The sequence below is a fragment of the Macaca fascicularis genome, chromosome 15 (genome assembly GCF_037993035.2).
Source record: "Macaca fascicularis isolate 582-1 chromosome 15, T2T-MFA8v1.1".
Taxonomy (NCBI): Eukaryota; Metazoa; Chordata; class Mammalia; order Primates; family Cercopithecidae; genus Macaca; species Macaca fascicularis.
Window position 1 is genome coordinate 42,954,548 of NC_088389.1, and position 144,179 is coordinate 43,098,726.

At 42.2% G+C, this 144,179-nt stretch overlaps 1 protein-coding gene across 14 annotated transcripts; it reads left to right on the plus strand.

Annotated features, from left to right (window-relative positions):
- The first annotated feature begins 9,079 nt into the window (after nt 1–9,079).
- Nucleotides 9,080–107,331, plus strand: TNC (tenascin C). Of its 14 annotated transcripts, XM_005580950.5 has the most exons (28): nt 9,080–9,253; nt 35,792–36,384; nt 39,760–41,169; nt 42,512–42,775; nt 44,189–44,304; nt 45,070–45,226; nt 49,417–49,686; nt 51,083–51,268; nt 51,538–51,627; nt 53,836–54,099; nt 62,517–62,789; nt 63,368–63,640; nt 64,246–64,518; nt 67,752–68,024; nt 70,341–70,613; nt 78,885–79,157; nt 80,733–81,005; nt 85,011–85,133; nt 86,133–86,276; nt 88,839–88,958; nt 91,289–91,432; nt 92,192–92,322; nt 95,874–96,006; nt 97,138–97,289; nt 98,088–98,184; nt 100,779–100,940; nt 103,342–103,505; nt 106,595–107,331. In XM_005580950.5, the coding sequence occupies exons 2-28, from the start codon at nt 35,928–35,930 to the stop codon at nt 106,703–106,705; spliced, it is 6,606 nt and encodes a 2,201-aa protein (XP_005581007.2). In that variant the 5' UTR covers nt 9,080–9,253; nt 35,792–35,927; the 3' UTR covers nt 106,706–107,331. The 14 variants fall into 14 exon arrangements, with proteins under 14 accessions (XP_005581007.2, XP_005581009.2, XP_045229662.1 ...); XM_005580952.5 differs by lacking the exon at nt 78,885–79,157; XM_045373727.3 differs by lacking the exon at nt 70,341–70,613.
- Nucleotides 107,332–144,179: the final 36,848 nt, after the last annotated feature.

Consider the following 144,179-nt stretch of genomic DNA (forward strand, 5'->3'; position numbering starts at 1 on the left):
AATTTAGAAAGTCTTTTTGAAGTTCCCCTACAGAGGCTGCTTTCTGATACAGTGTCTGAAAAACTTGCCTGGCATCTCACTAAGGGGCTCCTTTGGCCCCCTGATGCCACAGCCACATCGATAAGAGCACCACGTGCATCCAAAACCGGAGAAAAGCAGGAGAGAAAGAAGGGACATCATACTGCTGACGGAAGCTCAGAGGGAGTAGAGAGCCTGGTGTGTGTTCACCTACTCCTCTCAGTCCCCTTTATATGTCCTTTCTAAGCGAAGAAGCCCAATCCATGTAAAGGATTTTTAAGCAATAAATTCCTTTGGTTTTGGCTGGTCTTACACTAATCTAGGCAGGCATTTTCCTCCACATGGAACATAGTTTCACAGATGAGCAGACCTGGATTTTAGCTCAGAGTGGGCAAGACGCAACTGCTTTGGGCCCCATTTTCTTATCTCTAAGTTGAGCAGGATTGTCTCATAGCTCTTTTCACACTTGTCAAAGTGTGCTCTGGGTGAATCCTCTGAATTATGGTTGAGCAGTGACCCAGATAAGCCTGCCACTTGCTGGGTTCAGACTGACCTGGGAATGATAGGAATGTCGTGTATAAGTCTAGATTTACTCCTCACTGTGGGCTAAACCACTCAACACTGCAAAGTTCCCATGTCAACAGGCCACTTCAAAACTATCAGGCTAATGATGGAGGTTGCAACTCCCTCCAACTTCCCTTTCCTTCTCTGTCTTTCAGCCTACAGCTAAAATGTCATGTTAAAGGAGCTGTGCCAAAAAAAAAAAAAAAACTACTTGAAAATCTAGCGATGTGCATTTACATCATAGAACTACATCTCTAAGGAAAAGCATTCCAGTTTCAAGGTGAGTTAATGCCATTTCTCCCAGAAAAATAATCTCTTGGATGAATACTAACCATTACCATTTTTAAAAATTCATTAATTTTTGTTGGTACATAGTAGGTGTATATATTTACAGGGTACATGAGAGGTTTTGTTTAATAATCATGTCATGTAAAATGCGGTATCCATCACCTCAAGCATTTATCCTTTGTGTTACAAATAATCCAATTATACTCTTTTAGTTATTTTTAAATGTACATTTAAATTATTATTGACTATAGTCACCCTGTTGTGCTATCAAATACTAGATCTTATTCACTCTTTTTAATTATTTTTTCTGCCTATTAACCATGCTCACCCCCTATTCCCCCTCCCACTACCCTTCCCAGACTCTGGTAACCATCCTTATGCTCTCTATCTCCATGCGTTCAAGTTAAACATTACTGTTTTTAAGGCCCTGTTATGCACAAGGCAAAGATACTTTCCCATTTATTTCTTGTATTAGTTTTATATTGCTACTCTAACAAATTACCACAAACTTAACGACTTAATAAAACAGAAATGTATTCTCTTAAAATTATGGAGACCAGAGGCCTGAAGTGAGTTTTAGTAAGCTAAAATCCAGTTGTCAACAGACCTGGTCTTTCTGGGGGCTCCAGGGGATAATCCATTCTTTGCCTTTTTCAGTTTCTGGTGTCGGCTGGCATTCCTTGGCTTGAGGCCACACCACTCCAGTCTCTGTTCCCTGGTCACACTGCCTTCTCCTCCTCTGTAGTCAAATCTCTCTCTGCCTTCCTCTTATAAGGACACTTTTAAGTATATGCAAAATAAACTCCCCACCTCAAGATCCTTAACTTAGTCACAGCTCCAAAGTCCCTTTTGCCATACATGATAATATTCACAGATTCCATGGATTCGAACACACACCTTGGGAATCCTTATTCAGTTTCCCATGACCCTTCCTTTATCCCTGTGAAGTAAGTATTCTCCTCTTTTACAGACTCAGATACAAGATGGGGTCACGTAAGTGAAGGAAATTGAAAAAGGTCAAACACCAATAAATGGCAGAGCTAAGATTGATCCCATCTGTCTAGTGTCAGATCATGAGTTTCTTCTTTATACCACTATACCCCATAAAACTGATAAAATAATACTCTTTATAGATGGTTCTGCAATGGAAACCTGAAGAGCCCAGTAGCCCAGTAATTTTCATGTGTGGACCTTCTGTGAGACCACATACCAGCTGTGTGACTTTCAGCAAGTCTCTTGATCTCTCCTCACCTCAGTTTTCTCACTTGTAATAGGGGAATGGTCTGGTGTGAGGACTGAGATAATGCCAACGCCTTGTCATGTTATTAGCAAATACAAGTGGGTGTATTTGTTACCACCCCTACCATTGGAAGGCTATGGGGCAAGGAAGTAGTCAAGGTTAGGACTTCCCAGTATGTGCTCACTAAAATAAGGAGGGTCAATTTACTCTCTGCCTTAGGAAGGGCAAGGGACAAAGGGCCAGCCCAGAGTACTTTCTAAGGAGGAGAGGGACACAAATACCTATGTGATGCCAGTCCATCAACCTCTAGACCCTGCCGAGGGAGCTTCTGGCTCTGAGGCAAGTGAAACCACTCAGCTGACTCTGAATCAGGGAAATTTTTCCACCTGAGAAACAGAATGTACAAGGCTTGAAAGACAATTAAAAATAATAATACCTTCTATTGACTGGAAGGGCAAATGTCATTCTACTTTTCAAAGGAAGTTCAAACTATTTCTCTCTCAGAGCAATACTAAACATCCTTTCAGGAAAATATTCATTTCAATGAACTCTCTCTCTCTCTCTCTCTCTCTCTCTCTCTCTCTCTCTCTCTCTGTGTGTGTGTGTGTGTGTGTGTGTGTGTGTGTGTATGTGTGTGTGTGTGTGTGTTGCATGTGTGTAGCAGGATGGAGGGGAAATTTATGAAGAACATTAGAGCACACAGGGTGACTAGTACAGTTCAGTCAACCTGAAAATCTTATGTCCCATGATGAAAAGAGCTGTATATTTTTATTTGCATGTACCTTTGTTTTATTAACCCTTCTTATTTTAGTGAGCACATTTATGAAGCATACCTCTGACATTATCTTTTCCATCATTTTACAGATGAGAAAGTAAAGGCTCAGAGTAGAATAAGTGACTTATCTACAATAGCTAAAGGCCACCATTTTGAGATTACTTACAATGTGGCAAGCAACAGCATAAACTTTTGACTAAGTATTGTTCTTTTAATCCTGACGCTAGCTCCAAGGAGTACCCATTTTACAGATGGAGAACCTATAAGAAAAGTGTTAAGTAATTTACCCAAGGCCCTACTCCTTTTTGAAGCTACTATTGGTTCAATTAAGGTTTGAAACCAAGTCCATGCTAGGTAATCCCAAAACTCCAAGATTAGCACAAATAGGGACAAAGCAAAATAACCAAAATCTTGCCTCATCAGATCTTTATGCACAAGCTCCAAATCACTCAATCTGGTTCACGAATCGAAGAATGTAATCTTTGCCTTTGGGCAATTGTTACATTACATACATAAGAAAGCACTGACAATAATAGAAAATTGGGAGCTGGAGTCCTCTTGGTGGGTTTGAATCCTCTTGCTACTATTTATTACCCGTGCACCTTGGTCGTTTCTCTAACCTCTCCATGTCTCATACCCCCCATCTGCAAAATGGGAACAATGATAGGACTAACCCAATAGGCTCATTGTAAAGATTAAATAATTTAATACATCCAAACTGCTTCAACAGTGCCTAGATCACAGGAAATATTCAATCAGCATTAGCCACTGTTATTCTTTGTGGTCCACAAAATAAATCTTAAGAAACCTAAGAGAGAAGGAAAAGAAGCAAATTATACTTCCTCACAAGTATCCAACCCAGCTGTGGAAAATCAAAGAAAGAAATTCAATTTGCATTGATTTCAAAGCTATATATTCCCTCTGTGACCTGCATTAAGCCCAAGATGGTTTGACCCATTTGTATTCATCACCACAGCCTGAGCTCAGACCGGTAAACATGATCAAAACTGCCTCCCCATCCCTCTGTTGGAAATATACAACTCCAGATCTTCTAATTTAGCCTGGGCAATGCTAGTTTTTTAAATTCTCCCTCTTTCCCTTCAACCTCCAAAGAGGCAGTCTTTAGAATGTTTTAACAAGACAGCACCAGGTGGCTCCAACTCCCCTCTTCCTGCTGCTAGTCCCTGTAAAGCCCAGAAGCGTTTCAGATAGAAGTGGGGGTTCCATGCTTTCATAAGCACAATACAGCTATGGAGATATTGAGCTATCTTTTGGGATTTGGGGGTTGTGGGGCGGGGAAGGGAACCACATCATTTAGCATCAAAAAACTCTACATAGGGCATCCCAGTTTGCTAAGCACTTTGCTTATACCCTCTTTCTTGGTCTTCATACCAATTTTGAAAGGTACTCAAGGTACAGATTTTTATCTCAGTTTTATAAAACAGGAAACCAGATGGATCCCAAGAAGAAGAGGAGCTTAAGAGAGGGGACGTGCTTTTCTCAAGGTAATTCACATTGAAAGCAGTTGGGCCAAATAGAACACAAAACTGTGTGGTAATATCATATATTTTCCACTATGCAGCCAATTAGTTGATCAGTCAATCATTTCAAGGGAACATTAATAGACCTCCAAGTGTTTTGGGTCTGTACAGGCGAAAAGCACAGTCCTTGCCCTCAAGGAGTCCTCACAGACCAGCTAGGCAAATGAATGAGTAAATCGATGATCACAGTTAAGGTTTCTAATCATTTCATAAAAGTCACTTCAAGAATGTTTTTATTGCTTACCTCCAAAATCTGCGACAGGTCATATGCTATTCTAAAAACTATGATATGCAGGAACAATATTCAAAATAATTAACAAATAATATGGCATAGGCAGCAGCCATCAACAGATGCTGGCAACAAACAGAACTGCTGACAAACAGACGGAAAGGCACAGTGCCTATCCTCAGGTGTCCATGATCTAGCAGGGTAAACAGGCAATGGAAATAAAATGTGCAATATGCCAAAAGTTAAAAAATGGTGGTGTGGATGAGCATGAAGGAGACACCCTTCTCTCTGGATGTGAAGGTCATTAAAAACTTTGTTAGAAGAGTATGAAGGAACTCTTGAAAAAAAAATAATAAGGAATTTGTCATGGCAATAAGGCAGTGTTCTTCCTAGGGAAGTGAATGTGCAAAGGCTTGGAGACTTCTAAATTATTTCTTTAAAGATTTTACTTGAGAGTTTTGAGTTTCTATAATCCCTGGGAATTCCCCACTTGGTAACCAGGACCCTGGGGGTCAGCGGGGAAAGGGATTTTCCCAAAGTCACACAGCGAATTGATGCAGCATCAAGACTTGGACACTTAACCAACGCTCTCCACTCTGCTCTGCTGACCAGGCATGGCTTCTTGGTTGATGGTGAGGCTAAATTGCCATAGTCCATCCATCAGGGACGCTCTCATATGTCTTGCCACACACTCCATATGGTCTTTGACCTTGATTTTGTCCTTTGTTTTCTAAGGAAAAGTGAGAACAGATGAAAAGAAGACCACTCAACCATGATCTGTAAGCAAGTTGGGAAACCTTGACTCTAACGAAATGCATTTAATTAAATGACTGGCCCACTGTGTGGGATCAGAGATCCATCCTGGCTTTGGAAAAGATTTCTGGTGATTATGGAGTTACATGAGACTTTTGGACCGGAGTTAGCACACCAGATGAGATGAATCCTGAGAAGAGGAGGAGGAGGTTGGGAACACTGAAGGAGTACGTAATCAGAGTAGGAAGCAGGGGATTCCATGGGGAAGTGGACACTCAGCTTCCTCAGCACTAGTCCTGGCCAAAATTCCACTCATTGGCTGTTCTGTCTGGAAGAAAAAGTATTACATTTAACAGACCTTTAAGGAAATGAGAATGATCTCACCTGAGGCAAACCCCGACATTCCTCTGGCCTCCAAACCACAGCCTCCACCAACAAGTCCTGAATGAAAATTGCAAACAAGCAACAATGAAATCAGTCTTTGGCAGGAAGCTCTGTGCAGAGGTGGTGTTTACACGCATTCATTCTACCCTCTCAAGTGGAAAAAAAAGTGCTTATGCTTCTGAGAAGGATGCAACCATGAGGGATCAGATGCCAAGAGGTATGGCCTCTGCCAAACAGGAGGATAAATGGTTCTTCATTTCCATACACTTCCTCTGCTGTAATGTCTAGTGTGGCTTGGTTACTCAGTTCTGACTGTGACAGTTTTCTTCCTGGAAAGCAGGCATAGTGGCTTCAGACAAGTCATTCTTCCTCTCAGTGCCCCATTTTCTGATCTGTGCGATGGAAGCATTGTACACAATAATCCAGTTTCCTTTCCAGGTTCTATGGTTGTAAAAGGAAGAATTTAATTATAAAGCACAACATGTCAAACATTTATTTGTTCCTCCATTACTTCATTCATTCTATAAACATTTACTGAGCTTCTCTGATACCCAAGGCTCTATGCCAGGTACAGAAAAAGCAACTGTGATCACCAACCTCAGGAAGCCTAGAGTCTAGAAGGAAAATCTAGACATGCACATGTTTAATTATACCACGTTGATGCAATGGATGTCCTAATAGAGTTACAAATGCCATAGTGCATAGAAGCATTTCTTCCTAGATGGATTTCTTCCACTTAGGAAGCTCCATAGTGAAGTCAGATCAGAAATGGATGATAAATAGATGTGAGGACATGGAGGTGAGGAGCCTAGGGCATCATCCTAGCATGAAAAAAGGTTGGGGGTATTGTAGAGTACGTGGTGCGTATGGACCCATCTACCAGAAACAGAGGCTGTGAACAGTACAGGGATGGAAAACACGTCCTTGTCTGGGCCCTCCTTACTCAAATGCCAAAAAGCTATATAGCTTAAGATGCCACATAGCTTTTTGGAGAAAATACCTTTTACAAGTAGCCTCTCCTAAAAATGCATAAATCATCTCTTCTCTATGTTATCAGAATATACTTATATGATAGCTGTTAACTTAATCCACAATAGTATTCCTGTTTGTCAACTCCACTAGCCTTTTCCTGCTTTGAGGGCCAGCCTGGTCATATTTGGCTTTAGTTTCCCTGTGATTGGCCATGCCACTTGTGGTAGACACTAATCAATAATTGTAGAATCTTAAGAGAACTGGGGAGAGGAGTTCGAGTTTGAGACATTCCCCAAAAAAGCCATATCTATCATCTAGTTTTCTAGCATGTGCTCTTGTCTTATTTAAAAACTCACATAGAATTATAAATATATTGATTATATGTTATATACAAATATAGTTTATATACCATAGGAAATATATTGTACACTATTCTAATATTTTACTCCCTAACCCAAGAGATTAACTCAGTAGCCTTAGGAAAGCCAGGAGGCATGGAACCACTCACTGCTGGTTGAGACACAGCTTCATGCTACTGAAATATCCTTTGGCTAAAGCACAGAATGTAAAACTTCCCAAACAACCAACATTTGAATCAGCCAAAATGGATCAAAAGTTCAAATGAGCAGTTTTATGACATGACTATTTATGGGCTTTCTTGCTCTCTGGGAGGGGTCACTTTAGCAGAGAATCCTAAAATACTACAGCCAAAGCACCGTAGGATGACCTAATCATGTCTTTTTTTTTTTTTTTCAGAGAAACTGAGGCCCACAGCAACAATAATAACTGTGGGGATGATATCATTTAATGTTGAAAATAAGTGAATAATTGAGAACTCTATTATTAGTAGCTATTTTTTAAAAAATCAAAGGTCTCTCCTAATTAGCTTTACGGAGCAAAGAAATGTATTTTCCATATTCAAATATGGCTGTGATTTCTACACAAATCGTGTTAACAATCTAATACAGCATAAAACATTGCTTAAATATCCTCATACCCTATTCCTAAATAGTAACGTGTAATAGAACTCTGGAGCCCAGTGTTGTAATAAAAACACTTCCCAGGTGTATTCCCTTGGTGAAGTTTCATTGCTTCTCTAAACCTCAGTTCTTCTGTGAAAAAGAGACACTTGTGCCTATCCTACTTACTGGTTGCAAGGATATAATAAAAATCGTGAACAAAAATAGTGTTCATAAAGTACCCTGCACAGCACCTTATTAAAGACTTAATAAGGGAGGGCTCAATGGTAGTTGCATTTTGAATTACATTCGATGTTTCATTTTCCTCCACGGTCACAAACTACTATGCTCTGTGACAGGCTCAGAAGTCTCTAGGCGCGGATGAAGTGCTACTTCTCCACTCCCTTAAATGCCCCTGTATGCCCTGCGGATACTCAGCGCATGCTAACCACCAAATGAACGAATGACTCAGAGCTTGGAGGAAATCCACGGCAGGCTGGAAAGCAAAGGCGCAGCTTATGGCTCAAGGATTAGGTTGTTACCTTTTTAAATTATTGCTTTTCTTTAAAGAAAAGGCTGTGGGGGACGCCTTTCAGCACTAAGAGAAAACCTCAGAAACCGTTCCCCCTGGAGACCCAAGCTGAGAAGACCACACCAGGCACAGGGCATGAACAATGTCAAAAAGCTACTGCCCTGTAGGACACTGGGGCTAGAACAAAGATGCCTCCCAGCAGCTGGGCAAGGCTGGCTGCCACATAAGAAAAGCAGGGCTGACATGAGCCTCCCACACGGTCCCCACCTGCTGAGACCTAATCCTGGGTTATCTCTCCGCTGGCCCAGAGAAACCTGAAACGCCCCAGGCTTTTGAAGGGCTTTATCTCCTCTTTCCAGGAACTGGGCTCAGACCCTGTACTCACTCCCAGGTGCCACTGAGCAGCTGCTGCCCAGAGCCTAGGCGAGCCCTGGTCCCATTTCCAGCTTGACCAAGTACAGGAGGGGAGCCAGGGCTGCGGATCCTGCTCCCTCTTGCTCCCCGGGGCATCCGTCTCACAATTAGAAAACCCGTGTGGGGAGCAAAGCAAAAATCACATTTCACTAACAACTACTCGGGTCGGGGGCGGGGAGGCGGGAGGGGAAGCGGGAATTCCTACTTTCTCCATAAATTGTATGCAAATGGGTTCCTTCCCTGGCTGAGAGCCAGGAGTGAGTGCGTCTTTCATGAGCTAACCCTGTTCCGCTGGGAGGGCTGTTCCTTTAATTCGCCAACTGAAAAAGTGGGAAAGGATGTCTGGAGGCGAGGCGTCCCATTACAGAGGAAGGAGCTCGCTATATAAGCCAGCCAAAGTTGGCTGCACCGGCCACAGCCTGCCTACTGTCACCCGCCTCTCCCGCGCGCAGACACACGCCCCCGCCTCCGTGGGCACAAAGGCGGCGCGGCTGGGGGACTCGGGACCGCGCACGTGGGAACTGCCGCTGCTTCCCACTCCAGGTACTTCTTCCAAGGATCTAGGTCTCTCCCCCATCAGAGAGGTAAGTCTGTTTTTCCCTCATCACTAGAGATCCTTATGATGTACGGATTGCATTCCTGGTACCAAATAAGTTGTGGTTTTATATTATAATTATAAAACGTTTGGGTGGTTTTTTTTGTTTGTTTTTTTCCGCTGCTGGAAAAAAAAAAAATGAGTGTGTATTGGTTGTGATCAGATGCACCTTGACTGTTCTGGTTTTGTAATTTTGTTTGTTTTAACTTTATGAATAGTCAGACTTGGAAGGAACTTTTCGTAAAGTTGTTATCTTCAGCTGTTCTGCAGAGGAAAAGTAAGAATTTTCTCTTAAACTTCCCCCCTACTTCTAGCCTGACTGATTCACCTGTATGTATATTTCATTTTGAGGGTTAGGGAAGTAGAGTTTTAAGGTAGAGTTTGCTCATAGCCTGCCCCTGGGATGGGTTAGAGGGACTTTGATAGAGGAGTGCAGGGAGAATACAAAAGTTTACATCTAAACAGACCTTACATAAAGTTTACAAACAGTTTTGTACCCATTCCCTCATTTGGTCCTCAAAATATTCACCCTGGAGATGAGAGTTGGGGGACAGAAGAGAGGAGGTGGCTCCTGGGCCAGATGAGTAACTGACAGGCAGCTAGAAAGTGGTGGAGAACAGCTTTATTGGGGTGCCTAGAGCCAGCAGCATCCCACATGTCTCTAGAATCACCTCCTCCTCCTCACTTCTCATCACAGAAAGATCTGAGCAACAACGTCCCCCAGGTATGGGAACCCTACTGCCCCTGGTGTACTTTGGAAAGAATGCAGGGTTTCTTCTCACCCATCGGTGTTGTAAGAGGAATAAGAGCTTATGTTTGAAGCCAGAGGTGTTTGGTATTCTCCCCACCACCATGCATACGACCCTGAGAAAGATACATTGCCTCCTTAGTCCTCAGTTTTCCCATCTCTAAAATGGGGACAATAGCGTCTGCTGTCGTTTTGAGGAGAAAATGAGGTATAGAAAGATCAGCAGTGACTGCTCAATAACTGGAAGTTTGGATAATCATTGTCATTGCCAAAAACTGCCATCACTCTGGAAGTTAAAAGAGGCACTTAGCCAGTGTTGGATCGTTTCTTGTGTATTGTTCCTCAGCCCACTCCCAACCCCCACTTTTTATCTCACCCAATCTGATGGTGTCTCACCAGGCTGGCAGGTCTGAGACTTGGCTATATTTTACAAGCAGGAGGTTGTGTTGGCACAGGTTGGAGAAAAGGTAGCAGCCTGGGGCTGGGTGTTAATGTCAAATACTGATTCCAGAATGTCAGGAGGTTTTGAGTTTAGGCATCTGCAGATTCTAAAGCTGACAGCTATGAAGTACGATGCTGTTGGAAACTCTTTGGAAAGCTTTCTGTCCGGAGGGAGAGCAGGACAGGGAGCCCCACTTGAAGAATGAATGCCTCTTTTTCATGTTTTTGTAGACTTTTTTCCCCATTTTTACAGAGCTTTCCCATATGTGCTTTAGAAAGGAAAACTACTACCCACCCCAGCCAGGCAAGCCTGATTCAGGACTGAAGATTTATTCAGTCCTAGATAACCCAGTGAAGAGTTTCTGGCATTGTGCACATACAAGCCATTTGCAGGATATGTAAGTTAGCGTGCTTTGGCCCTTGCATTTCAGGAAGGTGACTGCTTCGGGGGGAAGAAAAAGGTGCACAATATGAGTATTCTCTGGTTTGCTCAAACAGAGTAAATTGGACAAGGATTGAAAGGGATGTTGCCAAGCTCTACAGTCATTAAATATTTTTTCCTCTATGCTTTGTTTTAAAAACCTAGTTTCTCTATTTTATCTCCCACTAACCTCCTCCTTCCCCACTCTAAGAAGTTACTAACCTTTCAGCCATCAGCTTTGTCATTCATATAATGGAGATGACAAACTATGTCTCACAGGGCTCTTGCAACATTCAAATGACGTAATATATGGCAAACTCTTGGCATAGTACCTGCCACATATTAAGGGTTCAATAAATGGAAACTTTTCTCTGTTTATCATTTTACAAGGAGTTGTCCAAGATTAATGTTCTAATACCATGATTTTTAAACTTATTTTTAAAGATGGAAATATTCATTACATGAATTTACGGCAAAACCCCAGTATATGACAGGTAAATGTAGGGCTGCTTTGGTTGAAGTGAGGTCACAGGGTCTAAAACTTATACCTTTGCTCTTAGCCTCTGTGACATTGCCACAGAATGTCCAATGACAAAAAAACACAGTTACAAATCGTGAAACCAGGCTGCGTGCATTCTGGTTGCCCTTCTACCCTTCAACAAGGATTTTTGCGCCTCTGAATCACCATCTGTAACAGAAGTAAAAGCAAGTCCACAAATAGTGCAATAGACAGGAAAATATATGAGAAATTTAAAAGGTTTAACAGTCTATTTTAATTAATTCTAATGACAATGATAGCCAAAATATACGATGAGCCTACTTTCTAAACTGTAGCCCTTGGTGGGATCATGCACAGCATGTCTCTGAGGTGTGGACTGTATCTGTTGGACAAAGAGATGGCTTCAAGAACAGGGAGACTGAATAAATTTACTAAGGTCCCAGAACTCAAAGTGATAGAACCAGGTTTCACACCCAGGTCCCCGTGATCACCAAGTCAGAGGTACATTCTGCCATGTTCCTTCTGAATGCTTCTCTGCTTCTTGCCTGCCTTTAGAAGGAAAACACTTCCTTTCTGACTAAATATGCCCCTCCAGGCAGACTGTGGCCACCCATAAATACAGCAGTAGCGTGATCATATAACCAGAATGGAATTTGGAAAGAGAATTCAAGATGACAGGATGAAAAACATATCCCCCTTAATCCTACCCTTTCTAATGCTTATAATAAATTAAGAGCACATATTCTCTTCTTTCTCTGTAGATTTCTATAGACACCTAGCTGTGCTTTCTTACAAGAAAAAAACATCCACTGGACCAAAGTGCAACCCTCTTCATGCTGAAGGCACTTCAGTTTGAAATGTAAAAAGTCTAGGTTGCAAAAGTTTAGTTGGTTCAAAATAGACGTCCTTTTGTGATGGTAAAACATGCAAACACAAAGTTGATAGTGAGGGCTATGTGTGGCATATGTAATAGGAGGGTTTGCCAATAGTTTTTCATTTAATTCTCACTCTAACACTACAAATTATAAATTACTAGCTCAATTTTATGGCTAAAGAAATCAACACTCAAGGAAGTTAGGTGACTCATCTGAGGTCTTTCTGTAATTGAGGGGCAGAGCTGGCTTTGACCCAAGCTTTCTAACTAATACCCTACTGTTCTTTCTGCTGTGCTACATTGCCTTCTGAAGTCAGGCTGTGCTGACCAAGTTTAGAACCTTTAATGGTGTCTTTCAGTGAATGATCAAGATCGTGAAGAAGACCCCAGCTGTCATTGGTGCCTATTGATTTTACAGAATAGCCCTGCATGTATCATTTTTCATGGTTCTCAGCAAAGGTCAGCTCTCAGTGGTGCAACTCTCTGCCTGGAAACAGGAAAGTTCAAATTTCAGCCCCTGGAAGAGAGAAGAATGAAACTAGAGGTAGCAGTCAGGTCACTCCTGCTGATTTTTCATCTCAGAAAAGTAGGCACACAGGTGAGCCAAACATCTGGTTTTAAAAGGGCTGATTGGTAGGTAAAGTGAAATCGGCCTTGGGGCCACGAATCCCAGGACAATTTGGAAATGGTTGTAGGCTCCAAGCCACAAATTGAGCTACAAATTCAGGGGAAGCCTGGGAGAGGAAGATTATGATTCAAATACTTCTCACTCTGAGAAGATTGTAGGGAATCCCCTTGAATCTTATCCCGGTCCAGTCTGAACACCTTCAACATGTGGGAAACATTAGATGAAGGCTCCTTTCCAAGAGGAAAACCCCCCTCAAAGTGTGATGTAACCAGCTGCCTACAAACCCCAGCCATAATTCTAGTCAATGTAAAAGACAGAGATGGTAAACTTACCTACCTTCGGAAGCTATACATGCTTTGTGACTTCTCTGTAAAGGAGAAAAGTCTGCGTACCAACCTGATTCTAATCCTAGTGGCCAGACTTTTTTCAGTTATGCCCCTAAGCCTAAACTCCATTCCCTCCACCTTGTCTCACATTTCCAGCTTCTCCTCCACTTTAGAAACAACTCTATCACCATCATTACTCTCTTTGACCCTTCACCATAGAATAAAAGCAAAATGTCCAAGTCAAAAGCAGATCATGAATGGAAAATCCCTTCCATGTGCATTTTCAGTCTATCTGTGAATGGAGATTTTTAACAATATATATTTCATGCCATGTTGTCTCAGAATTTTGAAATTTCCTGAAGTTCATAGGTCCTTCATGATATAGCCATGGCAACTCAAATAGCTTTGTTTGGTCCTTTAACCTTCCCCAAATACCCTACACCAAGAGCCAGAGATATATCATGAGCTCTGAACATAGATAGCTTTGTTTCAGAATTAACCATTATTCACCTCTAACCCTAAAGCTGGCTACTGCTAACTTCGACAAGAATGTGTCTGAAATGTTGTCCTAGGAGAATCCTAGGGGATAATCATAATAGCTAATATTTACTGAGGACTCTACAGGCATCATGCCATTTAGTCAACCATAGCTTCTAGTAAGTCTTAACACCCACCCCATTCAAATATGCACAATGTGAGGCTGAAAACGTTTAAGTAGCTTACCCAATACCATGCAGAAAGTACTTGGTGGAGTCAAAAATCAAACCCAGTTCCCAGTCCTGAGAGGGTGGTTATAACCATTTCAGTAAGGAAGTCTTGCTCAGCACCCTAATTCTATTCATCTTCTGATGAGAGAGGGCTAGACACAGCAAAGCTAAGAAAGAGACAAAAGCTTGTCTTTTGGGTCCTTGTGTTCTTTGACAGACTGTTTAATTTTGCTATCTCCAGCTTGCTCCTTCAGGCTTCACCTCTTGAAAAAACTGTAATTAAATGATTAGCATGTGACCCATAAATGTAATATATTTTCTCTACTAGACTTTATGCTGCATGAGAGCAAAGCCCGATCCACATCACATCCCCGCAACCAGCCCGAGATCTGAAGCACAGACACACATAAGCAAGTGCTGCCCAAGGAAAGCCATGAATGCCCTGCAGGCTGCCTGGAATCCCCCTGCTCCAGGTTCCCACTGAGCTCTACCCGTCCCCCACTGTGTGTGTCATAATTACCCCTATGATTGCCTTCCCTGCCACACTGGACTGTACACCACTAAGGTCAAGAACGTTAGGGAGGCAGGAGCTTTGTCTGCTGGAGTTCGTTTTCCCCAAAAAAAAGGCCAACCATGGGCAGACGCACCATTAGCACAGTCCCCAAAGGAGATACCCAGGATTGTGGAATGGTCTTGTGAAGGTCGATGCACAGATATTGCAGAGGAGTGCTTTAACTTCTAGGTAGGTTACTATTTTCTTAAATCTCCTTAGGGAACATAGAATTTTCAAACTGTAAGGGCTCACGGGCAGCCTCTAAGCCAGAATCTTTCAGACTGGATTTTAAAAAGAACCTCAGAGGAGATTTGGGGGCTGCTGTGAAGAGACAGGGAGGTCAAGCAGGGGATTCTCCTCAACTTATATCAATGAAAGCCCCTCCACTTATCTGTTTTGTACACTGAGCCTCCTCATGAAATTTCATTTGATGAAAGGGTTCTGTGGGGAAAAAACAGAATGTTTTTGTAAATTGCTGCCCTAGGTTAGCATACCTCATTTTAAAGAGGGTGAAACTGAGACGTAGAGAAGGGAAAGATCTTTCTAAGATCTTCCGCCAGTTGGCAACAGGGTCAGTGTGGAATCCCAGGTCTTCTGACTCTTGCTCTTGGAAGCCAGGGACAATATTAAAAGTTTCAGAATTAAGACATTCTTTTAGAAAAGAAAAATGAACAGAGTCTTATTCTCTCAAAAGCCTTAACTCATATGGACTGAGCCAAGGATGACTAGTATCTCTGTATTCATTATCTATTAATGCATACCAAATTACTTTAAATCAACACTCATTTATTATCTCATGGTTTTTAGAGGTCTAAGCACAGCTTAGCTGGATTGTCTGCCTCATGATCTCTCATGAGGTTATTGTCTGTGTTGGACAGGGTTGATGTCCCATCTAAAGGCTGAACTGGGGGATGATTAGCTTCCAAGCTTGTTGATGTGGTTGTTGGCTGGACTCCATTTCTTGAGAGATATTGAACTGAGGGCCTTAGTTCCTTGATGGCTGTTGGTCCAAGGCCACCCTCAGTTCCTTGCCACATGGGCTTCTCCAACAAGGCCATTTACATTAACAAAGCCAATGAGAAAGAGAGTTGCCAGGCATGGTGGCTCACACCTATTGTTAATCCTAGCACTTTGGAAGGCCGAGGCAGGTGGATCACTTGAGGTCAGGAGTTCGAGACCAGCCTGGCCAATAAGGTGAAACCCTGTCTCTACTAAAAATACAAAAAAATTAGCCTGGCATAGTGGTGGGCACCTGTAATCCCAGCTACTCGGGAGGCTGAAGCAGGAGAATCGCTTGAACTCGGGAGTCGTAAGTTGCAGTGAGCCGAGATCAAGCCATTGCACTCCAGCCTGGATAACAAGAGTGAGATTACATCTCAAAAAAAAAAAAAAAAAAAAAAGAGAGAGAGAGAGAGAATCTATAAGCAAGAGGCACATCACAATCCTGTGTAATCTAATCATGGAAGGGATATTCCATCACCTTAGTCATATTCTGTGTGTTAGAGGAAAGTCGCTGGGCCATCCCACACTCAAGGGGAGGTAATTGCACACGTATGAAAATGCCATGAGGCAGTATCAATGGGGTCACCTTAGAGTCTGCCTGCCACAGCCTCCAACACTCCAGTGTCACCAATTTCTGGCAACTTCTTATCAATGACAAGTTCACTCAACCCATCTGTACTCTCCCTGATGAGTAATAAAAAATTATGGCAGCCACTAAAGTGGACTAGTTTCTGTTTAGCATCCTCCCATGTATATAGTGGAGTCAAATGTTTTGATTAGCTGTCTTAACTCATTGGGTAGCCATAATTTCTCCTGAATTTCACCCCAGGGAGGGGTCTTTCAAGGTAGTGATTCCAAATTTATTTTATTCTAATAATTTTATTTATTAGTCAATGTGATCAAAACTAAAACTCATCCATTGTCCCCATTCTCAATCTATTCCTCTCAGCAGATATAATAATAAATAGTAACATCTTCGATTAATTCTTTTTTCCTTACTATCCCCACATACGAAATATTGTAGTCTCTACTGCCTTGACAAGCAAAACTGTTCACTGCCTCCCCACTTTCTCCATCATCATCCCCTGCCCCACCTCCATTACTCCTGTAGTTCAGGTCTTGGCACCTCACAGATGGGCCACTGCAACAGCTTTCCCACTGGCCCCCAGCAACCCAGCCCTCCCCTTCTTCAACCTGAGACATAGAGGTTAACATTCCTAGGCCTCGAGATTCCAAATGCTTCTCCTCTGCCTGCAAAAAAAAAAAAAAAAAACCGATATTCTGACATTCAAGATTCTCCATGATCTTGCTTCTGGTCTCTAAACAGATCCTGTACTTCAGCTGTAATTCATACTCTTCGCATCAACCCTTTTATTCCTTTTATGTCCTTGTAAATGCCATTCCCTCATGCCTAGATATCCTTTTTTATATTTTTCACCTATTCATATTTTTCTCTCAAAATTCAGTTCAGGCACCACTTCTTCCAGGTAAATTAGATGCCCCTTTACTGTCATCTCATTCTACCTATGTTTCTTTTTTTAAATCTGTCATCTCCTTTATCATCCTGGAATGGACTATCTGCCCCTCTTGACAATATAGTTCTTAAAAGAAAAAATTGTATCTGGTTTATCTGAAACCTAGCACAACCAGAATAAAGTTAATCTTTAGCAATTAATAGGAGTCTTTGCTGTGTCCCAGATTTGGACATCCTCTTCCTTAGCAGTTTGCTCAGAAAGCCCAGAACTTGAAGTTGTTTTCACGCTTCACCCACTGGCTTGCAAATGTGCAGTGTGGTGACACAACATGTGACAGGAGGAAACCATCCCAGCCCTAGGACAGGAAACTGTCTCAGAACACAGACCTCAAGGAATGTGTTTGCTTTCAGAGGTGGCCTTCAGGATAAAACACAAATTGCTTTAGATTTGGAAAAACCAGTACCAAGGACAGAGGAGTCCTGTCTGGGGATTTTAGGCTGAGTCACAAGAGATAGCTGAAAATCTGGAGGTTAAAACAAAGATCAGTCAACAACTAATAGGAAGAAAGAACAGGCTCAAGGGAGGGATGGAGACAAACAGCTGTCTATCTTGGACATGGAGAAGCTCACATCCCATGAGAAGAAATGAATAATGGTTAAGAGTATGACTTTGGCATCAGAATCCTCTGGGTCCGAGAGGTATTTGCTTGCTATGTGATCTTGGCCAAGTTACTTAGCTTCTTTAAGCTAATTTTTTCTTATCCATATTAAAAGCAAAGTAGTAGCACCTAGTTTAAAAGTTTATTGTGATGATTAAATGATGTAGTTCATGAGCATTGCTTAACACAGAAACTGGCATTCAATATAAATGTTTTGTTGTTGTCATTGTTTTGTTACTTGTTGATCAAATAGTTCTTGATGATAAGATCCCACTAGAGAAGCAGTTCCCAAAAGTGTGTCATGTGGAAAAGCATTCTCATGGAAATCACCCAAAAAAGGATTTTGTGGCCAAATGAGTTTGGGGAACACTTAATACCCTTCTGTTCTTGGAAATGCACAGCTCATATGTCCATTCAATGCATAATTTTAGGGCTGGTGATACAATAGAAACTAATACAGTCAAGATCCCTTTATTCATGGTGTTTACATTATGGTGGGGTATCTTAGTTTGTACAAGTTGTTACAACAAAATACCATAAACTGAGTGACTTACAAACAACAGAAATTACTTTCTCACAGTTCTGGAGGCTGGGAAGTCCAAGATCAAGATGGCACCTTCTATGTCCTCACATGGTGGAAGACATAAGGCAGCTCTCTGGGGTCTCTTTTATAAGGGCACAAATTCTATTTATGAAGGCTCTGCCTTCAAGATCTAAGTACCTCCCAAAGACTCTGCCAACTAATATTATCACACTGGTGATTACGTTCCGATGTGTGGATTTTGAGGGAACACAAACATTCAGATCATAGCAGGGGGAAGGCAGACAATAAAAAGGAATCACATAAATTTATAGCACAATTTCAGGTAGTGGTATTTGCTGAGAAGAAAGACAAAACAAGGTAAGGGGATAAACAATGACTGGTGGGGAGAGGGGTGCTCTTTTAGATGGGGTGAGAGGTGAATGTGCCATTGTGCAGACATCTGAATGAAAGGAGAGAAGGAGCTCTGTAGGCAATGACTAGGAGTTTGAATTTTATTCTGAGTGTGGTTAGAAGCCAATGGATGGTTCAGGGAAGTAGAGTGCATCATCTGAGAAATCTTGCTGTAATTAATCTATTCAACTTTCATTAGCCCAGTATCTCCAAACATACCTGACCATAGGACGTCTACCTAAAAACATCTTGCAACGTAGTCTGGGAAATTCTTCACTGGAGTACAGGGCTTCGTAGATTTTAAAGAGACTGCAAATTTGCTCTTTTTCATCTAGATCTGCAGTAAAAATCCAAACATACTGCTTGGGACATGATAGGTATGCCCAGGAAGGAAAACCTAGCTCAAGAGGTAAAGACAAGCAGGATGTCATCCTAATTAGCAGCTCTTTTTGGCCAAGACAATCGATGAGCACAGCCAGGCCTCAGCAGATTCTGGAAGCCCATTTGATGCCAACGGAAACTCGCCAATATCTACCCAAGGCTAATAAGTGTTTGCAAACAGTACACCTTGGCTTAAGTATTCTCCAAAAAGGAAGTGCATAAAACTTGAGATCCAGCAGAGGTTCTGGGAGAAAAACAAAGGTCAAATATTTTGGTGCTTACATGTGCGCAGCCACCAAAGAGCTGCTGAAGGTCTGGGAAATGGAAAGTCAAGGTATCCACTTGAATGCTGATCTCTTTCTTTATGGAGCAGTAAAAATTTAAGTTTTTACCTTATCTGAACTGAAGAAAATTCCTTTAGGAGTCAGCCCAGTGTAGCTCAATGTAGTTGAAAGCACACATTTTAGAGCCACAAATAAATCAGCATTCAAAAGCTAGCTCTGCCTCTCAAGCCAGTCATGGAAACTCCCTGAGTCTCAAATTAATTTTCAAATAAACATAATAATACCTAACTCACCAGGTTGTCATGACAAATGACAAGATAAATGATAGCATGAATAAAAAGCATTTAGTATAAGATTTGTCATAAAAATGTATATAATAGCCACTCAAAAAAATGTTAGTTTCCTTACTGTTTAATTCAATCTGTATTTAGTTTCATAATAGAAGCTGTCATTTATTGAATAACTACTATATTCCAGCAGAGGTTAGCAAACCACAGGGTGGCAGCCTATTTTTGTAAATAAAGTTTTATTGGAACACTGCTATGCTCATTTGTTTATGTATTATCTATAGCTGCTGCCTCTACGATAGCAGAGTCGAATAGTTGTGACTGAAATCATCTAACTGCAAAGCTCAATGTATTTTCTATCTGTTCACTTAAGGAAAAGTTTACTGACACCTTCCAGTCAACCTACTAAATTTTTATACTTACTTTCCAGTCACCTTAACCTAACAAGGTGGATATTATCATACCTATGCATATAAAGAGATTGAAGCAGAAAAAAAAAATCAACTAGTAAGTTCCCCTCCAAAAACATAATGTTAAACTCTATACCTAAAAGAAGTTCAGAATAACGATTAAAAGTTATTCGTTTGTATGATTCATCTTCATTTGCCTCTGCCTTCCTCTGACTTGTATTTCTTTTTGACTAAATTTCTTGAATTTCCTGCCATATGCTGAATTAAATGATCCTATTTAGAAAGAATTTTCCCTCCTTTCCTTACTTATACAAATAGGTTGTTTGTTCATAGAAGTCCATGCTTTCAAAACTGAAAGTGGTAATTTCCAGCCCCTCTGAAATGCTCTCCTGCCTTGACTGATTTCTTGGAAACCATGCTTTTTTTAGATAGTACATAGTGTGAAGCCCAGTTTTCCAGAAATGATAGATTTTTAGCTCCCCCATCTGCTACTTCTCACTATATCTTCCTCTCACTTATTAACCTTCTCTCCAGGTCAGACTCAAGGAGAGCAGGCTTTTCTCCAGGGGCTTTAAAGATTTGCCTAAGACATAGATGTTATAGTCCGCCTGGCCTATGCTGTCCCCTCAAGTTCACGACTATAAATAAAATAGTTATGTGAATCCCAATTCCCAAACACCATCCTACCTTGTTCCATTTTGCAAATCCAACAACTCTATTCATACTAATTATGTTGAGTTTCTCTCTGATAGTTAGTAGATAAATATTAATTCTTTAACTTGAACAATGAATCTTACTTCAAAGGTAACTTGATATAGCAGAAAGAGCATAGACTTTCGAATTATAAGGCTGTTCTTAATTCTGATTCAAATAAATGCTGACTGGGCCACTTACATAACCTTCTTAAGCCGTCGGTTCTCTTACCAGTAAAATACAAACAATGCTCCCTAATTCCCACAGTTGGTAACATGATTAAACAGCATTTGTAAAGTGCCAGGCACAGTATAAATATTGACTTACTTGCCTCATAGTTTAAATTGCTCAAGATCCTCTAACACAGGACTTCACATTTTATCCCAGACAGGTCATAGGTATATCGCTGCTTCCTTCTAATACAGGAGGAAATGAAAGGAGAAAGGGTCTAGGATTTGTTCTCTATCAGTTCTTCCCCTATCGTGTGCCATCAAACCTAATCCTAATCCTGTGACTCACTTCAAACAGAATAATCAAGTAGATTTGGGAAACACTCTATAAACTGTCCCCTTCTTGGAGATTTCCAACGAGCATGAACCTATTAAACACCCTGGAAAATCCTGAAGTAAAGAAAGTTGTGTAATTTGTTTGGCTTAAAATCATATATGGTTAAAATAACATTTTCCAAACATGTTTAATTAGGAAATCTTTTTCCCTCACATTAGTACCTATCAACATGTTGTAGATTACACTTTAGAAAATGCTGTTTAGAGTTACACAGCTAAGTTAAAGCCAAGTCAAGGAGGTTAGACATATCTCTATTTTTCAGGTTCTTCTGCAGTTTTTCCTGTCCTGCCTGTAGATCATAAAGATGTTTCATTGCCAGTAGCTTCTCCAGACCCCGACCTTGGTTATGCAAACCATCCTTTAACATAATTAAAACAAGTGAATCAGTTCACCTGATTTAAATTTCTGTTCCCCCTTTCGAGCTATGTGATCTTGAGCTGTGTGAGCCTCAGTTTTCTCATCTATAAACTGTGAAAAATAAAGACAACTACCTCAGAGGTCTTGGGGAGGATTCAATGAGATAATCCACAGAAGACACAAGAAGCAGTGTCTGGCACAGATGGCATATGCAATCAATGTTGGTTATTATTGTAGCATTTAGATGGTCCCATTTTGGAAAAGTGAAAATAGACAATGAAAGTATGTTTGCTTTGCCTGGAGTCACACAAATTTATTACTGGAGTAGTCTTAGTTTTCCCTGAGAGTCTGGTTTCCTGCTTCCAGTCCTAGAGACGTATTTTTGTTTCACGAGTCATATTCTATCAAAATGTATCAGACTTTATTGAACTTGATTTAAACAGGATTTTGTAATTGTCAGTGGCTCCATCTGGCTCCTTCTGATGCAAACCCACTCAAGCAGGATTCCATTCATTTGAATATTAGCACATTAGATCGGAAAAGATTTCCAAAGCTGTCTGTTTTGCTATGCCAAATATTTGGTGTATGCATCAATACTCCCCACTCCTGTCCCCATGGTGGATATTGCTAATCCATCACAGCACCTTTTCCCGAAAGCCTAGTCATAGTCACAGAATCTTTCTCAAAGCAGTTCCAGGTAGTTATGTCAGCTCTTTGAGTTGAAACGTAATTGATCCCAAACCAATTCCACTTCTTAACCAGTGCCTGAACCACCTCTACGCTATTACTCTTTTATTTTTTAATATGCCCAATGTCATGGAGCTCCTTCATAAAGGGAAACACGAAGGAAAAGGAAAGAAAAGGAGAAGATGTACTAACATTAGGGTAACGTTTATTATTAATATGTCAGGCACTTACAGCTTTGTTGTCCCATTCACTGTCTCAAACATCCCTGGAGAGATTTTATAGTTGAATAAGCCACAATTCAGAAGGTATAGAACGTTGTCCAAGGCTCCCCAGCAGATAAGTAGAATTTGATCTCAAGTCTTCCTGACTCTAAAGGCAATGCTCCTGTCTCTCCCATTGCAATGCCTTCTTAAAATTTTTCAGGGTCTTTCAGGACTGTATTTCTGACATTGGGTGGCTGATAACAGTTTCACAAAGGCCACCATATCACAGAGCCCTATTCAGAAGTTCTCTTACTTAGGGTTGTGTTAGTCTGTCTGTACTTTGTCGTAATCAGTTCTTCCTAGATAAATCTCTTCCATTTCTTAACCTTGGCTCAAGACTTTGAGAACTGCTTTCCAATGCTTGTGAAAGAGTCAACTAGATTTCTTAAAATTCTGGATGAAGACCAAAATAGAAGAGGTCATTGTTCCATTGGGAAATGAATTCAAATCTATTTTTGAAACAATTTTCCAGAATTTTACAGGAATCTATATTGTTGCCACTTGGTCAGAATCACTTTTTATTTTCTTTTCTGTCTAGGCAAGAAATAGAAGAGAGAAAGCAAGTGCTCTGCAGTTTTATTTCAAAAATTGAAACCAGACCACACCAGGGCAGTTTGTGGTCTGAATGTATCAATGGATCTAGTCATATTTCATCTGAGCATTTCTTAGGTATACTAAACCACAAATATGAATCTCATTATTGTGTCTGGATGGAAATATTTTATGGATTAAGATTTGTGGATTTAATTTGGTTGGTAATGGAACTTCTGTTCAAGGGGCAGGATGGAGGAAGTCGTGAGGCACCACCAATGCTTAAGCCAAACTATGGAAAGAAACAGTATTTAGAGGGTTTTGTATTTAATGTTGGCCATTTGACTTGGGTCTAAAGTGAAATTCAAAATAAAGTTCAACAAAAATATTGTGAAATTAGCAATGGACCACAGATCACTAGAACCAAAGGGATGTTAGAATTGGGAACCATACACGGTTGCTCATTTTACATGAGAAACTGAGGCCTCAAGAGTGGATGTGACTTGCCCAAGGTCACACAATGACCCTGTTGGTCAGACCTGCTTGGCAGAAGTGGAGCTCAGAGCTTCTCCTCCAGATCTTCAATTTATTGCACTTCCTGTTATATGGCCTCATAAAAGGCCAAGTATCTGGGAACTTAAAAAAAAAGTAATGAAGGTAAAAATTTTAAATGAGGAAGGGAGACCTAGATTTAACAACAGTACAACAAAATGACAAATACTGCAATGAAATTGAAAGTGCTACTAACTAATAACCCAGGATGCTTTCTTCACACCAAAACCAAATTTTCATGCTGAGTGCATCTTAGGCCTGGCCAAACTTTATGACCAAGTTTATTTGGTCATAAAGAAATCTTGTTTCAAAGTAGAAAGCACTGAGCTCTTAAAAGCCCTTGGGTTGATGTCTAGAATCTCATGGGAAGGAGCTAGGTCTGTCTTTGTCACTTTTGTACCCTCTGCACTTAGTGTAGTGTCTGGAACATAGTAAGTACTCACTGAATAACTGAATAAACAAAAACAAACTAATTCAGAACTGAGACTGTGATAAATTCCTTGATACATCTTACCAAGAAATACATTCAGCTTCATTTTATTTAATATAAATATATTGTGCATTTACTATGTTCTAGATAAAATGTTTTGTGTTGGGCATTCAGAGATGAATGTCTCAGATATATCCCTACCCTCATAGAGCTTATAGTCTACATACAATCTAACTGCATGCAGAATAACTGTATGCAAACCCACTGTTTATAGACTAATACAAATATAAGCTAGAATTAGCTAATTTCCTAAGAGATGGAATTATGCACACGTAATAAAGCCATTCCAAATCTTTTTTTAAATGATAAATGAAATAATATCATATCAATTCCCCAGACAATTCAGAAGAGAGAAAGATAAATTTAGGCCAAAGTTACCTGATAAAACTTTCAATAGTAGATTTTTTTAAGCAGCATCTTGAAGGACTGATAGATTTATTCTCGCAGAGATGGCAAAAAGGCTTCTAGAAGCCTTCAAGGCATCTGGAACCCTCGCTCAATGATCACTGAGAAATGGCAGCATCCCAAAGGTATCTGTTAGCTTGCTTCATATCCATAGCAGTCACAGGCTGTCTAGCATCTTAATGGTCTACTTCTCGGGGATTGATTGTATACTGCTTTGAGCCAGGTGTTGGGAAGCTATATAGTCAGAGGTTGGGGCTGGTCTTGACTCACAGCTCCTTTGCTTGGCCCTCCAGCACAAAAGCCTGTAAAAAACCATGGTTCAGAGCCCTGACTTTGGACTCAGATGGGCTTTGGTTCAAATCCTGACTCCATAACTTAATAATGTCTGAACCTGCACAAACCATGTAAAGACTCTATGCCTCAGTTTTATCAGCTGCAGAATGAGGGTGCAAATACTATCTCATAATTTTATGTGAATTTGAAATTGGAAATTTAAAATGCTAACTAAGCACAGGCTCTGGCAAAATCAACACTTAATAAATTATAGTTAATGATATCTGTATTACTTATGATGGTGATGATAACGATGTCAACTTCCTGATTGTTATTATTATTATGTTAACTTCTTAATGATCTTCCAAGGCCTCTTCAACCAATATTTGGTGATTGTAAGTCTTTGCTTTTCTAGGAAGCCCTCCATGAACTTCCCATTGCAAACTGACACACAATTATCTCATTCAGGCTGGCATTAATACCAGACCTTGCTTGTATATGATCTTCTAATTTCTGAGATCTCTAGGAACAAAAAATAACTGCTTACTTGGCCTATTTTCCAAAGTACCCAGCACATTGGGAGGTCCATAGTAAGTGAATAGCAATTCGCTCTTGAAATAATGTTAACATTTATACTCTTGCTATTGGCTTGGGAGTGTTCACCATGTTCTCAACCTGCAGTGGCACTTAAGAATATCACAAATACTAAATCAGCTATACATGAAGTTAAAATCAATTGCAGCTGGGTGCAGTGGCTCACGCCTGTAACCCTAGCATTTGGGGAGGCAGAGGCGGGCAGATCACCTGAGGTCAGGAGTTCGAGACCAGCCTGGTCAACATGACGAAACTCCGTCTCTACTAAAAATACAAAAAGTTAGCTGCGCATGGTGGTGGGCACCTGTAATCCCAGCTACTCAGGAGGCTGAGACAAGAGAATCGCTTGAACCTGGGAGGTGGAAGTTGCAATGAGCCGAGATCGTACCACTGCACTCCAGCCCGAGCAACAGAGTGAGACTTCATCTCAAAAAATAAATGACTAAATAAATAGCATTTTGTGACTCTTTGGGAGGAAATTATGAGCTTTGTGATTATACGGAACACATTTATCTTCTTCAGTGTCGTATTGTTCATACTTAACTCAGGGCTTGGCACGTATGTACTGAAAAAGTAGATAGTTGGATGAATGGATGGATAGAGAGACAGAAAAGCAAAAACCTCAACAGGGTCAAGAAGTCTAGAAATACTTTAACACGAATGCGCTCCAGGATCCCACCACCTATATTTCTCTCTGGAGATCATTACAATAACCTCAGACTAAGAATTACTGAATGACTTTCGTATGCACTTTTTTAAAGTTTTTTTCTGCCAGCTTTATTGAGGTATAATTGACAAATTAAAATTTTATACATTTAAAGTATACAATGTGGTGATTTAATATATGTATACATTGTGATATGATTACCAGATTCAAGCTAATTAATACATCCATCACTTTACATAGTTACCTCTGTGTGTCAATGATAAAGACACTTAAGATCTACTACTATCTTAGCAAATTTGAAGTATACAATATGTTATTATTAACTGTAGTCACCATGTCATACATATACACTCCTTTTTGAAGGCCTCCCGGTGGTCTAGAGGAAAAGATCAATCTCAGTTGAACTACTTGACCCAAAGGCAAAATCTCTGGATTTTAATATCAGCTTTAATAGTTAATTAGTAAAAGTCACCACTGATTACCTAGTGACTCTCTGTGGGTGTTTCAATTCAGTTATTCTCTTAAATAACTAGGTAGTATGGCAAATAAGTTTCATGTGATATACCTACCTCTATTTATATACTACTTAATTGGCTGCCTGAAGTGATGATTCAGAATGATTCTTAAGTAGGGTTCCTCAGAAGTGTGTTGTTATTGATTAGCTGTGTCTGCCCCATGCACTAGAATGAAGTGTTTTGTGCCACAGACTTGCCATGCCTGTACCCAGTGATCTTCTACAGTTGCTTCTAAGTCCTGCTCAAGCATGATTTTGATTCTATAATTTGATGTCTGTCTGTGTCTTTGGAAAGTACTGAGAAGCTGAGCCAAATATTTCCCGTTAGGAACACAGTCTTGAAAGACTAAACCACAGGCAGTCTATTCTGTAGAAAGCCCTGGCTCAGCAGCATGGACAGCCATCCCAACGGCAGCACTGCCCCTGAGAAACCTTGGCCAGGGTCCTGACCTCCCAGAAAAGAGCCCCACCCCAGGCTAATTCGTTTGCTTTTCTTGCTACTGAGTTAAAAGAGGTAGGATAGGAGGAAACCCAGGGTTGTAGCCACAGCCTCCTCACTTTCCTAAAAATTTTAGAGTGTCTCTGCTACTTGACAAATTGAAACACTAAGATGTACACATTTCCATGGAAAAAAGCAACAGCAGGAAAGAGAGGGCTTCCCAGATTTGTCTTATAGATCTTATCCTTCAGAGACTAGCCTTCTGTTAGAAATGCCGTCTCCAAGCAAAAGACAGAATAATCATATAATACCAAAACACACCAGTTGCTAAGGTCTCCCTCTTTTTAAGTGTTAGCTACTGAATGTTTTGCCTGTATTATCTCATTTTTCTCACTTTCAGTTGAAAGAACTTTATTGTGCAGTTGATATTAGTGTTCCCATTTTACAGATGTGAAAATTAAGGCCCAGACAGGCAATGTTACACAACCAAGACAGCTACTGGATGGAGCCCTGTGGATATGCTACTACCCAACCATTTCTAACCTAAAACAGTGGTGATTCCCACTTGGACACAGGAGGGGGAACATCACACACCGGGGCGTGTTGTGGGGAGGGGGGAGGGGGAAGGGATAGTATTGGGAGATATACCTAATGTAGTTGGCGAGTTGATGGGTGCAGCACCCCAGCATGGCACATGTATACATATGTAACAAGGCTGCACGTTGTGCACATGTACCCTAGAACTTAAAGTATAATAAAAAAAAAAAAAGAAAAGAGTGGTGATTCCATGTGTTTCAAATTAATAGCAAGTGGCAGAGTAAGGATCTAGCAGTGTTTGACTGATGCGAGAGCAGATATCCTCAAACATTGCACAGATGTTTCTTTGATATCTGTCAATGTTAGTATTTATCATTCTTCGCAACAGGTATCTGTTTACATGTCTGCTTTCTATACCAAACTGTGAGCTCATTAAAGGCAAGACCATCATTGGCTTCTGAAACACCCCCCCACCACTAGGCTATCCCATAGCCTGTTCTTACATTTGTTCAACATATCTCTGTTGAATGCAAGAATAAATCATTTAAAAAATAATTCTCAGTCCTCTCGGATAATCGCTGGCTCCCCCAACATCTTAACCGGGCATCAGTTAAGCCACTGTTCTGCCTAAATGGATAACCACTTCTCAGTTCTGGAATTCTTCAAACACCTAGGGTTAGGAGGGTCTTTACTTTGGCAGTTAAGAGTTTTCTCAGTTCTCTTATGACACAGGTTGTGCTGGACTCATTCAACTATGGAGATCAGATGTCCTCAGGGAAAAAAAAAATCCACACTTAAGGCTGTTTCCTGGCTCCTCTCTCTTCCTGACACATTCCAAAAAGGAATTTATGGATGTTGGGAAGGACAAAGGGTGAGGAATTTCTAGGACATTTAAGAACGCCCATGTAAGCAACTCTACGCTTGACAGGCCATGCACAATAAAACCCTTTTGCCTGTAAGTGAGAAGAAAAATTTGGTATAAGCTGCCTCATGAGTTGCCAAAATGATGTGGAAACAAATTCATCTGCATTTCTAAATGACAGGAATTCTCCTTGTCCTCCCAAACCTAGAATATTTCATGTACGTGCTTAAGTCAACAAGATAAATATATTCCATGAGGTACTAAAAATGAAGTCATAGGCAACTAATTCTGAAACATGATTCTAGCCAGTTGGAAGTTTTATCTTTATCTAAAAATGAAATTGTTTATTCTCCAGCTGTGATCAGGGAAAAATTCAGATTGTTGATTTCTTTGTCTAGCAATGGTCTTTGTCCTGCAGTGAGGTGCCCAAAAATAACTGTTAGTCTATTCCCTGCTGCTTCCAAAAGGTTAGCTACCAAACAGCTCTACTAGTAAAAGAGAAAAAAAGAAGGATTTGACAGCAAGCCAATAGGCATCTTAATGTGTAAAATTATGTGCTAAAAAGCCATTAAGACGGGCATGACACTGGCCTTGGTTTCTCAACCTTATAAATAAATTGTTATCTCACAGTAACGCTCTGAATAAAAGTCTGTAATGCCAAAATCTGAAGAAATGATTCAACACTGATAACATTTAATACCAAGACAACTGAAATAAGATTAAAGCTTAACATTTAACCCCTCTCTTACCCCACACTCCCCCCAAAAGCTTTCAGGACCATTGTTTTCATCTTCTTATTTTTTGTAGGGCGCTTGGGCCGTAAATGTACCAGGTATTTGGATAATGGGGGACTAAATATTAAAGCCTATATTCTACCCAGCCTTCTCAACAGATGACTAACTGTGAGCAGTTAGGCACCTAGCCTTACAGAGGTGCCACACTGCTTACTGAGTTAAGTACCAGCTTTTCATGTTGATCTTTTATATCCTTCCTAATATGGCTTCTGCCAACACCATGTAGTCTCTGCCTTTCCACTTTCCTATGCGTTATTTCATACCCTAGTAGAATGAGACCTCTCCATATTCCCTGCATACTACACCACCTTAGCATGTGTCTGGCACCCACAAGGATAAGCCACTATTATTACAGCCATCTTCTTAATTCTCCTCACCACCCATGCATTCCAACTTCTTTGCCTTTTCTCATGGTGTTTCTTTTTTCTAGGATGCTGTAGGCTTCCATTTGAACCCACCTACTGGAGTTGTATCCAACCATTTTTCAGAATCTTGCCCATCTTTCTAGTACATCTCAAATGCCACTTTTTTGAGATGTCTTTCTTGGGACCCTCAATGGGTATGAGTTGGCCAGTCTCTTTTGTTACTTGTTATAGTCATGAATGTATCTCCCTGATTCCCCCATCCCTTCTGGAGACAAGGTTTTCTTTCTGATCTATTCTGTATTTGGTCAGTGTTGTCATTACTGCTGCTGTTATCATTAGCTGTCACATATTAAGCACACCTTAATGTGTGCCAGACACTGTGCCAGTAGCTTAACATGTGTCTTCTCATTTCATCCCACTCTCCTGCAACACTATGAGATAGGCATATGTATCCCCGGGGAGAGGCGGCAGGGAAAGTGAGGTTCAGAGAGGAAAGGGATTGGCCATAGGGAGCAGCTGCTAAAGTGATAGAACTGTATCTGAACACAGGTTTATTTTACTCCAAAGACCAGACTCTTTCCCCCATACCCAGCTGCTTCATTAACAGAAATGTTTAGATGGCTGAAGGGTATGGACTGAGTGCTCTCAAAACTGGAGCACAGCAGTGCAGGGACAGCAGAGGAACGGGAGTCATGAGTTGTCTTTGACAAGTTCCTCCAGCTTCTAAGGAGAGGCTGAAGCAGACAGAAAGAGACATCAGACTTGGCCAGAGTGGTTCCTGGAGCAATTTAGTTTTAGTTTGACGTGGGGAGAAGATTCTCACGAGACTCTAAGGTGTGCAGAGGGAGGCAGAAAAATACATTTCTTAACCCAAGGACAAGGTTGGGGGAAAGGATGCTGATCTGACACAGGGTAGTTATCTCTTCAGATCTGCAAAGAACAATAGCCTTGAGGATTATTTCTCACTTGTGCCTGGATATGTTCAAACATGTAAGGTATGGAAACTACAATGCACATACATGCTTGCTATAGTTAATTGAGTTAGTTGCTAAAAAGAAGCCATTTTTTCTCCCTAATCCCAAGGCACTTGTATCTGAGGTACTCACCCATTTTCATTAGTCAAGAAACTTAACAACATTGAAACTTTCTTGTAGATTCTTCTTGACCTCTTTAAGTCTCAGTCTCCTCATTTTGTACCATGGGCTTAGTAAAAACAAGCAATCCTCTAAACCAGTGCTGCTCAATAAAACTTCTTTGGATGACAGAGATGTTCTTCATCTGCACTGTCTCATATTGTGACCACAAGCCCCATGGGCTCTTAGGTGCTTGAAATGTGAGTGATCACCTGAGGAATGAGATTTTTAATTGCATTTAATTTTAATTAATTTTAATAATCACAGGCGGCATATTGGACAGAGCAGCTCAAGACCAATGAATTCAAAGTGTTTTACCTCTTCTTAAATTTTCTATCTCATGGGGAAATTTTTATTGTGGATTTTTTTCACCAGATTAATTAGTTTGTGAGACATTGACAGGGATGGAAATACATAGAAAATCTCACAAAAACAATTTCATAATTCACGGGTATTTATTTGACTCTAAAAATTAATTTTGGTAAAGAAAGAAAGACACATGTGTCTTCTTTTGCATTAGATACATAAGCTGAGGCAGAGCAAAAGGCAGCACAACACGCTTAGCTTAGAAATAGCTTTGTCCTGGGTATGTGACTCCAAAAATCTGTATTTTGCGCCAATGCAAAGGCTATGTCTCTTCCTGATGCCCTTCTTTGCAATCATTGACTTACCAGATCCTTAAATATCACCATGAAAGATATACACACACTTACATATATAACATAATATGTAATATATTATCTATATTATATTATCTTTCATTGTTTTATAATATTTAGTATGTTACATCACATATTATAATATAATAATATATATAATATAATTGGAACAACTATAGTGAGAGATATATATATATCAGGGCATGCATATTTTCTGGGATCATTGAGAGAGGAAAAGTTCTCACTTTGCTGCAGAACTCTTGTCTTTTCTTAAAAACAGACATATGCCAAAGTAGGGCTTTCAAAGTTTAGGAGAAAGAAAATCCTAGAAAAAAAACACATTCATTAAAGTCCATATTTTTCGTTACAAATGTTTCCCTTTATTAAGCTCTTACTGCTACCGAAGACTGTGTGCCATTTCTTTTACACACATTATCTCATGCACTATGAGGACTCCCTTAACACATTTATTGATGACAAGACTCTAGCTTATGGTCACAGATGATATCTTGCACAAGGAACAGGAAGTGATCAAACAGTAATTCAAACCTAAGACAATTTGCCTATAAAACTTGTGCCCTTCAACACCATTCTATTCACATTCTGGTGCTTTGGAACCTGCTACATTCCCAAAGAAGCCCTTTCTATTGGGTGCCAATTCCAACTAGAAAAGCCTTTCTCCTGTTGTGCTGAAATTTGTCTTCTCATAACCAACCCTCCCTCCCTGCCCCATCCCCAGCATGTAAACACACACACACACAGGCACTTGTTCTGTCCTTAGGGGCTACAAGAGGCAAGCCAGTGCCTGCTTTGCCAGGATTTATACATAGTAACCCTGACTCACTCAACCTTGGTTCTCTCAACTACAAAATACACATGCCCAGGTCTGTAGTCCTTCCTCCTACAAGATATTTTCCAGACCTTTTACTGCTGATCGATTTTCTATAAAGATTAGAATCTGTTTGTGTTTTCTAAAGAGTCTCTGTAGAATAAGTTGCTCATTCTGAAATTACAAAAGTCCTACTATCAGAACATGATTCTTCATGTCTAACCTAAATACCTCCAACTGCAATCTCAAGTAATTTTCCCTGGGTTCATCCACAAAGGAGACTTAAAACAGCCAGTTGTCTGCATGAGAATATTTCACATTCTTAAAGGTCATTATTTGCTCCCTATTTTTTCCCTCTCTCATATAAATATTTCTAGTTCTAGTAAATTTATCTCCTCGCCCACCAGTGATTTCTGCAGCTCTTCTTTGATCTACATCCAAGTTGCTGCTGAGTTTAGGACTGTATTCAACTAGGAGGTCAAGCTCAGGCTTAAGTAAAAGGAGGCTATTGGCATGGACTCTTGTTAGGTTTTGTTCCCAGGGGTGCAACAAAATAGGAACTACTGTTTAATGAGTGCCTACTACGGGCTTGACACCATGCTGGGTACTTTATGTACAGGTCTCTAATCCTTAATTTTCTCTGGAAAGGTTTTGACTCCTGTGTTATAAATGAGGTCATAGTTTAGAGATGATAAGTAGCTTGCCAAAGTTACAGGGCTGATGAGTGACATTTGAACCCAGGTATGTCTAATTCCAAAGCCTAATCATTTTCTACAACACTGAAAATATAATGGATTTTTCCCAAAGTACAAAAACACCCGCCTTCCCTCAGACCACCATGAGCCAATAGGAAATACACAATGTTCAAGAATAACATACTCTTTCCCCCAACGATGCAACATTTGGTGGTACCAGTGCACATCTCTTAAACACACAGTGAGAAATCCTCACACTACTCACACTCTGGTCATTATTACTCTAAACTCATTGCCTTGGAGTCTCAATCAGCAACTATAATGGCTTTTTAGATGGAAATTTAAGTCATTTAGCAACACACACAAAAGTGTCAGGGAGAAGTCCAAAAACATTTCAAGCTTGGCCCGTGGCCCTTTCTAAAAAAAAAAAAAAAAAAGCTAAGAATTGATGGGAAAGGAGTAGGAAAGTAGAACTTTGTGAAGGTGAAGAGAGTTAGAGCAGCTATTCTAGTAGACTGTGCAACCAATAAATATTTGTCCAGTAAACACGTAAGATGGCCAAATTGGTTTGAAAGGAGAGAACATGCCAAGTCTCCTTTTTTATAATAATCTTCATTCAGTGGCCTTACCTACATTACAGACCCACACATTGTTAGTTAAGGAGCTAATTTCAATGAGAAAGCATGCTCAAAAGAAGGTTGGGTGTTTTTTGTTTCTTTGTTTTTGGGTTTGTTTTTTTTTGGTTTTTGTTTGTTTTGTTTCTGGGGGGGGTTGTTTATTTTTTTGTTTGTTTGTTTGTTTTTGGTCTAACTAGGAGAAGATGCCCTAAATATATATTACAGGAATAGTTGGTAAAGTGTCAATAAGAATATAATTAGAATGTGGTGGGTATGTGGATAGGACCTTCTTGGTTAAATGCACTATGCTTTCTCAGTCTTTAGGCCCCTGATCAGTCATATAGAAATGTTTCCCAGTTCAATTTTCTTTGCCGCAATTCCTCTCTAAGTTTTGCAAAGGCTTTCTGTCATGAAGAAGGAGATGGTCAGTTGGGATCATGTTGATGCATTCTATCATTAGGATAAAATCTTTCCAGAAAAAAGTTAGAAACCTTCTTATAGGCTGAGCAATCCAAGCACCACCACTAATTGACATAAACAACTAACTTACAATGTGCAAATATAAGAACATCATGGGCATAGGGAAGTGTCAATTTCTAAATGACATGTTAAAAAACAAATATCAGCCGGGCACGGTGGCTCATGACTGTAATCCTAGCAATGTGGGAGGTCAAGGCAGGTGGATTGCCTGAACTCAGGAGTTTGGGACGAGCCTGGGGAACACGGAGAAACACTATCTCTACTAAAAAAAAGAAAATACAAAAAATTAGCTGGGCATGGCAGCATGCACCTGTAATCCCAGCTACTTGGGAGGCTAAGGCAGGAGGATCGCTTGAACCTGGGGGATGGAGGTTGCAGTGAGCCGAGATCACGTCATTGCACCCCAGCCTGGACAACAGAGCAAGACTCCTTCTCAGAAAATAAATAAATAAATAAATAAATAAATAAATAAATAGCTCTTCAATTATCATTTGAACTTTACTCAGGTGCATTCCCTAATTAAAGAAAACCATGAATGACTTCATATCATGTGTAGATCACTTTCACATGCCTCCATGGCATTGTTTTAGTGAATATTATAACTGCCATTTCTTCCTGTCTTTATTTAGTTTCTCAACTGCCTCTGACAAGTCCCCTTTTCTCCGCTGCCTGATTGCCCCTACCGGTGAATAGCTCTGAGATAGATGAATAAGATAACTTGGCAAAGTGAGAACTGCTTCATGGTAACATATTCTCCTCCATATTCTGTTCCCATCTAATTCTTCTCACTATTTAAGTCTCAGTTTAAATTTTACTCTCCCTTTCCCATAAGCTATGCCCCACCTTTCTCTTGACCATTCCTTTTTATTTTCAAACCCCATAGGCAGTTATACACTATACCACAAAACAAATCCTATACATTCTTTCTTGCTTTGCTCCTTAAGTACTGAATGGATTATTCCATTTTCTTCTTAATTCTATTGTTAACTGCCCTGATGGTATATATACACTTGGTCTTATATTTATTTCTCCCACCCTCAGACCTCTGTAAAAATGCTCTAAGTACTTGTTGATTGGAGAAGACATCAGAGGCTCTTGGACATCCTTTCTGAGCTGTGAATTTCAGTTTAGACAACTGGTTCAGGAATATTCTGTCAGGCTCTTCTAAAAACTGGACTTTTGAAGGTTTTGGAAATAAATCAAGGAGCCGGGAAACTGAGGTGCAGAGGAGTAGACTGAATGCTATGCTGACAGTCACATAACTAGTAAGAAACTCTACTGGAATTAAAACTCAGTTTGCCTCCTAGAGTCATCCTTTATATTAACCTCTACCTCTCATGACAGAAGAGAATCAGCAGATGGTGTGAAAATCAGTTTTGAAGATCAATAATAAGAGGCAAGAGTTACTGAACATCTACCGGGACTAGGGCCTTTATAACACTGTAATAATTCATTCAGAGGACTTTGTAAATACTGAAGGAATTACTGAATACACAAATAACTTCTACATCATTCTTTTAACCCTGTCATTAGCAATTATGATCTTCACTACACAGAAAGTGAAATAAGGCAAAGAAAAGTTACATAACTTATCCAAGGGACCAGAGCTACAGCCAAGATACTAACCTGTGTCTCTTTCATTTCAATATTTTACCTTTTTCTCTCTATTTTTCTGTCTCCTTAAATTTCCAGAAGTTGAATAGTGAGTGAAATCATTCCTTCAAGTGGCAAAGTTCTTCTAGAGACCATTTTATGTTTTTACAAGGGTATGTAATGAAAGATTATCAGGAGAGCTTCAAATACAGGGAAATAAAATCAAAATTCACTTGGAATTACAGATATTCAATATATTCAATAGTAGATACTCATAATTTTTTTCTTCATCTTTGCTTGTAGAAAATAATTCTTTCGAGAAGATCAGGGACAACGGATTTGAAGTCTACTTTGTGCTTCTAAATCCCCAATTCTGCTGAGAGTGAGACACCCCAGAACCGTAGAACTCCAGCAGCACCCAGCCAAACCCACCTCCACCATGGGGGCCATGACTCGGCTGTCGGCAGGTGTCCTTCTTGCTTTGCTTGCCCTCCTTACCGAAGGTGGGGTCCTCAAGAAAGTCATCCGGCACAAGCGACAGAGTGGGGTGAACATCACCCTGCCAGAGGAGAACCAGCCAGTGGTGTTTAACCACGTCTACAACATCAAGCTGCCAGTGGGATCCCAGTGTTCGGTGGATCTGGAGTCAGCCAGTGGGGAGAAAGACCTGGCCCCACCTTCAGAGCCCAGCGAAAGCTTCCAGGAGCACACAGTGGATGGGGAAAACCAGATTGTGTTCACACATCGCATCAACATCCCCCGCCGGGCCTGTGGCTGTGCCGCAGCGCCTGATGTTAAGGAGCTGCTGAGCAGACTGGAGGAGCTGGAGAACCTGGTGTCTTCCCTGAGGGAGCAATGTGCTGCAGGAGCAGGCTGCTGTCTCCAGTCTGCCATAGGTATGAGCTGGCGACCGGCCCAGTCCCACACTGTGCAAATACGGAGAAATGAAGAGCATAGCCGCATCCATCACTTGCTTCCAAAGTGGGCTCACTAGAAAACTAGCTTCCCAGAGTGTTCATTACAAAGAGATTTTATGTTCAAATAAATGTGGACACTGCAGCCATCTCTCTCCTGCTTGGAGGAGTCATGGCGACAACTGCTTCTCAGAGGAATTTTCAGGCTTCTGATAAACCCTGCTTTGAAAAACCCTATTTCACCTTAATTATAAGTTTCTAAAACGTATTTGACCATGAAATCTACCCACTTTCTACCCCAAAACCTATGAGTACGCCATGAAAATTCTCCCCAGAGAGCACTCTCTGATAGGTATTGGTGTGGCCCCATCACCTCATTGTACAAATAGAGAAACTGAGGCCTGGAAGGAGGATGGGATTCCTGAAGGTCCTCCAATAAGGAGTTAAGTTCCTCACATTTCAGTATTCTTACAAATGCACAGTGCTGCCTGTGATAGTGCTGAGTCTATAAGAATTAGAAAAAAAGTTCCAATTTAATAGCAATTATAATGATTACAATCATATAAGCTACCTCTGTGTAACAGGCACTGTTGTATTATCTCATTTAATCCTCCCAACAGCCCTTTAATAAGGTTAGATAAGGGAAAGATAAGTCCTCTTCTGCAGATCAAAGAAATGAGACTCAAAGGGATTAACCCACTGGCACAAGATGACACAAAGAGCAATAAGAGATAGGGGCTTTGACCGAGTGCAGTGGCTCACACCTGTAATCCCAGCACTTTGGGAGGCTGAGGTGGGCGGATAACCTGAGGTCAGGAGTTCAAGACCAGCCTGGCCTACATGGTGAAACCCCATCTCCACTAAAAATACAAAATTAGTCGGCTGTGGTGGTACATGCCTGTAATTCCAGCTACTCAGGAGGCTGAGGCAGAAGAATCACTTGAAACCAAGAGGCAGAAGTTGCAGTGAGCTGAGATCATGCCATTGCACTCCAGCTTAGGTGACAAGAGCGAAACACCATCCAAAAAAAAGAGAGAGAGGGAGAGAGACAGAGAGAGAAATAGGGACTTTGCATGTGCCTGTGTGTCTCCAGAGCTCATACTCTCCCATGGATGCCCTGTTTCCACATGCATCTTATTTCAAGGAATTTTGCTGCTTTGGAATTATGTCTTTATCTCCAATAACTAAAGTTGATAAAGCTATGAGTTTCAACAACTTCAAATCAGAGCTGAAAATCTGTGTCCGCCACTCAGAAAAAATGTTCTTCAACAATTATTTCAAGAGTAAACCTGGCTGGCCACAGTGGCTCACGCCTGTGATCCCAGCACTTTGGGAGGCCCAGGGGGGCGGATCACCTGAGGTCAGGAGTTTAACACTAGCCTGGCCACGGTGAAACCCTGTCTCTACTAAAAGTACAAAAAATTAGCCGGGCATGGTGGTGCACGCCTGTAATCCCAGCTACTCGGGAGGCTGCGGCAGGAGAATCGCTTAAACCCATTTGAAAACATTTTCTTTAGGCATAAGTTAGTTTATCTTCCACTTCTGCCAACTCCCTGGAAAAATGCAGATGAGAATACACAGCAGGAGTCATGCTAAGTAGTCAGTTAAAACGATTATTTAGAGCAGTGCTCTCTAATGAAAATATGAGTCATACATGTAATCTTAAATTTTCTAGCAGTCATGTGAAAGGAGAAACAGGTAAACATAATTTTAATCATCTCTTATTTAATTCAATGTAGCCAAAATATCAGTTTTTCAGCCTGAAATCAATATAAAAATTATTAATGGATATTTTTCAGTCTATTATTTCATACTATTTGGAATCTGATGTGTATTTTACACTTACAGAACATCTCAATTTAGACTAGCCACATTTCAATGCCTAATAACCACGTGTGGCCAAGGGCCACCATACTAGACAGTACAGACTTAGACTCTCACTTCACAAATCAGCTTTAAAAAAATTCTTACTTCCTGCTGTCAAGAAGGAGATAAAATATATTAATACAAGCTGTTTCTAGGTACAGAGAATATAGAGTGAATATATTCCAGTGCAGATTATTTAGAAGTGGGTTTTGTTTCTTCTCCTTAAGCTCCATGGAGATCAGACCAGTGACTTCTGCAAACTGAGCTAAGGCAATATTTAGGCCTCAAGGAGCTCGAGTAATGTCAACCTTGACCCCACATTCTCCAGGTTGACCTCCACTTAGCCTTCAGGATAGAAATAAATAAAAGATAAAGGCACGATACTTTTCTGGTGACAGAGCCAAACTGAAAGGTGTCCTTATAGAATTAGAAAGCCATTAGCTACCTCATTTTAGTTGTGGAAAATTAGAATGTTTTGGTTATATAAACCCACATACCAACTTGAGCCAACCTTCCACCAAAAACTTTGGAAAAGAAAACAGAAAAAAATAACAAGGACACAAGAGTGAGCTCTTAAGGGGTTCACTTAACTCGGATATTCCCCAGGGAAGTGGGCTATTGGCCCAACTTCATCTATAAGAAAACTAAGCTCCAGATAGTCTAAATCCCTTGCCAAATGTGGCATAGATATTGAATCAAAAAGTTAGAATTACATTCAGCTCAACAACTATTTCTTGGGAATCTTTTATGTGCCCGGCCTTGACCACGCACTAAAGAAATAGTAACATAGTGGCCAGGCATGGTGGCTCACGCCTGTAATCCCAGCACTTTGGGAGGCCAAGGCGGGCAGATAACAAGGTCAGGAGATCGAGACCAGCCTGGCTAACACGGTGAAACACCATCTCTACTAAAAACACAAAAAAATTGGCCCAGCGTGGTGATGGCCTCCTGTAGTCCCAGTTACTCAGGAGGCTGAGGCAGGAGAATGGCATGAACCAGGGAGGCAGAGCTTGCAGTGAGCAGAGATGGTGCCACTGCACTCCAGCCTGGGTGACAGAGCGAGACTCCGTCTCAAAAAAAACAAACAAACAAAAAATTATATATATAGTAACACAGCCCAGCCTAATGTATGACTCATAATCATCATAGAAATAGTAAGACTTCTTGAAAATGTGACAAAAACTATGAATACACTCCCCAGGGGTGGAAATACACACACACACTCACACACACACACCCCTATGCATAATCACACACTGTTTTGGCATACAAGCCTATAATTTTGGGGAGTTCAGGTTATGAATTCCTACCTGGTATAACTGGATGTGAGTCTCATCTGATTTCACACACTACAACAAATGGTTCTCAAGCCAGATGGAGCCTGAGGATGCAACCATCCTTCAGCTGAATTTGAATCTGGGTGCCCTGGGTAGATGCCGAGAAATGTGGCTGCTTAAGCCTGGCTGAGAACTTCTGTTTCTTTTGTTGCAGGCCGCGTGGACACCAGGCCCTTCTGCAGCGGTCGGGGCAACTTCAGCACTGAAGGATGTGGCTGTGTCTGCGAACCTGGCTGGAAAGGCCCCAACTGCTCTGAGCCCGAATGTCCAGGCAACTGTAACCTTCGAGGCCAGTGCATTGATGGGCAGTGCATCTGTGACGAGGGCTTCACGGGCGAGGACTGCAGCCAGCTTGCTTGCCCCGGCGACTGCAATGACCAGGGCAAGTGCGTGAATGGAGTCTGCATCTGTTTTGAAGGCTACGCCGGGGCTGACTGCAGCCGGGAAATCTGCCCGGTGCCCTGCAGTGAGGAGCACGGCACGTGTGTAGATGGCTTGTGTGTGTGCCACGAAGGCTTTGCAGGTGATGACTGCAACAAGCCTCTGTGTCTCAACAATTGCTACAACCGTGGGCGATGCGTGGAGAATGAGTGCGTGTGTGATGAGGGTTTCACGGGTGAAGACTGCAGTGAGCTCATCTGCCCCAATGACTGCTTCGACCGGGGCCGCTGCATCAATGGCACCTGCTACTGCGAAGAAGGCTTCACAGGTGAAGACTGCGGGAAACTCACCTGCCCGCATGCCTGCCATGGCCAGGGCCGGTGCGAGGAGGGGCAGTGCGTATGCGATGAGGGCTTTGCCGGTGTGGATTGCAGCGAGAAGAGGTGTCCTGCTGACTGTCACAATCGTGGCCGCTGTGTAGACGGGCAGTGTGAGTGTGATGATGGTTTCACGGGAGCTGACTGTGGGGAGCTCAAGTGTCCCAATGGCTGCAGTGGCCATGGCCGCTGTGTCAATGGGCAGTGTGTGTGTGATGAGGGCTATACTGGGGAAGACTGCAGCCAGCTACGGTGCCCCAATGACTGTCACAGTCGGGGCCGCTGTGTCCAGGGCAAATGTGTATGTGAGCAAGGCTTCAAGGGCTATGACTGCAGTGACATGAGCTGCCCCAATGACTGTCACCAGCACGGCCGCTGTGTGAATGGCATGTGTGTTTGTGATGACGGCTACACAGGTGAAGACTGCCGGGATCGCCAGTGCCCCCGGGACTGCAGCAACAGGGGCCGCTGTGTGGACGGACAGTGCGTCTGTGAGGACGGCTTCACCGGCCCTGACTGCGCAGAACTCTCCTGTCCAAATGACTGCCATGGCCGGGGTCGCTGTGTGAACGGGCAGTGTGTGTGCCATGAAGGATTCATGGGCAAAGATTGCAAGGAGCAAAGATGTCCCAGTGACTGTCATGGCCAGGGCCGCTGCATGGACGGCCAATGCATCTGCCACGAGGGCTTCACAGGCCTGGACTGTGGCCAGCGCTCCTGCCCCAGTGACTGCAGCAACTTAGGACAATGCGTCTCAGGCCGCTGCATCTGCAACGAGGGCTACGCCGGAGAAGACTGCTCAGAGGGTGAGTCCCAGGGTGCAGACCAGCGTGATGGCTGTAATGGAGTGGACTCCTAGTATGGGTTGGAAAACTATGTTTATATTTATAAACATACATACACACTGATTCTTTGCACATATTAATATATCCATTTAGACACACACCCATAATGACTCTTTAAGGGGGCCCTGTCATTCAGTTGTTACAAGGTGACCTATTTAAGGGCTGAAGGGCTCAGAGAGGTTATATAATTGTCCCAGGGACACATAGCTGACACATCACAGAGCTGCTATTCGAGTCTACCTAACTCATCTACATAGAGTTTAACATGTAGTGTTCAAGATGAGGTAGATAAAGGGATAACCTCTCTTTTGCTAAATGTCAACTTTATTTCCTACTCTCCACTGACATCAAACCAACAGTAAAAAAGTCTCTCTATTTGGATGGACGTAAAAATTCAGCCAAATTGAATATGCAGTGAGATTACATAAAAACAACTGTTTCAAATGCATACTCAGCTAAAGACTAAATGCCTATTATCTGCAAGATTGACCTGTCTTTTAATTGTCTTTTGTAACTAGTTTTGGTTTTTTGTTTGTTTCGTTTCTTTAATCCTAAAGCTCCTATCCTTAAAAGGGCACTATTTCTGGCAGTTGGTAAGGGTCCTGGTACATAGTAAGGGCTGAGGAAACCCTGGTTAAATGAAAACACAGGAGAGAAATATAATGTTCATGTTTAATGAGTGTCTTCTTTGTGCTTCTCTCATCCTCCCATATTATAATTGTCATAATGGAGAATCTTTGCCTTTACTAAAGTTATTGGAATCTAGACATAAATAAATGGCTTTGTGTTCAGTGCGGCCCAAGCAGGGAAGCCTGGTTGGAAAGAACACCAGGCTGGCAGGGAGGAGATATAAGTTCTAAACTTGATGAGGTGAGCAAGCTTGGTCAAGTCATTCTGCCTTACTTACCTCTATAAAATAAGGAATTAGACCAGATGAACCCAAAATACCCTCCCAGTGCTAGGGACATGTAACTCAAAGTTCAGAGCAGGGAGTCAGGCTCAGACTGCACTTTCCCATGCCAACAGCCTGCATCTGAACTAAGACTCAGGGAGCAGAGAAAGTTGGAGAGGCCAAAACACCAAAGGGACTCCAGCCTGAAGGAAATGGACTAAGGAACAGCCACTACAGGTCTTAAGATGGATCACAGCAGGGGGTCCTTGATACTGTCTGCATTTTAGAGGCAGTGGAAGATCTTCAGACCTCTGTGGCTGACAGTGGAAGAGACAGGTCAAGAGAAACAAACCTAGAGAGATTTTATAGGGCATATTGTTGACACCAGATGTCCTTTCTTATTCCTGCCAGTGTCTCCTCCCAAAGACCTCATCGTGACAGAAGTGACGGAAGAGACGGTCAACCTGGCCTGGGACAATGAGATGCGGGTCACAGAGTACCTTGTCGTGTACACGCCCACCCACGAGGGCGGCCTGGAAATGCAGTTCCGTGTGCCTGGGGACCAGACGTCTACCATCATCCGGGAGCTGGAGCCTGGTGTGGAGTACTTTATCCGTGTATTTGCCATCCTGGAGAACAAGAAGAGCATTCCTGTCAGTGCCAGGGTGGCCACGTGTGAGTGAGCATAACTCTTTAGGGTAGCCTCACCTGACCTCAGCCCACCCAGTATATAACCCTCCCTTGCCACGGCCCCCTACAATCCTATAGTTGTTCTTTATAGTTATACCAAATAAGAGCCTAGAATTAAGTCCATAGAATCATTTCTTAAAGAAATCCCTCGTTTTCCATGAAATCTTTCTCCTTGCTCTCCTGTATACTTCCTGCCAGAGAAAATCATTACAAGTAACATTTAGCAAGTGTTTACTATGTATCAGACTTTGTTGTAAGCAGTCTACATACTAGTACAAGAATGGTCATTTGGCCGGGCAGGCGTGGTGGCTCATGCCTGTAATCCTAGCACTTTGGGAGGCCAAAGCAAGTGGATCACCTGAGGTCACAAGTTCAAGACCAGCCTGGCCAACATGGTGAAACCCCATCTCTACTAAAAATACAAAAATTAGCCAGGCGTGTTGGTGCATGCCTGTAATCCCAGCTACTCGGGAGACTGAGGCGGAGAATAGCTTGAAACCAGGAGGCAGAAGTTGCAGTGAGCTGAGATCATGCCACTGCACTCCAGCCTGGGCGACAGAATGAGACTTTGTCTCAAGAAAAAAAAAAAAAAAGAGTCCTCATTATATGAGTTAGTATATGTATGAAATAGGATCTATTGTTAACTCCATTTTACGGATGAGGAAACTGAGACTACATGGTTAAGCATCTTATCCCAAATCATGCGGTTAACAAGGAGTAGAGGCAAAACTTTAACCCTGGCAGTCCTGGCAGTCCTGGCAGGTTTATGTTCTTAACCACTCTATTACTTTTCAGTGGAGCTCACTGACTATTTTTTTTAAGTGGAAACATTCTGGTTTATGAGTTTAGCATCATTATAATTATCTTCATATCTGAAAAGCAAGCTCTGGCTAGAAATCGACACTTTCTTGCTTAATAATAACATTGGCTGCCATTTATTCAACTTGCTCTGTGTGCCACGAACCAGGCCCAGCAGTCTACACATTGCAGTGGAGTATATCACTCACACCTCAATGCATTCCCAAGAAGTAGACATATTTACCTTCTTTTTCCAGGTGAAGAAACTCAGGCTTAGAGCATTGTGTGCAATTTGCTCAAGTTCACATTAATAGTAGAGCTTAGATTCTAACCCCAAGTCTGTCTGATTCCAAAGCCTGTGTTCATTTTAGACTTAACCATATGAAATTGCCAAAATTAATCATGCCATTTATCCTAATAATAATTTTTATACAACCTCATAGTAGACCTCATCCCAGAAGAAGCTTTAAAAGGACTCCTGCTCTGGTTGTCAGCCCCTGACTGTTGCAGACATCCAGTCTGGTTTAGTGGAATCGTGGCTGTGTTGCCCAACCACACACCTGCCCTATCCTTATGTTCTATTTGTGTTGTTACTTACAGACTTGCCTGCACCTGAAGGCCTGAAATTCAAGTCTATCAAGGAGACATCTGTGGAAGTGGAGTGGGATCCTCTAGATATCGCTTTTGAAACCTGGGAGATCATCTTCCGGAATATGGTAAGGAATACAAAAGAGCAGATCCATTTGATCTCAAGAATTTGAAAGATGACCAAAGGGTTCTGAAGACTTCTGTATCAACTCATTTTCCTTAGTTTTTCGTGGAGGACAAGGCTCTAATTAGCATGTTTTGTGTTTGCATCTATATTTTAAGGGATGTTGGTTTTCCCCTGATTTTAGTAAGTCAGTAAGTTTAGCACTTAGGGCTGATACCCTAGACAAAGAGAAGTTGTCACCTCAAGGTTCCAATTATCCTCATCACCTTGGGAATCTCTACTCAGATGCAAAGAAGAGAAGAAATGGTCTCTCCCTCAAACTACAGTACATCTCAGATTTGAGCAACGCTTCTCTCCAGACCCAAATGTACACGTGAGGGAGGGAACTTGTTCTCTGAATTTAAGCCCAGGCTCTGCCACCAACTAGCTGTGTGACTTTGCAACAATCACCCTGCTTCTCTGATGCTGGCCTCAGTCTACCAAAGGAGGGATTGAGCTTGTGCCTTCAGAATTCCTTTGGCTCTCACATTCTGTCATTTGACTTGCATGACAAAGGGGTAAATGTTTACAAGAGGGAGAAACAAACTAGAGAAATGTCTTTATCATCACTGTATCCTCTGTAGCTCACATACTGATCTGATGCATAGTAAGTGCCTAATGAATAGATGAAAGAATAAAAGAGGAATGAATGAATGCAGAGTGAATGAGTCACATAAATTAAGAGACTGACACCTCCCCTAAGTCTTACTAAGCTGCCTCTATCTCTCAGAATAAAGAAGATGAGGGAGAGATCACCAAAAGCCTGAGGAGGCCAGAGACCTCTTACCGGCAAACTGGCCTGGCTCCTGGGCAAGAGTATGAGATATCTCTGCACATAGTGAAAAACAATACCCGGGGCCCTGGCCTGAAGAGGGTGACCACCACACGTGAGTATCACCTTTAATACTTATAGAATGATAAGGCTGATTGTACCTCATAGCGCCTCCTGGTTGAGAAAGTGCCTTCTCATATAGCATCTGTATCATTTAACTTTTGCTACATTTTTAAAAGTCCAGATACAGTGGTTTAAAATAACAATTCTTTGCATGTTGGTGATTTGGGTTTGGGCTCAGCTGAGCAGTTTATCTGTTCTTGGCTGCACTCCTCATATATCTGTGTGCTTTAGGGGTGGATTGGCCTAGGATGACCTTAGCCAAGATGGTGTCTTTTTGTTTCGCAGGATCTCTCATTCTCCAGGATGCTGGTCCTGTTCACACAGCTATTGAACAGGTTCAAAATTGGCATTATATCACTTCTATCAAAGCACATCCCATGGCCAGTTTATATTTAAGGAATAGAGAAACAGATCCATCTCTTGATGAAAGGAATTTCAAAATCGCCTTTCAAAGGGGCGTGACTACCTGAAGATAATTAAGCCCATTGCTAACAATCTACCATATGGCTAGTTTAATATTAGCACCCAGTTCTAGGACAGAGGAAGGGAAAATATTAATGTTAAGGCTTAAAGAAGCTCAATGACTTTAACAACATATAGGTAACACTATCAGGGGCATAACTTTAAGCCAGGGTAAGTTTTATAACTTTAACCCCATTTCCACTAACATTGACTAGGCTCTGGTTTATGCAGAATGTTAATTCCATCTCTTCAATGGGAACCTAAATAAAATTTCATTCAGTACTAATGATGTCAGAACTTCTTGGGAGTAGAATAGGATTTAGCAGTACTAGATCATTTGGTGAGAAAAAGACCTGAATTTGGAGTTGCTCCAACAGGAAGCGACTTTTTTTTTCCTTTTTTTCTGTCACCCAGGCTGGGGTGCAGTGGTACAATCTCAGCTCACTGCAACCTCTGCCTCCTGGATTCAAGTGGTTCTTCTGTCTTAGTCTCCCAGTTAGCTGGGATTACAGGCTCCCGCCACCACACCTGACTAATTTTTTTGTATTTTAGTAGAGAGGGGGTTTCAGCATGTTGGCCAGGCTGGTTTCCAACTCCTGACCTCAAGTGATCCACCCACCTCAGCCTCTTAAAGTGCTAGGATTACAGATGTGAGCCACCGTGCCAGGCCGCAATGTTTTAAAAAGAAAAACGTACATAATTTTGCACTTCCATATAGGAAAACCTCTTTATTTTCTTCAAGATAACATATGCGCCAACTCTTTAAGTAATTGACTCTTCTTGGCAGGGGTTGTTGGAAAAATTAAATCAGTTGCTAATGACAAGAAAGAACATCTTGCGTTTAAATATTTGCACATTTTGCCTAGCTCAGAGCCAATTCAAAGAATTTTCTCTTCCATAAGTAAGTGTTTTCCATCATCCTGACAACATCACTCTGTGGTAGGTAGAAAAGCAGGTACCAACAGGAAAAAAAAAAAATCATTAGATCACCAGAAAGACAAAGAAAAGACAAAGCAAATGCTTAGTTGCTATGGAGGAGGTACACTGACAATACAAAAGACTTTTTTTTTCACTGCTCTTTTCTTTTTTATCTAAATTTGGGAATTGTCTGCTTTATTTCTTCTTATTTTAGATTTTTTAAAATCTAAATTTGGGAATCGTCTGCTTTATTTCTTCTTATTTTAGAACAAACATTCCAACATTTGAAGTTGCATAATCATATAAATTTCAACATAGGGGGACAGATATTTACCTGTTTATTTTGTATTTTTAGTACAGACAGGATTTCACCATGTTGGCCGGCCACTGTGGCCGGCCGCAATTTACCACATATACCTGAAACCTTTGAACCTTTAACCTTTTTTCCAGATTTAAAGGGCCTTAAATTTCCAGTTCAAAAACATTTGGCTCCTTCTGTCTGGCATCTATATCAAGGTGGTATTATATTTACTTTTGAGGTCGATATTTTTGAAAGGTGTTGTCACGTAAAGGGGGAAAAGGAGGGGCTTTGGATTCAATGAGTTCTGAGTTTGAATTTCATCTTTACCATTCACCATCACCTTGGAAAAATCTATTTCTTTAAGCTCCAGATCCAACAGCTGAAAAATGGGTTTACAGTATCCTCCTTGTGAGGTTGTCATAAGACTCAAGACATAAATAACAAAGCACCATGTTTGCACCTGATAAGTACAGAGCATTGTTAGTTTCTGCTATTCAAGGGCCCCAAATCTAGGGGGACATCAGTGTCCTTGACCGAATCTCCACTTCTTTAATGTAAGGGGACTAAGGAAGGCAGTAGGTACGGTTTGAGTGCTTGCTAGCACCTATAATGACATAGAGCAGGCAGCTTCTGTCCTTTTTTGTGGCATCATTTTCGTTGTGCATTTTATATCATCTGTGAGCCGAGACTGATGTATCAACACCTAGACTTCAAAAACAGACTCTGCAGTTTTCTCACAATCAGCTGTGAATTATTCTTCCTTTTCATTCGCCATATAAAGTCAATTTCCTGTCACTTGTTATTGTTTACTGAACAAACGCTGAAAACACAAACATGAAGAAGAAGACGACGACGATGACGAGGAAGAAGAAGAAGAAGAGGAAGAAGAAGAAGAAGACGACAACGATGACGAGGAAGAAGAAGAAGAAGAGGAAGAGGAAGAAGAAGAAGAAGAAGAAGAAGAAGAGGAAGAAGAAGAAGAAGAAGAAGAAGAAGAAGAAGAAGAAGAAGAAGAAGAAGAAGAAGGAGAAGGAGAAGGAGAAGGAGAAGGAGAAGGAGAAGGAGAAGGAGAAGGAGAAGGAGAAGGAGAAGGAGAAGGAGAAGGAGAAGGAGAAGGAGAAGGAGAGGAAGAGGAAGAGGAAGAGGAAGAAGAAGAAGAAGAAGAAGAAGAAGAAGAAGAAGAAGAAGAAGAGGAAGGGGAAGGAGAGGGAGGGGAAGGAGAAGCAGAAGGGGAAGAAGAAGGGAAGAAGAAGAAGAGGAGGAAGAAGAGGAGGAAGAAGAGGAAGAAGAAGAGGAGGAGAAGGAGGAGGAAGAGGAAGAGGAAGGAGAAGGAGAGGAAGAGGAAGAGGAAGAAGAAGAAGAAGAAGAAGAAGAAGAAGAAGAAGAAGAAGAAGAAGAAGAAGAAGAAGAAGAAGAAGAAGAAGAAGAAGAAGAAGAAGAAGAAAGGAGAAGGAGAAGGAGAAGGAGAAGGAGAAGGAGGAGAAGAAGAAAAGAAGAAGAAGATTCACTGAATACCCAGAATGTGCCTGTCTCTATACTGGGAATTTAAAAAGACTCACTCTCTGAATGAATGAATAACCCCACCTAAATTGACTCAAACTGTACAGAAATCTGTTACGAAACAATGAGACAGATGTGATATTAGAATGCTCTTTAAGGACAGTAGCAGCCACAGGGAGGGAATACATGTTTACCTTACTGAAGCCGGGTTTAAGAAAGGCTTCTCATTAGGAGACAACATTTAAGTGGGATTTTGAAGGATGCATAGGAGATTTTTACAGGGAAGTGTGGTCTTAGAAAGAAGAGAGAACAGCATGTACAGAGACCAGGTGGTGCCCAACAGCATAATGTGCTTCCAGAGCTCTGAGCATCTGTCAGAGTACAACAGATAGTGGGTGGGGCAGAAAAGGTCAAGAAGAGCATGCAAAGATAGGCACGGCTGGAAATAGCAATGACTTTCTTGCGTGAATTCCTTTTCATCAAAAATAACTTTTCATACACTGTCAAGACAGTCTACTGCCTCACTTCTCTGCTTTGTAATTCTGTTGGAAAAGTTTTGAACCATCCAGGAAGTTTTGCCTAATTAAAAATTTAAAGAGACCAAGTTCATTTTTTCAAATAAAGTATCCCCAAAGCATGTTTCCTCAACTTATGAGAACAGTAATAATACCAATAATGATAATAACAAAAGAACAACCTTTTTTTTTTTCGTTTTCATGTGACTCCATGGGCCAGGCTTTGTGCTAGATGTTTTGCAAGCTTTATCTCTGTTAAGATTTGAAAAACAAAAAACAAAAACAAAAAACACTAGAGGTAGCTGCTATTATCCCTACTTATAGTTTATCAAACCAAAAACAGGTTCAGAAAGGTAAAATAAAGTCAAGCCGTTAGTATCTATCTAAGCATTCACCCACAGATCTGGAGAATTACAAAGTCCTCTCTGCTCAGCCTCAGGCACTGGCCCTAACCTCTGAAACCTCTCTGTCCTATGCCCATCATAGGCTTGGATGCCCCTAGCCAGATGGAGGTGAAAGATGTCACAGACACCACTGCTTTGATCACCTGGTTCAAGCCCCTGGCTGAGATAGACGGCATTGAGCTGACCTACGGCATCAAAGACGTGCCAGGCGACCGTACCACCATCGATCTCACAGAGGACGAGAATCAGTACTCCATCGGGAACCTGAAGCCCGACACTGAGTACGAGGTGTCCCTCATCTCCCGCAGAGGCGACATGTCAAGCAACCCAGCCAAAGAGACCTTCACAACAGGTAAAAGGCCTCTGCCTGTTAACAGATACAGTAAAGGAAAGATTGAAAGATTTCCATCCCACTCCATGTTGGGGTATCTTCCAGGCTCATTTTACAGTTAAAAAAAAAAGGAGTATTTCTACTCATGTAAATTTTAAAATATTGTAGCAATTTATTAATTAATTTTTCAAAAAAAATTCCAAATAACCTTCCAAAGCACTTTTGGGGCTGGGGGGCCTATATAGAAGATGCTGGTCAGATATTCTGAGACAAAAGTTCTGATTAAAATAAAGTTCAAATAAATATTTTTAAAGTAAAATACAGTATATGGAAAACATATATGACAAATGAGCCTCCTAACACCTTAGCCTATGGCATTATTTTAAAAGTTCGAAAGTGTCAATTTTTCATTCAGTAAATATTTTTTCGGAGCTCAGTAAGTACTTTGTGAATTATTAGAAATATGATGAGGAGGCTGGGTGTGGTGGCTCATGCCTGTAATCCCAGCACTCTGGCAGGCTGATGCAGGCAGATCACGAGATCAAGAGATCAAGACCATCCTGGTCAACATGGCAAAACCCTGTCTCTACTAAAAATACAAAAATTGGGGTCGGGTGCAGTGGCTCACACCTGTAATCCCAGCACTCTGGGAGGCCGAGGCGGGCGGATCATGAGATCAGGAGATTGAGACCATACTGGCTAACACAGTGAAATCCCATCTCCACTAAAAATACAAAAAAAAAAAATTGCCAGGCATGGTGGTGGGTGCCTGTAGTCCCAGCTACAGGCTGAGAGAGGAGAATCGCATGAACCCGGGAGGCAGAGCTTGCAGTGAGCCGAGATCGCGCCACTGCACTCCAACCTGGGTGACAGAGCGAGACTCCGTCTCAAAAATAAAAACAAAAATAAAAATAAATAAATTTTAAAAAATAACCGGGCATGGTGGTGTGCTCCTGTAATCCCAGCTACTCAGGAGGCTGAGGCAGGAGAATCACTTGAACCTGGGAAGCAGGGGTTGCAGTGAGCCGAGATCATGCCACTACACTCCAGCCTGGTGACAGAGGGAGACTCTGTCTCAAAAAAATAAAGAAAGAAAGAAATATGATGAGAAAATGCAAAAGACCAGCTTTTACACGCATGAACTTATTTTTAAGTCTTTGCATTGTTCTTTAACCACAAAGTCTGAGAAAAACACAAATGACTAAAGTGTCGCACTCATCCGTAATAGGGAAAGGTGCCAAATCTGCAGCACTTGTTTAGATTTGCACATCAACTATGGGGACAGATGAATGTGCTGAGATTTTGTAATTTATCTCCAGTTCCAGGCACATTTCATATGTCAGCTTGGGCTATCAAAGACTCTTGCTCTCTTGTGACTGATATGTTCAATGCAAATGCTCCTTCTTCTCTCAAACAGGCCTCGATGCTCCCAGGAACCTTCGACGTGTTTCCCAGACAGATAACAGCATCACCCTGGAATGGAGGAATGGCAAAGCAGCTATTGACAGTTACAGAATTAAGTATGCTCCCATCTCTGGAGGGGACCACGCTGAGGTTGATGTTCCAAAGAGCCAACAAGCCACAACCAAAACCACACTCACAGGTGAGCTCTGCATCTCTGCAAGCCTGAGCCAGCCAGCCCTAGAGGGCCCTTAAAGGATGGGCACCTGCTCCCATGTGTCCCCATTTGCAATCCTCAGAAATAAGTCCAATTTCCAGAATTACTGCTTACTTGGATTGCAGCGAGTTCTTTTGTAAAACATTCTGAACATTGGTCGTCGCCTTCAGAGACCAACTCAAAGCCATTTTTATCATCCTCTGAAAGTCTTTCTGATTTCAGGATGAATCTCAACTTGCACATTCTCTCCTTAGGTCTGAGGCCAGGGACTGAATATGGGATTGGAGTTTCTGCTGTGAAGGAAGACAAGGAGAGCAATCCAGCGACCATCAACGCAGCCACAGGTGAGGCACACCTGGGATTCCCATCCCACTGAGCAGGTGCTGGGCAGATGAGACAGGGCCCATGTGGCCAAAACCTATTCAAAGAGAAAAAGTAGAAGCCCAGAGGAGAAAGGGCCCTGTAGTATCACCTAGCCCCAATGTCAAAATTCAAAAGGAACATAAGTGTGGTCCATCTGTGTGATGCCAACATCATCCCCTGTACGGAAAGGGAGACTGGGGATTTTTGTTGTTGTTGTTGTTGTTGTTGCTGTTGTTGTTGTTGTTGTTGTTTTTGAGATGGAGTCTCACTCTGTCACCAAGCTGGAGTGCAGAGGCATGATCTCAGCTCACTGCAACCTCCACCTCCTGGGTTCAAGAGATTCTCCTGCCTCAGCCTACCAAGTAGCTGAGACTACAGGTGTGCGCCACCATGCCCAGCTAATTTTTCTATTTTTAGTAGAGACTGGGTTTCGCCGTGTTGGCCAGGATGGTCTCAATCTCTTGACCACATGATCCGCCCGCCTTGGCCTCCCAAAGTGCTGGGATTGGACTCGTGAGCCACTATGCCTAGCCGGGATTTTTTAAAAGAAAAATTGGAACCAGACTTTATAAGAAATTCACGAACATTTTTAAGTTGGTAATCAATTGCATCTTTTAAATAAACCATTGTCTAGTCCAAACACATCTGTGGGGTTTTCTCTGAGAAAACACCTAACTTTTATACCCCTGTCAAGCAGATTATAAGTAACGGGATTGTAGTTTAAGTCCAGGCTCTGCACTTACCTGTCATATCCTGTAGCCACAGCCTGCAGGTGAAGATGCTGAAGGGTTACCTGATTTGAGGTCATTGATTCTTCCCTCAAGATTTTTTTTTCCATTTTTCTAATAAGTATGCACTGCAAAAAGAAAACTCCTCCTCTGCCTCTCCCCCAGCCCCCAGCCCCCAGCACCCAGCTTACCTCCCTGCAGACACTATGAGGAAGAGGGAGGCTGGTGTGTAAAGAGGAGATGGAGCATCGTTGAGATTCTACATTATGCAGGATGCAAGGCTGGGCATTTACATGACAATTCTTTTTCTTTTAATCTTTTGATTTTGAGATAATTGCAGATTCATATGCAATTTTGAGAAATTATACAGAGAGATTCCCTGTGCCCATCACCCAGGTTCCCCCAAGGGTAGCATCTTGCATAAATGTAGACGAATATAACAACTGAGAAATTGACATTGGTGTAATCTGTCAACTCTATATTTCACCAGTTTTGCATACACTCATTCATGTGTGTGTATATACTTAGTTCTATGCAATTTTATCGCACATGTAGATTTGTGAATGCACCACTAGATTCAAGATACAGAACAGTCTTACTACAAGAATCCCATGTGCTACCCTTTGCAGCCACAGCCACCTCCCTCCCTTTGCCCCTCTGCCTAACCCTGGGCATTCATTTATCTGTTCTTCATCTCTATGATTTTGCCATTTCAAGAATGCTGCATAAATGGGATCCTACACATATTAATCCATTTGTGTTACTGTAACAAGAATATCTTAGACCAAGTAACTTATAAACAGAAGGAATTTATTTCTCACAGTTCTGAAGGCTGCAGAGTCCAAGATCAAGATGCCAGCAGATTTGGTGTCTGATGAGGGCCTGCTTTCTGGCTGACAGTGGGCCATCTTTCTACTGTTCCCTCACAGGACAGAAGGGGCAAGGTCTCCTTTACAAGGGCACTACTCCCATTCATGAGGCCTCCCAAAAGTCCCTAGATCCAAATACCTTCACTCTGGGGATTAGGTTTCAACATAAGAACTTTAGGGAGGCACAGACATTCAGTGCATAGCGATACAGCATGTAACCTTTTGAAACTGGCTTTTTTTCCTTCAGCATAATTCTCTCGAGATTCATCTAAATTGCTTCTTTTATCAATAGTTGGTTCCTTTTAACCGCTTTAAATTTGACTAGCATTTCATGGAATGGATATTCCATGACATTTTTAATCTTCTCAGACTCCAATGGAGTCATGTGGATAATGTATAATTAGACCTATTTTACAAAAGTAAAAAGAGAGACCCAGAGAGGTGACTCTCCTGTGGTCCCTCAGCTCCTCTGTGGCAAACCCACAGAGGAGCTCAGAGGCCAAATTCCAGCCCAGAGGCAGTTGACTTTCAACCCCAGAAGCAGCCCTGCCTTGCAGCCTGAAGAGCATTCATCTCTCTGTTCTCCTCCCAGAGTTGGACACACCCAAGGACCTTCAGGTTTCTGAAACTGCAGAGACCAGCCTGACCCTGTTCTGGAAGACCCCGTTGGCCAAGTTTGACCGCTACCGCCTCAATTACAGCCTCCCCACAGGCCAGTGGGTGGGAGTGCAGCTTCCAAGAAACACCACTTCCTATGTCTTGAGAGGCCTGGAACCGGGACAGGAGTACAATGTCCTCCTGACAGCCGAGAAAGGCAGGCACAAAAGCAAGCCCGCACGCGTGAAGGCATCCACTGGTGAGTCTGCCCTGAGCTTCCTCCAAACTCTAGGTTGATTCTGAGGTTAGCAGATCTGCTCAGTCAGGGTGTCCTTACATGAGAAAGCCAAATGCAAAAGCAAGCCACTTTGTCCATCCCTGAAGTCCCTAAACACCACTTTGAAAGCACTGCTTATTCGTCTTTCCTGCCTCCTGTCAATTGATACAGCAAAGTTCCCCCACTGGGAAATAGGGGTTTTAAAATAAAATATTTCTTCCTAGGAGAACTTAAAACCTCAGGGTTTGTGTTTCAATTTACCTATGATTTTTGTTTTCTTTTTTTAACTGTGTGTGCATCATAAAATCTTTTAAGTTGTTTCTTGTTTATTTCCTCCTTTTAGCCTAACAATGAACTTACCTTTCATTTTACTTCATTTAAAGATGGCCAAGATGTTGGTAATAATATTTTTTTGGGTTATTTTACACAAACTGTTTTTATTCCAGGTCTTTTGCTTTCTGCCAAGGTTACCCCTGAAGAGTGGCACATGGCCATTTGAGACTTCCACGGTGCCCTCTCATTTTCTCTTTTCTCTTAGTCATTAAGACATTAACCTAGTTTGTCTATGATGACAGCTGAATCCTGACATTGTGGCCCATGCAACCTGTGTCCATTCTGGCCCATGCAACCTGTTCGCTGAACCTGCTGCCATGCTTACTTGGTGGCTAAACTGAAGAGACAACCAGGTTTTTAAAATATTTCCTCCTTTACGAAAAATAAGCCTATTCAATTTTGGCCACCAAATATTCAAAAAGTATAGGTGGAAAATGTTACTTCTCCAGGGTTTGGCAAGTAACAGTCTTTACTTCCAATTTAATTAGTAAGCATGTTTTGAGTACCTACTGCATACATTGTACAGTACTGATATTTGAGGAAAAGTAGTTCCCAAAGTCAGCATTGTTATGTGGACTAATTTGTGCCTGCTCATAGTGCTTGGGGAAGACTAGATACTCAGAATGCTAGACAGAACTCAAGAAAAAGAGTGATCCAAGGAAATCAGGAGAGCTGACAAAGGTGTTACAGCAAGAGATGTTATTCCAGTTGAAGCTTGATATGCAAGAAAAGGGTTAGAAGCATGGATATATTTGGAAATGGCTTTAAGAGTCTTTCTCACAGTATCTTCAGTCTCAAATCACAGTCACTTACACAAGATAGAAGTTGGTTTTCTTTCTTATAAAATGAATCTGGAGCTGGGAGGCACAGGGATAACAGTAGTTTCAAATTGTCAGGCACCAAGGCTGCTTCTGTCTTTCTTTTCCACCATTTTTAGTCCTTGGCTTCCATTCTCAGAGTCATCTCAGTGTCACAACATGGCTGCTGTAGTACATCCATTACATCTGTGTTCTAGGCAGCATAAGGGAGGGAGAACCAAAACTCCCAAAGAGGAGCACCTTCTAGGTGAGTCTTTCTGGAAATTCCACCAATCACTTCTCCTCATAGTTCATTGCCACTCTTAGCTGTAAGGGAGACAGGGAAAGGTAGTCTTCTGTCTGAACATGTTGTTTCCATATAAAATTGAGGTTATTTGTAAGAGAGAAATTTGGCAGACAATGAGCAGTCCCTGCCAGAGTCTGAAATGAGTTTACGTGGTCAATTCTGTTGACTCTGCATTGACTGCTTCCCACCCAACTATAAGATTATTATCAAGGATGCTCTGAAAGAGTAATTTAATCAAAAATAAGGGGGGGGGATAGAATCAAGAAAAAATAAATCTATAGTAGAGATTTAGTTTCAGCTTTATAAACATGAGCTTGTTATAAAGTGTCAAGGGGCAACAAATGAATCAGAAATACACAAAAGATGAAATCCCTCTCTTTCTTTCTCTCTTTCTCTCTCTTTCTTCCCTCTTCCCTCCCTCCTCCTCTTCTTCCTCCTCCTCCTTCCTCTGCCCATCTGTCTTAGCTTTCCCTTAAGTTTGATAAATGCTGTATCTAAAAGAGATTCCTATTGCCCCTCAGTCATTCCACCTTCTGGTGATGGCCACATTGCCTCCTTCCTCCAGTGAGAAAGCCCCACACCTCCGCAGTCACTGAAGAGGTTTTATCTCCCTAAGATCCTGGGGTATGGGGCTTCTCCACTAGAGAAAGGAGGTAATGTGGCTATAACCAGGAGACTTACTAGCTAGAATTATTCTGTGTCTGAATGAGAGCCCAATATTGGTATTCCAAACCCTTAGCAGTTGCATTTCCCCACCATGCCTCCTTAATGCCATTTCAACGATATCATGTTTCATATTTAAAGACATTCTTCAGTGTGGGAAAAATGTGCAAAGTTCTTTTTATTGGTTCTTCTCCACTGTCCACAGAATATTTCCCCCATCCCTTTTTCCACAGAAAAAAAAATATATGTTTCATTTAAGGTGAAGCAAACATTTCTTTCCCTCTCTTGAATTCTAACTTGTAAAGTCAATAAAATATATCACCATGCTCTGTGCTAAGTTATGGGGTTAATAGGGAAAAGAAAATGGGTATCTAATTCCAAGGAACTCACTGTGTAGCAAACAGATGATGAGACAACATTCTGCTCACTACGATCGAGGGTACAGAGGGTGCAGCCAGTGCGCAGGAGACACTGGATCTAACTTCAGAGAATCAGGAAAGGCTTACAGTGAGAAGATGCTTTTGGACAGACAGGGCAAACATATAAAGGGCAAACATAGATGTGTTAAACTGAATAGGTAAAGAAGTAGAAGCCCAGGCACCTGGCCTTGGTAAGCATATAGGAAGAAAGAAAATAGGAAAAGTGAGAGCTCTTGGGTGAAGGAACCACGTGGCTGTAAGTCCTGAAATGTTGCAGAGTTTTAGGTTCAACCCTCAGAAGTAAGAACCTTCCAGCTCTGTATCACTGGATTCTTATCAACAGAAGCCTGCAAGGCGCCACTCAATGTCTGTGGGGCTTACAGAAAAAAATGGAGAATCAGTGGCCCTGAAGAATTTTTCCCAGGGAATTCCAGGGTTTTAGTGATGGATTGGGCCATAATGTAAGCCTTTTTCTTGATGTGGCACCATACTAAAAGTCTGCACAACCTGGCCACCTATTGCACCTCTCACCCAAAGACCCAGCCATGGGTTACAGGGCCCTACAGAATCTGGCATGGCCAGCCCATCCTCTGACCTCAGTCCTGCTACTCATGCCCTTGCTCACTTCACCGTGGCCTCTTAGGCCTTTGCACTGTTTCTTAAGCTTGCTGAGCCTGCTCTCCTCCTCGGGCCTTAGCATGTGCTGCTCCCACTGCTTAGATATCACTCTTCTCCCAGCGTTTCATAGAGCAGCTCAGGTGTGACCCAGAACAGAGGTCTTCTCTGACCACCAGCCTAAAAAGGCACTCCCATCCTGATCTACCCCTTCAAGCTGCTCTAGAGTTCCTTGTGACACTTACCTGCCTTGATATTATACAAGTAGTGGTTTACTATAATACCTATGGCCTGCCTCCCCATCAGTGAGCAGAATGTAAGGACCAACTCCATTATCCACTGCTGCATCCCATCCCAGTGCCCTGAAGGCAGACAAGTTTGTGGTATGAGCTTCATGAGTGTTTGGGGACCCTGGCTACCCCGGAGTCAGCATTTCCATGGAATCTTCTGATTCTTCCTTTCCACTTCTGCATTAACACCCCAATTCTTTCCTTAAGGAGTAGGGGAAGGGAAGGGAAATCATTCGCTTGGAAAGTCTTCAGTTCAGCTTAATCTGGATAGGAGGGAGGGAAGGAAGGAAGGAAGGAAGGAAGGAAGGAAGGAAGGCAAAAGGAGGAAAGAAGGGAGGCAGGGAATAAAGAAAGGTACTGGGTCTGTTGGCATTTAAAAAAATGAGCATGTACCAGGCATCTTTCCCTCTCCACCTCTCCCATTCCTTCCCTTCTCTTTCCCTCTCCTCCACGCTATTCTCCTCCTCTCTCCTTCCTCCCTTCTCCTCTCTTCTCTCTCTTCTCCTCTCCTTCCTCCCTTTTCCTCTCTTCTCTCTCCTCTCCTCTCTCTCCCTTTTCTCTCTGCTTTTGTACTTTCATAAACCCAACTAAACCCTGCTTAAGGTCAAAGCCATGAATTTGCTGCATGCCGTAAGAGACAGGAGGCAGGGTTGATAGGTAGAAAGCCAGCAAAGCATCTTTTCATGGCAACATAAGCCTTGACAGTGACACCCCAGTAGCTCTCAGGAATTTTGGAAGAAGAGAGGTGGAATTTTGTTTTTAGCCACAGCTACCAGTAATAGAGAACATTCTGCTCTGATTTGCTATTTTGGTTTTCTCACAGACCAAACTGAAATTTATTCAAATATTTATTCATCCAACAAATATTTATTTCATACCTACTGTGGGTCAGGCGATGCCGGTGTATAGAACAGAAAGAAACAGCTCCTCTCAAGAAATGGTGCACATTGCTATAAGAGAGAGAACCAAAACCAAAATTATAATGCTGGAGCTTATCTGTTTTAGAGGGATTTGTGGGAGGCTGCAGGAGCATAGAGACGGGAGCATCACAGACCTAAGCAAAATGAATGAAGAGCATTGGAGTAGGCTTTTTGGAAGAAGTGATGTTTGGTTGAGTTCTGAAAAAGAAAAGGGGTTGGGCAAGTGGAGAAAGAGTAATGACATTTCCAGCAGGGGGAATAGCATCCAAAAAGCTGAAAGGCATGAGAAACTTTACCTTAGTGAATTGCACGCTATACAGTCCTACTACATGATAGAGTGGGAAAACAGTAGGGTAGGAGGCTAGAGGCATCATCAGGGGCACCTGCAAAGGGGCAGTTACAAAGAAATCACTGAATGTTTTAAGGCAGCCAAGGCTTCTCATTTCAATTGTCTTATCTCTGTGAGATGAGAGGAAAGCCACTGAATATATCCTTTGGGGTTGTCAGGCTTGGACATGACCATGCCTCTGCTGTGGGAGAATCAGTCTTTCTCCCATAAGTGGTCACTGAAATGGGTTCCTCATCAAGCCAGCACTTGGTCATCACTATCTAGAAGATGGTAACAATCTACAGATTTTAAGTTGGCACTGTCAGAAATTCCTCCAGACCAGCTGCTCAACCCACCAGGACTACAGCAGTGGGGTTTCAAAATTCTGATTTCCCAAGCCCACTGACATTGTCTAGAGGGTAGATTCCAGTGCACAGCTGTAAGAAAAAGACAACAGCCTTTTCATAAAGAAATGCCAAGAAATTCTGTGTGGAATCTATAATGGAAACACTTGGCTTCTAGGGCAGTAAATTCACAGTATGTCATTTGTGGTTGAAATGTGGAGCCAGCATTTATGTGAAGCCTCTTGGTCCTCACCTTAACTATTCTCTACTGTATTTTTTATTCATAATATTCCCCCTTCTTTCATAATTCTGACCCCTCTCTCTTTAATTTAGGCACTGATTTTATTTGTGGAAGTTTGGCCACATACTGCCTCTCTGAGTTATAAACCAATGCTCTTTCTTGATTTGCCTACCAAAAAAAAAATGTAGAGAAATAGCCAAAAGTGTTAGCAGAAGTACCAACACCGTCACTATTACTATTTACTGAACAACATGACGTTATATAAAAAAATCACTCTATCGACTATATGAACAGATAAAACAGGATGTGGAGACCATTAGATGAAAGTATCAGTGGCATATTAAAAATCTGATTCAAAGAGATAAGATGATTCTCATCAGGAAGAGACATTTTCCAACGTGCATCTTTTCTCTCCATCCATCTCTTGCCACAGCTTAATGGGCAATCCACAATCACATTACCCCACCCCCCGTAAGGTAACTTTCCCAATATTTCTTGCAAGGGGGCATTTAAAATTTCTTTCATAGAAAAAAAATATGTTTTATGTAACAATTAGAGATAAGGATTAAAAGACAGACACCCGCAGAAGAAAGAAAGTAACTTAATTCACATGAAGGGGTATGCTGTCAATGACAGATTAGTTCCTGACAGGTGGACAGCAGAGAAACAAAAACAGGAAAGTGGGATAAGAAGGAGAGCTAAGAAGACATAGGACTGATTTAATTTTCACTTAGCTGTGTTTTGTCCTATACCTCTTTCTGCATCAGAACTGCTGGAGTATTTGAGAAGGACATGCTCTTGAGTGTATTTGTGTTTAAATCCCAAGGTCAAGGGTACAATCACTATATCAGGGCACTGTTTCTGGCCTCACAAGGCCCAGCAGGATTAAATTACTATATCAGATACTGTTTCTGGCCTCACAATGCCCAGCAGGATTAAAGGTAGTTGACACCTCCTTTCTTTTCCTAAATCTAGATACATCACTTGCAGTTTGGGGTCCTAGCTTTCTCATAAAGACCATGTTTAGGTGGTTAAGAACTGCTTTGGAGCCTCGGGGGTAAGCTTCAGGACATGAGTCGGGGTTAAAGAGGAGTCTGTAGACTGTCATTCAAGATCAACCATTGCAAACATTTTCTGTAAAGGGCCAGATGGTAAATATTTTAGACTTTACAGGCCAGGCAGTTTACATCACAATTATTCAACTGCACATTTCGTAACACAAAAGCAGCCATCAACAATGTAAGTGAACAATCATGGCTATGCTCCAATAAAACTTTATCTGTGACACCAGAACTGGAATTTTATATGACTTGCATGCACCGTCAAATAATATTCTTCTTTGGATTTATTTCCTGACCATGTAAAAAAGTTAAAAAAAACTGTTGTTAGCTTGCTGACTACCAAAATAGCAGGCCAGACGTGGGCCTTGGGTAACAGTTTGTGGACCTCTGTTCTCGATCAAACAAAATTTGAAGAAGTGTATGCTCTGACAATGTGAAACAAGTAGGAAGAATGTTCCCCAGAACTTGGAAACGTCTGAGTTAAATCAATTCTAGAAAAGAAATATTTTCTCCTCTGAAAGGATATCCTCAATCAAATTCCAAGCTAAGATTTTCAAGTTAGTAGCCGGCTCTAATGGACACATAAGACTCATTTGAAATTAGCAGCAATGTGAAGTATAAATAGAAAAAAACAATTTGTTCTTTTAAATTATTTAAAGGCAGTTTCTACTCTCTAGTTTACAGGATCCATTCCCAGAGAAATACTTTCCTTCCTAAACTATGCAAAGTCCACTTAAGCTCAGCCCTGGGCAAGTTATCTCCCTTAAGTCAGGTTGAGACCAGTGAGTTTTTATGGAATTTTGTGCATTAAGGAGATGAATGAAGAGGGTGCGTTCAGTTTTACTTGAGCTTCATAAGATCTGCTTCTGCCAGGACCTCTTTCTTTTTTCTAAGAAGGAACAGTTTTTCAAAGCGTCATCACTTTCCTCAGCTCAGGCTTAGTAATACTGTGTCAATGTGTCTCTGATCTTTACTAATATGATCTATGTAAATGATTTGAACCCTAGAAACTGATGAAATCCCAATATAAACTAGAAAGCAGACCTCCCATAGGATATTGAGGCAGCACAAAAAAGAAGAGGATTCTTTTTTTTTTTTTTTTTGAGATGGAGTCTCAGTCTGTCACCCAGGCTAGAGTGCAGTGACTCAATCTTGGCTCACTGCAATCTCAACCTCCCGGGCTCAAGCGATTCTCCTAACTCAGCCTCCCAAGTAGCCGGGATTACAGGCTCATGCCACCACACTCAGCTAATTTTTGTATTTTTAGCAGAGATGGGGTTTCACCATGTTGTCCGGGCTGGTCTTGAACTCCCGACCTCAGGTGATCTGCCCACCTTGGCCTCTCAAAAAAGAAGGGAATCTAAGAGGAGCCAATTGTCTCAAAATACAGAAGGTTGGACAGCTCAAGTCAAGACCCCCAGAATAACTGAGGGCCACCCCCTTATGATGCAAGACATGTTCCGAAATGAAAACTGAAGCTCAGAGCATTGCTAACAAAGACGTATAGTTTTCTAAATCTGCAGGACACTGATCAACAGGAAAATACCATTTCCAAGAGAAAAACCCAAATATGCGTGAAGGCAAAATAAATTTTTTTTTTTTTTTTGGAGACAGAGTCTCACTTTATCCCCCAGACTGGAGCGCAAGGCGCCATCTTGGCTCACTGCAAACTCTGCCTTATGGGTTCAAGCTATTCTCCTGCCTTAACCTCCTGAGTAGCTGGGATTACAGGCTCCCACCACCACGCCTGGCTAATTTTTGTATTTTTAGTAGAGACAGTGTTTCACCATGTTGGCCAGGCTGGTCTCGAACTCCTGACCTCACATGATCCGCCCACCTCGGCCTCCCAAAGTGCTGGGATTACAGGCGTAAGCCACTGTGGCTGGCCGCAATAGAAATATTACATTGTTGTCCTGCTGTGTTTTAATAGGGACAGCACCAGTAGGGGATGCAGTGAACAAAGTATGGCACTCGGACTGCAATGGCCTGTAGATGTGGCACTGGGCTTGCCATTCCCAGGTTCTCAGAAGCAAAACTTTCTGAGGAATACTTTAACTGACCCCATCTCTGTCATTATTCAGAACAAGCCCCTGAACTGGAAAACCTCACCGTGACTGAGGTTGGCTGGGATGGCCTCAGACTCAACTGGACCGCAGCTGACCAGGCCTATGAGCACTTTGTCATTCAAGTGCAAGAGGCCAACAAGGTGGAGGCAGCTCAGAACCTCACCGTGCCTGGCAACCTCCGGGCTGTGGACATCCCGGGCCTCAAGGCTGCCACGCCTTATACAGTCTCCATCTATGGGGTGATCCGGGGCTATAGAACACCAGTGCTCTCTGCTGAGGCCTCCACAGGTATCTCTTTCCTTTCTATTTATAGCTTCTGTTTTTCCCAGCAGGAAACTGCCCGTGAATAATCAGACACGACTAGCTTTGGAATGGACTTGTTCTGCCACTAGTTATGTCTATGGGGTCTAACTGTGACACCAGGCCATTATACTACAGAACCCCAAGGCAACTTTTAATGCTTCACTCCACATGAATGACACCCTTGGGAGTTGTACAGAGCTCAACCTGAGGGACTAAACACACAGCTCCCATGGAGAGGGTCTTTAGCTCCATAAACAGCCTCCCTCCTGTTAAAGGATGTTCAGGCTCTGTATATGAAAGGGAAAGAAAATCACAAAATTCTCTCATCTACTGAGGGTTAAGGCAATTCTTTAAGATTTAAAAAACAAACAAACAAAATATTTTCCAACACTTCCCTCTCTTTGCTCCATTTCTAAAATTTAAAGAGTTGCATGATGCATGTTTATCTAAAGAAAATCACATTTTTTTCAGTAATATTATTATTCAGCTTATTCTTGCATTAAAGATTCCCTGGCTCTTGTTGTGTGATTTGATGACTAAACTAGTTCTTTGTCCTTCTCCAGGGGAAACTCCCAATTTGGGAGAGGTCATGGTGGCCGAGGTGGGCTGGGATGCCCTCAAACTCAACTGGACTGTTCCGGAAGGGGCCTATGAGTACTTTTTCATTCAGGTGCAGGAGGCTGACACAGTAGAGGCAGCCCAGAACCACACGGTCCCAGGAGGACTGAGGTCCACGGACCTGCCTGGGCTCAAAGCAGCCACTCATTATACCATCACCATCCGCGGGGTCACTCAGGACTTCAGCACAACCCCCCTCTCTGTTGAAGTCTTGACAGGTATTCTAGATGAATTCACTAATTCACTTCCTCCCCTTTGTCTCCACTCAGGAGGAATCAAAGCACTTTCTTGCTTTAAACTGGGATCAGCTCCTACCACCTTGGGGAAATACCAGTGAATCATCTCTGCTTCTTCCTAAATGTCACATCCCTTATTTGGCTAAGTCCTAGTTGTAGCCCAGTTCTATCGAAAATTCCACCTACTCTTCTTTTAAAAAAGTGAGAGGTGACTTTTCTTTCAAAGTAAGTTTCAGTCAAATATCTAAAAAGTTGGAAAGCCCAACCTGTAAATGAAGAAAAAATAGCTCTGAGCTCATGAGCTCATTTTAAGAACACCAAAGGACTCCCCATAGCCCTATTTGTATGTCAAGAATAGAAATTGTGAACAATTCCTAAAACTACTTTTCATTCCCAAAAGCTGAATAGAAAAACCCTGGCTTTAGTGCCAACAATTTGAGTGTGCTCAACACCTGCTGTAAATCATGTGTCTATAATCAACACTAACCAGACAACTCATCCCAACCTTAGCCAAAATGCCATCTCACCTGAATCTCAGAGTGCAATTGCCTTTTTAAGTAATTCAGCAACTCTGTGTCCTTATGCAGAGGAGGTTCCAGATATGGGAAACCTCACAGTGACCGAGGTTAGCTGGGATGCTCTCAGACTGAACTGGACCACGCCAGATGGAACCTATGACCAGTTTACCATTCAGGTCCAGGAGGCTGACCAGGTGGAAGAGGCTCACAATCTCACCGTTCCTGGCAGCCTGCGCTCCGTGGAAATCCCAGGCCTCAGGGCTGGCACTCCTTACACAATCACCCTGCACGGCGAGGTCAGGGGCCACAGCACTCGACCCCTTGCTTTAGAGGTCATCACAGGTATATGACCCTCCTCCCAGACTGGAGATGTGATAGGAGCCAGCATGTCATTGAAATAGAGAAAATTCCCCTGTGAGGCAGAATCCTACCTCAGTGTTGTTGACAGACAGAATGAATCTCTAACTCAGGAAGGTCTGTGTTGGAATTCTACCTCACTGACTAAATATTCTTGGGAATATATGTATGTATCTATATAGATACACATACATACACACACACAAATATATACTTATATATATAGTGTGTGTATATATATACTTATATATATAGTGTGTGTATATATATATACTTATATATCTAGTATATATATAATTTTTTTTTGAGTCAGGGTCTCATTCTTTTGCCCAGGCTAGAATGCAGTGGTGTGACCATGGCTCACCATAGCCTCAAACTCCTAGACTCAAGTGATTCTCCTGCCTCAGCCTCCACAGTAGCTGGGACCACAGGTGTGAGTCCCCACACTCAGCTGAGTTTTTTGTATTTTTTGTAGAAATGGAGTTTCACCGTGTTGCCCAGGCTGGTCTCGAACTCCTGGGCTCAAGCAGTCTTCTCACTTTGGCCTCCCAATGTGCTGGGATTACAGGCATGAGCTAGCGTACCCTGCCTCTATTCTTGGGTATATTTCTTGACATCCCTGAGCCTCCTTTTTGTATCTTTAAATCAGCAATGACCCCTACTTCAGGAAACTGTCATGAGCAATAAATAAGCTAATGAATGTCAGTGCTTAGCAAAGTGCCCATCATGTAGTAAATATTGAATATCAAATAGCTAAATTTATCATATAGCAACAGAGTCATGATTTTTAAAACAGCACTAACATTAGGGCTGTGGCACAAAAATAAGATCAGAACTTTCTAGAAAAACCTTATCACTAGCCTCAGAGCCACCAACTAACACCCAACTGATAGGCAGATCTTTACATAATAACCTTTAGAAATGATGCAGTTAGCTTCTGATAAAACTATCTAAGACTCTCTCCTCAACAGATACAAAAAGTAGGGACATTTCCAAGAAAGGACAGCCACCTTTGACTTCAATGCTTTTCATTCAATTTGGGAAGGAAAAACAATTCCTCTCAATTTTCCACCAAAAATGTGCTGCTTGCTGGGTGCGGTGGCTCGTGCCTGTAATCCCAGCACTTTGGGAGGCTGAGATGGGCGGATCACGAGGTCAGGAGATTGAGACCATCCTGGCTAACACGGTGAAACCCCGTCTCTACTAAAAATATAAAAACTTAGCCGGGCATGGTGGCGGGCGCCTGTAGTCCCAGCTACTTGGGAGGTTGAGGCAGGAGAATGGCATGAACCCTGAAGGCGGAGGTTGCAGTGAGCCGAGATCGTGCCACCGCACTGTAGCCTGGGTGACAGAGCAAAACTCCATCTCAAAAAAAAAAAAAAAAAATGTGCTGCTCCATCTGTTATAGAAAACTGTGCTGTACATGAGGTATCTAGAAATAGCTTCAAAAAGGGCTATGGGGAAAAGGGCCAACGTTTTGGTAATAGGGTTTCTGTGCTGACCCCTAAGCCCATGCCCCACTCTACATATCCTGCCTTTTGATAATGCAACCCAAATCACCCAATTCAAAAAAATTGTTTTCCTTGCTCTTATATAACAAATTAAACTTGGTGGTTGCTAGAAACTACACAAAATTCCAAAAATAAGGGGGCCAGGTTGTATTCCTGTGTTTCCTGGAATATCTTCAGATCAAACAAGAGCAAAAAGGGCCTTTGAGTCAGGTGTGGCCTGTGTGCAAGATGCTCATGATCTTCCTCTGTAGTCTGCAAACTTTTGTTTTTAGCAGTACAACTTCTTTTGCAAATGAAATCTTCCAAGGAACCCTACTATTTGACAGATAAGTGAACAGCTGTTCTTGGTGAGCCTGGAAGTAAGAGGGAGATACCGCCACCCATGTTCTCAACACAGTTCTTCTAGAAAAGCCCCAGATCTATGTGGAACACAGTTTGAAAATAACCCTTCTTAAAAGGAAGAGGTTGCTCAGACTCTCACAGTGCATTGAATCCTTGGACACCCAAGAACAAGTACCTATATCTTTCACCTTTTTTTGGTTGAAATGCCTGCAGATATTCTCCTCCCTAACTTCTAACCCATGGCCACTTCAGCCTTCAAAACAGTGGCTGAGAGATTGCATTTAACCCTCAGAAGCATCCCACAAAGCAATGGGATTTTCCATATCCTAAATCCAAACTTCCTAAATCACCAATAACAACTATGTTAAATTTCCTTTCTACATTGTAGAAGTACTAACAGTGGGTTCTGTTCTGCACCATTTACTGCGAAAAACATCCTCTCTTTTAATTAAAAGTAGGCACACTCATTTCACACAAACAGCTTTGCTCCGTGATACAGCCATTCTTCATTTAGACATAAAGTACAAGCAGAAAAAAGTGGAAGAAGAAACAAGCTGGGAACCCAGGACACAACTTTTGATCCCTGAAAGCTGATAAAAGACCAAAGAAAAAACATCATACTTGTTCACACCTGAGATAGCATACACTTTATCAACCCAGGCAGGCAGTCAGTGGCTAGTGATGAGATTATCTTTCTAATTACAAATAATGAAATAAAGCAGACATTTCTCCCCGACATGAGTAAGAAATTCCAAGGGAAAACACTCAAACAATAATTTATTTATTAAGCTGGCCACTAGCCATGTATCAGGTATGATACTAAGAAGCTGATAAATATTACCATTTAATCATCACACAATCCCATGAAACAGTACCATCAGCTCCATTTAAAGGTAAAGAGAGGGTGGTTCAGAGAGAAGCTGAGTGATATGCCCAAGATTACGCAGCCAGCAAACACTAGTGTTGGGATTCCAATCAAGGACCACCTGCCTCCAAAGTCTGAACTTATAGCTATTCCCATATCTCTTGCCCTAACCCACAATCCTACTTTTCCATGTGAACTTAAGCTGCTGGTAATACACGCTCCCTGTGGGTTGTTCATTGGTGCAGATGTCTTTGCCATCTCGAGGATAAACCATGCAGATATTCCCCTTTCTGGCCATTTTCAACACCTGAAAACTACTGTGGCCAGAGAACCACAGTTCAAATTGCAAATGCTTAGAGACCAAGAATTAAAAAAAAAAAAAAAAAAAAAAAAAAAATTATCTTTCCCTTTTCTCTCTTTCCTAGAGTCAGGCTGTGGGATGTTTGGTTTCCTAATTTTTGGTTTACACAACTGACAAATACCTTTCTATCCTTCTTCAGAGGAGCTCCCACAGCTGGGAGATTTAGCCGTGTCTGAGGTTGGCTGGGATGGCCTCAGACTCAACTGGACCGCAGCTGACCAGGCCTATGAGCACTTTGTCATTCAGGTGCAGGAGGTCAACAAAGTGGAGGCAGCCCAGAACCTCACGGTGCCTGGCAGCCTCCGGGCTGTGGACATCCCGGGCCTCAAGGCTGCCACGCCTTATACAGTCTCCATCTATGGGGTGATCCGGGGCTATAGAACACCAGTACTCTCTGCTGAGGCTTCCACAGGTACTTCCTCTCCCTGTCAATGCTTTCTCCCCAAGGTTCTTTGCTTCCTCTCCAAGAGATCATGCGCAGAGTCAGCATCTCGCCATAACTGAATCCTTTCCATGTGCCTTTCAGTGGCCGGCTGTGCATGCTCAGAGACCTCCCTGTGGGCTATGCCTTTGTCCTCATGCCTTTGCCATGTGGATGGCGAATGATACAGGTGTTGCCGTTTCTGATCTCCAGCCCCTCAGCCTTTCATACTTTACCTGACTGATTCTACATCTTTTTTCAATGATGAATTTTTGTTTCAGGAATCAGCCTGATGGTTTTAATTCACTTATCCAGTGCTTGGATATAACTAAAAGCCTCCCTCCCTATATATGAGTTCTGGTGGAACACAGATTATTTACTTTAGAGAGTCTTTTACTAGTTGGAAACAGTGCTTTTCTATCTCTAAATCCCTCAAGGATATGGGTACTGTGGTTCTTGCATTTAAGAAATGTTTCTTTAAAGCGTAGCCAGTATAATAAGAGAACTGAATTACCCTCCTCCGGGCAATTCTCTCAGATACTGAGTCATTGTTAGAACATCAAATTAGCAAATAGCTAGACCAGAAGGAAAAAAAAAGAAATTACACAATTATCACTGGAGACTGTACCAAAAAGAAAGCCATTCATTAGCACAAGTACACACAGCAGCTTTTGGAACAAGGAATGTCCTGGGCTATGAATGTCAAAGAACTGATACCCTTTTTGCTGTTTTAATCAAGAGTTTCTCTCTGGAGTGTTGGCCTTTGGATGGCAAACTCCCAGCCCCAGACCCAGGAGGGTGCGTTATAGTTTACTCGTCACTCTACCCCTGTTACAAGGCTTCAGTGTTTCCTGGGAGCCTGCTAAAGTCAGCAGTCTTCCCCCAACACAGTTTTCCATTGCTCATCCTTATTATGTGACACCATGGGTTTGAAGTTCAGTAGAGACTATTGCTTCATTTTGCATATGACTGCCCCCCTTTTAAAATAATTATTAATGCATACCTGTACGTCCCAGTTGAATCTAGCAAGAGCATAGCTCTGCATTTTAACCTCAGTCATTTCACTAATTTTCACTGAGATAAAGAAATATAAAGCACAGGCAACCACTGCCAGGACAGTGACCCTGAAATGCCTAGAATTTGCAGCCGAGGCTACTCTGAAGGCACCTGGGCCTCCTTTTTCTGAGACCCATAAACCATCCCTTCCCAGAAGGCAAAGTAATCACCCACCACTTCTGATCTTTTCTGCAGATATTGTGGCTTGGGTGTCCTCGGCATTTTTATGTGTGTGTGTTTTTCTTCTTAACAATAGCAACATTCTTGCCACTGATGAATTGGCCTATGGGCAGGAAGGTCCATCATCCCATCTGAACTGTATCTCAACAAATCTATTAGAAGGATCTCAGAGACCAGGAGCCTTCTTTCTTGCTAAAGAGACAGTACTAGCTTTTCAAACCCTGCTCCTACCTGCCCTCTGCATGTTTTATTCTTATGGCTGGGGAAAGCACTGGCAGGACCATCTTCAAACAAAATGTTATTTCTTCACTGAAAGAGATGGCCTAAACTGCCTTGCCTTGGCTTAGCCCTCTTGGTTGGCAATGCAATACTAGCCTTTTTGGCCTGCATAGCAGCAGTTAAGAGAGGACAAGTTATTTTAACAGAATAGGAGAATGGTTGGCTGGTCCTTGTCTAAAGCATGAAAAAAAATACCAAGAATTACACTGAGAAATTGGTAATTCCCATTAAGTCACAAAATCAAAGTTATTTAAGTCACAAAATCAGAAGCCTCAAGTTACCACCTTGGGAGGGTAATGGCATCAGAATTATTTAGCTCTCATTTGAATAGATGGGAGCTCCTTCAAAGCAAAGAATGTCTGTGGGGGGCATCTGAGTAATCTTGGTTTCCTTAATGCAATTCAAGAGACTGGAAGCTGTCAGGACTCATATCTTTTGACCAGTGGCCAGCAACCCTGAGGGAGGGCTCCCAGAGGCATATGTGACTAAGATGCAACAGTTCCTGATAAGATCATTCAGCACATCTTCTTGGCCAGGGCCTGATTATATGTGGCAACTGCATGTAGAGAAATCTAATTGCCATACCTTCCTTTCTCTAATTTTTCTTTTAACAAAACTGCTTTTTCTCTCTCTTTGGCACTAATTGGTAACATTGCTTCCTTCCATCATAGCCGTGAACTATCAGATCTCTCTACCCAGCAATGATTCCATTAACAACCTCAATCTTAAAACACAGCCACATAATTAACTCAAATTTATTTGTTTATTCTCCCCTACCCCTTCCTTTTTCAGCCAAAGAACCTGAAATTGGAAACTTAAATGTTTCTGACATAACTCCCGAGAGCTTCAGTCTCTCCTGGACAGCTACCGATGGGATCTTCGAGACCTTTACCATTGAAATTATTGATTCCAATAGGTTGCTGGAGATTGTGGAATATAATATCTCTGGTGCTGAACGAACTGCCCATATCTCAGGGCTACCCCCTAGTACTGATTTTATTGTCTACCTCTCTGGACTTGCTCCCAGCTTCCGGACCAAAACCATCAGTGCCACAGCCACAACAGGTATATGTGCATTCTCCCATTTCTAACACAGTCTTTCCAGTCTTCTTTGCAGGGTGAAGCCTCTCCTTCTCCTCGCCCATAGATGTACAAGCCACGGGGCACTAACTCTTCCATGGTGCTAGGCTGAAGTGCTGTTTAACATAACTCTTTTCCAACAGCAGCCCAAATAATGGATTGCCATAAAACCATGTGCCTGATTTATTGCTGACCAGGACGTTTACAGCATAAAATGTAGTTCTGTCTAGTTTGCCGTATGGAATCTAGAGAAAAGAATTCTAACCTCTGATAACTAAAAAGCTATATAATAAGAGCTGTTCTTGACTTTGAAAGATGTCTACCTCAGTCGAAGAGGTCTTATAAATTTTCTTTCGTATTATCTTAGTGTCTTTGTCTTCCTAGTCTCTTGGACCTCACAATACCCAAATATACCAGTGATTTAATAATCATGTTGATGGTGTTCAGTATTTTTTTCCAATTGGGAAAGTAAAGAGAAACAGCAAAGATTGCTTATCAGATGAGTGCAGGAGGCAGCCATGCCATTCAGATCACCCCAGTTCCAACACCGCCTCTAGAAGACCAGACCATGATGTCTTGCCCTCAGAATAGTGAATGATAAATGGCAAAAATAAAAGTAGAATAGTTGTGTTCAAACAAGGGACTTAGTTTAAAAAACAAAAGAATGAACTGCTCTCACTTTAAATTTGTGGTGTCTGTGAGATGTGCACTAAGTCAGATGCTCTTTGCCATTCAGTAAAAGAGAACCCTATGTGAATTTAGAAAGGGGAACCCCATACATTCAAAATAGCATTCTTAGCACAATTTAGACAGTGCCCTTTCTTGGGAGGTCAATGAAGAAATCACAAACTAGAAAAAAAGAAACAATATCTACAGAACAAACACAGGAGAAATGAAGAAATCACAAACTAGAAAAAAAAAGAAGAAACAATATGTACAGAACAAACACAGGATAATTTTTCCTTATAGTTTACAAAAAGGGGACTCATAGTGTGGGAAATCCAAGAAAAGGATTGACATTGTAGCATCAAAACTGCCTGTCACTTAGGTCTCACCCATGGTTGAGAGAGCGTCTGTCCTCATTCTACATGAGGCTACAAATTATCATCAGGGTGGTCCACAGATAAGGCAGAGAGTCAACATTATCCAGTTCCTATCTCAGCCAGGTTCAAGTATAAAAAATCTTAGAGGAGAAAATTAGACAAACATATATGTTTGTTTCTCATGGCTCAAACTGATTTTCAACAAGGGACAAATTATTTTACCATTAACAAAGGGTAAAGTCTAAAACTTTATGGATTTAGTCTTAAGTGTTTTGATTTTGACTTTATAATGGTGTTTTAAATTGACACACTTTCTTTTTTTTTTTTTTTTCTTGCTTTAGTAGCCGAACCACTTCTTAGCCACCTCACTGTCTCAAACATGACCTGGGGCAGTGTGTCCATCTCGTGGGAAGCTCAGGAGTCTGCCTTTGATAGCTTTCTTATAGAAGTTAGTAATTCCGATCACCCCCAGGAGACCATAGTGCTCTCTGTGCCTGGGGTGTCTCACAGCTCTGTCATCACCAACCTCAAAGCTTCTTCTAATTACACTGCCCACCTTCATGGGCTGATTGGTGGGCAGCATGCTCAGACCCTGATGGTCCAAGCAACCACAGGTATTTCCTATTATGGCTTCTTCACTCTTCATTGAATTTCCTCTGAATAGCATTCCAAAAATCACCCGCTACCCACTTTTCATCCTCCTAGTTGCTCCCAATCCTTCTCAAATTTGATAGAGCCATCCAAATCCAAGGTTTAAGGCTTTAAAATAACTCTCATCCCAAATTAAAGAATTTCAGTGTCAAACCTCTTTTTCCTAAATATCCATTCACATCTGGAGTTGTTCTGTTTGTTTGTATAAAGTTAACCTGACTTGCTTTGGTTGAATTTCTAAACCATCCTTTCATCTGATCTTGAATAATCTTTTTCAGTCCCACCCATTATCATCTGCTTGTGGTCTTTCTAATCAAAGTTTGCCTATGTCATGTTCAAAGAGGTATGTGCATGCCATTTCTGGTGCCTTGGTCAGAAAGATCTACACTCTCTTTCTCTCTAGCAGGATTTTAAAAAATAAGAGTGCCTTGAGCATGCTGAGAATAGACTCTGAATCACAACCCAAGAACTGCATGAGATGACCCAGTGGTCTTATCTTGTTCTCAAGATTTTTGTCTGAAGACTACTCTTTTTTGACATGTACTTTGTCAAGCATGTTTTGCCACCCACTGATAGCTGTCACAAAGTCTCAGGCTCTTCTTTCAAGCCATCATCTTGTCTAAATCTTGGTGCATGTGATGAATATTCAGAGCATTAAATTTTGAAAATGTTTCTTTTTCCTGGAAGCAGCTAGCATGGCAATGAATCATTTCAGAAAGTTAAAAGTGGTGGGAGAAAAATGCCCCTCGTTTTGCATGGAACACTGACCATACCCTAATTACCACTAGGTAATTAGGTAATTTCTCTGTTTTTTCTTGCATTTCATTTCTCAGCTTGGTTGCACCCGTTGAGAGACAGCTGAGGTAAAGCTGACCTCAAGAACCAGAGTCTTATTCTGCATGGTGAATCTGTTGGCATTGATAGTCTGTCTGGTAGCATGAGAAGAATTCCAGCATGCATCCTTAATTTGGGAGATGGTTTCTACAGCAAAATATAGGGAAATAACAGAGTTCCACTTGGAAGATTTTAGTCTTTTGTGTGGTTGAGGGACTTTGTCAAAGCTATAGCTAAAAATGATTGCATTGTTACCTTCTGAAACTAATTGATAAGGAGGAAGTCCCATGTCAATGCTAATGGCTATATTCTGCTTCTGAACCAAATCCTTTTTGTTCTTAGAGATTTTATGACATCAAGTTATGCTGTATAATTGTGCAGTTAAAGTTTATCCAAATGAGCCCCTTCTTTCCTCCAAATTTTGGAGCTGAAGCAAAATAACTCCCAAGTCCTTGGAAGAAATATTGTGCCTTTTCCCAACCCTAAATCCTGATCTTAATATCTGAATCCTCCGGTACTGTTGCCTCTCTCTAAAATACAATCTGGGCCACACTTACTTTAAAATTAGTTTTATTTGATAAATGAACATTTAGGAAGCCAGCCCCATGAACATCTAGCCATATAGGCCCCTTAACATTAAATGAGTTGCTCTCAAAAATGAATGTCTAGACTTTAACAGAAAAGAGATATTTAACCTCAGAGAAACCATCTCTCTGTCCAAATTATCCAATAAGTGAGTTTCCTGAACAGAAAATTCAATGCCTAACTTCAAGTTTTTCTTTCATCTTTGCATTCATCAGGAATTTTTAATGGAAGCCATCTTCACCTTTATAGTATTAAATGGTGAAATATAGATTTTCCTACAGTGCATATTAAGTACTGTAAAAATTTATCTTGTATGGATATTAGCCTTTAATTTGTGCAACCAATAGATACTAAAAAAGAATACTGAATAAGGAAACTCAAAGAAGCATTTTCTAAAACATGTTCAATGGAATACCAGCTCCTTGAGATGTTCAAAGAATATTCCTCAGTTAGGGTATGCATTGATCAATAAGTTTATGATTTATGGGCTAAACGAAATTAAATAGGTTTATTGACAGAACCAGCCTGTCAGAGCCTTCAAAATGCAAACTCACCTTGTGAATCTCTATGGTAAGACATAATATTCAGTGTTTGCCATGCATACTTAATCATAAAGCTGTCTTTTCTTGGAACATCTTACAGGGCTTGTGTCCCCATTACAAACTTTAGAAAATGTAGCCTTAATACCCTTCACATTATTCCAATCTACCACCCTAATGGCTTGTCTACTCTTCCTCATACATGACTAGCAAATGGTAGTGTCTATGCTTTAAAAGAACACAGATCTAAAAAATAAAATAAAAATAAAAATAAGAAAAGAACACAAATCTATGCCTTCACAGAAAGCAATATATTTTCTATCATCATATTCAATGCAGGTGTAGACACAGCCTAACATACTGTCTCTTCTGCATGTATTTGGAGATATTGATGCTTTCATGTTCTATGGCTACATTCTGGAAAAATCCACTGCTTCCTCTAATAATGTCTCTCTCTTTCTCTCTGCCTGTGTTCCTTCTTTAGAACCAGAGCCACAGTTGGGCACGCTAATCCTTAGCAATATTACTCCAAACAGCTTCAACATGTCGTGGACCACTTAAGCTGGGCTTTTTGCAAAGATTGTTATCAATGTGAGTGACACTCACTCACTGCATGAGTCCCAGCAATTCACAGTCTCAGGAGATGCAAAGCAAGCTCACGTCACAGGCTTGGTGGATAACACTGGCTATGACGTCAGTGTGGCAGGGACCACCTGGGCTGGGGATCCCACCAGACCCCTCACTGCCTTTGTCATTATAGGTACTCAATCAGAGGTTCTCACTTGTCTAACACAGAGAGAAAAGGAGATAAGTCATCTTAAAGGAAAATTCAACAAAAATACAATCTTCACTCCAAATGTATACTCTTTTATTTTTAATTGACAAATAGTAATTGTATATATTTATGAAGAATAGTGTGTTGTTTTGATATACATATACATTGTGGATTGGTTAAATCAACCTAATTAACATATCAATCACCTCACCTACTTATTTATTTATTTATTGTGCTGTGAGAACATTTAAAATCTACTCTTTTAGGAATTTTGAAGTGTTCAATGCGTTATTATTAACTATGGCCAGTCACCATGCTGTGCAGTAGATCACTAAAACTTATTCCTTCTGTCTAACTGAACTTTGCACTTATTGACCAACATCTCCCCTTTCTTCATCTCCCCAACCCCAGTCACTGGTAACCACCGTTCTTCTCTGTGCTTCTATATGTTCAGTTTTCTTAGATTACACATATGAGATCATGCAGTATTTGTCTTTCTGTGCCTGGATTATTTCACTCTGTATAGTGCCCTCCGGGTTCATCCATGTTGTTGAAAATGACAGAATTTTCCTCTTTTTTTAAGGTTATAAAGTATTCCATTATATATATATATACACACACACACACACGGAATGTATATATTTATATATAAATGTGATCTATCTATATTACACATTTTCTTTATCCTTTCATCCATTGACAGACACAGGTTACATTACTCATGAGAGCCAAGATAATATATGTAAACTTCTAAGTAAAGAGAAAGCAGATACTATTATAAAGGAGAGGACTTTCACAGCTGCTCTTAGGAAGTGGAGACAACGTTCTCAAGAGTTGTATAAAGCTTTTAGGGTTTTTTGTGCCCAGTTTTATTGTCTGTTTTATCCATAGTTTAGAGATTCTGCCTAAAAAGTGACTCCTAAGTTAGTAAAGGCCTGAGATTGAAATTCTGTTCATAAATCATGCTAGGTAAGGCAGTTCATATATGTGCCTCAAAAGTATAATCATCTTTTTCTTTAGAAAATAATTATTCTTAAAATTGCCAATACAATAGATTGATGAAGGTTCAACTCCAGATGACAGATAAATTTCAAGTTTAATTAAGCCCTACCCATTCATTCAACTTGACTTCTTGAACATTTGCCAGTGTTCAATTTGGCAAATGCTTCCAAATGGTGGCAGCACAAACTTCAGTGGCAAAGTCTGCACATGGTGTCAGTTTACTAAGTCTCTAGTCCAAAAAGCCTCAGAAAATATTTAGAAGTCTCTGCCTTTTTCATTAGTGATAATTTTCAGAAGATGGACTTTGCTGTCTGATTTTCACATTAAACTAGGTCTCTCCCAGGGTCTAAATTGTCATAACTAAGACATGTTAATTACTACAATTAAATATTTAATTATAGGCAGCCTGGTGTCCTGGAAGAGTGAGGATATTGAGATCAAGCTTGCATGGTTTCTAAACCTCTCCCACAGTTTTTTAGCTACATAACTTTAGGAAGTTCTTAACTTGTTTGAACCCTAATTTCCTTATGCATGGAGAGAGGACACCACAGGTATTTCTGGGAGCCTTGTCTCAGAGATTAAATAGAGTTGATGAAATTTAACTGCCTAGCATCCAGTAGGAATTTTACAGATGCTAGGTTCTTTCTGCTGTCTCCCAACATAATTAGGAAAGCGGCTTTCTTTAAAATAACCAATAAGCCTAGATAGAACAATAGACCTATGCAATCATGAACTCCCTTTCCTTTTTAAGAGAATATTGGGTGCGTTTTAATGTAAGATTAAAAAGTGATTATTTTTTCCTATCCAGCTACCTAATGTGAATTAAATCATTCAGATAAGTCTTCAAATGCAGAACATGGTAATTTCTTAAGGGACTGAGACAAGGAGGTATGAGATGAGATTCTCACTGCTCAGGAGAGGAGAAATGGCCACAGATCCCATCAGGCCATTGCTTGTAGCTGCTTGCAGGACCTCCCACATAACAGAAGAAAGGGAAGCTGAGAGAGCCAGTCTTGGGAATCCTAGATCCCGTTACAGCATTGCCTCAGCTAATCCATGATGTGAAAAGGTTGTGTTTTAAAAGAAGCATATTAAAAAAGAAAAAAACAAAACAGGAGGGACTCTTAAATAACAAGCCCTCGATTGACTAATTATCCTGAATGCCCTCACTTTCATTGGAATTCACTGCTTTGTTGGTGTGGAGGTGCAAAGAGGCCAACTATCAAAGGAAGACGCCACTTATCTAAACAAAATCCAGGAACAGAATTTGAGACCCTTGTTTCTCAGACCAAGATTGTTTTCTCAGTATAAGATATTTCATCTTCGCTTTTGATAGAATTATGATTCTTGGGAAATTTTTACATGGAAAAAATGCCTCAGAATAAACACCAAGTGTTTCAAAATAAGTACAGGAAGTCCAAGCCATGACAAAATTTAAATCTCTATTTATAAGATGAAGGTATTAATTCCCTTATTCATTCAGTCACCAAACACTTCTTTTTTAAACATTTTTCTTTATGTGTCATGGATTAGACCCTAGGCATTAGTGAATTAATGCAAGAGCTTTGAAAGTTTCCATTTAGCTGCAATGGAAAAGAAGTCTCTAAACTAGATGCAGCTAATTTGAAATTCTTGTCTCCTTTTTTTCTTCTGATTAAAAAATAAAATGCATTTACCAGTACTGTTGGAAAAAAAAAAAAAAACACACACACACACACCTGGAAAAGAGACGCTGGACCTTCTCCACTAATCCTCCTTTTCCCTTAGGATTGCCATCACTGATTGGGGTTGACTTTGGGTATGGAAAGAACACAGAACTTGGAGTCAGAAGACCTGGTTGGATCTCAGCTTAGGCACCTAGTAGATGTATGACCTAGGTTAAGTCATTAACCTCTCTGGTTTTTTAAGATGGGATAGAGGTTGGAAGGCAGGTAACAATATCTACTAAAATGATACCTACTGTATCATTTTGAAGATTAACTAGGATAATGATGTGAAGCTTTGTCAGTTGGAAAGTATCAGTGGAAACTTAGCCAACATGAGCTCACTCCTTTTGGATATCCCAATGTGTGAATAGGCCATTTAGCACGTGAGAAATCAGAATGCCTGGGACATACATGTTTGGTGAATGAATGAATGAAGGAAAGATGATGGCAGAACTTACTAAGACCCAGATGTGTTCTTGTTTTCTAACTTTATCCAGGAAAATAAACAGCAAAAGATTTAGCAAATCTTATAATTTCTTAGTGGATTATAACCATGAGCTATTAATTTTGACACATAAGAAAAAACTTACCTCCTCCCTTTATTTCAGCTTGTGAGGATATGTCACTAATTGACTTCATTAATTTGATTCAAAATGTGCACTAGAAGTGGGATAGAAACACAAGAAGTATACCGGAAATAAATTATACTTGGAAAAAAAAAACCTGAAAGCAGTGGGAAGTAGACAAAGGGATCCAAACTCAACACAATGCATCCTATTTGCATAGAGAACTACATGGCTTTTGGAGTCAGGCCCGACTAAAAACTTTGCTCTATCTCTTCTTACAAGCTTATAACTTTAGCCAAGTCAATCAACTTCTTTGAAACTTAGTTCGCTCACATGTAAAATGAGAATAATACCTACCTCATAGGCTATTAAGAGAATTGCACAAGATAACCCTATCTGGCACCCAATAAGTTCTTGCTGAATTTTAATTTGCTGAGCATATAACACAAATTGAATGATGGACTTGGGTATCTATTGATGTTCTTGGAAACGTGTGCTATCCTGACAGAGTCAGTGCTGCTAACCTGAGTTATTTTCACTCCTCCCTTCTTTCAGAGGCCCTGCCCCTTCTGGAAAACCTAACCATTTCCGACATTAATCCCTACGGGTTCACAGTTTCCTGGATGGCATCGGAGAATGCCTTTGACAGCTTTCTAGTAACGGTGGTGGATTCTGGGAAGCTGCTGGACCCCCAGGAATTTACACTTTCAGGAACGCAGAGGAAGCTGGAGCTTAGAGGCCTCATAACTGGCATTGGCTATGAGGTTATGGTCTCTGGCTTCACCCAAGGGCACCAAACCAAGCCCTTGAGGGCTGAGATTGTTACAGGTATTTCAAATCAAGTGAGCCATTCGTTCCTCTTCCTGGTCCCCTTCTGTGTAATCTGTCTGCCAGATCGCCATGACTTTAACATCTTTGTTCACATTGCCTACTTAATCCATAAATGTGGTCTACTGTTTCACCTTCTCCCCATACTCCCTCTTGTCATATGTACCTAATGAACACGCCCCACTCCCACCCTAGAAATGAGAAGGTCGAAATATTTCTGCTTTGTATTCAAAATCCTTTAGACCTTGTCTTGTCCATAGCTCTTGTGTGCTTACCTCATATCATCTTCCCTTGTGATCAACCTGGCTGGTCCCCAGCTACATTTCAGCCTTCTCAAAAGAAATATACCAATGAGTATATTTCCAAAACGTATTTAAAACCTTTGCCATCTCAAAGTCTCAACCACGATCTTAACAAACTTACCTAGTGGGCTCACCATTGGAAAACCAAATGTGAACTTATTTTATTGGTAATCACTAATATCAGAGAGACTCTGCAACACAGACTAAATCCATAATTTTCTCAAGACTAATGATTCCTACAGAAATTAACAACTGTAACAGTCAAACATCTGTGTTTCCCAAAGTCTTTCTAGAGATTACTAGCTCCACAGAATGTTCAAAGGTCCTACTCGGTGAGGAAATTCCACGTTCAAATAAGTCTGGAAAGATTGAGTTACACAAAGTTAAAGAGGATCTTTAACTGCAAGGCTTTTCAGAACACCCTAACGTGCATTATCTCCAAGAAGTACTTATCCAGGCAGTATTTTCCAAACTTAATTGACAAAGGATACTTTTTAAGGAAGAGGATCAAACAGGAATAGTTCGCTCTGAGCACACTTTGGGAAACTCAGCTCTACATCTACATTGACATTGAGTTTTGTCTAGTTAAGGCAATACAAGATGAAACCCTAGGTCCACAATATGTAGCACAAAAGTTTCCAACTTCAGTTCTACCATCTGAACATTTATCTAATAGTTAATAAAATAACAAGAAAGAATGCCAAAAAAAAAAAAAAAGTCAAGGGTAGGTGCCTTCTTTAATGAAACAGCACTACGAACAAAGCAAAAAGACCAAAACATTTTAAAAGCCATTTTGGGCAGCCTCAAGGGAAATGTAATCAGCAGTATCATCATGAGCAGCTCTACAGATCATTAATGCTGGTTTATTTGTCTTTTCAAAAAGAAAAGAAAAGGGTCTTGCAGGGGATGGGCACTCAGCCACTGGAAGACAGAGAGCAAATGTAAACAAGTTACTGGCTTTGAACTTATTTAATAATATGTGGGAGGGGCCGATACTGAGTCCAGATGTGGATTTACAGAATTGCTTTTAGACAAAACTCACATATGCAAACATACTTGATTTGTATTGAATGTGTCTACTCCATCATTCCCCTCTCCTGACTCTACTGGACTTGTTAATGTTGAATGATTTTATTTTTGGTATCTCAGGACACTTCTATCTCTGAAAGCTGGGGCATCACTACCTATTGATACCCCCACTGGAGAGAAGATTGTACGGACTGGTAAATGATGTTGTCTTTCCTCCTTCTCCCACCATTTTCTCTCCCTCTAGAAGCCGAACCAGAAGTTGACAACCTTCTGGTTTCAGATGCCACCCCAGACGGTTTCCGTCTGTCCTGGACAGCTGATGAAGGGGTCTTCGACAATTTTGTTCTCAAAATCAGAGATACCAAAAAGCAGTCTGAGCCACTGGAAATAACCCTACTTGCCCCCGAACGTACCAGGGACATAACAGGTCTCAGAGAGGCTACTGAATACGAAATTGAACTGTATGGAATAAGCAAAGGAAGGCGATCCCAGCCAGTCAGTGCTATAGCAACAACAGGTACTGTAAATAAACAAGAGAGAACAGAGAAAAGTCATGACTCAGGGGTCTTCTTCTCGCAGGGCTCAGTAATCACAGGAGCTTTGGATGCAGGCAGGCTGGTGCTCTGATCCTGGCTCTTTCAATTATAGACTGTGTTACCTTGGACAATTTGGCTAAGTCCTTATGCAAAAAAAAGTATGATACCATTTACTTAATAGGGTTGTGAGGATTAAATGAGATAATTTATGTAAAGCCCATAGTGGAGGGCCTGGCACATGGCAAGGGCTCAGCAAATGAGAGCTATTCACATTATCATTAATGCATCATCATCATTACAATTATCGTCTTTTTTTTATGTTCCAAAGATTCTTCCTTCTATCTATTATCTCATCATATTTTATCCAGAGATACACCTCCTTGTTCTTTGGCCAAACATTTGAGCTACACCAAGGAGGGAGATAATGGAGAAGCGGCACCTCTACCTAAAAAGATTAACATTTATAAAATGCTACATGTGAATAATCAGTACGGTGATCAGCAAGGATAAAGGAGAGAGCTGGCAAGATTAACATGCTACTGTTTATGAAGCTCTCTAACTTTGATACTCATAACAACTCTGAAAGGCACCTAGAGTGTCCTTGGAGTTTAATCACTTTTTTCCAGGAAAAAAAAAAAAAAAAAAAAAAGATGGTTAATAATATGACTCTTAGGCCCAGTGTGATGGCTCACACTTGTAATCCCAGTATTTTAGGAGGCTGAGACCGGAGGAGGATCACTTGAGTCCAGGAATTTGAGACCAGCCTAAGCAACATAGTAAAATCCTGCCCGTACAAAAAAAAAAAAAAAAAAATTAAAAAATTAGCCAGATGTGGTGCCTCATACCAGCTACTTTGGAGACTGAGGCAGGAAGATCTCTTGAGCCCAGGAGATCAAGGCTGTAGTGAGCCGTGTTCATGCCACTGCACTCCCACCTGGATGACAGAGCAAGACCCTGTCTCAACTAATAGTAATAATAACAGTAGTAATAATATGACTCTTTATAATAATAATACTAAGATGAACATGACTTTTTAAAGAGAAAAGGAAAGACCTCCAACAAGTAGAGTAAATTCTTTCATGAAATTGAGGGAGATACAGAGACATAGCATTTGCTGGAGACAGCTGCTTCAAAGGGAACCAGGGGACAGAACCACAAAATCACCAGGAGAGATAAAAGGGACCTGAGAGGTGATGTAGCTCAACCTCTTCTGTTTGTGCATGAAGACTCTGAGGACCAGAATGATGAGATTATTTTTCTGTGGTCATAGAGCTAGATTTGGAGTAAAACCCAATGACCAGTTTATTCTAATAGTATTAAAAATGAGCAGTCTGGATGAGAGAAAATCAATGCCTATAGCTGCTTGCCATCTCTGCCAGGTATAGGCATGACATTTGCCAAAACCTCTCCTTTTTGTCTAAAGATAGATATTCTATATTGTCAGGTTTTCAAGACCTAGCAAGTGGCAACAAACCACCCATGTAAAAATAATAATCAGTATTTATAGACTTGGAGAAAATGCTAGAATCCAGGCAGCAACCTAGTAAGAGGGAAAAATCCTGTTTCTTATTAACAGGGACACTCTATCCTGGGATGCAGGTCTCAGTATCCTCCTCCCTGTGGCTGCCCATAAAACGACTCCAGATCAGAGACAGAGCCTTGATTTTGATCTTGGTTTGTAAACAGTACTCTTCAAAGTTTACTTCTGATCATTGATTTGTTTTGCTGATCTTTTTTTTCTAGAAGCCCTGCAGTTCTAAAGCAAAAAAGAGAATGAATAATCATGAATTAAAATTTTTTTTTAAGAACAACAACAAAAAAGGCAAGGCAGACCCTGCTCTTTTGGAAAGCCCTCTCTTTCATTTTCTTCTCTAGAGCCTTGTAGTTTACAGCCAAAGACAGGCGCCCACGTGTGTGTGCAATTGTGTGTGTGTGTGTGTGTGTGTGTGTGTCTCTACATGCCTGTGCTCCAGGACCAGCAGACAGGAAAGGGGGCTCTTGAGCACAGAAGATGCCTCATTTCTATCTTCACCTCATCAAGTTTATAAATTTCCCCTTTTGTGTTTTTTTTTTTTTAATCCTTTCTCCTCTCCTTTCTTCCTCCCTCATACCATTGTAAACTCTTCTCTGTAACGTCCTATCCCTGTTCCTCCTGAGAAGGCCCTGCTGTAGCTCTTCCTGTCACTCACAAGGTACCTCTCCACAGCAGAAGCTGCCAGCCCTGGGTGCCCAGGGCAGTAGAAAGGGCAGTGAAAGACAGTGCTACCTGTTGGTTAAGCCAACAACCGTGGGGCAGTGTCCTTGGAATTTAATCATGGCTCTACCTCAATTCCCTCATCTGGAAAATAGAATTTAACTCAAAGGTCAGCCACGAGATTTAAATAAGATCATGAATATCAAGTATTTAGCAGAATTTCTTTACCCACAGTAACCATGTTAGCTATTAATGTGTTTGGCCATACGATACACTTACTAAAATGTACCTACACCAAGGAGGTTTTCAGTCGGAGCAAAAGTGTGAGTATGCCAGGTTGGCAGAGGGAGGTCCTCAGTGCCTGAGTTTATACGCCTCACTGGTTTTTTGTTTTTTCCCAGTAGCCTCATCTCGATCTTTCGTAGGGGACACCTTAAAGTCTATTATGGCCCATGGAGGAAAGAGGGACATGGGAAAGAATATAAAGAGAGGGCAATCATATTTACTGAATTCTCACTGCATGCCAGATGCTGTGCTGGGCGTTTCACATTTGTTATCTCTGCTAATCCTCAAAACATCCCTGTGGGTGGGTACCACTTTTCCCTCTGGACAGATGGAGCAAATGAGGTTCACAGAAGTGAAGGGACCTGCCCCGGGTCACGCAGCCTCTCAGTGGTATTTGGACAATTAAGATCTTTCAGGCTCCAGAGACCCATGTGGTTTCTGAAACTTTCCATGGACAGGGCAAAAACCCAGGCAGCCACAGAGTCTGGGGGTGGCTACCAGGCCACAGAAGAAAGCTGTAGGAGGAGATGTCTTGGATGAGAGAAAAATACAGAAAGGGGAAGAAAAAAAAAAACCCTTTCTGAATTTCTGTGGGTTTCAGCATGTAATAATCCCTGTGGGTTGGAGAGGGGAAAAGATGAGGAAGTGAGCTCCCCAGAGCCTGAAAATTGTTTCCTGAATTCTCTGGGTAGGCATGGTCAGCTGAAGAGGGCAAAAATCGAAGCCAAAAAATACACAGAGAAAAGCCAAAGGAAACTGGGTTTTGAGGGGAGGTATTTGGGGAGGCAGAAGCTTCCCCTGGGCATGGCTCTCCTCACAGGTAGACCCAGTGTCCACTGGGTGTTTGCTTTGGTGATGGGCCTGAGGTTGTTCTCCTGGCTTTGGACCTCCTTCCAGTTCTAGGAATGGGTTTGTCCGGGTCAGTGTCTGTGTGAACATTGTTTCCAGGATTCCAGGCTGTGCTTGGCTCTGCTGCCTACTCCTGGGACCCAGAAAGATCGCATCACAAGAATGTTCATGGAAACTTTGGTTTGGTCCTCTGTAAAATGGCTACAATCACATCTTCTCAGTGGTTTCTATGTGAGGATTAAGCCTTATAAATTGCAAAGAACTGGACAGTTGTCAAGTCTTAGTATTATTTAATAAAAGGAACTAGAAAGCAAAGATTTAAGAAAATGTTAAAAATCAAAAATGAAAGGGGGACATATTCCAATCTGGGAAACCATTCTCCCTCAATTCCTTGGAAGTCAGCTATGGTGCTATCACTCTCCTTGAATTAAACCAAATTACTCTTCTACAACCCTGGGCCCTATAACTGAAATGAAACAACAATTGGTCCTAGCAAGTCACAACTTAACCACAGATCACCACATTCTCCATCCTAAGGGCTTGGCTGAGACATGAATTCTAAGCACTGAGTTTTTCTAAATAAGGAATTCAAGAAGATCCATTGTTGAACAAGATAGTTAACTGTTTCTGGGTTTCTCTTTTGTTTTCTTCTTCACAGCCATGGGCTCTCCAAAGGAAGTCATTTTCTCGGACATCACTGAAAATTCGGCTACTGTCAGCTGGAGGGCACCCACTGCCCAGGTGGAGAGCTTCCGGATTACCTATGTGCCCATTACAGGAGGTAGGAGACTCAGAAAGGGGAGAGAGAGGAGGAGTGTTGTGGGTTTGGATGGATCCATGAAAGAGACCCTGATAATTTTCATCACCCCAATATCATGATCGAAGAAAATGAATTCTTTATTTGTGAGACCATCTGGAGGGAAGAGATCTCATTTATAAAGTGCTATGAGATTCTTAGAAGAAACTATCTTGTGAAGGGTCATTTGAACAAGACCTTTTTTAGTCTTGAAATTATAAAATTCCATGAGAAATACATCTCTAGTATTGTTTGCACACAATGACAAAAGACTCTAAATATATTGACATTTCTCTCCCTGAGCACACTCATCTGAAAAGCTAGTCTTGGATGTATGTGAATTTTTCCTTTAGGTACCAAATCTGTCTGTCTCAGTAAATGATGGCAAGTTGTGCCTTAGAAAATTTGTGAATTCTAATTCAAAGCGCATGGGCTATAATAGAGACCACAGGGAGGAGGCCCAGTCAAATCTGCCTAAAGACACTCTGGCAGGTAGTAAGCTACCTGTTGCTGGAAGTGTGTAAAGAGAGGATGGTTAATAACCTCTTCACAGGAATGCTATTTCATCTCTATGGGAAGTCTGACCAGCTGATGTGCAAGCTCTTCACTAGCCCCCAAATTCTAAGAAATACAATTTCTGTGTTTATTAATAAAAACTGCAGCACAAACTTGACTATGATCAACTATCTTTTCTTAAGAAGAATTTCCTCCAGTAAGGGAGTCTGTATAATCCTAAGCCAAGATAATGGGTGAAATAGATCTGATCAATGTTACATAGTAGGCTTCCCATATTCTTTCTGGGGAAAAATAATAAAATAAAATTTGCACAACGTGCCAGCTCTCTACTGAATGGAAACTTGCCATTTTTAGTACGTTGTGACTTCACATTTTTTTTTCCCACCTCCTGGCTTTGTTTTTGGCATCTGCACCAATGGAAAAAGCATGAGGTTCATTATTCCTCATCTTGCTTTTACTGTGTTCCAGGTACACCCTCCATGGTAACTGTGGATGGAACCAAGACTCAGACCAGGCTGGTGAAACTCGTACCTGGGGTGGAGTACCTTGTCAACATCATTGCCATGAAGGGCTTTGAGGAAAGTGAACCTGTCTCAGGGTCGTTCACCACAGGTGAGTTGGTGGGGTTGTGTGTATGTGTGTGTGTGTGTTACTGTTTTTCAGAGGTCACTTGTGCATCCTACGTCATTTCTCACCTTCAACCTTGTAGCTCATGACTCAGCAGCTGGAAAAAAAGGGGGGGTTTGTTTATGAGATCCTAGTGGAAAGTGAACTGGATTTGGAATGCCAGATTCCTCTCTTCTGGCCCATCCCAGCCTCTGGTGAGCTGGGTAACCTTAACCTTGTTGGGCCTCCATTTCCTGGACTATTGTGAAAGAAAAAGTCCAAGTTTGGGTGTCATACTTACCTGAATTAATATCCAAATTCTACCAACTACATGAGCTATCAGTCCATTTTACTAGGGTCCACTTTCCTCCTCTATAAAACAGACACAATTCTGCTTCCCTCACAGGGTATGGTAAGGATCACATGAAGCTGTATTTGTAAAGCATCTGTAAATGCAATTGTTCACATTAGCCCACCACCTCCTTCCCCTCTCCGCCTATTACCTGGAACCCTTGTGAGGGTCCTTCAAAGCAGGTGCTTCACATGAGCATGTGATGGTGACAGCCACAAAGTAGCTCCTGTCTATTTGGTGGCTTCTGCATTCCAGGCACTGTTACTAAACCCTTCACATTTAATCCCCACAGCTATTATCATCCCCATTTTACAGAGGAGACAACTGAGACTTGGGGAAATGAAATACCTTGGCCAAGCCTACATAATTAGTAAAGGCTGGAACCAAATTTGAACATAGGTCGGTCTGACTCTAAACTCTCTATCCTTCTAGAATAAAGAGTTCCTTTCCTAGGATAACCTGATTTGTACAGTACACTGTAAAGAGGGGAAAATAATGAATTGCATTGAAGGAGAATGAAGTGGAAAATTTCTCTTCAGACAGCCATGTCTCTAAACAATTTATCCTTTGATATATGAGCAATTATCCAGTCCAAATCATTAAGGGATACAAAGAATGGGCCTCATAGGAAATTTTAAAAATATCCTCATAGCCTAAAAGAGTTGACAACACACAATTAAAACATCCCATCTGAACCCAGAGTCCCGTCCACCCTGCCTCACAGGCCCTTATTTCCCCAAAGAAATCTTTCATCAATGGATTCTCCACGGCAACAGATGGCAAAAGCTGGACGTAGTTCCTCCCAATGCCCCATTGTCATCACCAGTTAAAGGAGATTCTATCCATGCACAGTGAAGCAGGAAGGAACTCAGAGTGGACAATGTGGGCTCCCCAATTGCCCTGCCACATCCTGGCTCTGGCCAGTCATTTCATCCCTCGAGGCTCAGGTGCCTCTCTGTGAAATGAGCTGAGGATAGCTTCCCTCCACCCCCGCCAGGGCTGCTGGCATGGGCATAATTCAGTAGTAAGTGCAAAAGCAAGAGGAAATGGTCAGATTCAGGTTGGCTTCTGAGAAAGTGATGTTGGGTAGTAGGAGAGGTCAGTTAAAAGAGACCAGGGATAAATACCCTTTGAATATCCATCCTTTCTCAGCACAAGTCATTTGAAAACCGTACTTACGACTTCAAATACCTTTAATAGAGATCTTAATAACAACTCAATTATTGAGAGCTTTCCCTGGTACATTTTACACACCACACATTGCTTAGCTAGTCTTTATTAACTAAACAGTCATCCTTTGGCAACTAAAGAAAATGAAGTTGGAGAAGGGAAATGAATTTTCCCAAGGCACAGAGGCACCAGGCAGAGAAGCCGTGGTAGAACCCGGGACCACTGGCCTCCAGAGCCTGGCTTTATGTTCTCTGCAAGCCATCTAATGAGAAATACCACTCAAAGCTCAGAAAAGGCTCGGGGCCAGGCGTGGTGGCTCACACCATCTCAGCACTTTGGGAGTCCAAGTCAGGTGGATCACCTGAGGTCAGGTGTTTGAGACCAGCCTAGCCAACATGGTGAAACCCATCTCTCCTGAAAATACAAAAGTTAGCTCAGCTTGGTAGCGCACACCTGTAATCTCAGCTACTTGGTAGGCTGATGCAGGAGAACTGCTTGAACCTGAGAGGCAGAGGTTGCAGTGAGCGGAGATTACACCACTGCACTCCAGCCTGGGAGACAGAGTGAGACTGTGTTAAAAAAAAAAAAAAAAAAAAAGGAAAGAAGGAAGGAAGGGAAGGGAAGAAAAAGGCACAGGCAGTCTTAACTATGCAAGTCCCCTCTGTTTGTGTAAGTTCTTTCCCTGAGGAAAGTAATATAAACTATAACAATTCTTGTCATGTGTTCAGCCCTGTTCAGTTTACATAGCTTCTTTCCACCAATAATATAATGGAAAAATCAAAATAACACGGAGCATGAAGCCAGCCAGAATTACTATCCCTATTTTACACATGAGGACATAGAGGCCCAAAGTAACTGAGCCAGCAAGGGAGGGAGTCATTACTCAAAGCCAGGTCAGCCTGGCTGCAGGCTCAGGTCTCTGAACCATTCCATGCAGCTGACACTGTCCTAACATCAGGACTCCATAAGCAGTGTGGAAAGCTGAGCAGCTGGGGTCTGATGTCCCAACCAATGACTTCCTTCCTGTCCACCATCTTTCTTTGCAGCTCTGGATGGCCCATCTGGCCTGGTGACAGCCAATATCACTGACTCGGAAGCCTTGGCCAGGTGGCAGCCGGCCATTGCCACTGTGGACAGTTATGTCATCTCCTACACAGGGGAGAAAGGTAAGGTTTTGTCCAAGTCTCTCCTCACTCTAAGGAGGAGTGTCTTTCCTGCTGTAAACTCTTCCCGTTCACTCTTCTCCCTGCCACATTTGGTACAGGATGATAAAAATGCATGGGTAGGTTGAAAAGTCCAGTAATGTTCTTGTGGCTCCCAACTGAAACCTCAAGGGAGTCTGGTAGGCCATTTAAAATAAAAATAAAAATACATCTCCAGCCTGTACATGTTTTCCTGGGCCATTCCTCCTCTCCTGTTAGTCTCTCTGCCCACCAGTGTGAGACACCCCATTTAGGAAGCAGCTGTCATCTTTTACAAAGAAGAAAACCAGAATCTAAAATCTTAACCAGACCACTTCAGGCCATACTGAGGAGTCTCAACTTTTCAGAGATCACAAAAGTAGCTAGTTTTAACAGATTCTATTAAAAAGTCTGAAATTTTAGGCCAGGTACAGTGGCTTACATCTGTAATTCAGCACTTTGGGAGGCCGAGGCAGGTGGATCACTTGAGGCCAGGAGTTTGAGACCAGCCTGGCCACTATGGTGAAACCCCGTTTCTTCTAAAAATAAAAAAATTAGCTGGGTGTGGTGGTGCATGCCTTTAGTCCCAGCCACTCGGCAGGCTGAGGCAAGAGAGCTGCTTGAACCTGGGAGGCGGAGGCTGCAGTGAGCTGAGATCGCACCACCGCACTCCAGCCTGGGCGACAGAGGGAGGCTCTGTCTCACACACACACACACACAAAAAAAAATCAGAAATGTTTTCTTGTTTGGCAACCACCAGTGCTAATTTACCCAGTTGGCAGATTAAACACTTGTTTTGAGCACCAGCAAACTACAGCCGCCAGAAAGTAAAATCAAATGTAAGTAAGAGACAGGAGAAAGAGAGAGTCCTTTTCAATGAACCCGTCCATCATTTTGTAATGATCTCCTCTAGAAAGAATTGTATAATTTTAATTTCTAGGTATAGGTAAGTTTCATATTTTATGGTTTGGTATTGTTTTGCTCTCAGTGACAATATGAGCAGCCAGCAGCATCTGTGCCTGGAGCTCTGAAAATTTTAATTCAGTTCTGGTAACCAACTAAGAGAGGTCTTTTTGAGGACAGAGCACGGGTGGGGGTGGGTAACTGACAGGGAGGAGGGATGCTGGATTTATTCTTTCTACTCTTTAATTCTTAAATAGTCCCTGTGAGCAAACTCTTCTGAGTCAGGAAAGATGGTGTTACACCTAAAATGAATCAGGTATAGTTCATGGGAACCATGGAGATTGCAGATTCAGGGCAAACAAGGGGCTTGGTTTAGAAGAGGGGGGGTGTTCATAAATGATGAGGTAAGGTGACCAACTTGTCCCCACTTGCCTGGTACTTTCTCAGTTTTAGCACCGGAAGTTCCACACCTAGGAAACCCCTCAGTCCCTGGCAAACCAGGATGGTTGGTCACCTGTGAATAGGAAATAAACACATGCCCCTGGGCACAGCGATCGGTATTGCTTTCCACCATTGGACATGACCCAGCAGGCCCGAGACATAGTGGTCAGGCTCTGTTGCAGCTACCGCTGTCCAATTTTTTTTCTTTTTTTTTTTTTTTTGAGATGGAGTCTTGCTCTGTCACCCAGGCTGTAGCTCAGTGACGTGATCTCGGCTCACTGCAACCTCCACCTCCTGGGTTCATGCCATTCTCCTGCCTCAGCCTCCCGAGTAGCTGGGACTACAGGTGCCTGCCAACACGCCCGGCTAATTTTTTGTATTTTTAGTAGAGACGGGGTTTCGCCATGTTAGCCAGGATGGTCTCCATCTCCTGACCTCGTGATCCACCTGCCTTGGCCTCCCAAAGTGCTGGGATTACAGGCATGAACCATCGTGCCCAGCCTGCTGTCCAATTTTTGTGGCCCCTCAGTCTAATGACTTGATAACATTTAGTAAATTATAAAAAGGCATGTGAAAAAGTGACAAAGAGAGGAGAGCATGCACCAGGACAAATTAAGCTTGGGCAGCACAAGGCTTGGGAATGTCCCTCCGACCGTCCTCTACCTTGGTCTCAGTGGCAAAGTGATTCCAGCCAGTACCATGTGGGAAAAAAATCTCCTGACCCCGAGTTCCCCTTCCTTCTGATTTGGGGCCTGGAAAAATTAAGTCTCCATATGATAAATCCTTTACACATGAGGGGAGTGCTCAAGAGAGAGAAAGAGAGTGTGAGTCATTTCAGAAATCAGACCCGCTTTTCCGCAGGGTCACTGAAAGTTTTGATGTTCGAAGGAGGTGTGTATGTGGTTTTCCAAGCCCACTCATGGCTCAGACAGTGAGAGGTGACTGCCTTGGTATGTGTATTTCATGTTTAGTGCCAGAAATTACACGCACGGTGTCCGGGAACACAGTGGAGTATGCTCTGACCGACCTCGAGCCTGCCACGGAATACACACTGAGAATCTTTGCAGAGAAAGGGCCCCAGAAGAGCTCAACCGTCACTGCCAAGTTCACAACAGGTACAAAGACACTGAGAGCTGGAAGCTCTCCCTTCTGAGATGCCCACCCACAGCCTGCATCTTAAACGGGAACTGCTAGCCAGTTCTTTCTTAAGTCAGGGCCTTGCAATGTGATTACATCAGCATCACTTAAATTCACCAGTGCCCACTCAGTCAAGGCCTGAAGAAACACACCATTTCCTTTTGAACTGAAATGACCTTGGTTTCCCCACGGGCAAGGAAAAGATTTTAAGAGGAGGGCTTTGTAAGTGGAAAAACAGTTCCCACTGGCCCTAAACCTAGTATTTAATGATCCATGTTCCAGGCAGGAAAATATTTTTGAAGAGGCAGATTTTTTTAGGCAGTTTTTCCTAGATGTTTGTTAGGTTTCTATACATTGAGAGCTTTTTACAAACTATAGCAAACAGGGAAACAGAGGAACCATCCTGTCTGTCGGGGTATTGATATTAGCATTCATCTGTCCTCTTATTTAGAAACAAGGGGCTTGATAATGATGTTCACAGCTGTATATTTCTCTCTAAATCCAACCAAGGCCAGCTAGAAACATCCAGCCCTTAGGACGAGATAAACCATAGAGAATTCATCTTTGGAGGTCATCTGGCTCAACCACCTTATTTATACAAAGAGGAGGTTCTTGCCAAAGGTCACATAGTTCAGTAGTAGGGAAAGGACTTGAACCCGGTCTTCTTGATACCTAGCCCGAATTTCTGCCCTACATTTGCTGACCTTATCCGATATTAATTGTCCTATCTTCTCCAGACCTGGATTCTCCAAGAGACTTGACTGCTACTGAGGTTCAGTCAGAAACTGCCCTCCTTACCTGGCGACCACCCCGGGCATCAGTCACTGGTTACCTGCTGGTCTATGAATCGGTGGATGGCACAGTCAAGGTATTTTAAGTATACAACAACTCCTTAATGCTAGTTGAAGCATTTTCATGATCTTTAAAGTACAGAAGAATTACCTGATGCTGTTTTTCTACCCCAGTGCATCTGGGGAGCTGGAAAAAAAAAAAAAAACAACAAAAATCAGTAGAGACTGGAAGGCATGCCAGACCTTCTGAATCATACTCTCCAGTCTCTTTCATTTTAACCAGACTCCAGTTCTGATAGCCAGCCAAGATCAAGAACCACTGCTTACAAGACTTGAGGACATTTTAGGAGCTGGAATCTTGGTCCTTTAATATTTTGTTGAACAAAGGCCAAAAGGTTCTTCTGCATGTTTTCCATATGTATTATCTTGCAGATGGTATCTTTATGTTATGTATTGTAATATGTTTCACCATGTTCTTTTTATATCAACTATTAATACTGTTTTTATCCAGTGTTTATATTATTTATATTCTCTATCCAAGAATTTTCTTTCTTTTACCTTTTAATTTGAAATAACTTTAGATCTTCAGACAAGTGAAGGAGATTTCCTAAACTTTGCCTTCCAAACTTGTTATTGAATTTTTTATTTTGGTTATCTTACTTTATATTTCCAATATCTTTTGCTTATTCTCCACACATTGATGTTTTTCTGGCATTTTGTTTGTGCTTCATATATCATCATCTCTTTATCTCTAAGAATATTTTGCTGGTATTTTATTTTATATCCTGCACAGTATTTGTTCCAAGTTCCTTTGCTTTGCTGCTATTGTTAGGTTTGGTTTGGTTTGGGTGTCTGTCTTTCACATTGGAGACATCCACCCAACGTCTGTTGATCATGGTCTGTCTTTTTGTATTTGAACTAGGAATGAAAGAGCTAACTGGGAGTTCCACCTGCACAGGCAGGGCTTGTAAACTTTGTGGCTCCCTGCAGAATGGTTGGGCAAGTACCCAACAGTTTTCTTGGGGAACCCCCAAATAACAGTGTCATAAAGCCTGGGCTTTCACTGTGTACAAACTTTCATCTCACTATGTTTCCAGTGTAGCACCTCGGCCTCCTTGAAGGCTGAGCCTAGTGGATTTGAATCTGGAGCTTCCTCTCTGTCTCATCCTCTCCAGAGAGTAAACCTCAGCCTACCATCTGAATGGGAAAGGGCAGTCATTTAGACTGTTGGAGGGAATAGGGAGATCTCAGAGTCTATTTGTTACAAAAAATCAAACAAACCAAACTTTTGTTCAACCACACTCCACATTGGCCTTTAAAGACATCTCTGCTTGTGTACACATTCCTTTCCTAAACTTGCTGGACTCTGTGACTTGCACCAAGCAGCCTCTGACTAGCTCTGCCCATGCTCCTTAGTTAACCTCAGCCTTCCTCATTCATTCCCCTCCACGGTCTCTCTACCACTCATTTTGTATCTACCAAGATTCTGTTGACACGGCACACCTGGTGCTGTCTCCTTTCCCATTCCCCTCATCTTTGTGGATTTATTCCTCACATTCTCCTGCTCTCTTTTTAGTGGGTTTCAGAAGCAAGTAGAGATGAGTGGCTATATCCAATCTGTCATATTTAACAAGAACTGGACACATTGCTAATTACTATCATGCCCCTTTCTGGAGTTGATATAACAATGAACTATCTCACTGTGTGAGCTAAAGCAAGTCCTTTATCTTCTCTGGGTGTCAGTGTTCCCATCTGTAAAATGAATGTCTTGAACTTACCCATCTTTGAGGTCTTCTCCTGGTCAGGCATTCTAGGGTTCTGTGTTTACCTGAATCATGAATCTCGTTTTGATCTAGAGTACCCTAATTGCCTAGAAAATGGCTTTGCACAGAAGCCTAGAGAGCTGACAGGTAATTGCATTCCTAAGTAATGCAATGAGTCCAGCTTTATCCCTGACAGTTGATCTTTCCCCCAGGGAGTAGAACTGGGGGGCCGCATAAAGGCCTCTGGGTATTAAACAAGCACTCATCCCAGTTTACTTTTCTGCAGGTCCATTCACCAGCTTTATATGTCTTAGAAAAAAAAAAAAATCAACCTGGTATAGGAGAAAAGAGTCCTGGACAGGGTGTTAGGAAACCGGGATGGAAGAGCATCCTCTGCCTCCAACAATTTATGGAATGAGAGCAAGTCTTTTAGCTTCTCTGAAGCTCAATTCTCCCATTGAAAAAAACAGGATAAGGTACCTTACCAGTTCCCAGGATACAGGAGAACCTTCCGGGGCATCTGCACTGATTCATAACTGCCCAAACTCAGCTGACTGTTTGCAGATTGTAGAGAACAGCGTTGTGTTTGGTTTACTAGGAGTGTAGGTTGAATTCCAATCCCAGACACTAAGGTCATTTGCTGAAAAGAATTGGAAGCTAGCAAGAGGATGTGGAAAGAGGACCTCCTGTAAACTGAAACCAATCACCTCCTCTGTACGGCAGCCCAGAGACCAGCCACAGACTCTAAGTGTAGTTAGAGTTGGTCAACATCTGTCTCTCATGGATATCCCTGTTCTAGAAGAGAGACACGTGGGGTCAGCTTAAGTTTTCATCATACCACGCCTATGGGGCTATTCTAATCATCTCCTAACACAAGAGATCCCCAAACTGACTGCACATTCGAATCACTTGGGAAGTTTCTTAAATATAGTCAGGCCCAACTTCTGGCTCTGACGATTCAGTCAGTCTGAGATGAGGCCCAGGCATCATATTGTTTTAAAGCTTCTCAGAGTGATAAAGAACTATATTTAGCGACCACTGACCTAACTGACCTCAAAGTCCCTTACCCTGTGTGATTCATCTTGCCACCAGATTAAGCTTCTTAAAGCACAGCTTGATTTATGTCATTGGCATGTCCAAACATCTTTCAAGACTCCCCATTCCTTATAATAATAAACTTCAAGTTCCAAAGCTTAGCATTTATACCTTACGGGGATCCTCACTCCCTTTAATGATAAACTTTAAGTTTCAAAGCTTGTCATTTAAAGGCCCTTCATAATCTAGTAACATTTTCCACTGTTCTAACACCTGAAGTAAGTATGGTTGAGGTCACTTATTGCCTCCTTATATTAATTCATTTTATGTTTTAAATCTGCTTTATTCAAAGTTTACTGATTTAAATATTAATCTCATCCGAAAAAAAGAAAAAAACACCTTCACAGAAACATAGAATAATATTTGACCAAATATCTGGGCCCCATGGCTAGCCAATTTAACATATAAAATTAACCATTACAATCCCATTCTCCCAACGTAGTTTGGCAGGGCCTTGGGCAGGTGGTAGCCTCAGCCCTGGAGTCTACAGCAGTGCTCTCATGCTTACCAGATGCAGTCCCTCCCTCCTCATTTATTTTAACTTGCTCTGCACCTTCTGGCCCAAGGACCTTTGCTTGTGCTGCACTCTCCCCATCTCTAATATCTCAGCAGCGCACATGGAGCCTGGCACAGAGTGGGTACTCAATGAATTCTTGTCGAGTAAATAAGTGAATGGATGGGTAAATGAACTTATAAACAGAACGACTTGTTATCTATACCCTGAGAATTTCTGTGACCAAAAGCCATTATATTCTTTCTTCTGCTCTTAGGAAGTCATTGTGGGTCCAGACACCACCTCCTACAGCCTGGTAGACCTAAGCCCATCCTCCCACTACACCGCCAAGATCCAGGCACTCAATGGGCCCCTAAGGAGCAATATGATCCAGACCATCTTCACCACAAGTAAGGAGGCCCTGGGTGCAACCCAGCCTGGAGATCTAACTTTGACCGAATCAACCCTCGACCTCCCCTTTGACTTCTACCTTAAAATTTTCAAACAAACTTCTGAAAAGAATTGATTCACTGTTACTACTTGGAAGCCCGATGAAAGCAAGTATGGGAGGGTAATGAGCATCCCAGTGAAAGGAAAGGAGGGAGCCCATCTGGATTCAATCCCCATTTCTATCACTTGCTAGGTGGGCCTTAAGAACGCTACTTCCATCCTATAATCTTTACCTTCTTCATTTATACAGGGCGATTAACAATAATCCCTCTGTCACCAGGACCTTGCAAGGGTTCGTGAGGTGTTGCATTTGAACTCCTAGCCCAGCATGTGGCCCATATAAGTGTGTGGTCCTTTTATTGTCAGAGTCCAACATGAGCTCAAAGTCTCTTTCTTTCTCCTTCATCATGCCAGTGTTTACAAAGCCCATCCACATTCGAAATCACAAATGGTCTTCCCACCAAGCTGGTATAGTGGGCCCTATGCTCAAAGTCCTAGTAGGGAAGCAGAGGCTTTCAGAGAGCCTATCTCTGTTCAAGACTATCTTGTGAGTTACAGAGTTTGGCTCAGATATTCCATGCCCAGGGAGCCTCCCTGCCACAAAGTATCTTCTGCAGATAGCAAACCTGCAAGTTGTTCCTTTCATAAGTCAGAGTAGCATCCATTCCCAAGGATCAGAGGAGCTGGTCTTTGGAGAGCCCTGCCTTTTACAATTCATGGAACAGTCATTCTGCACACATCTGCCAAAGAAGGTGCTTCCTCTTTGCCAGATCTTATGCCAGATGCTATGACTGTATCCTAAAGATGCTCTTATACTAGGGCTGTGAAATAAATAAGAAAACAGCTGATGATACAACTTCAGATGAATGTCCTCGGATCAGAAAGAAGAACTGCTATGATCATCACATCTAAGACTTATCTACTAGGCATAGTTCCAAAATTGTCCATTTCTACAAGTTTTTAATTGTTTGCATCACATAATTGCACTTGGAAATTCCCCAGGCATTCTAGTCCATAGAGGTAAGCTGAGAATTAAGCTCCAGCTCAGTCGTCCTGCTCTGACAGCATCACCATTTCTTCTTATTCCACAGTTGGACTCCTGTACCCCTTCCCCAAGGACTGCTCCCAAGCAATGCTGAATGGAGACACGACCTCTGGCCTCTACACCATTTATCTGAATGGTGATAAGGCCCAGGCGCTGGAAGTCTTCTGTGACATGACCTCTGATGGGGGTGGATGGATTGTGAGTACCACTAGGAACTGCAGAGCCCTCAGGCCTAGGGGAGGAGGGAGAGGGCAAAGCAGGGGAGGAGAAGAGAGTGATCTCCTCCTGGTGCACTCTGATACCCACATGTGTGAGGCCTTGCGAGATAGTGCCTGTCACACAGAGGCACTCAGGAATTCTCTCTTAAACAAAAGAATGGGAAACACGCTGGCTACTTTTTGAAACAGGGAGATAAGTTTCTTGAAGTTTATCTCATCAGATCCTCATCAAATAACTCTGTGATGTATAAATGACAGTTGATCATTGAACCCATTGCTTACATTAATTAGCACTGACTAAGCATTTATTATCTACCAGGCACTGTGCTAAGAGTTCTAGATGAATTATTCCAATCCCATTACCATAGGAGCTGGGTAGTGTATTTTTGAATTAATAAACTTTATTTTTTTAGAACAGTTTTAGGTTCATGGCACAATTAAGTGAACAGAAAGTTTTCATATACACCCCACACCCACCCACGCAACCTCCTCATTATTAATATCCTGCACCAGAGTGGTACATTTTTTACAATCAATGAACCTACTTTGACACATCACTATCACCCAAAACTGGGTGGTATTTTTAATCCCTGTTTTTCAGGTGAGAACACCAAGGGTTAGAGAGGGGGAGGTGACCACCCAAAGTCACATGGCAATTTAGGGATGGACTGAGCAGAGCCTGATGCTCTCTCCACAGTGCTACATTCCTTCCTGTCAGAACGATGCCCTCTTTCCTGCAATAGCTTAAGTACACCCAGATTCATTGATATGTTTATAGGTGTTCCTGAGACGCAAAAACGGACACGAGAACTTCTACCAAAACTGGAAGGCCTATGCTGCTGGATTTGGGGACCGCAGAGAAGAATTCTGGCTTGGTAATGCAGCTCTGCATGTTTGTATCTAAAATGCCCATTTCTGCCCTCCTTGTCATTTTTCCTAACCCCCAGGGACCTATGGGAGAGAAAGAGATGAGGAAGAAGCACTAGTTCTGGTGGCAGACACAGAATATCAAATTCTTAATGAAAACGACTATTATTTAAATGCTCTGAATCATTAAAATGTAAACCAAAAATTATCTGAGACAGATCTCAATCAGTTTAGAGGTTTACTTAGACAACGTTAAAGGCATGCCCAGAAAAGAAGAACACAAAGCCACAGGAACAACCTGTGGTCCGTGCCTTTTTTTTTTCTTTGAAAGATGATAATGAGAGCTTTAGTATTTAAGGGGGAAAAGTGGGCTGGAGGAGAAAGAGGGAGGGTATGGTCACATTAGTGAAACCACATGTTGCAAAATTAAAAAAAAAAAAAAAAAGGCAGAATGATTTAAAAAAGCAGAATGACAAAAAAGAGAATGGTCAATTATGTATTCATCTCACACTCAATAAATCGGCACTTTACATAAGATAAAGTGAAGACCTGTGGAGATATCTGGCCTTTTATCTGTAGCATCTGCTTAGGGACAAAAGGAGAGGCAGTTTCTTGCATGACTCAGCTTTCAGTTTATTTTTTTCCTTTTGCCAGAGTTAAATTGGGGTCCCAAGATTTTATTTTCCTTTCACATAAAAATAAAACTCTGATTAAGGAAGAGCCAAAACTTACGTGTTAGCCTTAAGTCATTCTCTGGACCAGTCATAGAACCCTCCTCACTGATATTGACCGTTTCCCTCCTGTGCCCCAGGTTGTGCTCCAGGTGCTAAGATGGATTTCTTAGAGCCATAACCTTTAAACCCCAGAGCACCCCTACAAAGTACTCGATTGCCACCTGGTGGGCAAGGTGTCAGGTGTCAGAGTGGTTGGCTAGCAGGTTGGAAAGATGAATTTACCAACAACAGTATAGGTTTGAAAAAGGAAAGTTTATTAGAAAGAAAGAATGCTGCAAAAAGACTTAGAGCCCTGTAGTGGATTTTTCCTTAGGGGTATTTGTGGACCTTAAGGCAGGAGCTTAAGTGTAATTTGGACCTTATTAGCCATGTAGAACATGATAAATGATTACATTTGTGGACATTTTGGTGACTTAATGTCAGCAAGGGTTGCAAAATGAGTTTCGATATGCATGTATTCCAGAGATGTATAGAAATTCTAGTTACCTATACATGTTAAGGAAATAAACCTGGAACCAGATGCTTCCTTGAGATATAGGGAAGCCTAATTACCTCTAAATTCCTCAGTTAAGGAGTTTTTTCTCCGAGGCCTACTTGATGGTCACCAGGTGATTTTTGCTCTCCTCACCACCTCCCATGGATGAAATCACAGCCTCAAAAAGGCTGAGTGGTTTGCCCATAGGAGTCTAACCAATGAACAGCTGAGCTGAAATTTGGCATCTCCCAAGTCAACACTATAATCCTATCACCCATCCATTCATCTATGCAACCCACACTTTCCAACCACCTAACTGCAGAGAACATTGTTCTATGCACCACTGCCTAGGTCAGAAAATGTTTATCATACTATAATAAACATTTATCCATATTATTCATTGCCCTTCATTTGTAAGGCACTTTATTTTATTTTTTTTATTTGTTTGTTTGTTTGTTTAGACAGAGTCTCACTCTGTCACTGAGGCTGGAGTGCAGTGGTGTGATCTCAGCTCACTGCAACCTCTGCCTCCTGGGTTCAAGCAATTCACCTGCCTCAGCCTCCCAAGTAGCTGAGATTACAGGCACCCTCCCCATGCCCTCCTAATTTTTGTATTTTCGGTAGAGACGGGGTTTCACCATGTTGGACAGGCTGGTCTCGAACTCCTGGCCTCAGGTGATCCACCCACCTCAGCTACCCAAAGTGCAGGGATTACAGGTGTGAGCCACTGCGCCTGGCCTGTAAGGCACTTTAGAGTTTAAAAAGTACTTTCACCACCTTATCTCCTTGGATCATCACTAATGCACTGGAAGGTTGGAAGTGGGGCAAAAATGTCAACCCAATTTTACCTGAGACTTAGAAATATCACATATTTGGCCTAGTATTACTCCAGCAAGCATAAGACTGAGCTTCCATCCCAGGCCTGTATGATATGCACCCCCCCTTTTTTTTTTTTTTTTCTGAGATGAAGTCTTGCTCCATCACCCAGGCTGGAGTGCAGTGGCACAATCTTGGCTCACTGCAACCTCTGCCTCTCAGGTTCAAGTGATTCTCCTGCCTCTGCCCCCCAAGTAGCTGGGACTACAGGCACCCACCACCACACCCAGCTAATTTTTGTATTTTTAGTAAAGACAGGGTTTTGCCATGTTGGCCAGGCTGATAATGAACTCCTGGTCTCAAGTGATTCCCACCACCCCCACCCCACCCCCTCCCACCCCCTCCCACCCCCTCCCACCCCACCTCTGCCTCACAGAGTGCTGAGATTACAGGCATGAACCACCAGGCCCGGTTGGCCCACTTTTAAGTGTACCCAGCTGCTGCTTTTACAGAGTGAAATAGAAATGAGGGCCTCCGTCACCTGTGCTTCTTAGCAACCCTTGCCTGTCATCCGCAGGGCTGGACAACCTGAACAAAATCACAGCCCAAGGGCAGTACGAGCTCCGGGTGGACCTGCGGGACCATGGGGAGACAGCCTTTGCTGTCTATGACAAGTTCAGCGTGGGAGATGCCAAGACTCGCTACAAGCTGAAGGTGGAGGGGTACAGCGGGACAGCAGGTACAGTAATGGCTGCACTTAGAGCCTACAAAGTCATGGAGACCTTGGCATTTACAACTTATTTCTCAAACTTTCATTCCTTCCTCATTAATCCAGCCATTTATTAAATCAACAAATATTTGAATACCTACTGAGTGCCAATCCAGAAACATTGCAATTCAAAAGTGTTGGGTAGATATTCGGATCCTGAAACATTCAGTAGGTTGGGAATTAGGAAAATCAGGATTGATTTCTAATGACCATCTTTCAAAAAAAGTGTGTCTTCCTTACCCAGTTTTAGATATCAGTTGTAAACTGATAAAAAAAAAAAAAATTCCCCCAAAGGCCTTAATATTCATCCAATCCAGCACTTCTCAATTTACTCTGGGCATATGGACCCACTGGCGATCTTGTGAATGTCCAGATGCTGACACAGGTTGTCTGGGATACGACTGAGATTCTGCATCTTCTCCAAGTTCCCTGATGATGCCGATGTAGCTGGTGTTGCTGGTCTGTGGACCACACTTTGAATAGCAAACCACCCACTCCATCACCTAACTGCTTGAATCTCTTCCAAGACATTCCTGCCATGTGATCATCTAGTCTCAGCCTGCATCCTCATGAATAGAAGGTCACTGCCTCTCAAGTGGCCCCTTCGTTCCTTGTCTGGCTCATAACCTTCATTCCGGTTTTGAAGATTTCTTGGACTTGAAGTGGTTTTGTGTGGTTTCCTGGCTCCACATAAGAGGAGAAATAAATAAGGAAACAACATGTATTAAGGCCTACTAGGTACCATTCTCTTTTGTAGACATTCCACCTGCATTCATCTCATTTATTCCTCATAAAACCATTTTATGAAGATGTTATTTTTATACAGAAGAGGAAAGAAGTTCAGAAGAGCTCAGTGATTTGCCCAAGGTAAAACAGCTTGTAGAACGTGGATGCAAGCCCAGCTACAGAAAACTGCATCCGACGGTGTTCTTGGTGACAAAGAAGGGTCAGGACTGAGAGTGTGGACCACCCTCATGCAACCCATGCCCACTTTCGGTGACTTTCTGTTATGTTTGTGAGAGCAGAAGAGACACATGCTTGGCACGTTTCCAACCTCCCTGAGCCCTGAAAGAAAACAACCATAAAGTGAAAAGGTTGCCAGATAAAAGTTTGCCAAAAGCCAGGCTGAGCCGAAGGAGGCACAAAGCTCTTTTGAGATGGCAATTTAGTGACAATAAAGAGAGACACCCAGGGGCAAACACTGCTTTAGTTCTTGAATCCTTCAAAGAATGTTGGCATTTTATTACCTGGAAATAAATACCTCTTTGGTTGAGATAGCTTCAGGCAAGAAGAATAATGTTATAGGGCAAGCAAATTCGTTAAGCAGCAGGAATGTGACCTCTGTTCCTCTTTGTACTTCCATTGAGGAATGAGCCATAATATTTCCCTTTACTGAGATAACGTTTGTAAGGCTGCATTTTCTTGCATGATTTGGCTGCACCCACGCCCTCTGCAGGAGAGCATCCTGTTTCATTAATATCTACGTGCTGTCCTCATGCTCTGGGTAGCATCATCCTTTAAAAAGGTATCTGGGTCCCTTCGACAACTTGCTCCAAATTATCACAGTAGAATGCCTCAGAGTCTTGAAATGTTTGTGCACAACAAAACATTTGGATTGCTGGATTGGGAGTGAGGAGACCCACAAAGCAATGGCACTGAAATGCTTCAGAAATTCAATATATTAAATTACAAATTAGATTTCCAAATAGTACTACATGTAAATGGGCTTCTTGTCTAAGAATCACGGAACATCGGTCTGATAAACACTTTAAAAAGTAACTATGTGATACAGAGGTTATTTAGGGACATCTAATGTCTGCAGGGCTTAATTATGACTAATAAATATTTGTCTGTGGGAGAAAAGCATACCATTAATAAATGCATACTTCTCACCTTACCCTCTGAAATCTTTTATGTAAAGGGAATGCAGAAAAGTCATAAAAGTAAGAACAATCAAAGTATTTGTATGCCATGCCACCTGTTTAGCATATGCCTTTGTATCCATTGTCACAATGGCACTGCTCAGTATATAGAATCAAAGTGCTAGTTTCATTGTGTAGATGAGAAAACTGAGGTTCAACAAGAGGCTTGACTTGTGCAAGGTCACAGCCAAAAAGTGAAAAGGTGGGACTCTCCAAAGCCAGCTACAGCCCTCTTCCCACCACATGAAGCTGCTTCTGTTGGAAATAAATAGGGGGGATGACACTCATGTCCCATTCAGTTCCACATTAAATGCTGACTCTGCATTCAATGTTCAAGGCCAGTCCCACCCCCAGAATCTTTCAATTGTTACCTCTGGTTCTGCCCTTTACAGTCCAGGAGGGAAATTTCAGCTGGGATTTCTCAGGTACATATTTTCTGTCTCTCCCAGGTGACTCCATGGCCTACCACAACGGCAGGTCCTTCTCCACCTTCGACAAGGACACGGATTCAGCCATCACCAACTGTGCTCTGTCCTACAAGGGGGCTTTCTGGTACAGGAACTGTCACCGTGTCAACCTGATGGGGAGATATGGGGACAATAACCACAGTCAGGTGAGTGGACCATGAGGGCCCAGAGCAGGCCAGGCTTGGGAAGCAGGAGGGGGCCGATGGAAGTACAATTTAACCCCCTATCCTAGCAGAGACTAGGAGGCAGGAACCCTACTTACATGACAACATGTTTTTCCCAAGACAATGAGCACTCTCAAGGACACTGCAGGCCAGGTAAAATAGAAACAGCACAGGCTAACCCTTGGTGATCCCAAGGACAAACACTGGTCAAATGGATTCCAAAAACAGAACGCTTTGCTCAGACAAAATCTCTGTCTGAACCCCAAAAGTAAAGCAGATAAAAGTGGAGGCCGTTTAGACGAAGCAGGGTTGATGACACAGAACCCCTGGCCTGGGGCACCTTTGGAATCCCAAGAATACCTTGAAATGAAGTCCACAGACTTTAAATCTCCACCTTGTGTGAAGAAACCAAGGCCCAGAAAAAGCTGATTTTTCTGAGGTCACAGAGTGAAGTTGGCAGCAGAGCCAGCTCTCCCCACTTCCAGCCCCTGGCATTTTCCCTGCACCACACACACACCTCTAGCATTTGTTCTGTATTCATAGAAACAGATTTTTTTCGATCCCCTTTAGAAACAGGCGAATGGATCAAATTCAGTAATCTCCCTTACTCTGAGCCCTGCCTACACTGGCACATTCCTGAAAAGTATAAAGCTGCTTGGGACTAACCACTTAATCATAACCAAACTCCTGCCCAGGTCCCTCTACAGAACTTAGTCACCATCCCAGGGAGGAGGGATGGGTCTTCCCTCAAGGCCATACCACACTGATCCCTGGACCGCAAGGATTCTTATGAGGTCTGCTCACTGGAATCCCGGGGACTTTATAAAAATGCAAAGAGCCAAATTCTACTTTATGATAACCTCAGGGATTCTGATTCAATGATCTCAGGCAAGACACAGCATCTCATTTTTTTTTTTTTTTTTGCATATTTGCATTTTTGTTGTTGTGCTTTTGCAGCGGGAATGGGGGGTTGATATACTCCACAAGTGATTCCTGACATACAGCAGATGTTGGGACGTATTGCTTTTCAATATTAGTAACTTTGATACATGTGTTTATGCTCTAGTTAACTGCTAACAAATGACACCTGCGACCTTAAGTGTAGACCTTACCTTACATAATTTCTGGCACTTTTCAAAGCACTCTTACCTTCTGTACCTCAAGTGCTTATCACTTTTACCCTGTGCAGGAATTAGGATGTGGTTTTTCATGCCTGTGTTACAGAGCAGGTAAGAGTCACAGGACATTTCTTGACAGCAGTCCTGTGTTGTTTCCATCTTATTATGTTACTTCATCAATATTTCCATTCTGAGCACTATTTTATCATCTTTATTGCCTTGTCTCAAAATACTTGTATAATACAAAGTTCTTCTGGGAAAAAAAACAAAAAAAGCAAGCTACATGTCAGAAAGCAAGCCTCTCTTTCCATCCTTCCATTCAATTATGGAAGAAGAAAGAGATGACATGGAAAGGAGCCACAGGAGCAGAGCCCCAGCTCCGGCTCTGCTCCCGCTGCTGTGTAGCCTCTGTGAAGTCACTCTCCCTCTCTGGCTTTAGTGCCTGCCACAGTACAAGAAGGTGTGGCTTCCATCCCTGAACTGTCAGAGGAAAGAACCGGGGCAAAGGCAGGCAGTGTGTGCACCAAGCTGTTGGACTACCATACTCACTGTAACTGAGTGATTACAAGCGGATTTGCCCATGAGATGAATGAGTCATTCTTTTTTTTATTATTTTTATTTATTTATTTTTATTTATTTATTTTTGACACGGAGTCTCACTCTGTTGCCCAGGCTGGAGTGCAGTGGCGCGATCTCGGCTCACTGCAAGCTCTGCCTCCCAGGTTCACACCATTCTCCTATGTCAGCCTCCCAAGTAGCTGGGACTACAGGCGCCCGCCACCACACAGGGCTAATTTTTTGTATTTTTAGTAGAGATGGGGTTTCACTGTGTTAGCCAGGATTGTCTCTATCTCCTGACCTCGTGATCCGACCACCTCGGCCTCCCAAAGTGCTGGGATTACAGGCGTGAGCCACCGCGTCTGGCCGAATGAGCCATTCTTAAACCTCACATCCCTGTAAGACTCAGAAACTGCCCATGTCAGTGAATGCCAAACAATTAGAAGCAAATAAAGTGTCTCTATTTTTCTCCCATCTCACTAGCCATTAACTTCCCCACAGTGGGGCAAGGGGCCATGTGGGGTTTCATGGGTGGACTCTACTATCCGCAGACTTCGCTAAAGAGTCAAACTTGGAACCTGGATGCCAAGACGCAAATACAGTTTTTTCTTGTAGAAAGCCTTGGCCAAAATTTCAAGGATATTTCCCCCTACTTAAGACTAGGGAAGTAATACTTACCAAGTACCTATGATGTGCCCAGGTCTGTGATAGCTCCTTTACAAACTCATTTAATCTTCGTCTCATCTTTCAAGGCCAGCATTGTCAGATCTTAGGAAAGAAAGAAAAAAACAAAACAAAGCATAGTAAAACCAAGGCTCAGAAAATATTGAGAACTTGTTTAATACTATTTATCTCTCAAGTAAGAGCACTAACATTTAACCCTGTACGTCAAGTTGTAAAACTGTGTTTTGTTGATGTTCTTTCTGCTATTCCATACCAAACCCCTATTAAAACACTCCATAGGAATCTTGTGAATTACAGACACATACATACACCCTGTATATAGCTATTCAATTCTAGAACTTCTGATCATGATCTGAATTCCTTCAGAACCTATTCTGAAGGATGGCAGGTTTCATCAGCTACCATTTTGCTTCAAGAGGGAAAACCAAAGCTCCATGCAAACTCAGGCAACTCGACTCAGGTGAAAACTTGGGTCAGATTCAGCCAGTTCCTTTGAAAGTTTTCACAACCCAGACCAACAGAGAGATAGGCAAGAGGCAGCTGTGATATACCAAATGGTCAAATTGAAGCAGAACTCATTTAGTTTGACTAAATAGCAATCATCAGTGAATACCTTGCCTAACAGTAACCAACCTGGAGGCCTTCTTATTTATATATATATATTTATTTATTTATTTATTTATTTATTTATTTATTTATTTATTTTTACAGGGCGTTAACTGGTTCCACTGGAAGGGCCATGAACACTCAATCCAGTTTGCTGAGATGAAACTGAGACCAAGCAACTTCAGAAATCTTGAAGGCAGGCGCAAACGGGCATAAATTCCAGGGACCACTGGGTGAGAGAGGAATAAGGCCCAGAGCGAGGAAAGGATTTTACCAAAGCATCAATACAACCAGCCCAACCATCGGTCCACACCTGGGCATTTGGTGAGAGTCAAAGCTGACCATGGATCCCTGGGGCCAACGGCGACAGCACGGGCCTCGCCTCCTCTGTGATTTCTTTCTTTGCACCAAAGACATCAGTCTCCAACATATTTCTGTTTTGTTGTTTGATTCAGCAAAAATCTTCCAGTGACAACATCGCAATAGTTTTTTACTTCTCTTGGGTGGCTCTGGGAATGGGAGAGGGGTAGGATGTACAGGGGTAGTTTGTTTTAGAACCAGCCATATTTTACATGAAGCTATATAATTAATTGTCATTATTTTTGTTAGCAAAGATTAAATGTGTCATTGGAAGCTGTCCCTTTTTTTACATTTCATACAACAGAAACCAGAAAAGCAATACTGTTTTCATTTTAAGGATATGATTAATATTATTAATATAATAATGATGATGGTGATGAAAACTAAGGGTTTTTCAAGAGATCTTTCTTTCCAAAACATTTCTGGACAGTACCTGATTGTATTTTTTTTTTTAATAAAAGCACAAGTACTTTTGAGTTTGTTATTTTGCTTTTAATTTGTTGAGTCTGAATTTCACCAAAGCCAATCATTTGAACAAAGCGGGGAATGTTAGGATAGGAAAGGTAAGTAGAGGTGGTGGTCAAGCAGGAGGGGTGGAAAGGAGACTAAAGACTGGAAGGGAGGAAAGCACTTTTATAGACAAAATTGAACACGCTTGTGAAAAGCTTACAGGCCAGGCATGGTGGCTCATACCTGTAATCCCAACACTTTGGGAGGCCGAAGTGGGAGATAGCTTGACCCCAGGAGTTTGAGACCAGCCTGAGCAACATAGTGAGACCTTGTCTCTACAAAATAGTAATAACAATAATTAAATTAGCCAAGTGTGGTAGTGCACACCTGTAGTCCCAGCTACTCAGGAGGCTGAGGTAGGAAAATCGCTGGAGCCCAGGAGTTCGAGGTTACAGTGAGCTATGATCACACCACTGCACTCCAGCCTGGGCAACAGAGGGAAACCCTGTCTCTAAAAAAAAAAAAAGAAAAAAAAAAAGCTTACAACTTGAGATTCAGCATCTTACTCAGTATTTCTAACACTAATAGATTATGGTTTAAAAGATGCTTTTATACTCATTTTCTAACGCAACCTCCTAGAAATTCTGTGATATAGTTGAGGTAAGGATTGTTACCACACACGGACTAAGACCCCCAGAGGCAGACTACCTGAGTTCAATTCTTTGCTCCACCATTCCCAAGTTCCCTAACCTCTCTATGCCTCAGTTTCTCTTCTGTAAAGTGGGGATACTCACACTTCTTATTTCAGAACATGTTTGTGAAGAATCAATTATGTCATCCATTTGAGGCCCTTAGAATGGTGCCTGGAGTATATTAAGTGCTAGTACGTGTTAGCTATCACCATTATCACTTTACATGAGATGAACTGGGATTCATAGAAACTCAATGACTTGATAGTGGTTACTACTCAATAAATAATAGAATTTGGATTTAAACCCAGGTCTTCTGGCTCCAATGTTCCTGCTCTCTCCCAGTCCCTTAAATCTCTCCTTCTCTGGAGAAATGTGTGCTGTGGCAAGAGAGTGAAGGTTGCAGAATGGGATATGGGGGGAAGTTCAACTGGATGCTTCCTCAGGCTTCTACAATCCTGAACTCTTAGAACTAGGAAGAATGTCTGTTAGGAATATTGCCTTCTCCCCTACATTGCAGTCCCCAAAAAGGGAGCAAGCCCATATTCCCCCAACCTCAGACTGAACACATCTAGTGATGGGGAACCCATTGTCCGGATGGCAGGTGTGTTAGTCCTCAGCAAATATAGTGAGTCAGAACTGCTCAACACATAGCATTTCTCTTTTGAAACAAGGGTATATGGGGGGAGAGTAATTCCCAGTTTACTCTCTTAGGGATTTTCAGAAAATTGACTTATTTAATAAAATAAGTCAAGTTTGGGCTGATAGGCCTCATTCAAATGGAATGTGATGGCTCTGGAGCAAGGATCAGAGGAATTTATGGCTTCAGCCATATCCTTTGTTGCTGAGTTTATCTTGCTTTAATAAATGCTGTCATGTTATATACACAATGTGCTGTTCCAGATCATAAGAACTGTTGAATGCAGTTCAGCCATAGCAACGCTCTCCTGGCTGTATAAATCCAAACAAACGGGCTCCCTGTAGCAACCAGGCCTCTAATTGGAGGCGTACCTCTCCACTGGCTGCTGACTTGTAAGTCTCTAAACCCAAGCCCTATTCCCTCTACAGAACTGTGGATGTACCTAAGCTTGAAGGTATTCCCCACAAGCCACACAAGAATCACATTCGGATTGGTGAAGAAGCCACATCAAACAGGAGTCAGTAATAACCCAAATGGGGACAGGGCAGGCAACAGGGTCTGAGGCTATGGCATTCAAAGACCACAGTCTCTAGTGTAAGCTAATCATTTCTCAAACGTGTCCTTCAACCTCTGGTTCTGTGGCTTGGCTCAGGAAACCTCCTCCATCTTGAAAGTTCTCTTAAAATTCCACTTCACCCTTAAGGCTGGGCCCTACCCCTGCCCCCATGAAACAGTCTAAATACCTCTATTAGGAAGTAATTGCCAGGGTGTTCGACCTTCCCTTTGTTCCTTCTCTCATCTGCTCCCCTTCTCCCTGCTCTGTGCACTTCCAGACCACCCTATTTGGATTGCATCCATGATTCCCGGCTTCCAGGTGGATGTCAAAATGGGAGGAGCCAGCACGACATTGAAGGGAGGAGGCCAGGAGTGGGGGTGGGTCTGGACACTTGTTGCCCAGCTCCGTCTATACAGCATCACAGTGGGCTGTCAGCATCTATATAAGAGAGCCATAGCCACTGTCAACTGGCTGTCTCCATGCAACTCTCTCTTAGGTTTAGAAAACTGCTCTCTCACTTGCTCCCTCTAGCCTAGGAATGGTCATGGCACCCTAGCTACTGCTAGACTTGCGGACGTGTGCTAGCCTCTGAGGCTCTACTCCACCCTGCCCACACCTTTTGGAAAAGCCCCTCTCCTTTAACTCTCCTCAGGGACCCCGGCAGGCTCTCCCATCCCTGGAAGCACTGAGTGCCACTGTTAGAGCTGCCTGCTGGCCTTATCCATTACGATTTCTACTTCCTGCCTCTCTTCCTATAGTAATTATTGGTCATTTAATAGCTTCCCAGCATCCAAACACCTTTCCAGTTTTAGGAGATTTGAGAACCTTACCTCCCAGCAAGGAAGCCATAGAGGAAAAGAGTATTTTCTCCTTGATAGCCAGGGCATGGGCACGTAACTTGGGCTTTGCTAATTGGATGCCCACAGAGGGACTTCTAACCTTTAGCAAGGAATGCAAAACAAACAGTGTAGGAGACTGGCTCCCCCATAGAATCTAGTAATGGGGCCATCTATCCGTGGGATCTGTGGCCCAGCACCATGCAGGGTACAGCCATGTCTCTCTCTAATGGTGACAGCTATTTCCAGCAGTGACAAAGGCAGACTGGTTGATGGTTCCTGCTACCTGGCTTCCTTTGGTTCCTAATAATTTTCTGTGCCTGCTTCTTCAAACTTTCTGTCAATTTTATGAGCATCCTGATATCCTTCCAGAAAATTCCTTTTCTGCTTAAGTAGTCCTAGATTATTTCAGGTGCTTGAAGCCAGATACCTTGGCTGACACTTTCCTCCCTAGACCATGAGCCCATGATATTTACTGACCCTCTTGTAGTCCCAGCACTGTGTTTGACACTTTAAATATCCAAAGTCTTCTAAACATCACAGTCACCTGTGAAACAAATCAAACTATTCCATGTCATGTAGAAAACTAGGCCTCAGAGGGGTCAGGTGGCTTCTCGCAGCCACGCCACTGGCGTCAGACCAAGATTCACAGCCAGGCTGTCTGATTCCAAAATCCAAGTTCTTTTCAGTGAAGATATCGTATTCATTTCAAAGAAGCCACACTATATGGAAAACAGTACTTTATTCATTTCACAAATGCTTGTGGAGCACCTCCCGTGTGGATTTGTCAGTGAAAAAAAGACGAAGAGGTCCCTGCGGTCACAGCATTTATATTCTAACAAAAAACAATTAACGATGAATGTAATAAATGCCCAAATTAAATGGTATATTCAAGGGTAGCAAGCACTGTGGGAAAAAAGGACAAAGGGGACCAGGGTAAGGAGACAGGGTTGCAGTATTGAAGTAGGGTGGTCACACAGGGTGGGCCTGTGAGAAACCCTAAGGAGGCACAGAAGATGTGCTCAATGAATATTTGTTGCATTGAATTCGTGCTCATTTCTTTCCTTCTGAGGAAGCAGCAGTCCAGAGGAGGTTGGGGATTGCCCCAAGCACCACAGCAACCGGGCAGGAGATTCTGATGAAAACCCAGGCTACATACTCCTCTGCAGTGTGGCATGACTGTCTGTTCTCCAGAAGGAGACACACCTTGCAGATTCTTCCTCACTGAGCCTCCTATGACCTGTATGGTCTCAAAACTGCTGGCTACAGAGCCCATTCCTTCCCCATTCTCATCTTGCCCCACCCCAGCTTGTCTTCCCACCATGCCTTGCCTAAGCCTGGAAAATCCGAGAGCTCCTTGTGGGCTGTGCTCATCGGTCCCCTTCTCCTAAGATTCTCAGTTCTCTTTTCACTTAAAAATCAGTGTTGAGCACCTCCCCGCTTATGCTCAGCACTATGTGAGCAAAATAACCACATTACTTGCCTCCGTGCAGCCTCTGTGCCCCGGAGAGGTCAGTGACAAACACATGATCAGACAAGCAAATGTGTGATTACAAACTGAGGGCTGTGCTTTGAAAGCAAATGTAAAAAGCTATGAAGACATCTAAAGGGGATCTGATGAGGAAGGCTCTCTGAGGAAAAGGCACTTGAACCCAGATCCAAAGAGCTAGTAGGAGTTAACCAGGTGAAGGAAGCGGGAGAGGCAGAAGGCAGAAGGCAAGTATCTCTACAGTCCTGTGGCTGTCATGCTGTGCACAGAGAAAGCCAGAGGCATAGGTGCGAAAGATGCATCGTGGAAGATGAGGTTTCAGGAGTCAGTAGGAACCCAGCCATGCAGATCTTCCTGGTCCAGAATAAAAATTTTGCTCTTTTTCTCCAATACAATGGAAAGCTACCGAGAAGTTTCCAGGAGGAGAGCATTGTGATCACGTCTGTTTTTTTAAGTCACCTTTTTTGTTGCATTTGGATTTTGGCTGGGAGGTGCAAAGTGGGAAGAGACCTGTGAGGAGGCTACTGCAGGAATCCAGGCGAAAGGTGACGGAACTTGGCTAAGTGTGGTGTCGTGTAGACAGAGCTATGGTTCTGAGAGATATTTAGAAAGTAAAACTCATGGGACTTACAACCCCAGAGAGCTCTCTATGTCCCCACCCTTGTTCCTGAGCAGCCCTCAACTCCTATAGTTAATTTTTCCTGGATGTGGGTGTCAGTTTTAATTGAGGCGGGCTAGTTAGGGATATGGGAAACTGGAATCAGGGGCCCATTAACTCCTGGAGCTGTAGTTTAGGGTGGGGAAGGAATCGGGAAGCCTCCTTCAAGGTGACTGCAGCTAGAAACGAAGAACGGTGGTAAGGCCAAGGGGAGGCTTGGGGCTGGACACAAGGGATGAAGGCATGGGGAGCAGAGGTGAAGGTGGAGGTAGGCCCTTGCCTTGAAGGCTTGGGGTCCTGGAGCCCAGCTGAGAGTTGCCAAGAGTTTTCAGCCCCAGATGGCATCATCAAAATTGCTCCTTAGAAAGCCTGCTTCATCAGTAGAAATGCATCTGCCCCCGGCCACCTGTGCCCCCCGGCCTCCATGGGGTACCAGGGGTGCCCTGCATGTGCCTGCTGCCCAGGTTTGGGCTGGCAGGACATATTAGCAACCAGCAGAGGGCTCACTCCCCTCATCCTCTTCCCTCCCTAGGGAGCTCCCAAAGGAATGACAATCTCTGGAAAGTAAGTAGAAAAAGGCTTTCTTGAGAGTTGTTTCAATCCCACCAGGATGTAACATAGATTTCAATATTTTACAGGACAATAAAACCACACACATGCAGTCAAAATAAGCAGCTCCCGCTGGGTGCGGTGGCTCACGCCTGTAATCCCAACACTTTGGGAGGCCAGGGCGGATCATTTGAGGTCAGGAGTTGGAGACCAGCCTGGCCAACATGGTGAAAGCCCATCTCTACTAAAAATACAAAAGTTAGCCGGGCATGGTGGTGCATGCCTGTAATCCTAGCTACTCGGGAGGGTGAGGCAGGAGAATCGCTTGAACCCAAGAGGCAGAGGATGCAGTGAGCTGAGGTTGTACCACTGCACTCCAACCTGAGAAACAGAGTGAGACTCAGTCAAAAAAAAAAAGTTCCCACATTTGCCTGCACATTTGCAACTACAGGTTAAGAAATTGTTTCTCAGAGTAGTGAAATGACTTCCCCCAAGTTCACTCAGCCTCCAGGTGTCAAAGTTGGGTTCTCCGACTCCTTAAGTCACAATGCCTTGAGGAACATCCATCTGCACATTTATTCTTTTCTCCACTCTTCCATTTAGGACACTCAGAGCACCTTCCATTTACTGGTTCCTTCATAACACTTTACAGTTTGCAAAGCCAATGTGATTATAACAATTTATTTACAGTCACCATCTTTGTAGGGAGAGCTGAGCTCAAATCCCATGTTTTCCAGTTACGGAATCATCTTGGTCTAATTGATTAATTCTTCTGAGCATCCGTCAAAATGATCATGAAGAGTACCCACCCTGATAAGAATCTGTGATAGTTTAAAAGAGAAAACGGACGGCATCTTGTCTTGAGAAAATGCTGTCAACACAGATTTCCCTAAAAATTGAAAGACAAACTAAACATTTGGGTAAAAACATCCTCAAGTCAACCAGCAGATGGCAGCCTCCACCCGGCTTCGGGAGGGCACTAACTGGGCACTCCTGGTAGATGTGTTGAAGTGGATGGGGCAGATGACTACTGGACTTCTTCGGCTCATAGACACCTTTAGGTAAACAACTTTGCCTTCATGCTAATTCTTCTCTTCATAAGAGGCTAGAACCCTTCCCAGAAGTGGGAAGGAACTTGGCAGGCCTCCTCTTATGTTCTTGACTCCCCATCTGCTACACAAAAATGAGCACCCCCACCCCACCGCCTCACTGATCACCTCTTGCAGATGTACACTGGGGTGGGGGCACAGGAACATGAGACACAGGGAGTTTCTGGCCTTTCTAAAGTTTCAGTCCCACCAGGATGTAACGTAGATTTCAATATTTTACAGGAAAATAAAACCACACACATGCAGTCAAAATAAGCAACTCTGGCTGGGTGCGGTGGCTCACACCTATAATCCCAGCACTGTTCTAAAGTTCTAAAGTTGGCCTGTTCTAAAGTTCAAGGACTACCAGCCTTTGTCTAACATGTTTAAGGCCTCCATCGTATCCATGCCCCATCACTCATTAACCTGATTTGCCAGCCCCTCATTGTTGGTTGTGAAGGCCCAGCATGCACATTTTTTGTTGTTCTGTGCTTGTTCCTTTGGCTTGTTTCTGGCCCCTTAGCAAGAAGACTTTGATCCTCCCTCCCTGCCACTTAACTCACTAGCACATCTAAAAATGTGCACTTGCTCCTGTTGCTATTGCTTCTGTCTTCCTTTTCATCTCTGAAGTCTGGTTTAGGTGGTGATCCTTGTGGATTATTCTAAGCAGCTTGTGCAACATTGAGAATAAAGTCAAGGGCCTTATGTCCCTAGCACTTGCCTCCTAGAGCCAGTCTATGCCCCCAAAGAGCTGTAGAGTGATCCTGTAGGAACACTGAGCTGTGATCTACCACTCCGCTGCTGACCCCCTCCAATGCCGGCCTTATGGCTCAGAGGAAAGTGGCCTGAGACATCACAGTAGCCTCCAAGGCCTATAGTCCCTGACCTCAACCCCTCTCTCATGATACTCTAGGCACACTGCCTCCCTGCTGTTTCAAACCCAGCAAGCACACTCCCACAGCAAACCCTTCTCCTGGAATACTCTTTCCTCTAACACATGCATGGCTCACTCTCTCATTTCTTTCAGCCATCTCCAACGTCATCTCCTCAGTGAGACCACCCTCATCATCCTACATAAACACACACACATCACACCTATACGTGTAAAATCACACTCACATATACGCACACACACAACCGTCCCCATTCCCAGTACTCATAGGGCATTTTCCACCTGACACACTACTGGCTTACCTATTTATGTGCATGCTTTCTAGGAGTCAAGCTCCATGAGAGCTGGCACTTTGTGTGTTTCGCCTCTGTCGTGTCCCCAGCACCCAAAACAGAGCCTGTTCTATTATTTCTTAATCATTACGTGTTGACTGAATATATGACCTAAGAGGAGAATGCAGCCTTCTGTAACCTCACTTATTGTCTATTCAATTTGTTGAGTGCCAACTATATTCCCAGATCATCATTTTAAAGCTGAAACAAACTCAGAAAGGAAGTGATTTTCCTGAAGCCACCAGGTAATCATTGTAGATTCGAATTCAGTTCCCACTCACCCACACCATGAACTCAACAGACAGGAGCCTAAGAATGTAATTTAAAGAAACAGCAAAGGAATTGTTCTACCAAGAACTGACAGAGGCAGCCTCTACTAAGGAAGGACAAGTTAATGGGCAGAGATTGTTTGACAACTGAGAGATCCAGTAGGCTATTTAGAGAAAAAAATACCATAAATATCAGTCTTTTCAAAAACAGAACCTGTTATATTTCCAACCAGAATAACTTCTCCAGGGACTTCATACGTGGTCTCTTGGGGAGCATTCTTCCAATTTAGGACAGAGGTCCCTACCAGCCAGCTACACCGAGAATCACCATTTCTCATGGATCAGTGGGAAAGGGGGCAAAATTAATTGACCTTTCAAGGCTTTGATTTACCATCTTTAAATAAAATAGATTACTCAGATGATGGAGGGAGAGAGCAAGGGGGAATTCCCCAGGTACGGTAGGAGCATAGCTACAGTGGATTCACTTGATTATGTTCTGAAGAGCTTCTCCAATAAAGGCCTCTGTTTCCCAGTGTAAAATGAAGCTTTGATTATCGCCAGAGGCATCAGCTTTTCATGTATTTTTCTACCAGGGCCTTCTGAGCAGCCAGCAAAGAACAAGGCAGAGCAGATCTTCTGGGTATGAAAGTGGTTTGGGAAAGAGACACAGTAGACCCAGCTCAGCAGGAGCTGAGGACCACTCTCCACCTGGACACCCTTCAGGTGAGCATCAGAGTCAGATTTGAAAAATGTGTCTCCACCAAAAAGCCACATTCAAAGGTATCAAAGAGGCTTCAACTCAGTGCTCATCTTTCTTTTGTAAGTGTTGGTTAGCTCCAGAGCAGGCTGCGGTGTTCAGCACTCCATCTCCAATGCTGCATCCCCAGTACATAGCACTTGAACATAGTAGTTGCACAAATAAGATCTCTTTGTTAAGAAATAAATGTACAGTAACTGCCTGGAAGTTATTGGAAAGGATTCGGGGATCACAACCAGGCCTACCAGGAAAGAAGTTTCCACTCAATTAATAGATGTGTCTTACTAATATATTTGTCATCCTAGAATGGAGCATATTTAGACCACCAGGATAGTGAGAAACCAGAAACTCCACCTCTTTAGAAAGAAAAATGGAATAATAAGTAGGGACATAGTCTCTGTCTTAAAAACTCTGAACATCTGTCATGGAAAGGAGAGAACAGACATACTCTACTGTGTGACAGAGAAGAACTAGGATCTGATGGTGAAATCTATAAGGGAACAAACTGCACTCCAATAAGGAAAGAACTTTGGGCCGGGCACGGTGGCTCATACCTGTAATCCCAGCACTTTGGGATGCTGAGGCGGGTGGATCACAAGGTCAGGAGATTGAGACCATCCTGGCTAACATGATGAAACCTCGTCTCTACTAAAAATAGAAAATTAGCCAGGCGCGTTGGCGGATGCCTATAGTCCCAGCTACTTGGGAGGCTGAGGCAGGAGAATGGCATGAACCCAGAAGGTAGAGATTGCAGTGAGATGAGATTGCATCACTGCACTCCAGCCTGGGCTAAAAAGCAAGACTCCGTCTCAATAATAGTAATAATAATAATGAAAAAAGAAAAGAACTCTGAATAACCAAAGCCAAGCAAAGAATAAACAAGCTGTTATAGAAGTGATACTGGAAGATATTGGAAGAACTCTAGGTCTTGGGGGTGGTTCAGACATTGAATAAAGTGGTATTGTAATGTTCCCTCCAGCCCTTAAGTGTGCTTACCTCTTGTTGAGTTAGTTGTTGCATGCAAGCTCTCAAAAACGTTTCTATTCCAGGTTTTCAGTCTCCAGCCTGAGTTTCAAATGCAACAAAAGGAAGGACAATCATGGAAGAGACAAGACACCACAAAACACAGATGTTATTCTTAAGAAGATGACTCCTGGGGGAGACAGAAAGGGGAATAAACACAGAAGTGTCGACTGTTCCTCTGCACAGGCAGAGTCCTTCCCTCAGGGAACATGCTGGGAAGGATCCATAATTGCAAGTTGACAAAATCCTAAACCTTCTAAAAATTCAGGGTTTAATTAGTTTCTCCAAAGTACCTTACTGGAAAAGAAATCTGCAGCCTTGGCCATGTTCTATTGCAGGAGAATCTCACTGCCTCTTCGGTCAGGATAATTTCTGCAAGAGATTGTTCCAGGCAAAACTTCACTTTTAGATGAGCCTGTCTAAACTTGACTTAGAGAGTTACAAGAGTCTTGCTCAAAGACTTCATCCCTGTAAAGGAGACCTTTAGTGTAAAAAGAGATATGATGTTATGATAGCATCCAGCCCCCAGCCTCAGTCACCACTGAATCCTTTTCTTTTTCCCCACATAATTCCCAAGGGCATTCAAATGAAATTTAAATGGCTGGATGTATATCATGTAATACACGTCTTCAAAACTAAGGCTTGAGATTGGGTTATACCCAAGACTTCTGGGCATGGAGTCAGGAAATTTCCTCTTTGACCAGATTGAGGGTGTGTTGGAGGCAGGAATCATTCCTTAGCCATTCTTTGTATCAGCAGTACCTGGCAAAGATGATAGCAATATGCAAAGTCAATGAATGAATTAATTGATGGGTGGTTTGAAGTCCTGGTTCTGCTATGAAAGTAGCCATGTGACTTTGGTCACATTACACAATGTCTCTGAGATACAATTTTTTTTCATATATAAATCAGAAATAAGAATAACTATTTCATATGACTGCAACAAATGCAGTGGTGTATATAAAGTGTCTCAGTCTGTGTCTGGCATATAATCGGTGCCCAGTAAATGGTATCTCCCTTGACTCTCTACAAACATCCTTCACACAACATAAATGATCAATAACCATTTGACTGGCTGCTTAATAAGTGGAACTAGTACGAATGCTCTCAGTTAATTTAGGAGGAAGAGCAGTCAGATTAGGTCGAGTGCCTTGGGTCATGCAGTTGCTTTATGGAGGAGTTTGAGGACAGAGGGAAGGAAGCAAATGTAAGATTTAAGTATATCTCTGCTAAGTATGAGATAGCACTTTGCAGCCAACACTTGTATTTGTGTTTCATTTATACTACGATTTCTACTTTGGTTATTTGCATTCCATAAGGCAAAGTCCTTGATCTTCCAGAGGTTCACATCTTTAACAGCTATTCATAGTAAAAACTAAACAAGGAGATACAATAAACTGTACTCAAAGTCATTTATACTTAAGGGAACCACATGGTAGATTCCTACAGTATCTGCCCCACCAAGCCCCCAAAGAATTTATTTCTGCAAATGAATGTATATTTGATGCTGTAATCAGGGAGTGAATATGTGTCAACCAGCTCCTTAGCTGCAGGGAAGGTAAGAACAAACTCACTGGCCACTTATTCCAATCATCACATCTATGTCTATGGCATAATTTGTTCTAGTTTCTCCCACTGGTCTCTGTTCTCTTTTTCATCCCAATGATTGAAGTTTGCTTTCTCTTTAATCCATAAACCATTGCAAATCCTTCTGCAAAAACATACTATAGAAGAATATTAAAAACATGAAATTGCTTACAGATTACCACTTTTAAAAAGATATGTGACTTCTTTTCCTAAGATTCACCATCTTTAAATGCATGATGATGCTAAAAGTAATAACATCAAACACTTATCACAGTTCCTGACATATGCCAGCACTTTTGTAAGTGTTTCTCATGTAAAAACTCACTTAATCCTCACGAAAATCCTATCAGGCAAGTAGTATTATTATCTCCATTATACAAAGAAGGAAACTGTGACACAGAGAGGTTAATTTTAAAACTACACCATTGAGGACATGCACCACTTAATACAATTAGGATTAAAATGGAGCGCTTTCATTTAGAACCCCATCATCTCGGAGCTGTGAAGATGGCTATGAACATAATCCATACACTGTTAATGGTGCAAAAAAGTCAGCCCACACAGTTCGGATACAAATGGTAATGATAAGGAGTAAATCCCATTTTCCTTCTACCATGGAAATTCCACCATCAGAAACTGCAGAACCTGACTGCAGCAAGGGAAAAAGCTGAGAAGAGAGGTCACTTCGTGCTGCAATTCTGCTTGAAGGAGAAACAAACCTACAGGATGAAAGGACAAGCACCCAAATGTCTTCTCTGCCTGCAAGTCAGGCACATCATTCTGCAGGCTCCTCCTGAAGAATGGAGATTTTTTTTTTTCTGCAGCATGGGGGAATTGAGACAGGGATTATGAGGTCACTGTAAAGGGAAACCTGCAGCCTCAGCTCCTGACCACAGTCTGGAGGGTGACTCACACTGTATTCAGACAAGCAGATCTTGCTGAGCTGGCCTAATGGAGAAATGGCTCTCACCAGCAGCTTGGAAACTGTAGTCCACAGAAGGCATACACTGCTGTTCTCCAGTTCGGTGTCTCCTGAATCCCAGGGGTCACTGAAAGCTGCATAAAAAGTGTCTACCGAAGCCATTTTTCTTTGCAGCAACACTCAGAAGAACCTATTTCCCGGTCTGAGAGTCTCGTTGCCTTCAGAGTTTGGAAACAAACTGCAACCAGATGGACATATATCTTCACTGAGTTGTGTAAGGAAGTGGTCAGTTCTCCCACCCTTCCATGGCCACACTGAGGGAACAAAACCCCATACAGAGAAGTGCTGTTACATAGGCCTAAACCAGGACCAGAAGAAGCATCTTTTCCATTCCCAAGAGAGCTTCCTATCAGCCCAACATTGTCTGCAAATAACACCAAGCTGTCTGGTCGCCTCCTGATTTGCTCCCCTCACCTCTTGACATCTTCTACTCTAACATCTGATAATCAACTAAAGCTTTAGCACTCCTTTTGCACCTGCTAACTGGACTGGCCTTGGCATCTTACACCTCTTTTTTCTTTTTCTTTTTTTTTTTTTTTTTTTTTGAGATAGAGTTTCGCTCTGTCACCCAGGCTGGAGTGCAATGGGGACATCTCTGCTCACTGCAACCTCCACCTCCCGGGTTGAAGGGATTATCCTGCCTCAGCCTCCCGAGTAGCTGGGATTACAGGTGCCTGCCACCACGTCAGGGTAATTTTTTTTTTTAGTAGAGACGGGGTTTCACCATGTTGGCCAGGCTAGTCTTGAACTCCTGACCTCAGGTGATCCACCCAACTTGGCCTCCCAAAGTGCAAGGATTACAAACCTGAGCCACTGTACTCGGCACCTCTTTTTACATAATGACCCCAGTCAAAGTCTGGTGTATGTCTTGTTTAAACCTATCCCAAGACCTAGATACACTTGTGGGCTGATAGATTTTAAGCATCACTAGCTAGGCTGCTAGAAAAGGGTTGCAGGAAGGAAATTGCATGGGATGGAGTAACCACAGGTTGGCACCTACAAATAGTAGGTCAAGAAAGAACTCTCTGAAAAGGTAACATGAACCTAGACCTTCAATGTGGTCCGTGGCATAGTTAATGCACAAAGCCTGGGGAGGAAGCATCTTGCTAAGTAAAATGGCTTCTGCCAACACTTTTATGTGCATATCATCTCTGGTTTCAGAGCCGATGCAGTGGTCAGGTTCTCCTTCAAGCACGTGCCTCTAAGGCTCTCCACTTCTCTGCCTTAGGGCTTTCTCGAGAGTATGGGAAGCCCACTCAGATCTGAGCCAGAAATATTTTCAAAGTGGAACATCAGCTCGTGAGGGAGAAGACCAGTGGACGAATGTCCCAGGCTTCTACAGGACAATTCAGAGGGGGCCTCATGGGGATCCATGGTTGCACAGAGCAGGAACTAATTGAGCATACCACATATTGGCTTTTCCTCCATCCCTGTCTTACCCTCACTCCTGGTCCCTCGCCCCTATATCCTGGGGCACCTCCTAAGCCCTTGTCTCAGGCTCTGCCTTAGGCCTGATAAGCTGAGGCAGAAGCTCACTGTGGTTACACAGTGAGAACCAGGAGCTCCATAGGAGACCAAATCAGCGAGGTCTATGTGGGCCAAACAGTGAACAGCCTCAGGAAAAGCTTTACATTTCAATCCTCAGTACCCAGGTGGTCAAGGTGATGGAGCCCACCATGGGAATCCAGCAGACAGGGTTGGAGAGTGCTGTAGCGGGGCATAGGATCTGGCCTCACCAGGGCTACATAGTCTTTAGGTCTCAACTAAGATGACTAAGGCTTAGGGCAGGAATTGGGACTAGCAGGAAAGGGACACTGAGCCAGAAGGCTGCTCATAGAAACAGGGCCAACAGGGAAGCCACAAGATGCAGGTCTGACTCAACCATTATGCAAGAACCCAGAACTCATCTCTAGCACATTGGATATGGCATGAAAATAACCGCAACTTTCCTGAATGCTGCCTATTTACAGTCAGTCTGCTAAGCAGTTTTCATAATGAGCTCACTTAGACTTCAAAACTACCTTATAAGTTATTCTCCCCATTTATAGATGAAGAAATTGAGGCCACTAAACTCTAGAATGAAGGTTTAATCCAGAGTTACTGGATTCCAAATTCCATGCTCAAGACAACCAACTACCCTGCCAGGGTCTGATGGTGCTGCAGCAAGGTTCAAGGTTAGTGACTGGCCACCAAGATATAAGCTTGATGGCTGAAGGTGGGAAGGCCTGGGAAAGGTAGGAACTGACCCTCAGTGTCAAAGTGCACACACAACATGGGTCCACTGGCACCGCCTGAAAGGAGATATTTCCTTTGCCACAGACTAAGTCCTGACAGGACACAACACAACTATCTTCCCATTTACGAAGGAATGTTTCTCAAATTTGTCTTCTACTTTCAAAGCCATAAGGGAAAGGACACCAGGTAGGGGCGAGCAGGATGCTTGGCTACATGTCATGTAAAAAAGAAACCACAGCCATCCTTATATTTGCACAATATGCACCCATTTACAAAAACAATTCTAGCATCTGAACTCACAGCCCTAGGGGTGGGCAGAGCAGGCTATATAATTCCCACTTCAGAGAGGAGCAACCTGAGGAGCAGAGATGTTGAGAGGCAGAATGGTGTGGTAGAAATACCAGTCATTGGACATGAAACCAGGAATGCCTGCTCTAGTCTAAGCTCCACCCCAGACTCGCCTGGACTCACCATGGGCTTCCTATACTTGCTGGTGCTGACTTTATGGACTGCATGTTGGAGAGGGAAGAGTCCAAAGATGGAAAGAGCATTCCTGAACAGTTGCACAGAGCAGAGATCAAACACAACAGAAGCAATGAGCAAACAATACATTTTTATAGTGTTATGCCATTGAGCTTATGGAGCTGTTTGCAGTTAGCCTACCCTGACTAATATATTCCTTCTGCAGTCAAGCCTGCTTTCTCCTCTGACTTTAGTCCAGCAAATTTAGCATCCTTTGGAGATTCTATCCAGTGCTTTCTAAGTTGGATTTCACTGATAGAATGTTCCTTGGTTCCTGGACCCTGATCCTTGTTCAGTCTCTTCTCTATTACTCTGAATATCAGTAAGAAGGCAAACCCACACATTACCCAGCTCTCCTCCCTGGTGGAGGAGAGCCAGTTCCATCAGATAATCTAAAAGACTAATCACAGGGCACCAGATCCAGTCCCAGGAGACCCGGGGCTGACTCAGCTTCTAATGCACTTTGTCTCCTTATCCATGTGTCATTCACTCCATCTCTAAAATGAAGAGGTTGACCTCACTCATACCAAAGCATCCTGCTAACATTTTAGGATTCTAACACATAGACTCAAAGCACAAGAGAGAAGGATGTGAGTTAATTAGTCAAAGCTGTGAGATAATTAATGAAGGTAATTTCCCCAGACTCTGAGGGGAAAAAAATTATATCGAAGGGGAGAGAATTGTTCAAGCTGATGTCATGTTTATGAAGGCAAAAGATCAGAATGTTTCCACGGCACATGTCCAGTGGTTTGAGAGGTAGCAAATGAGAATGGAGAGGCCGTAGGTGCTGGATTTGGGCAGGTCTGGGTTCAGTTCTCACCCTTACTCCTTACTGGCCGTGTCTCACTCTGTCACCTAGGCTGGAGTGCAGTGGCGTGATCTTGGCTCACTGCAACCTCCGCCTACCGGATTTAAGTGATTCTTCTGAGTCAGCCTCCTGAGTAGCTGGAACTACAGGTGCACACCACCATGTCCACCTAATTGTTTTGTTGTTGTTGTTGTTGTTGTTGTTTTTGTTTGTTTGTGTGGTTTTTGTATTTTTAGTAGAAACGGGGTTTCACCATGTTGGCCAGGCTGGTCTTGACCTCCTGACCTCAAGTGATCCATCTGCCTCAGTTTCCCAAATGTTTCACCTTTCTAAGCCTCAGTTTCCTCACTTGTAAAGTGGTACATCTCAGAAAGTTGTGGTCATTAAATGCAACCCTGTGAGTAATGCACATAGTAAGTTGCAGAAGGGAATTCCCTTTACTCTCATCATGCCAGGGTGAGGATGAAGCTGTTTTGTGAAATCAGAGAGGGATACAGGCATTTCATTTTTGCCTGTATTTATTCATTTATTTCAAAATCATATGTCAGACACTGGCAATACAGAGATGAATAAAGCATGGCCCCTGACCTCAAGGAACTCTAGGTGGACAGACAGGGACATATCCAAATTATTGAGCTCCTAGTGTGATAACTACCTCATACAAGTATGAGAAAGCCAGGCTTTCCCATTCCAGAAGCATACCAAAGGTAGACACATAAGGATGTTCATAGAAACATATACAGAGACGTCCACCGGAATTACAGCTATAAATTTTAAGCAATTGAAAAAAATCAAATGTCCATCAATAGGAGATCAAATAAAATGTAGCAGATGAATAACTAGAATCATTAACATGTAGTCTTTAAAGCTAAGATTAAGTGAAAAATGCAGTGACCAATGCAAATGCAGTTGGATGCCATTTAATTAAATTTTGAAACACACAATGTTTTGTATTTTTCATAGATGCATGCATGTGTGTGATTTGTGTGCATAAAACCATATATTTTTAATGAACTAGAATCCACGTCAAATTATGAACTTCGTTGTTTCTGGGAAAGGTAGAAGGAAAATGAGTCCAGGGATCATGGTCAAAAGAAACAGTATTTTCATCTGCAATGTTTTCCTGATGTTTTTAAACATCAGAGGAAAATATGATAAGGCTAGAAGGAAATACGATAAGATCTTAGCATTTGTTAATTTGGATAGTGGCAATATGTGTGAATGATCGTATTATGAGTGCTTTTCTGTATTTTTTATAAGTTTCTCAAAATAAAAGTTATGAAGTATAGCAGTGGGTCATACAAAGAAGTGATGAAAGTGTCCTTTATCTGTTAGCCTAAGTTGACTTTAAGGAAACCTCAGAAGGCCCTGGCTAGAGAACATGATCGAGGCAGGTTAGCCAGTGGTGATGAAGGCTCTTGGGGACTGTCAGTTTACCACAATGACACTGTACAGGAGACAGCACAAAGAGTTCGGTTTGAAGTTACAAAGACCTGGTTTTCAAACTTCTGTATTTACCACTTAACAGTGCGACAAGTTCACAAATGTACCCACACTTCAACTCTGATATGTATTGCTTTGTCTAATGAATCTAAGCCTTCATTTCAGTTAGCAGATAAAAGTGTGGACTTTAAATTCTATATGGTTTAGCCAGGTGCGATGGCTCACACCTATAATCCCAGCACTTTAGGAGTCCAAGTGGGAGGACTGCCCAAGCCCAGGAGTTTGAGAGCAGCCTGAGCAAGACCTCCTCTCTACTGAAAATAAAAAAATAAAAAATAGCTGGACTTGGTGGTGTGCATCTCCTTTCCCAGCTATTTGGGAGGCTGAGGTGGGAGGATCACTTGTAGTGAGCTGTGATAATGCCCTGCACTCCAGCCTAGGTGAAAGAGTGAGACCCTGTCTCAAAAATAAAAAGTAAAAAAAATAAAAATGAATTCTATATAGTTTATTCTTAGTTTGAGCCAATAATTTTAAATAGTTCCTTTAAGAACTTTTTATTCTCTCTAAAAAAAATAATAATAAAGTCCAATCTATGGTTTTTCTTCCAGCCATCACCAACTCCTCTCCTTGGTGCCTTCTGTAGGTTGGAGCCCTGAGTCACAGAGCCTGTTGAATGCTGGTGTCAGAAGGAACATTGTGGAGCTAATTGCATCTGCCCTGCTAGTGTTTGCAACTGAACTCTTTAGCAGATGAAACTTAGAGTCTGCTGTCTCTTTTTGGGCAAAGTGTAGGTGCTCCCTGGCTACCTCAGCCACACTACTTCCAGACCTTTCTGGGGACTTTCCATGAATCCATTCAGCCTCAGGTCATATGGTTTGTTGTCTGTGCAGCCTTTACTACAGAGCCACTTTGGCCCTGCTATGGTGAGACCCTCTAATGAGCATCATACCCCTAGAAGCTCTCAGCTGCTTCTAGGTCTTGTCCACGGCACACAGGAACCAAGAGCAGTTTGAGAAAGCTAAACTTGAGCCTTTCTTGGCGTGGCAGGCACTACACTGCCATGTTCTTTGGGGGAGCTGCCTGATATTACTGCAGCATCCTGTGAAGTGGCTTTGCCTGGCAGCTCCCCAAGCAGAGTAGAAGCAAGAAGCACCCTCTGTTCTGGATGCCTGTTTCATTTATCTTAAGCACTTTTCCTTTGTTGTTCAAATGCCCAGGCAGTTACAAACTAGAACACAGGATGGTTCCGTCCTCTCTTTCCTCCCGCTCTGCCTTCTCCTTTCCGTAAAACCCTAGGCTGCTGTGATGGCTAATTTTATGTGTCAATGGAACTAGGCCACAGTACCTAGATATTCGGTCAAACGTGTCTGGATGTTGCCGTGAAGCTATTTTCTAGATAAGATTGATATTAAATCAGTAGATTTTGAGTAAAACAGATGACCCTCCATAATGTGGGTGATCCAATCAGTTGAAGGCCTTAAGAAAAACTTTGCCTTCTCTTGAGGAAGGAGGAATTCTGCCAGCAAATGGCCTCCAGACTTGAGGTACACCATCAACTCTTCTCTGGGTCTCTAGTGGGCCGAGATTTGGGATTTGCCAGCCTTCATAATCATGTGAGTCAGTTATTAAACACCTCCTGAACTCTCCCTCCCTTTCTCTCTCTCTCTCTCTCTCTCTCTCTCTGAATATTCTCTGAATATTCAATGCATTCTGTTTCCATTGTGTGTGTGTGTGTGTGTATGTGTGTGTGTGTGTGTGTGTATATATATCTGTGTGTGTGTGTATATGTGTGTGTGTGTGTGTATGTGTGTGTGTGTGTGTGTGTGTGTGTGTGTGTGTGTATATATATATATATATATATATATCTCCCACTGGTTCTGTTTCTCTGGAGAACCCTGACTAATACCGCTTGAGCCAACCTCATGCTGAGCCTTAATGCTATACAGAGGTAAATGTTGAGGAGTCCTCTGGGCTTAACATTTGATGTGATAAATGAAAGATAAATGAATTCAGCAGATTATTTTCTTCTCTATAAGAACCAGCTTGAGGCCAGGCGTGGTGGCTCACGCCTGTAATCCCAGCATTTTGGGAGACCGAGGGGGAAGGATCAAGAGGTCAGGAGATCGAGATCATACTGGCTAACATGGTGAAACCCCGTCTCTACTAAAAATACAAAAAAATTAACCAGTCATGGTGGAATGCACCTGTGGTCCCAGCTACTCAGGAGGCTGAGGCAGGAGAATGGCATGAACCCGGGAGGCGGACTTTGCAGTGAGCCAAGATCACACCACTGAACTCCAGCCTGGGCAACAGAATGAAACTCCGTCTCACAAAAAAAAAAAAAAAAAAAAAAAAAAAAAAAAAAAAAAAAAAAAAAAACCGTTTGCAAGGATATGGTTTTGCTAAGGAGGTCAATACCTGTTCTCTGGAATAATGAACTTGAAGGAGGTAGGAGGTTGCCAGGAAACTATGACTAAAAGAGAAAAATTCTAATTTATTATTACAATTTTTACCACCATTACATTATGTTATCTTGGACACATCTTTTCATCTCTGAGCTTCTATTTGTTTCACACAGTTGTGAGAATGTGCTTATAAAAGATGTGGCTTCCTCAAAGATCTAGAACTAGAAATACCGTTTGACCCAGCAATTCCATCACTGGGTATATACCCAAAAGAATACAAATCATCATATTACAAATTACATTCATGCGTATGTTCATTGCAGCACTATTCACAATAGCAAAGACATGGAATCAACACACATGCCCATCAACGATAGACTGGATAAAGAATATGTGACACATATACACCATGGAATACTATGCAGCCATAAAAAGGAATGAGATCATGTCCTTTGCAGGGACATGGATGGAGCTGGAAGCCATTATCCTCAGCAAACTAACACAGAAACAGAAAACCAGACACCACATGTTCTCATTCATAAGTGGGAGCTGAACAATGAGAACACATGGGCACAGGGAGTGGAATAACACACACTGGAGCTTGTCGGGGGGTGGGGTGCAGGGAGGAAGAGCATTAGGAAAAATATCTAATGCATGCTGGGCTTAATACCTAGGTAATGGGTTGATAGGTGCAGCAAACCACCATGACACATGTTTACCTACGCAACAAACCTGCACGATCTGTACATTTACCCCAGAACTAAAAATAAAAATTTTTTAAAAAGATATGGCATACTGCCTGATGCACAATTAGAGGTATAATTAGTCCTCAATTAGTCAGAGGTATAATTATAACCACTAGCATTAATGCTTATGTTTTTGATATTTTGTCATGTGCCAGTCACAATGCTAAGTTTAATTGGGATCATGAGTCTAGGGTCTAAGGTTTGGAAGGGGTGATGTGGTCAGAGTTCAGTGGCCACAGGTGAGGTCATATGGGGTGCATATGCACAACGATACAGTTTAGACGGCCAGACCTTGGCTGAGTTATAAGATCCAGGTAGGTGGTAAAGTAGGGATTAGCATGTAGTCAACTATGATGGGACAGGTGATTTGTGGTCATTGGAATCAGAGTTGAGAAATGGAGAGTAATGACTACTACTCCTTCCCACATCTCTTTTCTCGAATTATATGATTCTGCTAAACTTGCCTTCGATCCCAAAAGACATTTGTGCTGGCACCAGCTTTACCATCTGCCCTGCTGAGTAAGGAGCGAACGTTCAAGCAGCTTCACCCATGGAGTATAAGGAGGATGGGAAATTCCCCTGGAAGCCCAAAGTGAACCGAGGCCAAACTCTGGGCTTTTTCTGAGCAAACATTTTGAAAGAAACCAAAGTGATGATGATATAGAACAACTGGGGCTGTCCCCTTGCACCGAAGCAAGACTGATGAAAACACAGGGATTAGTACAGATGATTCATTGCCAGTCCTTTCCCTGAGAGTGTTTGCTAGTGGCGACCCAATAAATACCGGATCTCCAAAAGCGCTGACAATTCGCAGACCGGGCTTGGGAGTTACAGAAATCACTTCCGAAATTGGTGGGAGGAAAAAGCGAGGTATGGAGACACGGGGGCGTATCCCTCTTCCAGAATTCATGTTCCTTCCTTTGGTAAGATACTTTCCTCCTCTTAAGTGTGGGTGACTCTAGAATCTAGATGAATGGTGCCTGAGATCCCAACCTTGCATCCCTCCTGCGTGGGTGGGAATTCATGTTCCTCTGTGAGTTCCGTCTCTGACACCGATGAGGAGGGGTGGGAAGCTGTGGAGGCAAGAGGGGTAACTGCCTCACCTCTGATAATTAATAGTGAGGAAAAACTAAAGGTCTCTGGAGTGCTGCTTCAAACAGAACCTACAGTGAACAGAGCTTAAGGCAGTATTCTGTTCAGTATCTTGACTGTCATGGTGGATCCACAAATCTACATGTGTGATAAAATGTATAGAAGTAAACACAGAAAAAGAGAGACAGAGGAAAGAGAACGAGTTAAACAGGGGACATCTACGTAAGACCAGTGGATTGCATCGATCTCAACATCCTGGTCTTAATTTCCTATTGTGCTATAGTTTGGCAAGATAATACCATTGGGGGGGGAAAGGGCAAGGAGTACACAGATTTTTTCTGTATTATTTCTATCTTTAAAAACAGTTTTATTGTTTTTTATTGATTCAAATACCATACAATTCACTCGTTCAAAGTCTCAATGCAATGGCTTTTAGTGTATTCACAGAGTTGTGTGTCTATCACCCCAATCAATTGTAGAGCATTTTCATTATCACAAAAAGAAACCCCTTACTCCTTAGCCATTACTTTCCGACCCCACCATTTCCCAAGCCCTAGGCCACTGCTAATCTACTTTCTGTCTCTGCAGATTTGCCTATTGTGTAAATTTCATACAAGAAGAGTCATGAAATATGTGGTCCTTTATAACTGACTTATTTTACTGAGCATTTATTGTACCATGTGTCAAAGTTTCATTTCTTTTTATTGCTAAATTATTATCCATTGTATTTGTTTATTCCTCATTCGACAGACATTTTTGGGTTTTTCCAATTTTTGGCTACTATGGATAATGCTACTATGAATATTCATGTACAGGTCTTTGAGTGGACATATGTTTTCAGTTGCCTTATGTATATACTTAGGAGTGAAATTGCCGAATCTATGGTAACTAACTCTACATTTAACCTTTTGACAAACTGTCAAACTGTTTTCCAAAACATCTGCATCATTTTACATACCCATTATTGGAATGAGGATTCCAATTTCTCCATATTCTCATCAACATTTGTTATTATTAGTCTTTTTTATTATAACCACCCGATGGGTGTGAAGTGGTATCTTATTGTGGTTTTAATTTGCATTTCTCTGATGGCTAATGAGGTTGAGCATGTTTTCATGTGCTTATTGGCCACTTGTGTATTTTCTTTGGAAGAATATCTATTCCAACTCGTTGCCCACCTTTTAATTAGGTTATTCATCTTTTCATTATTTCTTATAATTGCATGTGAATTTATAATTAACTCAATAAAAATTTCCATTTTAAAAAAAAAGGGTGTTGGGGGAAAATGGAAGGGAATTCAGAGGAAAAAAGTACAGTCATGCATCACACTCAACTCTGAAAAATCCATCATTTGGCAATTTTATTATTGTACAAACATCATAGAGTGCACTCACACTAACCTAGATGATATAGCCTACTACAAACCTAGGCTATATGGTCTAGCCTTTTGCTCCTAGACTACAAACCCGTATAGCATGTTACTCAGCTGAATACTGTAGGTCATTGTAACATGATGGTAAGTACTTATGTATCTAAGCAAAGAAAAAGTACAGTAAAACTAAAGTACAAAAGATTTAAAAATGGCACACTTGTATAGGGCGCTTACCATGAATGGAGCTTGCAGGACTGGGAGTTGCTCTGTTGGTGAATGAGGGGTGAGTGAACATGAATGTCTAGCACATTACCGTACATGACTGCAGATTTTATGAATACTGTATACTTAGGCTATGCTAAATTTATGTTTTAAACTTTTTCTTTCTTCAGTAAGTTAACCTTAACTTACTATAACATTTTCACATTATAAACTTTGTAATTTTTTTAAAACTTTTTGAGTCTTTTGTAAAATACTTAGTGTAAAACAAACACATTATACAGTTGTACAAAAATAGTTGATTTCTTTATATCCTTATTCTATAAACTTTTTCTATTTTTTATTTTTTTACTTTTAAAACTTTTTGTTAAAAACTAAGATACAAATACGCACATTAGGTTAGGCCTACACAGGGTCAGGATGATTAATATCACTGTCTTCTGCCTCCACGCCTTGTCCTGCTAGAAGGTCTTCAGGGGCGATAACATACATGAAGCTGTCTCTCCTATGATAAAAATGCCTCATTCTGGAATACCTCCTGAAGGACCTGCCTGAGGCTGTTTTACAGTTAACATTTTTTAAAAGAAGTAAGAGGAGTATACTCTAAAATAATGATAAAAAACATCTCATTAAATTAAAGAGCTTCTGCACAGCAAAAGAAACTACCATCAGAGTGAACAGGCAACCTACAGAATGGGAGAAAATGTTTGCAATCTACTCATCTGACAAAGGGCTAATATCCAGAACCTACAAAGAACTCAAACAAATTTACAAGAAAAAAACAAACAACCCCATCAAAAAGTGGGCAAAGGATATGAACAGACATTTCTCAAAAGAAGACATTCATACAGCCAACAGACACATGAAAAAATGCTCATCATCACTGGCCATCAGAGAAATGCAAATCAAAACCACAATGAGATACCATCTCACACCAGTTAGAATGGCAATCATTAAAAAGTCAGGAAACAACAGGTGCTGGAGAGGATGTGGAGAAATAGGAACACTTTTACACTGTTGGTGGGATTGTAAACTAGTTCAACCATTATGGAAAACAGTATGGCGATTCCTCAAGGATCTAGAACTAGATGTACCATATGACCCAGCCATCCCATTACTGGGTATATACCCAAAGGATTATAAATTATGCTGCTATAAAGACACATGCACACGTATGTTTATTGCAGCACTATTCACAATAGCAAAGACTTGGAATCAACCCAAATGTCCATCAGTGACAGATTGGATTAAGAAAATGTGGCACATATACACCATGGAATACTATGCAGCCATAAAAAAGGATGAGTTTGAGTCCTTTGTAGGGACTTGGATGCAGCTGGAATCCATCATTCTTAGCAAACTATCACAAGAACAGAAAACCAAACACCGCATGTTCTCACTCATAGGTGGGAACTGAACAATGAGATCACTCGGACTCAGGAAGGGGAACATCACACACCGGGGCCTATCATGGGGAGGGGGGAGGGGGGAGGGATTGCATTGGGAGTTATACCTGATGTAAATGACGAGTTGATGGGTGCAGCACAGCAACATGGCACAAGTATACATATGTAACAAACCTGCACGTTATGCACATGTACCCTACAACTTAAAGTATAATAATAATAAATAAATTAAAAAAAAAAAAAAAAAAAAAAAATGATAAAAACGTTAGCAAATGTGTCCACCAGCACCACAGTTGTTTTTTATAATTACCGCATATCAAGTGTTACATATATACCGAATATTTTTATACAGCTGGCAGTGAAGTGGGTTTGTTTACACCAGCATCACCATGAACACAAAAGTAATGCGTTCTGCTGCAAGGTTACAACGGCTAAGACATCACTAAGGAATAGAAATTTTTCAGCTCCGTTATGATCTTGTGGAACCATCATGTATGTGGTCCGTTGTTGACGGAAACATCATTAGGTGGTGCATGACTATATTTCACTGGAGAAGACAAACAGATGACAACTCAGCACATGAAAAGATGCTCAACATCATTAGCCATTAGGGAAATGTAAATTCAAACCATGATGAGGTCTAGCGACACACCTATCAAAACAGCTAAAATAAAAAGTAGTGAAAGGAAACAAAGGTTGGTGAGGCTGCAGAGGAACTGGGTCACTCATGACTGCTGATGGAGGTGTAAAATAGTACGGCCATTCTGGAAACAGTCTGGAAGTTTCTCATAAAACAAAATGTGGACGGCCATACAACCCAGTAATTGTGCCCTTAGGCATTCATCCCAGAGAAATGAAAAGTTATATTCACACAAAAAACTGTGCATGATTGTTCACAGCAGCTTTATTCATAATAGCCAAAAACTAGAAACAAACCAGGAGTCCTTCAACAGGTTACTGGTTAAACAAACTGTGATTCATTCATACCAGGGAATAGCACTCAGCAAGAAAAAGGGGCAAACCTTGCATCAGTCTCCAGAGAATTAAACTGAGTGAGAAAAGGCCAAGTTCAAAAGGTTACATAATGTAGGATTCCATTTATGTAACACTTTTGAAATGACAAAATTATAGAAATGAAGAATAGATTCATTGTTGCCAGGAGTCAGGGTGGGAGAGGTTCAGGAGAGAGAGGCCAGGTGACAATAAAAGGGCAATATCAGATGACAGATCTATTAAAATGTTATGTATCTTGGTTGCATCAATACCCAGTACCCTGGTTATGCTATTGTACTATATTTGTTAGGATGTTACAACTGGGAGAAACTGGTAAAGCCAGTACTACACCAGCTCTCTCAGATCTGTCTGATATATTTCTTATAACAGCATGTGAATCTACAATTATCTCCAAATAAAAAGTTTAACTTTTAAAAAAGCAATAGGCAATGCCTTCATAGCTCCACGTACAACTGTACCAATTAGTAACTGTGTGATTTGGGGCAAGTTAGTACTGTCAAATTTTACATCTGTGAAATGTGGATAATGCCTACTCACATAATCGTGGTGAGGATCAAATAAAAATATAAGTGAAAGAGCGTGTAACTGGCTGGGTACAGTGGCTCACACCTGTAATTCCAGAGCTTTGGGAGGCCGAGGCAGGTGGATTACTTGAGGCCAGGAGTTCAAGACCAGCCTGGCTAACATGGCAAAACCCTGTCTCTATTAAAAATACAAAAATTAGCCAGGCGTGGTGGCACATGCCTGTAATCCCAGCTACTCAGGAGATTGTGGCACAAGAATCGCTTGAGCCCAGAAGTCAGAGGTTGCAGTGAGTGGAGATTGTGCCACTGTGCTCCAACCTGGGTGACAGAAGGAAGTTCTTGGAAAAAAAAAAAAAAAGGAAGAGACAATAACTAACAAAGAAATTACTACTACAACTGTTACCATTCTCTGTCCCAATCCTTTACTGCAGTCCACAGTGGAGAAATGTCCATTCATCATCATTTGACTTCCCCATTTGATAATGATGTAGCCACTGTGAGAAAGGCACCCGAACACAAACACACTAAGTCACACTTGAGTGGGAGTGATAAGAGGTTGCCAACATGGGAGGGTTCAGGTGCTTTGAACGGCTCAGGATTAGAGGGAAACAGGCCAGGCTTTGAGCACTTGTCATCACCTCTCAGAGAGAAGGTGCAGGAGACAGGCCATGCTGGAATCAGGTCACAAGGCTTACAGACTTTGGTACCTGGAAGTGGGCCTTCTGACCTGCCTGCCGGAGTTTAAATTTCCTCTTAACCTTGTGGTCTTGAGAAGGCCACTTCTCTCTGCCCCAGGTTTTTCTTGCCTGTTAAACAGAAATAACAATACCTCCCTTACATGGCTGAGGAGATGATCATCCCCATGACATAATGTCCTTTCTCAGACTGCAGACATTTCTCTGCCAGTGTCCTCCTTCCTGCCAAATTCAATTAATGCCCACAATGTCATTTTTTATTTTTTATTAAGCCAACCTTTTTCTTTTTACTTAAATAACTTTTTTTGCCAAAGAAAACAGAAATAGATGTACATTTATTCACATTTTAACATCTCTGAAAACAGCATGCTTCTTCCAGGCAATGGTATATGATGGTTTAATTAACAGAATAATTTTTCTTTCTTAATGGAATATGTAATAGTGATTTTTATAATCAGTGGCATTTTAGATTCTATTAAATATGAAGTGTCACTTCTTTAAATAGAAAATCAGCTTTGCTTATTAAAATAGAAGAAACCGTTTAAATAAATACATTTTGTTAAATTACATCTTAATTAGATTTCCAACATGATTAAATTTCAGCTAAAGTGTGTTGCCTGAAAATAAGTTAGCCTGAGGCCTGTTTCTGATCTACTAAAATAGGAAAGTTTAGGAAGCAAAGAGAGATTGTCATGACTTACCAATATGGAACTGATAGGATCTCCAGAGGGCAAATACAATATATTTCCGTGTTACTAATAGCCACACTATGTAGCACATAAAACTATCTCTGTTAGTAGCAAATGGCTGCCTTTAAAGAACAGTGGGAGAAAGTTCATGCAGGACATACACAGAGCAGTTCTGCATCTCCGCTTCTGATCACTGGGTGCTGGAGGCAATGTATACACCATTCCCAGGAGAAGGAAAACGTGCAAGGTAGTGGCTGCACACTGAGAGATATTATGTACCAGTTAGAAATGTCAGATAAAAGTGTATCCATTGATGTGGATAGAGTCTTAAAATGTTAAGTGAAGGAATAAGAAACTGAGATATACATCACACCATCATATATGTACATTAGGACATTATACATCCACCATAAACACTGCACATTTTAAAAAATATGTATATCCTTAGGATGGGGTCGAAGAGGGTAGGAAAGGTGATCAAGGGTATGGGGAAGAAAATAATATTAATAAAATAAAAATAAATCCAGAGATGTTACTTGTACCAATGACGATGCTGTGCCCTGACATAAAGTATGTGAGTAAACCAACTATCCATATGAAAAATATAAATACAAACGTAAAGCTCCTAACAACCACATGAGTGTACAGTAGATACTCAGTGAATGCTAACTACATGCCTTCAAGAAAATATGCAGAGGCTGCCTGCAATGTCTTCAAGAATTCCAAGTAGTACTGCATTCTCAGTTACTGTCTCAAGATAGCCATCACATACCCCCTTGTCAGAACCCTGCACCAGTCCAATTCTCCTCGACCCCTACCCACACACACATTCCAGACTCGTATAGTTCAGGCTGACCTGCCACCAACAACCACCCCTCCTCCAACACCACGGGGCATCAGAAGCCAAGCTGACTCCCCTGAATCAGACTCATAGACCCCAATGAGTTGATCCAGGTGGAAGCTGCTTAGGGATTGAGTCACACCAACCCATTATACAGATGAGAAACTGAGGCTAGAGAGGGGGCAGAGACTTGATGGGATCTCACAGTGAGTTAAAGCCAATTCCATAACTAGGACTATGTTGTTTTTCTTCCACACATGCATGCATCCTCTCCTACTCCACGCAAGGTTTATAATGCCCCTTATTGGACCTACCAATAAAAGAAACCATTAGCAAAGCCATTGAAATAGAATTCCTATCCTCAATGGAGCAGATATTCATGTCTAGGCTGCTGCCCACCAGCTACGGAGGGAATGGGACGTAGGAAATTGCTGTCAGGGCAATGAGCACCCTAGCAGATGAGACAGAAGCGATAAAGCCAAGGGTGTCATTTTCTAATGCTCTTATCCTGAAGATGATCTGTTCCCTGGCAGATACAGGAAAGAAGGTCAGGCCTGTGGGCTGCCTAGCATCTTTGCCTCAGAAATATGGTGGGTGGCAGATGTAACAAAAGCAGTGTCAGGGTCAGGGCAGGCATATGAGCCATCCTATTAGAATCATCTCATATTCCCAAAGTATATCCTTTTCACAGCTCATAAGAGACTTAGAAAAGCTAAGTAACTTGCCAACATTCACAAAGGCAGTAAGGGGTTGAAGAGGGATTTTAGCAGAGTGCATGTGTCTTTAAAGCCTTAGTCTCTGCCCTGCATGGCTTCCTGAGACCACAAAAAGAAAATCAGAAGTGCCATGGAGCTTTAGAGAAGACAGAGCTAAGGTTTGAAAATGGGGAGGTGGGCATGAATCCAGGAGAATTTCATGTACCTCCGTCATTCGACATAGGTCTTAAATGAAGGGTACGATTTCCCCAGGTGAGTTGGAGAAGAGGGTTTCAGGTAGACAGAGTGCATTGCAAAGGCGTCCGGCCAGGCAAGCACAGAGCGTGCTGGTGTGACCAGCAGGTTGGTTCTGTTAGAACCTGGGTCATGTGAAGTGGAACAGAAACCAAACAACATGAAAGGCGGCTCGCTGCATATGGAGGAAAGCAGGGGCCATCAGGCCAGCAGTTGTGCACACCACAGTGGGCACTGTAGACCATGGCAGGAGTTCAAGTGGAGGTGGACATGGCCAGGGAGGTTCGCTATCCTCCCCAGAGTTCCCTGTCAGCACCTGTGACTAAGGGGGTGGGGGTCAAGAACACAGGTTTTGAGCCAAACTTACTAAAGTTTGAATCGAAACCCTGCCATAAATTAGCTGTAATCTTGGGCAAGAGGTTTATCCTCTTCGGTAATGCTTTGAACTTGCCTGACACATAGTAAGACACAGTGTTTGGTATGGGTTAACAGTGGTGATGATGAAGATTATGATAACAGCAAAGGAAGAGGAGGGGGTAGAAAGAGGAGAATGAAAAGCAAAAGGCCGGGCACAGTGGCTCACGCCTACGCCTGTAATTCCAACACTTTGGGAGGCAGAGGTGGACCGATCACCTGAGGTCGGGAGTTCAAGACCAGCCTGACCAACATGGAGAAACCCCATTTCTATTAAAAATACAAAATTAGCTGGACATAGTGGCGCATTCCTGTAATCCCAGTTACTCAGGAGGCTGAGGCAGGAGAATCACTTGAACCTGGGAGGCGGAGGTCACGGTGAGCCAAGATCACGCCACTGCACTCCAGCCTGGGCAACAAAAGCAAAACTCTGTCTTTTTTTAAAAAAAAAAAAAAAAAGAGAGAGAAAATAAAAAAGAGACAGAGGAAGAAGAGGAGAGGAGAGGAGGAGGAAGAGAAGATGGAGGAGGAGAAGGAGGAGGAAGAGGAGGAAAAAAGCAGCAGCAGCATTTGTTGTAATATAGAGGGAGAGGTGGCTCCAGGAGTCAAAACCTCCTGAGGAATAAGGAGTCATTAACTCCGTCAGCTAGTAGGATTCTAAGAGAAGGTCTAGAGACATGATCAGGAGCCCCTCCACGGCCAAGACACTCCTCTGCTTTTCTGTCCTATAATAGTGCCAGCACCCTGCTGGGCCTGCCAAAACCAACAACAATAAACATGTATTTAGAAACCACATGTGCTAATCACCATACTAGGTGCTAGAGACTTTAAAATGAATTAGACCCAGCCTCTGCTTTCAAGGATCTTATAGTCTAGTAGATGGGGGTGGGACGGGGGGACAGACTCATAGGTGACCATGGAAAAGGGAAAAGCCAACCGACCTGAGCACCAGGTTAAGCTTTCAGTGAAGAACTGGGTGCTCAGGGTAAAGAAGCCACTTCTGACTGGAGGCATCTAGGAAGAGGGAGCAGAGGCTTTGGCTCCTTGGATCTGAGAGAAAGCTTAAAAACAAACAAACAAAAAAAACCGAGTCTGCATCTGAAAAGAACAAGAATCAAGCAGTTCCAGGGTTCTAAGTAGCAGAAAATGAATGCATAATTCTGACTATGCCTTGGAATGAATGTACTCCCACTGTTTTGCCACCTTTGTCTCTTCTGCTTAGGATTCAAAATCCTGAAGGTTCATTCTTCGGGTTCGAGAAGGCAAACCATCAGGAATTTCCATGTGGGAGCAGGTTCATTTCCCAAAAGAAATTTCAGTCGGTGTTGCCAAGAATGGGAAAAAGATAAAGGTGATGAAAAGGAAATAAATATCAACTAGAGCCTGGGCAGACAGAGCTGGTTTCCACCCAGTCTCCTCTGATTTCATTCAAAAAGGCAAATTACTCAATTTAAAATTCCTCCTACAAACCCTGCGCGCACACACAAAACGTGGGCGCCCACACACCAACATCCTTGAAAATAGGAGTAGTTGTAAGATCCAGTTCTGCCCAATGAGATGTAGGTAATATTCAATGAGTGGAGGTCCTGGTTAACTTCTCTGAAAGAAAATGTCCCCTTTGGTTTTTTATCCTGCCCTTCTTTGCACCTGAAAATAATTGTGATGGCTGGAGGAGCAGCAGCCATCTTACAACCTGAGGCTGAAAGCTATACTCTAGGGTTGGGGTTGGATAACTTTGTAAAAGAAGGAAGACTAAGTGCTCGATGACTTTGTAAAATTATTTACTTTTTAGTAGAGACATCGAAACTCAAGCAGCCTAATTCCAGAACCCATATTACAATTAGTTTGATGAGTGTTGGTAGCAGGAGGTTTGGGGGTCTCCTTCCATTGGTACTCAGATCAAATGGCCCTACGCAGGAAGCCTTGCCTAATTCCCAGGATAAATCAGGATTCCTTCATTTTATAAGTTCATGGCTCACTGTCATTTTCCCTCTGGAAAGTTACCGCAGTTATTTGTGTCTCTATTTGTATGATGCCTGCATCTACTACCAGACTCTAAGCCTTGCAAGATATAGATATGGATCTAGTTTTAGATACATATCTCCATCTCCATTGATCTATCTATCTATCTATCTATCCCTATCTATCTACCAACCTACCTATATAGAGCCTTTGTATTCCTGATGCCCAGCACAGTGCCTTGCATAACATAGGCCCTCTAATGTTTGCCAAGAAAATAAATGAACAAATGAATGAAAGCCATGAATTGAAACCACATCTTCAGAATCCTCCATCACCTTTATTTCTACCAAGAAAAACAAGATGCGAACAAACAAATTTAGGAGTTCTCAGTTCTTTATAAGAACATAGACACCTCTTGAAGATTCAAGGGCTGATTGTTCAACGCGTTGGCCCCCCAGGAACTTCCTCTGGGCATAGCATGGCTTCTCAGGATGCACACAGATTACAAAGGGCATGTCTGGTTTCCTCTTTAGGAGAGATTGGGTGAAAGAAGAATCTGGTCCTACCTGAAGTCTGGGGATCATGTGGGTGTGATTATCAAGATTCATGCTCTGTGCCACTCCCCTGAGAGACCCCCAGGCTGTCCCCCCAACACCTCCACCTCTGATCAGTCTCCAGGGTCAGTGGCAGAAAGCAGCAAGCCTTTCCACGGCTCTGAATTTGAGCTGCTTGTGCATTGAGCACTGTCAGAGCCACATCAAAGGCTAAGGTTGGGTTGCCAGGTCTACACTGAAAGTCCTCAGGAGCCACAGCTCAGGAGGCAGGGGCTCCGGAGGCGCCCCCAGCTCCCTGGGAGACCAGGTACTTTCCTGAAGAGAACACATCACTCAGCTCTTCCTGTGCTTTTACTGTAAACTCTTGGCTTATTATGCACTAAGAGGAAGGACAGAGGGGAAAGAGACAGACAGAGACAGAAAGACAGGGGAGGTTGACTTGAAAGATGCACAGCAAACAGCAACTGATTCTTACATGTTCAGACCTGTGAGTGACAGGCCCCACTGAGAGACAGAGACTGAGGCCCAGAGAGGGAAAGTGGCTTGCTCATGCCCAGGAAGCTGAGAGAGCAGAGAGGAAAACCCAGGGCTCTTTAGCCAGTTCTCTTTCCACCACATCTACACAGTCACTCTTCCGGAAAACCCTCTAGGATCCAGAAATGAATTGAGCTCTCTTTGATAAGAGAGGCCCCCAAGAAGGACCAGGGGGACAGCAATTATAGGTACCGAGAGCCAAGTATGCTCACGGCACAATGGCGGACTCAAGTGTCATCCCTTCCAGCATGTGACAGTCACTGCATCTCAGAAAGTACGTAAATGAAAAAAGCCAAGGCCTCTGCCCTCACTGAACTCCCAGTCTACTGGGAGAGTCAGACATGCACCCAGCTCCATCCAATACCTGGCATCCTTGGAGAAGGGTTAGCAGTGCACAGAGGAAGGATTTGATGGTCAAGGTGGGAGAGGTGCAATGGGAATCAGGAAAGGTGTTCTGTCCTTCCGGGTAAATATGTGTTCACTGGTGGAAGAAAGGTCACCACAAGCAGAGGGACATGGGCAGCAGAGGCCTCAAAGTGGGAAAGTACATGGTGTAATCCTGGTGAGTCACCCTGTGGCTGAGGCTTAGCTTGTTTGTAGGGGACAGTTGCAGAGAGCCGACTAGGAAGGTAATTTAAACCATTGATGAAAACCGCAAAGCTGGAAGCCTGGCTTTGTGAATGTCCGAGTGCCCAGTGCAGGGCTGAACACCAAAGACCCATGCTCCACGTGAATGATAGTGGGGCCTGATCATTTCCTACCTGGGAGCTTAATGAAGTGTAAAACCATCTTCACATCTCCTACCATCTGGGAGTTTGTGCCAAAAAACTCCTAAAGACCACTTACAAAGCAGTACCTATCAAATACTGCATATTCTGAAGCACAGAAGTCCTGTGGTAGACATGAGGGTGAGTGGCCAACATAACCCCATCACCCATCTACAAGCTTTATGAAATGGCTTACAATTAATTCTTCCAGAGAATAAAGAGATAAGAGACCTGAGATGCAGAGACAAACACGTGGCAAGATGGATGACATCTAAGTGTACCATTGTGCCTATGTATGCTTGGCTTTCTCTATTTATTTATTTATTTATTTATTTAGAGACAGAGTCTCCCTCTGTTGCCCAGGCTGGAGTGCAGTGGTGTGATCTCGGCTCACCGCAACCTCCACCTCCCGGGTTCAAGCAATTCCCTTGCCTCAGCCTCCAAGGAGCTGGGACTACAGGTGCCTGCCACCATGCCTGGCTAATTTTTGTATTTTCAGTAGAGACTGGGTTTTGCCATGTTGGCCAGGCTGGTCTTGAACTCCTGACCTCAAGTGATCCACCCGCCTCAGCTTCCCAAAGTCCTGGAATTATAGGTGTGAGCCAGCACATCCGGCCTGGCTTTCTCTTTTAAAAGAAAGAATTTTCTGGGGTGCTTTGCTTTGCCTCATCCTCATCCCATCATAGCAGAGGATGCCTTTTTTCCACCTCAATCCACATTAAGGGTCTTTTAAGAGGGTACACAGAGAGTTAGACCAGAGGCCCCCAGAGTGAGACACTTTTGAACTCTGGCAAGTAAGGGGAATACTATCTACTGGACCTTTTAAACCTGGAGTCTTATTTTACTCTGTTGTATGCCCAAAACTGAACATAAATTGAATATTAGTAACCCACCTGCAACATGCTCTTCTCAGTCCTTGCAATGATTTGGAGATTTACCTTCACTACTACATATAGAGATGTACTTCATTCATCTTAACTGCTGCAAGGTGTACCCTCACCTTTTACTTACCCATTCCCATGCTTAACCTTTTTATAAATGTAAAAGAAATGCGTGGTCAATACTGTGGAGTCCTAGTGAGGGAAAGGAAATCAGGCTGGTGGGGCCAGGGGAAAGAACAAAGAAGAAAGTAGATCAGCTATAAGTCTCTGCCTCTCTCCATGGTCCAGCACATACAGCCCTCCTGCGCCTAACTTATCACCAGACACCTGCGAGTTAGCTCACTGCAACCTTGGTGTTATCAGTACTACACAAAGCCCTCTTCAGCATACAGCATGAACACCATTTTATAAAATCCCCAGCAAGCCTTTGTTTTCTTGCAGTCAGCTCCTCTCTTACCGGCTGCCTGTTGCAAACTCGCAACTTATTTTCATACTTTCTTTAATAAATCTGCCTTTCTTCATCTACAGCTGTCTTGGTAAATTCTTTCACCCCCATGCCACCAGCCCAAATAGTCATTTCTCACCCGTGACAAATCCAGAGAACTTGGAATATACAAAAGGGGAATACTTTAAAGCCTGTTACACAAAGGGATCATTTAGACAAATCACTCTGGCTGCAGGGTGGAGGTTAGGTAAGTGAAGATCAAATAGGAGGCAAGGAGAGACACATCCTTGTCTGAGAGAACAATGGTCTGGTCACAAGTGATGACTACAACCCAGACTTCAAAGTCCAAGTTGCTCTGGCTTCAAACCCCAACCTTTTATTCTTTTTTTCTCCATGATGACATATAATATACTCATAGCAGGGTGCTTGTCAAGACATCAAACAGGTTATCTGTTGAGATGAATTTAAAATATAAGTTAGCCATTCTTCTATTTAGATATATAGATTTTAAAAAAAAAGAAATCACCTAGAAAAAAACACTTCTGTGGTCCCCTTGAGTTACATAAATGTAGGTGATACTTGCAGTGGGGCAAGGGGAGCCCAAGACAGAATCATGTATTATTACATTAGAGCTGTCACTTTGGGAGACCAGGGGTACACAAAGTAAGGGGGTGTACCCAGAGATGGACCAATTTATTTAAGGAGTACAGGGAATGGTTGCTTACTTTTGTGAAATGGTATGCATGTATTCATAAGTTAACATTGTTTTATGACATTCTGGGAAACCAAAATGTGTATAGTTGCAGAGAAAACCAACAGAAAGCATTAATCCTGGGAATTAATTGATATTAATGTCACTCACTTCCATGATGTTTTGTATAGTTAAGCACTTTGCATAATCAAGCATAAATTTACTCTGCTTGGGGGGAACAAATAAGACCACTAAATATTAACATTCTCATTTCTTCTTGCCTCCTTTGCCCTCTGCTCTCTGGCCACCTATAGTTGATAAGAAGAATAAAGTAGAGTAGAAAATCTAGTACTAATGTTGTGCTACTCCACTGTGGCTAATATACAAATCCCAAATGTCAGATAGGGTAAGGCAGAATGGAATTTACGCAATTGGGTGTGAGTTCTTGCTCTGCTGTTGATGAGCTCTGTGACCTAGGTCACGTTCATGGAGCTTGTAAATGGTTACAATCACGTAGACTTTACATTTGTGTTGCTCTGAGCATTAGTAAATGAGATAACATTTACTAGAAAATGGTGTGCACACAATAAATAAGTAATGGATGGAAGCAGGAGATGTGCTTATCTGTCTATCTGCTCCTCCTCATTCCTTTAATTCCTTGACTCCACCCGGGAAAATTCAATTTGAGGTTTACACACTAGGCATGAAATGTTAATGAGGGATGGTGGGCAGCTGTGGCAGGCATTCCTAAACATTCCTCCTAAGTATTGCACTCAGCCCTGGAGGAACCAGGCTCCAAGGTAGGGGCCTCTAGCCAGGTCCCTGGTGCCATGCCAGGGCAGGGTGCCCCAAGATAATGTGGAGATCCCCAAATACCTACACCTCTGCCTCAAGCACTCCACAGAGTTAAACAGCCCCAGCATTTAAATTGGACGTGGGCTGTTTGTCACAATCTATGTTAATATCAGAGAGGTGCTTGAAAAATTGAGAGGCATTCCCATAATGCCATGCATTTGAACTACTTCCTAAGCATGTGTATATGGATCATCTCTTTTGGTCTTTGTAACAAACTCATGGGGTTCACTGGGCAGGTACAAGTCTCTTACCTTTGCAGGTGAAGAAACTGCAGTGAAAAGGTAATGCATTTTGCTCATGGTCACAAAATTAGCATGTGGTAGTGTCAAGGTGAAACCCAGAGGGTTCATCACTAGACTGACCTATTGTGTCAAGGACATACTCAGCTTAGACATCCATCGATGCCCATGAGCACACAACAGCACAACTAATTTTACTGCCTGGACATCATTTCCTATCATACACACCT

What these genes read in the sequence shown, in the direction of transcription:
- TNC (XM_005580950.5), top strand. Translation starts at nt 35,928, where the DNA reads ATGGGGGCCATGACTCGGCTGTCGGCAGGTGTCCTTCTTGCTTTGCTT. An exon ending in GACCATCAACGCAGCCACAG is followed by an intron (nt 51,628 to 53,835) that starts GTGAGGCACACC and finishes TTCTCCTCCCAG; the next exon opens with AGTTGGACACACCCAAGGAC. An exon ending in CAGTGCTATAGCAACAACAG is followed by an intron (nt 81,006 to 85,010) that starts GTACTGTAAATA and finishes TCTTCTTCACAG; the next exon opens with CCATGGGCTCTCCAAAGGAA.